Genomic DNA, 117,654 nt, shown 5'->3' on the forward strand with positions numbered 1-117,654 from the left:
GGCGTTGAACAGTATGACGAGGAGGAGAAGTGAGAGCAAAGGAGATTAAATGATGATCAGATAGTGGAAAGTCAAGTGCCAGGTAGTCAGAAATGGCACAGTTTGCAGCAAGAACTAAGTCAAGGCAGTGACCGAGAGAATGAGTTGAAGAGTTGTTTTCTAAAGGGTGCAACCTTGGAGTTAAACGAAGTGGTATCAAACTGGTATAACTTCAAGATCCTAGAACTATTCCTGAAGTGGGCCCCAGACCAAGCCTGGAAGGGCATTTAGCCGTGTGTCCCTGAGCTGCATCTACACTGCAGAAACAATGCAGTTTGACACTGCTTTAACTGCCATGGCTCAATGCTATGGAATCCTGGGATACATAATTTTGTGAAGTATTTAGCCTTCTCCGGCTGCATCTGTACTGCAGAATTAATGGAGTTTTACACCACTTTATGTGCCAGGGCTCCATTCTATGAAATCCTGGTAATGGTAGTTTTGTAAGACAGTTAGCCTTCTCTGGCTGCATCTGCACTGCAGAATTAATGCAGTTTGTCACCACTTTAAGTGCCATGGCTCAATGCTGTGAAATCTTTGATGGTGTCTTCCTGCATGGCAGAAAAGGGTTGGATTGGATGGCCCTTGGGGTCTCTATGATTCTGGGGATTTGTTGTTTGTTTGTGGCACCAGAGCTCTCTGAGAGCAAAGGCTAAAACAGCTCACAAAGCTACAAATCCCAGAATCCCACAGCTCTGAACCCTGGTAGTTGAAGCGGTGTCAAAGGGCCTTAACTCTGCAGCCCTCCTGCAAGGCTGCATCCCTTCGGAGAGACAGGAGCTGTCCATGGTCCCAGTGGTGCTGAAGGGAAAGAAGTGTTCAGAGGGGGGTTGCCATCGCTTTTCCCTGAGGCTGAGAGAATGTGACTTTTACCCAAGGTCACCCAATGGGTTTACATGGCCAAACAGGAATTTGAACCCTGGATTCTCAGGCCTCACTAAACTACAAAGCCCAGAATGCCGCACAGGAGGCTGTCATAGAAGTTAATAGAATAATAATCCTATACAGCATATTATTATTATTATTATTATTATTATTTTATTCACTTATTTTATTTACCTTTCTCCCACTACAGGGGCTCAAGAAGAAGGGCTTCTGCCACTCCCTCCTGTCCCGCCCCGCAATCCCAACCCCAACCCCATGCCAAATCCCAACTCCAACCCCACTCCCAACACCAACAAGAATCCCAATCCCAATCCCATCCTCAGCCCTGATCCCAATCCAATTCCCAATCCTAACCCCATTCCCAACCCCAATCCTGATCTCAATCCCATTCATGTTCCCAGTCCCAACCTCATCCCCAACCCCATTCCAATCCCAGCTTCATTCCCAATCCTATTCCCAATATCAATCCCATCCCCAATCCCAACTAATTCCATTCTGAATCTCAATCCCATTTGTAATCCATTCCAATCCCATTCCCAATCCCTTTCTAATCCCAATCCCTCTCCCAATCAATTTATAATCCCAATCCCAATCCCAACTTCATTCCCAATCCCAATCCCAGGCCTCTCAGTCTGGGGGCGGAGACAGGTAAGGAAAGAGGGTGGGGTGGGGTTGGGGGTCTCCTTTGGTGAGCCTTTGCTCCCCTCCCTCCCTGCCAGGGATCCCTCCGCCGCCGCCCACCGGCCGCAGCGCCTCCTCCTTCTCCTCCTCCTCCTCCGCCGGAGGGAAGAGTCCCGCAGTCGCTCTCTCGCTCTCTCGCTCCCTCCGTCCTTCGCCCAGACCAAGCAGCACCACCAGCAGCAGCAACAGCATCAGGCTCATCCCTCGCAGCGCTCGCAGCCCCCGGGAGCCTTGGGGAGCCCCTCTCCTCCCATGTGAGGGCAGCCAGGTGGGGCTGGCCATGGGGGCCTCCTCGGCGCTGGCCCTGGCCCTGGCCCTTGGCCACTGGCTCTTGGGGCTCCAGCCCCATCCCTTCGCAGCAGCAGCAGCAGCCGCCTCCCCGCGGAGCCCCTCCTGGGCCCAGCACCCCCACCTCCCCACCTCCACCTCCAGCAGCAATGGTGAGTCCTCGCAGGGGAGACGGGGGGGGGGCTCAATCCTTTGGGTCGGGAGCTCTGAAAATAAAGGGCAGGGGCTCCGTGCTTTTGGTCGGGGGGGCAGCCGAAGTCAAGGGCAGGGGGCTCGTTCCTTGTGGAGAGGGGGTCGCAAAATGGGGGGGGGGGGCAGGACGGTCCTTTCTATGGGGCAGGGGGCGACTCAAAACCAGGGGCAGGGTCGGGGGTGGCTCAGAGTGGGGGAGCAGGGGTCATTCCTTTGGAATGGGGCTGACTCACAATGAGGGCCAGGGGTCCTCTTCCTTGGGGTTAGGACTGACTCAAAGGGGGGGCCGTTTATTTGGCTGGGGGGGACAAAGTAAGGTGTAGGGGGCTCCTATCTCTGGGTTGGGGGTCTCAATTCTTTGCACCTGGGGAGACTCAAAAGAGGGGTCTCTCTCAGGGCGCCCCCTGGTGGCCAGGGCAGAATGGCAAGGAATGGGGAGCACTCTCCAGTTTGGCTCCTGAAGCCACAGTTGCCTCCCTTTCTTGCTACAATGTCCCCCTCCCCCTTTGACCATCCATCTTCTGGTCACCAGTTTCCTTCTCTCAGCATCAGACTGGGCCAGACTGGTCCTGGACTGATGGCTATGGGAGGCTGTATGTGTGTATGTGGTTCCTCCCTTGCTCCCACCCCCCATTTGAGGAGGGGTCCAGATCTCTGTAAGCACCCGAGGGACCCACTTGCTGGGAGTCTGGGGTCAGAGAGAGCAGGATTAGACCCCTGGGAAGGCTCATGTGGGGTGGGAGGACCCCCCCCCCCCCCATTGAAAGATTGGAGGAAAGGGGGACACAGTGCCCTGAGACCCCCCACCTGCGCCTTTTGCAACTTCTGCAAACAAGGGGGCTGCTCAAAAGACCCCCAGCCCTCCAATCCAGCCATGCAAACCCCAAGCCTTTATCTCTTTACTGTAACTGATTATCTGATTTATTCCGCATTTCCTATTCAGGTGTGCAGCTTCTTTCTGAATTTTGCATTGTAGTTTAACTATTGCATTTTAGCATTGCATTTTCAGCGTTGCGTTCCAGTATTTTAGAATCATAGAATCATAGTCCTGAAGTAGTTCTAAATGTTTTATCCTCTTGTAAAGCCCCATGTGCATGGATGGCAAATAGATGATGATGATGATGATGATGATGATGATGATGATGATGATGATAACCCACTATTATTATAAACTGAACACTTGTTTAAAAGAAATCGCTTTGCATACTGTTTTTTTCAGACTGAGACAGCTAGGTCTTTGAGCGTTGTTACTCTTTTTTGCACTGGAGAAGACTGAGAAAAAGGGAAGGACCATAAAATAACATCAATCAGGGAGAGGATTATAGACGCTGCCCTGGAAGATAAATGGAAGACTTACTTAGATGGGGCTACTCCAGAGAAACTCAAGGGACTGTAGGCATGCGTTCTGGTTTATGCATAGGTACATAAATGCTTAGGTGCACAAACCTTATTATTATTATTATTATTATTATTATTATTATTATTATTATTCTCCAGTTTTGTGGGATGGAGAAGCGTTGATGCAAAGCAGGGCAAGGGGATGGTGAAAAAAGGCAGAGACCCCCCCCCCCCCTTTGCAAAATATTTATTCATGGTGCCATTGAAGGATCCAGTGTCCGGCAAGGGAGTGGGATTTGGGGGGATATAGATGCACATATGTGGTAGTTTGTGCACCTGTGCATTTTAGCTGTATTTAATTCTATTTTAATGTATCCCTTTTCTACGTTTTTAATTGCACTGGTCTTTCATTGTTGTGAGCTGCTCTGGGTCCCAGTTCTCAGAAAAGAGTGGGATACAAATATAATAATAATAATAATAATAATAATAATAAAGAATACATGCCTCTAGTCCCTGGAGTTTCTCTGGAGTAGCCCCATCTAAGTCAGTCTTCCGTTTATCTTCCAGGGACTCTTGTACGGTCCTTTCCCTAATTGATTTCATTTCATTTTATTGCCATTCCTCTTTTCAGTCTTTCCCGGGTGCAAAACAGTAATAATGTTCAAAGACCTTGTCTGGAATAATCAGTATGCAAAGGGATTATTATTATTATTATTATTATTATTATTATTATTATTATTTTAACAAATGATCAGTTTTAAAAGGGTAATAGTTTAATTCTGTTTTAATGGACACTTTTGTACGTTTTCAATTGCACTATGCTTTTAAATCATAAGCTGCTTTGAGTCCCAGTTTTGGGCAGAAAGCGGGAGAGAGACAGCATAGCGTAGTAGTTTGAACATTGGATTATGACTCTGGAGACCAGGGTTCGCGTCTCAGCTCAGCCATGAAACCCATTGGGTGACCTTGGGCAAGTCACACTCTCTCAGGCTCAGAGGAAAGCAATGGCAAACCTCCTCTGAACAAATCATGCCAAGAAAAACCCCATGATAGGTTCACCTTAGGGTCACTGTAAGTTGGAAACTACTTGCACACAAAGTCGTTGTCGTCGTCGTCATCATCATCATCATCATCTCCCTTCCTTCCTCTTTGCCTTTCTTCTCATCTCTTCCCAGCGATCCTTTCCCTGCAGAAAGTGAGTACCATTTCCAATTTCCAGTATCCTTTCCCACCAGAAAGGGCTTGGTGTGTGTGTGTGTGTGTGTGTGTGTGTGTGTGTGTGTGAAACAACATTCCTGGCCAGCCTGATGCAACCAGTATCAGTTGGATTTGTGTACCTCTTCCTCACAACTATCCAGCCCTTGTGTTGGAGAAGCCAGCCAGGGGGGCTTCAGGGACCCTTTCCATTGATCCTGGTATCGGGTCCTGCAGCAAAGGGTGCAAAAAGCCAAGGTGATCCTAGGCTTCAGCCAAAATGGGGACTCAATATGACATTGCTACAAATACGTAAACATGGTTCTCATGGTTCTCCAAAGAAGGAGACTCCACCACAATAACATAGTGCAAATGGCCATCCAGCCTCTGTTTAAAAACCTGCCAAGAAGGAATCATGGAATCCTAGATTTGGAAGAGACCCCCCAAGGGTCATCCAGTGCAACCCCCTTCTGCCATGCAGGAACTCACCATCAAAGCACCCATGGCCATCCAGCCTCTGCTTTAAAACCTCCAAAGAAGGAGACTGTACCACTCTGTGGGTCAGCATCTTCCACTGCCGAGAAGCTCTTATCACCAGTTGGAAACTTACTGTTAGCCCCCAACTGAAGCAGATCCATTGAATCAATGAAACTGACCTAGGTATGGACTCACCCCTGAACAGTTGGTTCAATGCACCTTCTCTCCTTCCTTAGACAGAGTCCCTTTTATTTGAACCGGCGTTGGGTTGACAAAGTAGTTATGCAGCAAAGTATTTTAGTGAGAGTCTGAGCTGCACTGAAGGTTATTGTCCTGTTTCCAAACAATTCAACATGGTTTAAAAGTACCGGCATTTTAATACGGTCATTTACTGAACTGTCTTTTAAATTTTAACCATTTGGTTTTTCAGATGTATCTTGTCTTAACCCACAAGATAAGCCCAGAATATGAGTTAAATTAGCAAGTGAATAGCAATGTTCTAGCTGGGACTACCTGGTGAGATTGATGGGTAAATAGTCATAAATGATGTGTAGGATTACTGTTGACGTCAAAGCAACAACTCAGCTCTCCTCTGGTACAAGCGATGCGGGGACTGTTTGCTCAGGGTTTGTTGCTATAAAGATGCATGTGTATATTCCTTCCTTGCAAGGGTGGAGCGATTCCTGCTGCCCCGCGGAAGCTGTGAGTAGCGGCTGTGTTGCCGAGCGTTGGACTGGGAGTCTCTCGGCCGCCACTCACTTAATCACCACCAAACCTTTTATTAACGAGGCTGAGAAGAAGTGAGGAGTAAGTGGGTCATGTATAATAAGCCATTTACATTCAGTCGGTGAAGACCAAAGGGATAAAAAGGAAAAAAGAAAGTATTGTGTGCTAGTATGGCTGGCTGCCTAGCAGACTGGAGATTCGTCATTTCGTTATTTGCCAGCACCCCTCCCTCCCAGCCCAACCCCAGGAGCAAGAAGGAGGGCTCCGGGACTTTCTTGAGGAGAAAGGGAACAGGAAGGCATCCGGTGTGTAAGGCTTGACTCATTTGCTTGGCCAGTGGGTCGCCATGTCAGCTGGATTCATGGAAAGTCATACAATCATAATAGAGTTGGAAGAGATCCCAAGAAGGGCCATCCAGTCCAACCCCATTCTGCCAGTACAAGCTTGTTTCCTTCTGCTCCAGAGAATAGGAGACAATGGAGCAATGGATGCAAAGCTCAGATTCCAGCTCAACATTAGGAGGAACTTTCTCACAGTTCAAAATTGGAAGACACTCCCTTGGAGATTGATGGAGCTGGTTGAGCATCTGAAGGGAGTACTTTGATTGCGGGTTCCTGCATGGCAGAAGGGGGTTGGGCTGGATGGCCCTTCTTGGGGTCTCTTCCAACTCTAGGACTCTAGGAGGACTCTAGGAGAAACAGCTCAAGTCAGCAAAGTAGAGCAGAATCTCAGGGGCACATGGTTTCTCCGCTCGTTTCTTGTCAAATGGGGGCCATTGCAAATTCTACATCTTGTCACAAGGCAGAAGAGGAGAAATGGCTCAGGATTTGCAGATGTTCTAGTGGAATCATACAATCCTAGAGCTAGAAGAGACCCCAAGGGGCCATCCAGCCCAATCCCATACTGTCATGCAGGAATCTGAAATCCAAGCACTCCTGACAGATGGCCACCCAGCCTCTGGTTTAAAAACTCCCAAACTGAAGCAGATTGTACAATGTAAGCAACTAATTGATTTTAGAATGTATATGATTGAATCAAATTTAAGCCCAGGATAAGAGAGAGTACAATTGTATAAATGAAGCACCAAGGCCTGCTGGGGAGATTCAGTGGATGGGAAAGAATCTGGGAATGTAAGACGAAACCTCCGTAGCTCCATCCGAAACTCTGGAGACCAGGGTTCAAATCTCCACAAGTCATACTCTCTCGGCCTCAGAGGAAGGCCAAGGCTATCCCTCTCTGAACAAATCTTGCCAAGAGAACCCCATGATAGGTTCGCTTTAGGGCAGGATGGCCAGAGGTCCTCCTTTTCCAGGACATATCCTACATTTCAACCTTCTGTCCAGGAGGAATTCCAAAATGCCCTCCATTTTTGAGCATGACTAAGAAGCATGAATTTATATTTATATTAGCGTTTTTAGTTTTTAGTTTGCAATGACCTACATTTTCCTTGACTGTCCCACATTTAATGGTGCCTTGTCCTCCTTTGCCATTATAACATGTGGTCACTGTGGTTTAGGGTCACCATAAGTCACAAATGAAGGCGCACAACAACAACAACAACAACAACAACAACAACAACAGCCATCTATGGTGTTGAACCTAGTTGAGGAATAAGGTTCAGGACCATGGATAGTCCCTGCAAATGTGCCTAGTAGAAAAGGGAGTACCTGTTATAAATCTGACATGGATTCAGCAATCCCAAAAAATAGAGGTACGAACTGTCTCTAGGCAGAAACAACTCCTCTCCTGATCCTTGGTGCTGGACCTCATCTCTGTTGCAGACAACCAGAGTGGCAACATGTATGTTCAAATCATCTGTGGAGCCACTCATGTCTGCTTATTGGCTGCATATAACCGCTGCTTTTATTTTATTTTAAGCTTAATCCAGACAAGACAGATGCTCCTGGTTAGGAATATGGATTCGGCCTGTGTTAGGTGGGATTACACTGGGGTTTGCAATGTGTGTGTGTGTGTGAGGGGGGTGCTCCAGGATTCAGCCTTAAGCCTGGAAAACCAGGTTTTTGCAGTGTCCAGGAGTGCATTTGCACAGTTAAAACCAGTGCACCAACTGTGCCTACATTCCTGGAGAGGTCTGATCTGGCCTTGGAAACACATGCCTTGATTCCATCTCATTTGGATTAGCAGAATGCACTCTACATGGAGCTGCCTTTGAAAAGCACTCAGAAACTTCAGTTGGTCCAAAGAGCTGCCACCAGATTGCTACAGGGAACAACTGTAGCAAGCTCCCTTGTTGCAACAGCTCCATTGGCTACAAAGGCTATAAAGCCTTATACAGCTTGAATTCAGGTTGTCTGAAGGCCCACATCTCCCTTTATGAGTCCGTCATAGCTCTAAGATCACCAGGAGAAGGCCTTCTCTCTGTCCCACCACCTTCTCAGGGTCATTTGGAACAAAGGAAACAGGGCCTTTTCGGTGGCTGCTCCCAAGTTCTGGGACTCGCTCCCTCTTGGAAGGACTGTGTCTCCCTATATAAACCTATCCAAGCTCTGAGATCTTTGGGAGAGGCCCTTCTCTGTGTGCCACCACCTCTTCAGGCTCCTTTGGGAACAAGGAAGACAATGGGGACTTCTTGGTGGCTGCTCCCAGACTTTGGGTTCGATTCCCCGCTCAGTCATGAAACCCACTGGGTAACCTTGGGAAAGTCACATGCTGTCAGCCTCAGGGGAAGGTCAAGGGCAAACCCCCTCTGAACAAATCTTGCCAAGAAAACCCCAAGAAACATTTGCTTTAGGGTCTCTATGAGTCAAAAATGACTTGAAGGCACACAACAACAGCAGCAGCAAGGCTCCTTGATCTGCAGAGTCCATCACTGCATTGCACAGCTGCAGCTGTTCACAACTGCTTGAGCAGGAGCTGACAAGTGCCAGCCCCAGACAGATGTGTGTCTGGACTCTGCCAGCTCCCCAGGAAACAAATTTCACACCTGAGCTGTCAGGATCTGGTAGTCGGGGCGAGATGAAACTTGTCCCAGTCCTGTGAGAAGCCGCATCTGCAAAAAGCATAGCTGCCATCTTTGTCTTTGAACAAAGTGTCCTGATTCAAGCGAAACTGCCTCCTGTCTCTGGTGCTCCTTTCAGAGATGAAGTCTGACTTCCTGAAGGACATCCAAGGGCCAGAAACCCCACAGTCCTGGAATTGGAACAAAGCAGGAATGGCAGGCAAGACAGGACTTTTCAGAACTGGGAAACAAACCTTTCTGAGATCCTTGAGGAGATGGAGCATAACATTATGCTGAAGGGGTTAAGCGGCAGCTGTGCAGTGGAGCTTCATTAGTGAATGGAGGCATTGCACAAACCAGTGCACAAGCACATCTCCACATGTGATGCACAGTACACAATGTACCTTATTTAGAAAAGCAATGTGCAATATGCCTCTCTGCACAATGGCACCACCTTGAATCATAGGATCTTAGAGTTGGAAGGGCCCCTAAGGACCTGTCATCCAGCAATACACAGCTAGAGCTCTCCTGAAAGATGGAAACCCAACCTCTGTTTTAAAAACCTCCAAAGCTGTAGAGTCCTCCACCCTCCAAAGCATCCTATTCTTGGACAGCTCTTACAGTCAAGAGGTTCTTCCTAATGTTTAGATGGAATCCCATTTTTTTCCTGCAATCTTCATCTGAATAAAATTATTCTGAAGGAGAATTTATGCACACCTAAGACAGCAATAGGATTTTGGCTGCTGTTCCCTCAATCCTGTCCCCAGAACTGAGGCTTTTTAAAGGTTCATATCCTCAAGGACATCTTGAATAGTTCTTCTCCAGAAGGAGCACACTCCTTGTAAGTAATCTTGGCTACTTTGACGGTGTGCTGGACTGCAGCTTTCTTCATCCTCCAACAGCGTCACCAATGGGTAGGCTTGCCATAGTCCATATTTTTTGGTCCCTTCAATTTGGGATTTCCCAGGTTTTCTGGGACAAATGACAACCCTCCCAATAGGCATGATGGAAATCATAGCCCAACACTTTTGGAGAGAACCAAAGTTGGGGAAAGCTGAGTTAGAGTAATAGTCTTAGTGGCTCCCTAGGTCCTGGGAGATTTGCCCATGAATCACCATGGATAGGGTTTCATTGCCACATGCATATTGCAGGGCAAACATTCCCATCACTTCTCTGCTTTCATTTGGAGCCGCTCAGTCTGCACATCAGCGTGAGAGCTGTAAAGATGTGGAAAATACCAGTCATGTTGTTTAACCTGTCAATGTTGCTGTGAACTCAGGGAGACCAGCCACCCATGGCCGACCTCTGCCCCTCTTGTCCAGCAGTCTGCTATTGGGGGGGGGGGGGGTGCATTTTAATGCTTTGTGTTGTTTTTAACTTGTGCTGTTTTAAATTTTGTTAGCCATCTTGAGTCCCAATACTAGGAGAAAGGCAGGCTATAAACAACAACAACAACAACAACAACAACAACAACAGAAGCAAGACCCCATCCCTCTTTCCTCATTTCTTTAAATCTCTCCTTTGTGCGCATTCCTATGCCAGGCAATTCCCGACGCAGGCAAAGAGCTCACGCCATGCACCTTGGCCAAAATACTAGCCCTCTCCTTGTCCTTCCTCTCACTTTAAAGTATATTTCTGCAAATTGCCCAAAGCCCTCTTTTCTGTTCTTTGCTGCCAAGAGACAGAGACTGCCTTTCCACCCGGAGGCATCTGCCAGTGTTGCAGTGAGCACAGAAATGCCTTCCTTCCCTCCCTCCCTCCTCACTGGGCCAGGTGAATAGTTGGACCGAATCCCTCTTGCCCTTCCTTTGCCCTCTTGTGTTTCTTGCAAACCCAGGCTCTTGCAGGATGAGCAGACAACAAAACAAAGTGCCAGCCTGGCATCTCTTTCTAGATGCCCACAGTAACTGGCTTGGCTCCCTCACCCTTCAGGAGGCTGTTTCTGCTGCAGTACACACACATCCCCTTTCCTCCTCTTAACTTTCCCTTCAGGCAAACACCTTCAATTATTCATGCCTCCATTGCAGGCAGCCTGTGCATGCCAGGAGGTGCCACGCCTGCCGCCCACGCAACCGCCCTTCCTCCCAGCCAGAAACTTCCTGCTCAAGCCAGGCACTGAAGTGCTTTGCTAAACAGCCACACAGACATACACAAAAGGGGGGGGGGGGAACGCTGTGGTTCGCCATTGCTCCATTTGCAAATAACCATGGCTAATGCACTTAGTGGCTGGACAATTGAAGCAGCACCACCCAAGAGAGCCACTCTTGTCACAACACCCGGGACACAGACTCCCTTTTGTTTCAGCCACTGAGGATTCCCCTGTTCTTCTGTGGGCTTTTCGGGATATGTATCTTTTCTGAAGGAGCCATCCACAGATGCTGGAGAAACGTCAGGAATAAACTCTTCTAGAACATGGCCACAGAGCCCAAAAAACCCACAGAAAACTATGGATGCGACCATGAAAGCCTTTGACTTCACATTCCCTCTTCTGTTATCTTCATGTGGAAACGTTTTGCATTCACCTGATTTCTTCCAGTTTCCAGCAGGGAACTTTCCAGCCACTTCAGTTTTTTATTGCAATGACTTCTGGCTGCTGTTTTACCTGAAATGTGGCACCATCACCTCTTAACCTTGTTCATAGGATCATAGACTTGGAAGAGACCCCAAGGGCCATCCAATCCAACCCATTCTGCCATGCAGGAAATCCCAATCAAAGCACTCCCTGTGACAGATGGCCATTCAGCCTCTGTTTAAAGACCTCCAAAAAGGGAGACTCCACCACCCTCCAAGGGAACATCTTCCACTCTCATGAGCATTTAATTTAGCCCACTTGCTCTTATTGTCAGGACATTCCTCCTAATGTTTAGTTGGAATCTCTTTTCCTGGAGCTTGCATCCATTGTTCTGGGTCCTATTCTCTGGAGCAGCAGAAAACAAGCTTGCTCCCTCCTCAATGTGACACCTCTTCAAAGACATAAACAAGGCTCTCATATCACCTCTTAACCATCTTTTCTCCAGGCTAAACATACTCAGCTCTCTAAGTTGCTCTTCATAGGTTTTGGTAATTTCCAGACCCTTCACCATTTTGGTGGCCTTCCTTTGGACACATGGCTCCAGTTTCTCAATGTCCTTTTTGAATTGTTTTGCCCAGAACTGGACTCAGTATTATTCCAGGTGAAGTTTGACCAAAGCAGAATACAATGGCACTATTACTTCTCTTGATCTAGACACTATACGTTTATTGATGCAGCCTAAAATTGCATTGGCCTTTTTAGCTGCTGGATCACACTATTGTCTCATGTTCAACTTGTGGTCCACTTGGACTCCTAGATCCCTTTCACACGTATAACTCTCTTTAAGCCAGGTGTCCTCCATCCTATATCTATGCATTTTGTTTTTTCTACCTAAGTGCAGTACCTTACATTTCTTCCTGTTGCAATTAATTTTCTTAGTTTTTGCCCAGCTTTCCAATCTATTCAGGTTGTTTTGACTTTTGAACCTCTCCTTTTGGGTATTAGCTGCTCCTCCTATTTTGGTGTCACCTGCAAATTTGATGAGCATGCCCAGGTTTCAAAGCAGAATGCACACTCTGTTCAATGTGGCTCTTGCATCTGGTTTGCATTTGGAAAGAATGTGAAAAGGAAAGAAAAACCAGTTGAAGTGCCTCTTGTTGAAACAGCCTCCATCTCACAGCATCTTTTTAAACAGCCCTTCTCTTTCTGGAAAAGCCAGGCATCTCCGGCGGCAGCAATTGTGCGCGCGCGTGTTTTTTCTCAGCGGGTGAAAGAAGGAGAGGGACGTGAGATTTTGATTCCTTCTGCAACATTCCCCTTCTGCCAGCTTTTGCTAGGAAAAAAGGAAATCTCTCTGCTGCTTTTTTGCAATTGAGGAGAAGCAGTCACTGGCTGCTTTCTTTGCTTATTAAAATAGATTTCTAAATTGCCTTTCAGGACTTAAAACCTCTTACAAGGAGATTACAATAAATAAAAGGCAATGATGCAATCAGAGACATATAAATTTATCATCTTTAAAACGTGTTCCCAGGCCGCTCTAAAACGAACAACAGTAAAAATCCATAGCTCAGCAATTGGTCCGATGCAGACTCAGGTTGACAAATCCCAGGGCCTGCCCCTGAGCCTCCACTTTCCATGGGTCATCTCTGGATGCAAATCCTCCAGTTCTGTGGGTCTCATCTCTAAGCAGGAGAAAAGGGCTCTGTGCAAACCTCAGCTAGGCTTGATGCAATGTGCAAGGTTTCATTGGCCCCATTCCCATTTACAGATAAATTGGTGTGCGATTTGAATGATGGATCGATTCGACAGCAGAGCGTGGTTCCCACAACATTTGCCCCGATTGCATTTTCCCCTCCAAAGTAATCCACTTGTGGTTCCCATTCACAAATGAATTGATTCAAAATGATTCGGTTCCAGCCGGCCGAAGGGGAAATTTGAATCGATTCCAGTCCACATGTGGTTCCCACTTGCACAGATTCGATTTATCAAAAAAGAAACGGAAAAAATCAGTGTCAGAAATATGTGTGTTAAATGGGTCTAGTGCAGGCCGACCCACTTCTCGGAATTGCTTCGGCAATTTGATTGAAGTGGGAACCAGAGTCATTTGACCCAGTTCAAACTGATTCATGATCCGGTTTAAAAGGTAGTGGGAATGAGGCCATTGATTTGTTGCTTCAGCTTATAAAGACTCGCGACGTAGGGTGTATATACATTTACAGTACATGAATTTACAGTAGGGTGTATATGCATTTACACGAAGTGGGGTGTATATGGGATTACAGTCCTTCCACATTCACTGGGGTTCAGGGTGAAGGACCCCCATGAATGTGGAAAAACTACAAATAAAAAAAGACAACTCTTTTTACATAAGAGAACACCTCTCTAGGGATCTCCAGGTCCTCCAGTGCAACTCTATGGGAAACATCTGCCAGAAGTTGAACATTGAATCATACTGGAGGACCTACAAATGCCTAGAGAAGTGTTCTCTCCAGGAACTTCTAGGCTCTCCAGCACAACTCTATGGTCGCCCTCTGTCAGAATTGTGCCAAGAGGACCTAGAGATTCCTAGAAAGAACATATTAATCAAATCCACAAATAATCAAATCCATAAAAGTCAAAGCTGCCACTGTGGAGGGCCATCTGTACTTACTCAGCTTCCTCCTTCCCTCCCAGTAGTTGTGGTTCCAGGACTCACCCTTTGCTCTGCTCTTCATGCACTTTCTGGTTACAAGCAAGTGAGCTACATTAAATGATCATGATTTCTAAGTACAATGGGCCATTGGTATCTGCTGGGATTTGGTTCCAGGACCATCACCACCCCATGAATACCAAAATCCATGGATGCTCAAGTCCCATTAAATACAGTGGCAAGTAAAATGGTGTCCCATATATAAAATGGCAAAATCATGGTTTGCTTTTCAAAATATGTATCAATATTTTCAAGCCATGGATGCATGAATCCGTGGATAAGAAACCCATGGATACCAAGAGCTGACTATAGGCAAGAAGGAATAATTCTCTAATTTCGTCTTGACCTGGGAACAGCCCCTTTATAGAATCATAGAATAATAGAGTTGGAGTGGACCCTAAGGCGCATCCAGACCAACTCCCTTCAGCCATGCAGGAAGACAGAGGGCCAACCAGCCTCTGTATAAAAACCTCTGAAGATAGAGAAGCCACTACCCTCTGAGGCAGCAGCAGTTGAACAGCTCTTATCCTCATGACCTTCTTCCTAATGATGAGCTGGAATCTTTTCCCCTGTAACTTGAATCCATTGTTCTTAAGTCTCTGGAGGGGCAGAAAGCAAGCTTGCTCCATCTTGAAGCTGATTTAAACAGAGCTATCATGTGAAATGCAATGCATAGATATAGGATGGGGGACACCTGAGACTACGGGTGAAAGGGAAAGGGATCTAGGAGTCCTAAACAGTGTGATGTGGCAGCTAAAAAGGCCAATGCTATTTTAGGCTGCATCAATAGCAGTATAATGTCTAGATCAAGAGAAGTAATAGTGCCACTCTATTCTGCTTTGGTCAGGCCCCACCTGCATTAATCCAGTGTCCAGTTCTGGGCACCACAATTTAAAAAGGATGTTGAGAAACTGGAGCATGTCCAAAGGAGGGCCACCAAAATGGTGAAAGATCTAGAAACCACCAAGCCCTATGAGGAGCAACTCAGGGAGCTGGGGATGTTTAGCCTGGATAAGAGAAGGTTAAGAGGTGATATGATAGCCCTGTTTAAATATTTGAAGGGATGTCACACTGAGGAGGGAGCAAGCTTGTTTTCTGCTGCTCCAGAGTCTCGGGTGTTTATCACACGGAGCTTTTTGCAGCTCAGATCCAGGGTGACTGTGGGTCCAATGATGCGGATTCACATCATAACGTGAATATGTTATCACGTGTGATTCATTTCCATGGGAGCTCCTTCTGTGGCGCTTCTGCAATGAATCCAAAGTGACTCCTCACTTTGGTGAATTCGGTACAAAAGTGAATTCACAGAATTCACATTCAAGCTCACTTCGATTTCACTCCAAATTGGTCTGGTGTGGAATGCAACTTTGCTTCCCTCCCAGTACACTCCCCCAAACCTCCAAAGAGGCAAATTTCTCATGATGCTGCGCTGCAATTTTGCCCCAGTTGCTTCTGTCGCTCAGAAGCGTAGATGACAGGGATGGAGGGAATGAACAGGAGGCTGAGGGGAGAGATGGGAGCAACGGAGGGGGCCATCAGAGGCTGAGGGGAGCAACAAACTCCAGTTCCCAGAATTCCATAGCCTCGAGCCAAGGACCCCACAACAAACTCCAACTCCCATAATGATGATGATGATGATGATGATGATGATGATGATGATGATAATTTATTTTTATTATTTTTAAAATTAATCTCTGGCTTTACTTCGCGAACGAAGATTCAGGAAGGACTCATCCCACGCTTTCTACAAGCGCGTTGATGACTAAAAAGGCCAATCCGAGATAAACAGGTCCAGTTGCAGAAAGCACATTTTTAAAATAATAACAATAATAATGTTATTAGTTTGCTGAGTCACCAGAACTCTCTGGCAGAGAAGGCTCAATGTCTCTGGACACTACAGTTCCCAGAATTCCATAGCACTGAGCCAGGACAGTTAAACTGGAGTTAAACCAGATTATCTCCCCAGTGTGGATGCAACCTAAGAGAAGGCAACTGCTACAAAGCGAAGGAGAGATGTAGATGAAATAGATGAGGAGAATGACAGGTGGATAGATGTCGATGTGGCTGAAATGGATGGGGTCTCTGACACGGAGGACCCTTTGAATTTGGCTGCCAGGGATGGGAGAATAGAAGGAAGGAAGGAAGGGGCAGCTGTCATTCCCGTGAAAGTGGAGCCAGGCTCCCTTCTTTACCCCGGAAGTGCAAAGGTTCAGGATGTGACCAGAGCCCCACTGGGCATGCGCAAGGATCACAATTCGAATAGTTGAATTCCCATGGTATGCACCGGTGTGGAAATACAATTTGCACTCACTCCGCCTTGCCTGAATCTGTATCACGTGATTTGCCTTGGATTCGATTCGATTTCCCCTCAGTTCGGAAGAGCAACGGAAGGGCAACCAGGTGTGATAAAACACTCACATTACGATGTGAATTCGTATAGCTGAAGCAGGAGTCACCCTGGATCTGAGCTGCAAAAACCTCCGTGTGATAAACACTGAGGACATGGAACAATGGATGCAAGCTCCAGGAAAAGAGCTTCCACTTCAACATTAGGAAGAATTTCCTGCTAGTAAGAGCTGTTCGACAGTGGAAATCACTCCCTCAGAGAGTTATGGAGTCTCCTTCTTTGGAGGTCTTTAAGCAGAGGATGGATAGCCATCTGTCAGGTATGCTTTGATTGAGAGTTCCTGCATGGCAGAAAGGGGGTTGGACTGGATGGCCCTTTTGGGGGTCTCTTCCAACTCTATGACTCTATGTCACCCCTTAACCTTCTCTTCATAGAGTCATAGAATCCTAGGGTTGAAAAATACCCCCAAGGGCCATCCAGTCCAACCCCGTTCTGCCATTCAGGAAGACACACTCCAAGCCTTCCCTGGCAGAGATGCCCAGCCAGTTGGATTTCTTTTGTTATCTTTTCAAACTCTAGCTAGAGAGGGGTTTGCAATGGCAATGTGTGCTCTCTCCGTCTGTAGGACCAAAACTTAATGAGTTTCAGTTATAGTTCTAGGGCCCAAGAGTAATTACTTGACCTATTTACAAATATAAACGGGACAATAGCCTTTCCTCTTGCAGTGACTTCTACTTACTTTGAATCCTCCCACCCATCTGAATGCTCCAAATTATCCTCTTCCTCTGCCATTTAGTGACGCCACATTTCCCGAACTATAAAAGTAATAAAAGGTTTCAGTTACACTGCAAAAGGAACAAAGTTATTTCTTTTTGGCCTAAATCCAGTTGCTAGTCCCAGCGTGAACACAATGACGGAATCAATTGCTTCATAGAATCATAGAATCCTAGAGTTGGAAGGGAACCCAAGGGCCATCTAGTCCAACTCTCTTCTGCAGGAACCCTCAATCAAAGCATCCATGACAAATGGCCATCCAGCCTCTGTATAAAGACCTCCAAAGAAGGAGGCTCCACCAAATTCCAAGGCAGCATCTTCCATGGTTGAACAGCCCTTACTGTCAGGAAGTTCCTCCTAATGTTGAGGTGGAACCTCTTTTCCTGGAGCTTGCATCCATTGCTCCATTGTCTCCTAGTCTCTGGAGCAACAGAAAACAAGCTTGCTCCCTCCTCAACATGACATCCCTTCAAGTATTTAAACAGGGCTATCATATCACCTCTTAACCGTCTCTTCTCCAGGCTAAACACCCCCAGCTCCCTAAATTTCTCCTCATAGGGCTTCATGGTTTCCAGACCCTTCACCACTTTAGTCACTCTCCTTAGGACATGCTCCAGTTTCTCAAAGTCCTTTTTGAACTGTGGTGCCGAGAACTGGATACAATATTCCAGGTGGGGCCTGACCAAAGCGGAATAGAGTGGTACTACTACTTCCCTCAGTCTAGACACTGTACTTCTATGGATGCAGCCTACGGTGCATCAGCCAGAAGACACATGGTCCTTCATGGACACTTGAGAAGGCTGGAGAACCTGATTGGGATGCAGGTAGCTGCCCTCTACATGTCTTTCCTTCACCTTGCTTGGTATGCTCTTGAGAAATCCCAGATGTTCAGGTGATGTTTCCTAATCATTTTCCTTTCTCCCAGAGGGCATAAACCAAAGAGGGCACTGCTTTTCCCATCCCCATCCTCATGGGTCTCCTTCCCTTCCTCCTTCTGGTTGGTGCTGGAGGAGAATTGGAAGCGTGTTCTGGTTTTCAAGGTTAATGCAAATTCCTTGGCAAGGTGAGGAGCTTCAGTCCTGATGGCAATCTCTGATCTGGCTTGCCTTTTTTTTGTGTGTCTTTAATTTATAGAGCAAATTTGAGATAATTCTGCCACTAATATGACAATAAATAGGGTCAGGGGGAAGTATTCTTCTCTGCCCACTTAGAAAACAATCACCGTCCCTTGGCACTCGGCGGCACGTTCGCTGTTGCCCGCCAAGGCCGGCACTTTCGTCTGGAAAAGGGCAATTGCATAATTACTGGAAGGAATCAGCTCATCGCCTGATACAGCCTCTCCAGTTTTAACAAAGCCAGAACAAAAGAGGACAGATGGCTTCCCGGAAGGGAGGGGAGGACGATGGCACTCCTGCTGCCTATCGGGTACCGATTGCAGGCAGAGGATGCTTCAGGAGGCAAAGGGGTGGATTATGGTGCTCAGGCCAAGGAGAGCATAGAAAGAGAAGGTGACTTGCACCAAGAGTGGCCCATGTCACGCCAAGGAGATGGTGCGCCATATTGAGGGCAGGCTGTACTATGTCACCTGTTATGGCGACCCCATGACTTTCATAGCATTTTCTATGAAGGAATATTTAGTGGTGCTTTTCCTTTGCCTTTCTTCCAAATACAGCCTACAGCACCTTGGGTTCACAGGCAGCCTGCATTCCAAATACTAACCAGGCCTGAACCTCCTTAGCATCCAAGTTATAGAAATCATAGAAATTGAATCATAGGCCTCATTCCCACTACCTTTTAAACTGGATAGCAGTTTGGTTTGAACTGATTCAAACGACCCTGGTTCCCACTTAATCTGAATTGCTGAAGCGATTCCAAGAGGGGGTCCATGCTCCAGAACATTTAACCCACATCTTTTTGACGCTGATGCTGCTGGAATTGGTAATGCTGTTTATACTGTGTTAGTATGCTACTGTACTAGAAGCTATGCCATGGAACCATTCAGACTACCTTTTACCCCGGATCAGGAACCAAATTATGCACATGAAGTTCATATTCGCCCCGAATCTCCCACAAGCAAATTTGAGTTTTGCACACCTGTTCTGGGGCAAGTGCCCCTTGGTGCGGGCCCTTTGGAAGCAGAGTAAAAGCTGTATCTTTTGGGGGAAAACTGGGTTGGGTGAATATGAACTTGTCCCCAATCATGATTGGTTCAAGTTCAGGGGAAGGATTTAGGTCAGAGGGAGGGCAGCGGGTGAAACATGCCTCCCCTTCATCGGGGTGACAGAGGAGGAGGAAGAGGATGAAGCCGGGGGGGGAGGGGATCATGGAGGGCAGCATTGGGAGGAGGAGAAGGAGGAGGAGAAAAAGGCAGGAGCTGGAGGATGGGTACCAAGGACAATCAGGGTGACGGATGGAGCCAGGGGTGCCAAGGGCAGAACTGGGGTAACGGGGGAGCAGGAGGAGGAGGAGGAGGAGGAGGAAGAAGCCGGAGGAAGGGTCAATTCAGGGCAGGTCAGAGGGAAGGCAGGGAACGGAGCAAGCCTCCGCTCTCGCAGACAACTTTCTCTTTTTATTTTTTATTTTTGACAGACTATGCGCATGCTTTTTGCTACAGGTAGATACATATATAGGTAGAATGTGTGTCTGCTCGTGTGCCACTTTCCCTTTCATTTGCTTGCTCCCAGCACGCACTTTGCAAAAGGCTTTTTTCTAATTTTATATGCAAATGCTACAATGTGAATATTACAAATGTTTCTCTTTCAATTTGGCAAATTGATACAGAATGCTTTTGCTACATATGTGTATTCTGGGGTGGCAATGAGGGAAAGCAAAGGATGCAGAGATGGCATTCCTAGGTGAGGAATTATTATTATTATTATTATTATTATTATTGTATGTGTATGTGAGGCATTCTGGGGTGGCAAAGCAAGAGGTTGCAGAGATGGCATTCTGGGGTGAGGAATTATTATTGTTGTTGTTGTTGTTGTGATGGGAAGAGGATGCATGGGGGAGGCAAGGGCTTCGGAGGTAACATCGGGCTGGAAGCAAAGGGGAGGCTGGAAGGCTGCGGAGACCCATGACTTTGGGGAAGTCACACTCTCTCAGCCTCAATGGCAAATGGCAAATCTCCTTGCCAAGAAAACCCCAGGATGGGGTAGTTTTAGGGTTGCCATAATCTGCTGTGACCCAAATACACACAACACACACCCCTGGAGGTTTTTAAATTTGACAGAATATGCACACACTCCTGCCTGTTTTTTTTAAAAAGGAGGGAGAAGCACACTTCCGATTGCCCAATGGCTGCAGGAAACGTCACCTATGACAAAAGCGGAACTGAACTTGATTGACAGCAAAGGCGCCTTGATCTTAAACCGGTTTCTCCGCAGGAGCTACAAGGGCATTCAGGGTTAAAATACCCTGATTGTGGTAGTGGGCACTTGCTTCCGGAGGTATTGGGGGGGGGGGGGCGAATCTGCCCAGTTCCATCCAGTGCAAAAAGGTCAGTATGAATGGGGCCTATGTTAATTTTTGCTTTTTTGTACTGAGCCATTCTACTATGTTTTTGCTTCAAGTATTTTCTGACTCTGCTGAATAAAGCTATTTTCGGCCTGGTACAGACAGCCCAAAAAGGGCAGTCTGCTGGCGCCCTGGTTTGCTCCACGAGGAAGCCGCAGGGGAAAAACCGTGCGGCTTCTTCGGGGAACAAAAAGTACCTGCAAAAAGCGGGTTCTTTTTGTGGCACCATAATGACGCTGCAGTGCGCCAATGGTGGTGCCCATCTGTACAGGGTGCCACCATTTTGACATACAGAAGACATGCTAGGGTTGCGGGGTGTTTGTAAGAGACGGCCTGAGGCTATGGCGCCAGTCTGTACCGGACCTTTGTTAATGTACCTCCAAGACTTTGCTGTTATTTTTACCTCAACATACACCCCAACAGTGTCTTCCTGAATGGCAGAATGGGGTTGGAATAGATGGCCCTTGTGGTCTCTTGTATGATTCTAACTCTAAGTTTCTATGATTACATAAATTACAAGGAAATAGATTCCACCTCCACATTAAGAGCTGTTCGACAGTGGAACACACTCCCTCAATGGAGAGTGATGGAATCTCTTTCTTTGGAGGTCTTTAAACAGAGACTGGATGGCCATCTGTCCCAGAGAAGACTTGGATGCTTGAGTCATTATTTTGGGAGAAACATGGGATATAAGATGATGATGATGATAATAATAATAATAATAATAATAATAAGATTATGTCTTCCTGCCTGGAAGAATGAGGTTGCACTGGATGGCCCTTGGTGTTTCTTCCAACTCTAAGCCTGGATGGCTTTTGGGGTCTCTTCCAAATTTATGATTCCTTCTTGGGAAGTTTTTAAACAAGAGGCTGGATGGCCATCTGTCCAAGGTGGCTTGGATTGTGTGTTCCTGCATGGCAGAAGGGGGTTAGACTGGATGGCCCTTGGGGTCTCTTCCAACTCAATGGTTCTTTGATTCTTCCAAAACCAGGTGGAACCCAACCTGGATGGCAGAGGGAGTCTCCCACCAGTGAGCTGACTTCCCTCTGACAGCTTGTTTGGTGCTTCTTGGCTGATTCAGCCAGGTCTCTTTGGCTGAGAAGGGAGAAACCTGTCCTTGCCGGAGTAAAACAAAGCTGGCAATTCAGTCTCTCTGAGCACTCTGAACCACCATAAACACCACGAATGATGACAAAGAATAAGCCATACTCAATTGCCATCCTCACCCCCATAATAACAGTCATCAAAAGAGCTGCAGGAACAGAAACATTAGAATAGTATTGACAGTCAGGCCCAAAGGCCTCCATCCTTCTGCAATGCCCCCCCGTTGATCACACTTCCTAAAGGCCTGCGGTCTAAACTGCTTTCTGCTGTGGCTCATGTAAGTTAGGGGCTGTCTCCTTTGTGCTGGGGAGAATCATACAGAATCATAGAATCCTAGAGTTGGAATAGACCTCAAGGGCCCTCCAGGCCAACCCCATTCTGCCATGCAGGAACTCTCAATCAAAGCATCCCCATTGACAGATGGCCATCCATCCAGCCTTGGTTCAAAGACATCCAAGGAAGGAGGCTCCACTACAGTCTCCAGAGGAGTGTGTTCCACTGTCAAACAGCCCTGATTGTTAGGAAGTTTCTCGTAATGTTTAGGTGGAATCTCTTTCCCTGTAGTTTGCATTCATTGCTTCAGGTCCTAGTCTCTGGAGCAGCAGAAAATAAGCTTGCTCCATCTTCAGTATGACATCTGTTGAACAGCTCTAGCTATCAGGAAGTTCTTCCTAACTTTGAGGTGGAATCTCTTTTCCTGTATCTTGAATCTATTGCTCTGTGTCCTACTAGTTTATCACACAAAAGAGATTGAGAGTTTATCCCGTGAATATCCCAGAAAAATAGCACAGTTACACAAAATGATTTCATACGACGTCACACAAAACTCACCTTTTAAGTGATCACAAAGAAGCATTAATGCACATCTTTTTGCTTTTGGGATTTCAGCAACAATGCATTTCTGATATCACTTTATTTGCGCAATTGCATGTGATAGTCATTCGTGCAATTACTTGCCATTTTCGCTTTATTTGCAGGATGCTTTAAATGCACTTTAATCTCTCCTTAATGCCAGAATTAGCCCCAGTGTGATCAACTCCCTAGTCTCTGCAGCAGCAGAAAACAAGCTTGCTCCATCCCCAACATGACATCCCTTCATGGGGATACCTACATCCTCCTAACCCTTGCCCATGTCAGAAGAGCAGCATTCAGACAATCCAAGAAGTAGGGTTCCAACTGAACAAGAGAAGAATGGACTGCCTGAATTCTGCGCATTTGGTGGCATTCGGACCTGAAAAGCAGTAAAATGAAAAGCCAGCACAGTCTGGATATAAACTCACCTCTTCTCTCATAACTATTAGAGAAGTGGAGCTCAGCAGCTCTGCTCAGTGTATGAACATGTGCCTTGAACATTGGAAACACACCTTCCAACTGTCCAAGTTTTTCAGGCACAATCCCAATGAATCCCCTGCAATCTCACTTCTTCAGCAGTTTTTAAAATGTCCCAGTTTCTTTCTCCTCCCACTACTTTTCTCCTTATTCCTCCGTTCACTTCATTTTCTGCAAGCTGAGTTCAATGTGTAAAAGTAGCTTTGCTGTTGTTTTGTGCCTTCAAATCGTGTCTGACTTATGGCGACCGTAAGGTAAACCTATCATGGTTTTTTTGTTGGCTTGATTCTTCAGAGAAGATTTGCCATCGACATCCTCTGAGGCTGAGAGAGTACGACTAGCCCCACAATGGGATCCCATGGCTGAGCAAGGCTTTGAACTCTGGTTTTCAGGTTCATGGTCCAAGCTGAAACAACTATATGATGCCGGCTGTTCAAAAAGAGAGTAGCTTGCTCTCAATTTATTCAGAAAAAGGGAAAGGAGAGGATGGGGCAGAATCTTGTCCTTCCCAGTAGGCTTGGGCAAAAGCAATCTGCTGCGGGGTTACCCTGGCCCTAGTGATGCCACTGGCCAGTGCTATCCTCTGAGGCTGAGAGACTGTGACTTGGTCACCCAGTGGGTTTTTATGCTCAAGTGGGGAATCGAACTGTGATCTCCACAGCTGTAGTCCAACACTGCTACACCATGTTGACTCTTAACGATTCTACGACTCTAGATGTTCCCCATTAAGAGACCATTGCCAGAGGTCTAGCCCAGCGCAGGGCCATTGAGATCGATGGATCTGAGTGTGTGGAGCTCTGCTGATAGCCAAGGCTGAATGAGTCTCTTTGGAGGAAGAGCTCTTGCTGCCAGCCCTCCTCATGCTCTCCTGGTTGTACCTACAAAAGAAGCACAGGCTGGCATTGCATTGCGTCTGCAGGCCAGTTAATTGGCTGCTGTTTGCAGAAAACTGGGAAGTACTGAATACAAGGACTTCACGTCACATGTGTTTCTTTGGCTGGATGTTACTAGGGAGATGTTGCCAGGGAGAGTGTGGGTTGGCGAGAGGGACACATGGCCTGCCCATGTCTCATTTGGCCTGCAGAAGTGGCCATTAAGGAGGTGGAAAGAGTGGTTCTGCTTTAGTCTCTGGTTGCAGGTAACACTTTCCCTTATGCATGTGGATATCGTTGTTGGAGCTCTGCGGGGGTTTACTATTCACTTGCTCCCTCCACAATGCGCAAAGATACCACCTGTACTTTACTGGAAAGAATGATCTTTTCCAAGCCCCACAATGGCTGTGCCATGCTTCCTAGTGAGAAGGCAGGATCTCAGAAGTCCAACACTCAAACCACTGCACCATGCTGCCTCTTATAGCATTTTCTAGTCAAGATTCAGAGGAGGTTTGCTCCCATTGCTTTCCTTTGAAGCTAATACAACTTGCCCAAAGTCACCTTGTGGATTTCCAAGGCTAAGCGGGGATTCGAAACCTGGTCTCCCTACTCCAACACTCAAACAACTACACCACATTGGCTCAACTCCTAGTGGCTTATTATATATATTCAGGGATACTTACTTGGATCTTGGAGATGTTTGCTTCCTATCTCAGATTGGTCAGAAGAGAATCCTGCTCACTGGTTCATCTGGCTGCTGCATGGAACTCATGCAAAGCTTGGAAAAGATCTTTCTTTGGTCTGCAATGCCCAGAATCCCCCTGACAGCATGGTCCTCACTAGGAACAGAGAACAAAATGGAGGGATAGCTTATCCCATTGCTAAAGGTAACAAGTGCCCTGGGATGCAGGGTACAGTAGCAGGGAAGCCATCCCTGGTGGGTCAAGCCAGTCCTGGTCAAGCACAGGAAATCTCGGACTTCTCCAAAGCTGAAGGGAGACTCAGTAGCAGGCTTCTCCCCCATTCTAGGATCCTTCTTGAGAGGCCAGCAGTCAGGATAACCAAATCCAAAAGGGAAAAGGAAAGACACATAAAATGCAAGCCAATCCAGAGGTCAAGAATCCAAATGCATTCTCAAGATACTTCTAAGCTGCCTAGCCTTGAGATGCCAAGTAGTTAATTGTGAAATCGAAGGCTTTCATGGTCGGCATCCATGGCTTTTTGTGGGTTTTTCGAGCTATGGGCCCATGTTCTAGAATATTTTCTTCCTAGAACATGGCCACATAGCCCAAAAAACCAAGTAGTTAATTGTTCAGCCTTTCTCATCTAAGCTTCTCCAGGAGGTGTCAAATCCTTCTACACCGCTGCCTTTCCCATCAATGTGCTGCAAGGAAAGGAGGTGTCTTTTTGGTGTCCCCAGCTCTGGCTGAAGTGGGGCCCATTTTCCTGAAGATCTTCATCAGCTGCATCTACTACCAGCTGCTCAGATCCAGGGAACAGCTGCCATCTAGAGCTAGAAACTTTTTGAGGTCTGACTCCTCTGTATGGGATTCCTTAGATGTTGGGCAATGGGCTTGAGGTGGGGGTTGAGGTCTGCTTGTCAGACTGTCCCCTTTAGAAGGCTCCTCTGATATGCAGTGTTTTCAGTTTACAATCTGTAAGCCAATTGCCCCCAACAAGAAGAGTACTCATTTTATCGACCTACAAAAGAATGGAAGACTGAGTCAACTGTGGAACCCTGGGATCGAACTCACAACCTTGTGGCTACAGAACCAGCATGTAACCACTGCACCACCAGGGTTCCTAAGGCTCCTTCTGTCTCAAACCCATTACCTAATGCATTTGCTGGCTCCTCCTGAGAAAGGCACCCCACACTTTGGCACCAGCAACTCAGTCACTAAAAATATAGAAGTCTCAAGTCATGTCAGGGGGTCATTTTGGCTGAGTCAAGCCACTAAAGTGACTTAGGTCCAAAGTGAGCCTGAGTAAATTGACCCAAGTCTACATCATTGAAGCCTTTTCCTTTAAAAGTTACTCTTCCTCTTCCTCACTGCTTTCACATGCCTTTTGCTCAGCCTCAGTTCCCCACAGCTAACGTAGATGCTTTCTGAAGGACACATTCTGCTCTGCAGAAGCAGGAGGAGCAGATCTTAGAAGCACTTCACCATCTTTTGGGATTGCTTTAGCTGTGCATTCCTGCATGGCATGGGGTTAGAGATATCCCTTGTGCCCCTTTCAGCTCTTAAGATTCTATGATTCAATGCCAGGATCGTGGCCAAACTCAGTCTAAGGCCCTCTTCAGACAGGCCATTAATGCCAGCCTGGGAGCAAAGTCAAGGCATCGTGTCCAGATGAGGCACATCCTGACTCCACCCCCAGGGTGCCATGACGTCGCACGCTGCTCCACATGGCACATGGCATCATGACACTCCTCTGGCGTTGCATCCATATGACGCAGTGCAGAAGGAACACTGTAGAGCCGCAGTGATGCGGCTAAGAGTGCCCAAAGGAGCCACTTCTTGCAGCTCCTTTTTGTGCCCTCGAAAGGCCAGATTGGGGCTGCAGCATGAGGTTGCCACGCTCCCAATCTGGCGCAAAAAGAGAGGATGGCTCGCCGCCCCTTGGAGGATGTATGCACAGCCCCTAAGTGATGCCTTTAAACTGTGGCTGTTGACTCTTGGACTGGAGACCCCCTCAACCCAGTCTAATTGCTGGAGCAATGGATTTATGCATTTAATTGGAAGAAAGGGGGCTGGTTGGTTTTTGTGGGGAGGGGGATATCAGAAGGAATCCTTTTCTCCCCTGCTGTAAGCAGGTGCCATAATACTCCGTCCCACTACAATGTATTGTGCCCAGGAGCATAGAAATGTGTCCTATTCATAATCTCCAGAAAGAACACACTGCCTATTGAACAATTTGCTTGTAATCATGAATGTCGCTGCAGAAATTTGTGGAGCTGCATTAATATAACTAAGCAGTGATGAGAAGAAGGCAATTGCAAGGAGTTGGAAAGAAGGAGAGAGACTGAGGCAGTACAAAGGACCACTGTACAAATAACACACATGCACACGTCCATACACGCTTTGTGGTTTTGGTTGAGACAGGGGTCTTTGTGGATGGGTTGTGTCTCTTTTTGTGTCCAGTAAAGAAGAGGCAGAATGGCAGGCCTATTTGTGAGAAAGGGGATGACATTAAAGAAGAGCCCTTGAGTATGTGCAAAGAGCCGTTCATGTTGTAATTGTAATAGTAAAAGGCTCTTCTGGAGAAGGATGGGATATAAACTCACCAAAAAGCCCCCCTGAGCATGTGCAGAGAGCCACTCACGCTGTAATTGTAATGGTAAAAGGCTCCTCTGGAGCAGGGTGGGATATAAATGCACCGAAAAAGACCCCTGAGCATGCACAGAGATCCATCTCTTTGTCAAGGTTAGGTTATTCTGAGCTCCTACAAGGAAGGGTGGGATACAAGTCCATTGAAGAGAGCCCCCTGGGCATGGGCAGAGAGCCATAGTGCCTATATCAAGAGAAGTCATAGTGCCCCTGTATTCTGCTCTGGTCAGGCCTCACCTGGAATAATCCTGTGTCCAGTTCTGGGCAACACAGTTCAAAAAGGATGTTGAGAAACTGGAGCCATGTGTCCAAAGGAGGATGGCTAAAATGGTGAAGGGTCTGGAAACCATGAAGCCCTATGAGGAACAACTTAAGGAGCTGGGCATGTTTAACCTGGAAAAAAGATGATTAAGGGGTGATATGATAGCCCTGTTTAAGTATTTGAAGGGGTGTCACAGTGGGGATGGAGCAAGCTTGTTTTCTGTTGCTCCAGAGAATGGATCATGGAACAATGGATGCAAGCTCCAGGAAAAGAGATTCCTCCTCAACATTAGGAAGAACTTCCTGGCAATAAGGGATGTTTGACAGTGGAACACACTCCCTCAATGGAGAGCAATGGAGTTTCCCTCCTTGGAGGTCTTTAAACAGAGGCTAGTTGGCCATCTGTCAGGAATGCTTTGATTGGGAGTTCCTGCATGGCAAAATGGAGTCTGACTGAGTGGCCCTTTTGGTCTCTTCTAGTTCTATGATAGTATGATTCCTTTAATAATAATAATAATAATAATAATAATAATAAATTTTATTTATATACCGCTTTTCCAAAAGATCAAAGTGGTTTACACAGAATTAAAACCAGTTACATACACATCATAAAAATAGATAAAAACCAGTAACACAATATACAGTATACAAATCCGAAACAGTCATTCAATAGGGTGAGGCAGTGAGTCGATGGGATCAAAATACACAACTTCATTTTCCAGAGGGGAAGGCTTGACAGAAGAGGAAGGTTTTAAGCAGGGGTAGGCAACCTGCAGCCCGCAGGCAGGATGCGGCCTGGTGAGGCCTTGGGACCAGCCCCAGTCCAGTCCTGCCGCCGATTGCCACCGGGGCCTTTGGGGGGCAATTGTCTATAGAAGCCTCAGAAACATGCATTTATATTAACATTTTTTTAAAAACCAGCAAATTTTTTCACGTGTCCTCCATTTTTTTTAAAAAAAAGTGTCTTCCATTTGAAAATGTTGTCCTACATTTGTCCTGGTTTATTTATATATTTAATTTTTTAAAAAATTATTTAATTATTTATTTTTTGGCTTCGGCCCCCCAGTTGTCTGAGGGACAGCAACCCGGCCCCCGGCTCAAAAAGGTTGCCTACCCCTGGTTTTAAGCCACTTTTTCAATGTTTCCAGGGGGGTGATGAGGTGGAGCTCCTTGGGGAGACTGTTCCAGATTTGTGGGGCCGCTACTGAGAAGGCCCTCTGGGATGTAGCAGCATATTTAGATGATGGAATTTCTAGCAAGTTCTTCCCAGTTGAAGTCCCTGCTGCTTCTCATTTCCCAAATGAGCCCTGAGCAAGCAGGCAAGGAAAGAGACACAGTGCGCGCGCACATATGCACATACCTGCACAGCCCCAGATCTTAATAAGCACCACTAATGAGCCCACTTTCTAGGCCCATGGGTGCCCTGCATGGGCCATGGGGCCAGCAAGACCCCCCCCCCCCCCGGAGCACACTGCCAAGACTAGGATGGAAAGAAGCAATTACTTCACACTCGTTTCTTGTCTGATCCTCCCGGGGTAATAGCAGAGTCATAGAATCATAGAATAATAGAGTTGGAAGAGACCACAAGTCATTTCCAGCAAATGCACCACGGTCTTTTCATTAAGAAAATTGCTTTTCCTCCTTCTCTTCCTCCCCATCCATGCTGGGCTTTGGTCAGAACAGTGGCAGAGTCAGGCTAAGGGGAGTTGGCAAACCTCATCCATTGGCGGCAAGTTGGTAATTAAGTCTGCATCCACTTTAATGGCTCCATGCTGTGGAATTCTGGGAGCAGCAGTTTTGCAATGCTGTGATGGCACAACAAATTGCAACTCCCAGAATTCCATAGCATGGAGCTATAGCAGTCAAAGTGGGATCAAACTGGATTATTTCTGCTGTGTGGATGCAGGCTTAAGACCTCACCACAAAAACCAACCCCTGTTCCTCCAATTAAATTGTGAATTGAATTGTGAATGTTAAATGGTGGATTTCAAATGTGGAGTGTTTTAATCATAGAATCACAGAATCCTAAAGTTGGAGGAGACCCCAAGGGCCATCCAGTCCAGCCCCCTTCTGCCATGCAGGAACTCTCAATCAAAGCATCCCTGACAGATGGCCATCCAGCCTTTGTTTTATACGTGTATATCTAATTTGCCTTTTTAAACTGATGTGTTTTAAATTATGTAGTCAGTTAATTGTTGTTGCCCCCCACCTCGATCCATGGGGAGGGTGGGTAAGCAATCATCATCATCATCATCGTCTGCAAAAATCTTTTGGTCCAGCAATTAGACTGGGTTGAGGGGTCTCAAGGTTTCTGCCTTGAATCCCTATATTGGGAGGCAGGCAGGATATATGAAAATAACATAATAACAATAATAGAACCTTAGAGCTGGAGGGGGCCACCTGCCCAACCTCCCTGCCATGCAGGATTGCACAGCTAAAGCACTCCCAAAGGATGTTGTAATGTCATTAAGACATCCCGCTTCCCACAAAAACCAACCCCCCTCCTTCCAATGAAATGCATAAATCCATACATAAATGCATAAGTAACATAAATGCATGGATAAATAAATGCAGACCTTACCTTTAAGCTATATTTGGGGGCCTGCCCTCCCCTTGACAGGTCAGTTCTGCATGGGAAGTGAGCGTCATTGCAATATTGATGATGGAGCAAGCTTGTTTTCTACTGCTCCAGAGACTAGAATGTGGAACAATGACTGCAAGCATCAGGAAAAGATTCCACCTCAAGAGTAGTAGAAACAATAACAGCTGTTCGACACATTGCTCCCTCAGAAAGTGTTGGACTCTCCTTCCTTGGAGGTCTTTAAACAGAGGCTGGATGGCCATCTGTCAGGTATGCTTTGATTGAGAGTTCCTGCATGGCAGAAGGAGGGCCCTTGAGGTCTCTTCCAACTCTAAGATTCTATGCCATCGGGAATACTCTCTTGGACAACAACTTTGGCAATGGCTGTGTCACCAACAGGGTTGGCCAAAGTGTACTGGAGGTTACCAGATAATAAAACATGTGTGGCCTTCATGCCTTGTTCTGGAAGAGCGTGAGGTTGTTGTGGATGGCTGTGGTTCCCAATGGTTAGGTGGAATGTCTTCTCCTGTAGTCTGAAGCAGAGGAAAAGGTGAATTTCTGCAAAAGGTCAAAATCATAGCAAGGATGTTACTTGCCTGGCTCAGGTTTCAGTCCTGGGGGGTTGCAGATACTCCAGAGGCATCATGGAAACCGGTGGGTATCTTCCCCCGCGTGGGTTAAATCCGCTTCACCCCGGCCTGCCAAGACCTCCCCATTGCAGTAATGGATGTTCACTCAGGGGCTGGGAGATAGCAGGCGCTAAACGGTATATCTTCAGTTTATGAGAGCGCCAAGCTGTCCCAGCAGGCGTTTTCAATTCTGTTTATCTCGGTTTCCCCATTGAGTTCATTTTACTTCCCCTGATTTTTGTTTCCTGGAAGATTTATTCATCCTGATTCTTTCTCTCCCACCCCCAGTTTATGATAGGGAGAGTGGCTATAAAGCAGCGCACATGCAGAGGCTGTGGTTTTCTCTCCCTCTTGCTTCATTCACATTGTCCATGTGAGTGGAAAGGGAACAAGGTGGGTGGGTGCAAAAGGGCTGGGCAGCCAGTGTGGGGATGTGGTGGGTGGACTGGAGATACTGGCCAGTGTCTTCCTCATGCATACATTCCCCTGTGGACCCATTGGACACTTTTTGTCAGAAGTAGATCTTCTGTATTCAGTCTATGTTTGGAGGAGTGTAATGAATGGTGACACATGATGTGGTGGCATTGTGCATAGTGGCACATAGATGGCTGTATATGTTGCACATAGAGGTTTTGCTGTTGCTAACCACCTTCAAGTCACTCCTAACTCATGGCAACCCTGTGGATGAGACATCTCCAAGACCTCCTGTCCTCTACTGCTCTGCTTAGGTTACAGAATCATAGAGTTGGAAGAGACCCCAAGGGCCATCCAGTCCAGCCTCATTCTGCCATGCAGGAATTCTCAGTCAAAGCATCCCTGACAAATGGCCATCCAGCCTCTGCTTAAAGACCTCCAAAGAAGGAGACCACCAAAATCTCTGAGGAAGGAGTGTGTTCCACTGTCAAACAGCTCTTACTGTCAGGAAGTTCCTCCTAATGTTGAGCTAGAATCTCTTTTTCTGTAGCTTGTATTCATTGTTCTCTGGAGCAACAGAAAACAAGCTTACTCCATCCTCAGCATGCAGTTGCCGTAGCCCCGATCCTGCACTAAAAGGGGCAATCTGTTGAGCCCCATAGGCTTATGTAGTTGCACTTTCCAGGACATTGTGCAAGGATGGTGTCCTGATCAGGGCAGTACAAGCAACACAACCATTGTGCAGCAGGCAGCCATGAAGCACAGCTGCCCATTGTGTGGTTGGTTGTACAATCCAGTACAAAGTCAGCATAGCATAATGTTAGAGTAGCTATGCAGACATTAATTTCCACTCCATAATTGCTGATCAGCCTCTGACCGTTCTCTGCTAATTACTTTCAGGAGAATTTTCTTTGACTGCCATGTTTGCTTAGCTTTCCTCACACGAGATTCTAGTCTTCTTTGTTATTCTTCCAGATTATGGCCAGAGTCTTGTTGGTATCATGCACATGCTTATGTTCTTCTGTTGTCATTGTTGTGTGCCTTCAAGTTGTTTCTGACTTATGGCAACCCCAAGGTGAACCTATCCTGAGGTTTTCTTGGCAAGATTTGTTCGGTGGAGGTTTGCCATTACCTTCACCTGAAGCTGAGAGAGTGTGACTTGCCCAAGATCACCCAGTGGCTGAGCAGGAATCAAACCCTTGTCTCCAGAGTAATGGTCCAACACTCAGAACACTATGCCACACTGGGCTATATGTTCTTCTACCACTGGACAATTTTGTGTAACGTTGAACAGCTTCAGTTCAAGATGGTGGGAGTGGAGTTGCACCTTTGGTACAATTGTGTGTGCTATTCAGTGTATTGCCCATTGAGGCACATGAACACTGAGTTATGTGTTTAGCTCCATCTTTGTCATCTTGGTCACCACAGCAACTCAACACAAGGTTTGCATTGCACAATCGATGTGTAACTCCACATGCAGAGATTTACACAGCATGACGCCAGTGTAGGCTTGTGCATGATTACCAATGCACATTTGTAGATTTTGCTACTTCTCCCATTACTAGTAGTCAGATTGATACGCTGTCTTTCCAGGTATTCCAAGTGGCATAAAACATTACAACCATCATCAATCTCCAACCAGTTACAACTTTCCGAAGTTTAAAGCAGAGACTGGAAACGATGAGTTACAAGTAACGTTTGTTGTTGTTGTGTGCCGTCAAGTTGTGTGTGACTTATGGCAACCCTCAAGTGACCCTATGATGGGATTTTCTGGGCAAGACTTGTTCCGAGGCAGTTTGCCATTGCCTTCCTTTGAAGCTGAGAGAGTGTGACTTGCTGGGAATTGAACTCTGGCCTCCAGAGTCGTAGTCCAACACTACACCATTGCTTGGAACTAATGACTTACAAGTAGCATAATTACTTGTAAGTAGTTCCCTTACTGGTAGAGCCAGCATGGTGTAGTGGTCTGAATGTCGGACTACAACTCTGGAGATTAGGGTTTGGTTCCTCACTCCAGCATCAAAACCCATTGAGTGACTGTGGGAAAGTCACACTCTCTCAGCCTCAGAGGATGACAATGGCAAAAGCCTCTTTTAAAAAACTTGCCAGGAAAACCCTATGAAAGGATCACCTTAGGGTCACCATAAGTCAAAAAATGACTTAGAGGTACGCAACAACAAACAACAGTTCCTTCTGGGAGCAAGAAGACGAGAGTAATTCCCTTGCACTTCAAAAATAGGAAGAAAGCTATTTTTATGGGGTGAATCCTGTTGTGGATCCTAACCAGAGGTAGACCCACTGAGCCAATGGTTGAATGGCCAACAAGTAGGCAAATCCTGTTTCAGTGGGTCTACTCTAATTGGATTAGGATTTAGGCCAATGAGATTTATTATTATTATTATTATTATTATTATTATTATTATTATCCTGCCTTCAGGAGCTCAATGTTAAAAAAACACCATACACTGAAAAACATACAAAAATAGCACATTAAAATAGAATTAAATTACAATAATTACATTCAATGCTAAAATCAAATTTAAAAAAGTGAAAATGTATAATGTGTCTTAACTAGTTGATTCAATAACTCTCTCCTTTTTGAAACGATACAACAGGATTCAGGTCAACGTTTGTAGAATGAATAGCATTTCCTACTTTGAAAGGGCATTTTAGATGCATGTCGACAGGAATTTTTCCAGTTGTACTCCACTCTCCTAACAACACTAAGGTTTGGGTTTTTTTTCCCTTCCTCCAAACAAAATGAAATCCCTGATAGAAAGTAATAGAAAAGCCACAAGCAGCTCAGAAATAAGTAATGCAAGATGCAACCCAGGCTCTGAAAAACAGGAGCATTTTGTCCACAGCAGAAGATGAGAATGAGAACAGAAGAAACAATGCCCTTCTTCGCATGGTGCGCAATCAATGTAACAGGAGAGACTCCGGTCCAAGAAAGGGAATGCTTCTATGGGAAACCAGTTGCAGCACATTGGATCTTAGGATGCTGCTTGCATTCTGATATTAACAATTTGGACGAAAATGAAGACCTGGGATGCAAAGATGAAACTGGATTTTTTGTGACAGGGAGGGTTGCTATCCTTGCAGTGAGTAAGTGGATCCCATTTCAGCACATTTTCAGGGAACGCCAAGGAAAGGAGAAAGGTTGCCAACACAAACCTTAAAAGATATTTCCTCCTGGTCAGTTATATTGTACAAAGTGACCAGGCATCCTTCTTTCAGCCCTACATTTCAGCCTTCTGTCCAGGACAAATTCCAACATGTCCTCCATTTTGAGCATGACTAGGAAGCATGGATTCATATTTATATGAGTGTTTTTAGCTTTTAAGTTGCAATGGCCTACATTTTTCTTGAAGGTCCCACATTTTGCAGTGCTTTGTCCTCTTTTGCAGTTAGGACATCTGGTCACCTTGATTGTGTGAATCATAAGAGTTTATCACACTGGGGCTAATCCCGGCATTAAAGAGAGATTAAAGTACATTTATAGCATCCTGCAAATGAGGTACAAATGATGAGTAATTGCGTGAATGATTATCACATGCAGTTGCCCAAATAAAGTAATATCGGTAATGCATTGTCGCTGAAAGCCCGAAAGTAAAAAGACATGTATTAATGCTTCTTTGTGATTGCTTTAATGGTGGGTTTTGTGTGACGTTGTGTGAAATCATTTTGCGTAATTACACGGTTTTTCCGGGATGTTCACGGGATAAACTCCTGATCTCCTTCGTGTGATAAACTCCATAGAATGACAGAGTTGGAAGAGACCCCAAGGGCTATCCAGTCCAACCCCTTTTTGCCATGCAGGAAATCACAATTAAGCCCTCCCTGGGACAGATGGCCACCCAGCCTCTATTTATAAAAGGCCAAAGAAGGAGACTCCATCACGCTCCACTGAGGCAGCAGCGTTTCCCACTGTCAAACAGCTCTTACTCTCAGGAAGTTCCTCCTAATGTTGAGGTGGAATCTCTTTTCTTTTAGCTTGAACCTATTGCTCCATGTCCTATTCTCTGGAGCAGCGGAAAACAAGCTTACACCCACTATGACACCCTTTAAATATTTAAGCAGGGCTATCCTACCAAACCTTAACCTTCTCTTCTCCAGGCTAAAACAGACCTAGCTCCCTAAGCCTCTCCTCATAGGGCTTGGTGATTTCCAGACCTTTCTCCGTTTTGGTCTCCCTCCTCTGGACATGCTCCACCTTGTCCACATCCTTCTTACATTGTAGTGCCCAGAACTGGACATAGGATCCTAGGTGAGGTCTTACAGTGGAACTTGGAAAGCTTGCGACAAGTATATTGTGCATTTCAGTTGGCCAATAAAGGGATCATGGATTGATTTTTGTTTAGGGTCATCATGAGTTGGTATCAACTCAAGGGCAATTAATAAGAACAGTGAAAGCACCCAAAGGGAAAGATCCCAATTGCCTCTCTATCTCCCTTTCTGTCCTAAATCTAATGCCAAGCGCAAGATCCTCTCCTGGAATTTCTGGCTGCAGGCAACCCGTTACTTAATGAACTTGATGAAGAATTAAGCAGCAAAACCCACCCGATTTGCCCCCCTGGGAAAGAAGGAAGCTCAGCTCAGCCGGCTTCCCTTTCATGCTCAATTAGAAGACCCCCAAAGGAGGGGAAAGGCAGAGAAGGAGGAGGACCAATGGCACACAGATGGCGGGACTCAGTCAGGAAGCCAGGGGCCTGGATTTGCAAGACCTGAGCAGAGCGGTTGAAGACAGGGGTTTTGGAAATGTCTCATCCACAGAGGAGTTGGAGTTTACTCAGTTAACAACAGCAATATGTGCATATCTCATGATGTGGTGGTTTGAGTCTTGGACTCAGGCTCCAGGAGACCAGGGTTCAAATACCTGCTGGCCTACAGGAACCCACTGAGGGACCTTGAGCAAGTCACACTCTCTCAGCCTCAGAAGAGGACAGCAGCAAATCTCTGCTGAAGAAATCTAGCCAAGAAAAGGGCCAGAAGGGCCACCAGAAATTAGGGTGTAATGTAGCAGTTTTGAGTATTGGACTAGGACTCTGTCAGGCCAGGGTTCAAATCCCTGGGAAGATGGACAGGTCTCATTCTCTCAGTCTCAGAGGATGGTAATGACAAATCTCCTCTGAACAAATCTTGCAGCGAAAACCCTGAGATAGGTTTGCCTTAGGCTTGCCCTAAGTTGGAAGTGGCTTCAAGGCAGGCAATAACAACAATGTGTGCATCTTGCTATCTTGATTTTCCTGCATGGCAGAATGGGTTTGGACTGGATGACCTTTGTGGTCTCTTCCAACTCTATGATTCTATGATTCTATGAATGCAAACCTTGTCCTTTGATTTGAGTCCCTTGGAGCTGCCTAGGGTCCCGTTTTGGGGAGAATGATATTTGTTGTTGTTGTTGTTGTTATCCACCCTTGAGTCAATCTTTCCCCATGGCGACCTTGTGGAGGAGACATCTCCAAGAGTCCCTGTCCTCCACTGCTCTTCTCCGGTCCTGCAAACTCATACCCATGACCTCTTTTATAGAGTCCATCCATCTAGCATGGGACCTTCCTCTCTTTCTGCTTTCCTTCACCTTGCCTAGCATTATTGTTTCTCTAATGAATCATGCCTTATCAAGATGTGGCCAAAGTACAACAGATGTAGTCTAGTCATCTTGGCTTCCAGAGAGAGGTCAGGCTTGATCTGTTCAGGGACCCATTTGTTTGACATCTTGGCTGTCCATGGGATCCTCAGCACTCTTCTCCAGCCCCACATCTCAGACAAATTGATTTTCTTCCTATCTTCTATCTTCATTGTCCAGCTCTTGCATAGTGATAAAGAATACAGTGGCTTGTACTGTTCTAACTTTCATGCTCAGTTGTATATCTTTACATTTGAGGGCCTTTTCTAGTTCTTTCATAGCTGCCTTCCCCATTCTTAGTCTTATGCTTTCTTGACTGCAGCTTGCTCCCATCAGTGTTTGAACCCAGGTATAAGAACTCTGCTATTCCCTCTATTTCTTTGTTGTCTGGGTTGAACTTGTGTAAATTCTTCATGGTCATTATCTTTATTTTCTTTCTGTTCAACAGTAAGCCTGCCTTTGCACTTTCTTCCTTGATCTTCCTTAGTAGCTGCTCTAAGTCTGTGATGTTCTTCTGCTAGTAGTATTGTGTCATCTGTGTATCTCAGATTTATGATGTTCCTTCCTCCTATTTTCACTCCTCTTTCTTCTGTGTCAAAACCTGCTTTTTGTATAATATGTTCTGCATGCAAGTTGCACAGATAGGTTGAAAGGATACAGACTTGCATACAATAAAACAGACAAAGAAATAGTTTTTTGTGGGTTTTTTGGGCTCTGTGGCCATGTTCTAGAAGAGTTTCTTCCTGACATTTCATCAGCATCTGTGGCTGGCATCTTCAGAGAAAGATGCCATCCACAGATGCTGGTGAAACATCAGGATTAAACTCTTCCAGAACATGGCCACAGAGCCCAAAAAACCCACAAAAAACTATGGATGCTGGCCACGAAAGCCTTCAATTCACAAACGCATGTTGCCTGCTGTGGTCCATGGACTAATGCAAAAAATTAAATAAATGGTATTCTGATCTGAACACAAGGCATGACGATGCTGGCTTCCAGGTTAGATTCCTTGTTTGCTGGAGCCAGGATATTGCTGCCACTACAATTCAGCCCCTCAGGCTTCTACCTTCCGGCTCTGCGCTTTCCGACTTCTCTGCAATCATCTCTTCCCGGCAACAGCGTTCATGAGAAGTGAATTGTAGGTGAGGGAGCTTTCGGTACCTCATTTCGATTCATCCAGCACAAATATTTGCCCGGAAAATAAAAACAGCTTCTCTCTTGCCTGTCTTTCTGAAAGCAGTCTGGGACTTTTCCTCTGCAAGATTGCTCTGTGGAAACTGGGAAATGGCCTCTCTGTGCGTCCCTGGGATGGGAACGGGGAAGCTGGTTTGTTTTCCCATCACAACAAGGGTAGAGAGGTACATTTTAAAGTCTTTATAACCGGGCCCATAATACGCCCCGGAAGAGAGCTGAAAAATCCAGGTAATTGTCTCAGCAAAAGTCTTGCAGTTTTCTGCCCAGATCCTATGGCTTAACCCCAAGGAATCAAAGCATAGGGAAGTCCCATTGACTCAAGCGGTGGCTTATTGTTGTTAACTGCCTCAAGTGGGCTGACTCTTGGTGACCCTGTGGATGAGACATCATTGCCAGACCTTTCTGTCTTCCTCTGTTCTGCTCAGGTCCTGCAAATTTATACCAATAGCTCATAGAATCATAGAGTTGGAAGAGAGCTCAAGGGCCCTGATCCAGTCCAACCCCATTCTGCCATGCAGGAACTCACAATCAAAGCATCCCCAATAAATGGCCAACCAGCTTAGTTGCTTTATGGCTGCCCTTCCCATTCCTAGTTTTCTTCTTATTTCCTGAGCTCAGTCTCCATTTTCATCAGTGTTTGCCCTGTATGGGCATATTATTCATCTGGAGTGCGGTCTTCCTTTCTTTCTTCTGTCCTCAACCTTTCCACACATTGTTGTCTTTTCCAATGATTCATGCCTTCTCACGACACGACCAAAGTATGTCACCCTCAATTTGGTCATCTTGGCTTCCAAGGAGATTTCAGGCTGGATCTGTTCTAGAACCCATTTGTTTGTCTTCTTCCCCATCCGCAATATCCTCAGCACTCTTTTCCAGCACCATGTCTCCAATGAATTACTTTTCTTCCTATCTGCTGTCTTCACTGTGCAGCCCTCACATCCATATATAGAATCATAGAATCATAGAATCATAGAGTTGGAAGAGACCACTAGGGCCATCCAGTCCAACCCCATTCTGCCATGCAGGAAATCCAAATCAAAGCATCCCCAACAGATGACCATCCAGCCTCTGTTTAAAGACCTCCAAGGAAGGAGACTCTATCACCCTCCTAGGGAGTGCATTCCACTGTCGAACAGCCCTTACTGTCAGGAAGTTCCTCCTAATGTTGAGGTGGAATCTCTTTTCCTGTAGCTTGCATCCATTGTTCCGGGTCCTGTTCTCTGGAGCAGCAGAAAACAAGCTTGCTCCCTCCTCAATATGACATCCTTTCAAATATTTAAACAGGGCTATCATATCACCTTTTAACCTTCTTTTCTCCAGGCTAAACATCCCCAGCTCCCTAAGTCGTTCCTCATAGGGCATGGTTTCCAGACCCTTCACCATTTTTGTCGCCCTCCTTTGGACACGCTCCAGTTTCTCAATGTCCTTTTTGAATTGTGGTGCCCAGAACTGGACACAATATTCTAGGTGGGGCCTGACCAGAGCAGAATACAGTGGCACTATTACTTCTCTTGATCTAGACTCTATACTTTTGTTGATGCAGCCTAAAATTGCATTGGCCTTTTTAGCTGCCGCATCGCACTGTTGACTCATGTTCAACTTGTGGTCTACTTGGACTCCTAGATCCCTTTCACACGTAGTTTCATTCAGCCAGGTGTCACCCATCCTATATCTGTGCATTTTATTTTTCCGCCCTAAGTGCAATACCTTACATTTCTCTGTGTTGAATTTCATTTTGTTAGCTTTGGCCCAGCTTTCTAGTCTATTCAGGTCATTTTGAATCTTGGTCCTGTCCTCTGGAGTATTAGCTATTCCTCCTAATTTGGTGTCATCTGCAAATTTGATAAGTATGCTCCCAATTCTGTCATCCAGGTCATTGATAAAGATGTTGAATAACACTGGGCCCAGGACAGAGCCCTGTGGGACCCCACTGGTCACTTCTCTCCAGGATGAAAAGGAGCCATTGTTGAGCATCCTTTGGGTTCGGCCGGTCAACCAATTACAAATCCATTTAACAGTTTCTTTGTCTAGCCGACATTTTACAAGCTTGTTTGCAAGAATATCATGGGAAACCTTGTCAAAGGCCTTACTGAAATCAAGATATACTATATCCACAGCATTCCCTTCATCTACCAAGATGGTAATTTTATCAAAGAAAGAGATTAGGTTTGTCTGGCATGACTTGTTTCTCTGAAACCCATGTTGACTTTTTGTGATGATGGCAATGCCTTCTAGATGTTCACAGACTCTCTGGTTAATGATCTGCTCCAGAATCTTTCCTGGGATTGATGTCAGACTAACTGGACGATAATTGTTGGGATCCTCTTTTTTCCCCTTTTTGAAGATGGGGACAACGTTTGCCCTCCTCCAGTCAGCTGGGATCTCTCCTGTTTTCCAGGATTTCTCAAAGACTATTATTGCCAATGGCTCCGATATTACATTTGCCAGTTCTTTTAATACCTTGGATGGAGTTCATCTGGTCCTGGAGACTTAAATTCATGCATTGGTCCCGGGGCTAATGCGGCTGGCCGTGGTGCCAACCCACCTCCTCCTGCTCTTCCTGGAGTGGTGGGACCGTGGGCAGCGCCAACCCACCTCCTCCTCCAGCTCCACCTTCCTCCTCCTCCTCGGTGGCAGCAGCGCCACCACCGCCGCCACTGCGCCTCCCGCACCAGGGCCAGGGCTTTCCTGCCCGCGCGTGCAGGGGACTCTAAAGCAGGAGCTCGGCCCCTGTTTTGGCCAGCTGGCCAATGGCCAGCTGGCCAAAGGGGACGGGCTCCTCGGTATGCACCGCCTGGGCCTCAGCTGGGGTCAGCGGCAGCGCGCGCGCCTGCCCCACTTCCCTCCGCACGCGCATGCCAGCCTGAGAAGGAGGAGGAGGGGGGAGCAGAAGGAGGAGCAGGAAGGAGCCGGAGGAAGGGTGCCTTGAAGGGCAGAATTGGGGCAGAGGAGGAAAGCTGAGTCAGTGGCCATTAGGTCTGCCTTGGTTTTTTTGGGTTTTTTAATTATTTTTAAAAAATATAAAATACTTATTTTATTTTATTAATTTTTATTATTTCTTGTTTTTTATTTTATTAATTTTTATTGCTTTTTTTCATTATTTTTATTATTAAATATATAAATATGGCCAGAAAGTCCATTTCTGCCATCTGTCTAGGAATAATGCCAAAATGTCCTCCATTTTGATCATGCCTTAGAAACATGCATTTAGATTAACATTTTTTAAAAGTCATCAAATTTTTTCGCGTGTCCTCCATTTTTATAAAACTGTGTCCTACATTTGAAAACGTTGTCCTACATTTGTCCTACATTTGTCCCGGTTTGGAGGTCCTGGCTTATGGCAACCCTACCCATAGATAGCTGGGGATTCTGGGAGTTATAATCCCATGCTTTGGATCCTCTCTCTTTTGGGAAGGCTGTGTTACTCTCTCTTCTCAGCTCCCATCCTTCCTAAACCCTGTGAATAGAGGAATGCCCACCTCAACTGCCTTCTGCATTGCAAGGGATGCAAAGAACATTGGCAGATATTCAACTCTCCTTCAAAACAGTGGATTTTCCTGCATGTTGGGAAACTCCAATGAGGAGAAATCCTGCATGATAAGGAACTTTGCAATTCAGGGCTTATTCTGTGTGGGGGGGAAAAACACATGTTTTTTGTGTGTCTGTGCAGTATTTTTCTGTGTAGGAATGCAGTCTCTTGAGTAGAAAACATGTTTTCTGTGTGGAAAACAAGTTTCCTACGCAGAAAAACATCAATATTTGTACAAAACACTGTGGTTTTTGTGTTTCTGTGTGAATGCAAAGTAAGTCCCAAACTGCAGACGGTCCTTGAAAATTGTACTATTTTCACAGCCCTACTTGAAGCAAGGAGAAAATGGATTAGATTATTTGTTCATGTCTGCATCGCAACTTGAGAGCCATAGTGGTTTGAGTGTTGGACTACAACTCTGGAGACCAGGGTTCGATTCCCACCTTGGCCATGAATCCCACTGAGTTACCTTGGGCAAGTCACACCCTCTCAGCCTCAGAAGAAGGCAATGGCAAACCTCATCTGAACCAATATTGCCAAGAAACCCCCATGATAGGTTCACCTTAGTGTTGCCATAAGCTGGGAATGGCTTGAAGGCACACAACAACAGCAACAAAGTATTGCAACACCTTGTGTATGTCTACTCCACGTTGTAGCATTAAATGGGGGGGGGGGGTGCCACTGAAGGAAAATGTGTCCCTAATCTGGCTGGCAGAGAGTATACAGTTTCTGCTGTGCAAAACCAGGAAAGCACAGGCTCTTACTGGAAATTGCACACTCTAAATGCAACTCTGTCCCCGACTGCAAACCACTCCAAAAACAGCCTGATAAGGCAAAGAACTGAGGAGCCAAAGGCCAGAGCATGGGACAAATGTAGGTTGGGACAGATGAGATGCCCTTCACAAAAGGGCCAATGTACTCAGGTGCGCTTTCCCCAGATAGCGGAAATCAATTCCCCGCAGGCAAAAGATTTCCCGTTGCCGTGGCTGGCTCTCTGTTACTGAATGATCTACTGTGCTTTAGCAAATATTGAATAAAGGTTAGGTGCCGAATTAATATTTAAAGATGCTGCAGCCACACTTTGTGCTCAGAAAGGCAACATTTCCCAGCCTTAGCTGTCTAGTCCAGACGCTCACATCCAGCGGAAGGAACACAAGGCCCATGGAGATATGAAGTCATTGTGAGCCCAGGGTAACATTAATGGCCTGTTACAGACTGCCAAAATAAAGCTGCTTCAGGTCTCTTTGGAGGTATGCTATTTAAATGATGCATGGGTGTGGGCGGGGCTGGCGTTCCTGGCTGCATGTTTCTTTAATAATAGGGAAGTTGTAGAACATGTGCGCAACAAACTTACCGGGCTCGAGTCTGCTGCAACAGTATTTAATGCACCACCAACACAACAATTCCCTCGTTCCCCAGGTTTCACCAATAACAGGCCAACGGGCCAACAAAAGTCCCCTTTTGGAGGCTACTAGCAGCCAGTCCCTAAGTGGCCCTTTTCTCCCTCTCAGGACTTCTCCGGCCTCGTCCTCTCTGTCCTCCTGCGTGTTTTTCAAGAGGCTCCCAGTCGGCCTTTTCACGCTCTAGGGGAGGAGGTCCACACTCCCACTTGTCGCCTTTAGGGTCCCACCATTCATCCTCCAGGTCCCTGGCTGGTGGGCTTTTCCACTCCTCCTCGTCAGAGTAGTTATACACACCCTCTGTCCGCGGGTTCCGCAATTCCACCTCTTGGTGAGGCCCACGCCGCCTGAAGCTAGGTCGGGCTTGTAGGGATACCGGGACCCCCTCTCTCCCAGGGCTTCTCTTCACCTGTACTATCCCTCACCTCTTGGTAATTCTCCTCCTCTTTCTCCACCTCCTGGCACTTTGCCTCCTCCTTTTCCACCTGGCCCACTTCCACCCTCCCAGCTCTCTCAGCCTCCAGGCTCACCCCACTACAATGGGTCCTAAGAGTCCGGAGGTCGCACCAAAGCCACACTCAATTCCTAAGCACCGGAGTGCAGCTTTTGGTGCAGCTTCCGGATTCTTAGGATTCACGCATCATTTAAATAGCATACCTCCAAAGAGACCCGAAGCAGCTTTATTTTGGCAGTCTGTAACAGGCCCAAGATCTGTCTCTCATTTGCAGGCCTCCATCTTTCTGGACTGGTTGGATTGGAGACCCCCAGTTGCAAAATGTTGTTATTCATTGTTTTAGATACAGCGGACCCTTGGTATCCGGTAGGGACCCCCTGTGGATATCAAAATCAATGGATACTCAAGTCTCATAAAAGACAATGGTGTAGTAACTTTGTGCTCCTTATTTTAAAATGGCAAAATCAAGGGATTTTTTATTATTATTATTTGAGGGGGTATTTTCAAGCCATGGAAGGCTGAATCCATGAATGCAGAATCTGTGGGTTTTCTTGGTGTTGTTAACTGCTCTCGAATTGGCCTCAACTTATGGCAACCCTTTGGACAAGACATCTCCATGCCCCACTTTCCTCAACTGTTCTTCTCAGGTCCAGCAAAGTGAGGACCGTGACCTCCTTGCTAAGCATTCATCCATCTACCATGCATTTTTCCTCTCTTTCCACCTTCCCCCACCTTCCCAGCATTGCTGTCTTTTCCAATGAGTCCTGTCTTTTCATGATGTGACCAAAGTACGACAGCCTCAGTTTGGTCATCTTGGCTTCCAGGGAGGGTTCAGGCTTGATCTGTCCTAGGACCCATTTGTTTGACTTCTTGGCCATCCACAGGATCCTCAAGCACCACATCTCAAATAAGTTGATTGTTTTTCTATCCATCTTTTTCACTTTTTTCCAGCCTCACAACCGTTCCTGGTGATGGGGAATCCTATGGCTTGGACAACTCTGACTTTCATGCTCAGTTGTATGTCTTCAGTCTTTAGGATCTTCTCCAGCTCTTTCGTGGCTGCCCTTCCTATTCCCAGTCTTCTTCTTATTTCTTGGCTGCAGTCTGAACAATATACAGGTACAAGAAATCTGTAACTATTTCAATACAGAGGGCCATCTGTACTCACCATATGCATCTGAGGAAGTAGGCGCAAGTCTTCAAAAGCTTATGCTACCAACGTCTTTCTTTCAGTTAGGGCCTGTACAGATTCGCCTGAAAGGCTGGCCTGTGTGCGGAGTCATGGGGTAGCGCCTGCATGCTTGACACCATGACCCCACCCCATGGCGCATTTTAGTGTGCGCCCATTTACACAGCACATGCCATGATGATGCCAGTGTGGCGCAGCACCCAAACAGTGCAGTATGGAAAAGGTATCATAACACCGCACCGAAGCGCTTATGACACCCCTTCCAGGGAGCTGCTTGGGGTGGCTTCTTTTTGCTCCCTCCAGTGAGCGGATCAGTGCCGCTGCGTGCGGTTGCTGTGGCACTGATCCGGGGCAAAAAGGGGCGGCTGCATGCCGCCCATCTGTATAGTCCCTTTGTCTCAAGGGTGCTGCAAGATCCTTTTACATAGGGATTTTCCAGGCTAGTACAGCTATGTCTTTGAATTGTGTTTCAGAGATTTTCACTATGTTGTCTTCCAGATAATATCTGAACAGTTTTATTGTCTTCCATATCATGATCCAGATACTGCATCAAACAGGTAGAGCACAATGCTCAGCCTGTGCAGTTCTATGTCTTTCCCCAGTCTCCACATTTTTCAAATCCTAGCAGAGACACTGCTGTTGCTGCATGGAAGCAAGGAGAGGAGGAAAAGGAAAAGTATGCAATTCAAAGGAGGAACTGCAACTGGCCTTGGCTCAGTGGGGGAAAGAAATGAGGGTGCTCTCCCTGTTGGAAATGTATCTTTGGCCTGAGACAGATGGGCAGGAAGTGGTGTGCCGGCGCCGATTCTAGGGTTCGGGAGCGCACATCAACTGCACGCTCCCAAACCCTAGTCCATACAGACACCGCCATCATGGCAGCCTCATGTCCCCATGGGGGGCGCCATGATGATGCAAGCACGGTGCCGCGTCCATATGTTGGGCACCACACTTGCGTCACTGATGCGCCACAGTGCACTAATGGTGCAATGCTGCCAGCGCCCGCATACACCAAAAAGAACCCAGTTTTCTGGGTTCTTTTTTGTGTGAAGGGAGGCTGCACACTTTGGCTGCTGCAGGCTCCCTTGGGAGCTGAAAAGGACAGCTCCAGCCCACCCTTTTGGGGCGGTCTGTCGAGCCCCTTCCTTTACTTTCTCCTTGGAGCTGAGATCAGCATCATCAGTGGCTTCACCAGATGAGTGAGATTTTGGACAGTGCGCAAAGAGCTCATAGAATCATAGAGTTGGATGAGATCACAGGGGCCAGTCCAACCCTATTCTGCCATGTAGGAACTCTTAATCAAAACATCTCCATCAGATGGCCATCCAGCCTCTGCTTAAAGACCTCCAAAGGAAGAGACTCCACCAAAATCTCCAAGGGAGTGTGTTCCACTAACAGATATTGTTATGAAGTTTTTCCTAATGTTGAGGTAGAATCTCTTTTCCTGAGCTTGCATCCATGGTTCCGAGTCCTAATTTCTGGAGCAGCAGAAAACAAGCTTGTTCCCTCCTCAATATGGCATCCTTTCAAATATTTAAAATATTTAAACAGGGCTATCATATCACCTCTTAACCTTCTCTTCTCCAGGCTAAACATCCCCAGCTCCTTAAGTCTCTCCTCAGAGGGCTTTATGGTTTCCAGACCTTTCACCATTTTGGTTGCCCTCCTTTTAGACATGCTCCAGTTTCTCAACATCCTTTTTTAATCATGGTGCCCAGACACAGGATTATTCCAGGTGAGGCCTGACCAGAGCAGAATAGAGTGGCACTATGACTTCCCTTGATCTAGACACTATACTTCTTGTGCCCAGCCCCAAGAGTGTGAATATGAGCAAAACCCAGACTTACGTGTGCCTATGCAATCCCAAGGATGCTGGCCACCATCTGTAGGCATATGATGTGGAACACAAAGGAAGCTTATTTCTGCTGTTCCATAGCATAGGAATCAAACCAATGGATTCAGATGAGTTCTTCCTAAATATTAGGTAAAAGCAGGGTGGTTGTTGTTAACTGCCCTCAAGTGTTGGGGAATGAGACATCTCCAAGATCCTATGATTCTATGATTCCCTGTTCTCCACTACTTAGTTCCTGCAAACTCATACCCTTAATAGAGTCGATCCATCTAGCATGCAGCCTTCCTCTCTTTCTCCTTCCCTTTACCTTTCTTAGCATTATTGTTTTTTCCCCAAGAGTCTTGCCTTCTCATGATGTGGCCAAAGTACGGCAGCCTTGGTTTTGTCATTCAGACTTGGTCTGTTCTAGGACCCATTTGCTTGTCCCATTTGCCATGGGATCCTCAGCCCTCTTCTCCAGCCCCACATACTCTCAAGTGAATTTATTTTCATCTTACCTTGTTTCTTAATTGTCCATCCAGCTCTCACATCCATCCATGGAAATAGGGAATAGAATGGCTTGTATGATTCTAACTTTTGTGCATTTTAGGATCTCTTCTAGTCCTTTCCTAGCCGCTCTCCTTATTCTGAATCTTTCCTGGCTGCATCAAACATTTCTATCAATGTTTGATCCCAGGTATGAGAACTGTTTTACTATTTCTATTGCTTCATTGTCAAAGTTGAATTTGTGTAAATTCTCCATGGTGATTGTTTTTGTTTTCTTTCTCTTCGACAGTAAGCCTGCCTTTGCACTTTCTGCATTGATCTTCCTCAGTAGTTGTTCCAGGTCTTGAAGGTTTTCTGCTAGTATTATAGTGTCATCTGCGTATCGGAGATTGTTGATATTCCTTCCTCCTATTTTCTCGGATTCTCTGAAATCTCGATCTGCCGCAGCTGCCAAGCCTTCAGTCAGCCTCTTTTCTGCTGTTTATCTCTCTGTCTTCCGATATCACAGTTGCAGCATCGCACTGCCTTTGACTCACAAATAATACCCTCTGGAGCATCTCTCTGCCTCTTCAACATTGTGAAAAGATCCTTGACATATCAATGCTTCCAAAGATAATGCCATGCTCACCAACCCACACGCAAGAAGCTGACATTGCCCAGCTAACCTCAGATGCAAAGGAATGAACTGAGGAAAAGAGCAAAGGAGGAAAACAACTTTCTCCTTCCTTTGGGGCTGTGCTTCAGGCAGGTGCATTATTGACATGGCTTTGTGGACAAGGGGAACAATGCGCCCATGTGTGTGCATGCATCAAAGTCAGACAGGAGCCATTTATCTGTAACCTTCTGTGCTGCAGCCTCCAACGTTACAAAGGGCTATTTTCTGTATCATGAACTAAATACCTCCCACAAAATTACAACAGACAGGTATACCATCAAAAGCAACGTTCTAATTTTCATGCCATCATTATTTTTAAAAGCCCCACCAATCTATTTTCTTTCAATTGATTATTGCCTTTTCTTTCCACTGTTGTGAGTCACGTACACCTTAAACTGAAGAAGTATAATTAGTTACGGGTTGCAGGTTTTTAAGGTACTGAACAACACAGAGATGTTTGGAGAGGAGGACATGAAGCAATCTTTTATTTTGATAGAATCCTAGAGCTGAAAGAGACCCCAAGAAGGGTCCTGATCCAGTCCAACCCCCTTCTTCTGCCATGCAGGAACTCTCAATCAAAGCATCCCCATTGACAGATGGCCATCCAGCCTCTGCTTAGAGACCACCAAAGAAGGAGACTCCACCACAATCTCCGAGGAAGGAGTATGTTCCACTGTCAAACAAATCTTACTGTCAGGAAGTTCCTCCAAATGTTGAGCTGGAATCTCTTTCCCTGGAGCTTGCATCCATTGTTTTGGGTCCTATTCTCTGGAGCATCAGAGAACAAGCTTGCTCCCTCCTCAATATGAAACCCTTTCAAGTATTTAAACAGGGCTCTCATATCTCCTCTTAACCTTCTCTTCTCCAGGCTCAACACCCCCAGCTCTTAATCTGTCTATGTGCAATATATACTATCAGTGTTAAAAATAAATCAATAAATCAATAAATCAATAAATAAAGTGTGTGTTGGGTGCCTTCAAGTCATTTATGAGTTATGGCGACCCTAAGGTGAACCTATCCTGGGGTTTTCTTGGGAAGAGTTGTTCAGAGGAGGTTTGCCATTGCCTTCCCCTGAGGCTGAGAGAGTGTGACTTGCCCAAAGTCACCCATTGGGTTTTATGGCTGAACTGGGAATCACAACCCTGGTCTCCAGAGTTGCAGCCCAACACTCAAATAATTACTCCAGGCAGGCTCTCATCATCATCATCATCATCATCATTGTCAATTAATAATAGCCAATTAATATTGTTAATTGACAATTAACACTGATTCACCTTCACAGGGCCCATGATTATACAATCAACCCTCTGTATCCACTGATTCATTATACACAGATTCAACCTTCCACAGCTTGAAAATATTTTTTTAAATCCACTAAGCAAACCTTGATCTTGTAATTTTGTATAAGGGACACCATTCTACTCTGCCATTGTATTTAATGGGACTTAAACATCCATGGATTTTGGTATCCATGGGGGGGGGGGGGGGCGCTGGAACAAAACCTCAAACCTCAGCAGATACCAATAGCCTATTGTACACTGATGCGGCTGCATAACTGTGTATGATTGCGATGCATACTTGTTTGCACATTGTGTGTTGAGCTGTGGATTTGGTAGTGCGTCATCACAAGTCTCTTGCAAGGTGCATTGTGCAATTGTCGTGTAACTCACTGAATGCCGAGTTATTCTCAACAGTTTCCAGCAGCTTTGTCGCGATGCCGAAGTCCCAGCAACCTGCGAAAGCAGACCATTAGTCAAAGCTTCGGAGGAGTCTTGGTGCCTCCGGCTTCCAGGATCAATCTTCCCTATCAGACATGAGAGCAATAAATAACGCTGGATTCAGAGGGGCCTGAACAACCTAGTTACTCAGAAGCAAACCGTCAGATTTCTCAGGGGCATCTTTTGATTTATTTAAAGGCTTGGAAATTCAGAAATTGCCTACTACGGGAAAGCTGCAAGCGCTGGTCGGTATATACGCCAACTTCCCTCTTTCTTACCCCCATCCACAAAACCTGGCTAAAGTCATTGACATACGTTGTGTGATGTTGCCGTTCAGCATAAGAGTTGTGTACGGCTGTCATGCCATATCTTCTCATGGGGATATTTACACTCTGCAGAACGGATCTTGGATTGCAGCCTAGATCTGGGAGGGAGATGAGGCTGTGGGTTCTTCCCCTTCCCTATCAAGCTTTCTCCAGGTTGTTCTCCTCCGAAGTGATGGTTTTATGAACTGTCACTTAGGTGTTTCTTGCCTGTCATTCATGGCTGCTCAGCCTTTCCCTCTTTCACAGACGCTGTCAGGTTTCTCCTCAGTCAGAGATGATCCTGAAGGTGCAAAATACGTTTTTCATACAGGGCAAAATGGAGGAAGAACAGACCCAGACTAAACTCAGGGTACAGGGCATTTGCAAGACTGAAAGGCATCCTCTCTCCAAAGGTTGGAAGAGGCTAGAAGCATTGTTTTTTGAAGCCCAGCATCTGAGTGTGCATTGATCGCAGGTAATTTTATAGTACCATGATGACTGCTATTAGTAACATAATGACACCTTTCAGTTTTCCTTCATATACAAACATGCTTTTGAAGCCTTGTTGCAAATAAATAGCAGCTCAGGAGTTTGCTTGTTATATTCTTCCCTCCCTTCTTTGTTCTCTCTTTGTTTGCTATTGCTGTGATATTATTGGGCAGCATAATCTCGAATATATTTTGCATCAAAGGCGAAAACCCTGCATCAAGGTTGCAACAAGTAAATCATGGCACGCAGAATTAGTGCATTAATTGTGCTATTCAACCCTTTGGTAGAGTTGTGTAGCTGAACCAAGGTGACAAATCTGCACCTGCGTACATAACCAAACCATGCATGCAAAGTGTGCCTTCATGTGCAATGCTCAAATCCTTCCATGTGCATTGGGCATCCACGCACACTGGCACCACCTATGCAGTCCCATTTCTGCAACATTGAATTAGATGTGACCGTTCCCCATCGGACAAAAATGTCCGACTGCATCCATAGGGAGCTTGTGCGCACATAGGACACCAACTGGGTTCTACCTCTTGAACAGATTTTCTTCAAGGGCTGCTTTTTTATGCTGCTTAATACTTCCAGTAGGAATTCAATACATGTGTGTGTGTGCATCTCTGTGTCTCTAATGTAAAAAGAAAGTCACAAAGCTAACCATTTCTCAAGATTGCCAAAGCTTTATGCTCATCTGATCAAATAGAAGAGGAGGATTATTTTCTGGGTTGAGGACTTATGTGGAGCTGATTCCTTTTGGAAGGAAGTCGCAGTCTTCCTTCCAAAAGTGTTTCACAGTTGCTGTGTTTACTTGCAAATATCAATGCTGACCCACCACTTAAATGGTTTAAAGGCACCAGATCCCACCCGATCTTGGAAGCTCAGCAGGGAGTCCCTGGTTAGTCCTTGGATGGGAGATCACCAATGAGTACCAAGTGCTGTTAGGCTCTATTTCAGAGGAAGAAGCTGGCCAAGCCACCTCTGAATATTGCTTGACAAAGAAAACCCTGTCAAATTCATGGGGTTGCCATAGGTTGACAGATAACTTGAAGGTGCATTCATGCTCACACAGGGTTCAGCACCTAGAATAGTTGGCTAGGGGATTCTGGATGCAATCGTCCCACAAAAGAGTCTTTCCCAGATTCAGAGCCAAGCCACTGGGCTTAGGAAAACAGACACACTTTCTTTCCCAGCAAATGGTGGGTTCAGTTTGGATATTGGAACAAGGAGACAGGGCATAACTTTATACCTCTCATTTCACAGTAATTATGCAGTGGCTTCTTACGAGTGAATTAGAGCAACCAAATGAGCAGGCTCCTCTCACATGCAAAATGTGCATGCATATTTGCACCCATGCGCAGCACATCTGAATGACTCGCACTTGTGATGCACAATACACAGCCGTGAACCATGTACAATGACACAGAATGCTTAAGTTTGGAATTTGGGTATTCTGCATCAGTGAGAAATGTTCCAGAAACTTTGCTGCACTCTGTCAGGATCCGGGGGGGGGGGGGGGGATCTGGTTAGCAGCCTTTCTGGAAAATTGAGCAGTTTTGATGGGAGAGATGAAATGGAAGGTGATGCAAAAGGACAAGGTGATGGGGTCCTCCTCCCATGGAAGTGTCAGCTGGAATGTCTTCATTGCACCGAGAAAACCCATTCACCTGGTGGATCAATGACCCCAGAGAGCAAAAGAAATAAATTGCCTCGTGGCTGGGCTCTGATTAAAGTCCAGGATGTCATTGCAATCTGGGCTAGTGCAGCTCTTTCTTCCCAGAGTTTTTCTGTGTGAATTGGATCAGGAGTGAAAATCAGGCTTCAGCTGTTTTCTCTGCCACTTTCTACTAATTTTGCAGCAACAAAACCAGATCTGTGCTTTTTGGGACACTGTGCCCAGAAGCCTGGCTCTGTGTCAAGTGCAGGGGCACCAAGTGTGTGCTTTCAGACATCAGCTTGTCTCATTCAGACATGGACACAGGGCTCCTAATACACTATATTGCTGCTGTTATACAGATCAGATCAGCTTAGAATCCAAGAATGCCAGAGCTGGAAGAGACCCTAAGGGCTGTCCAGTCCAACTCCGTTCTGCCACACAGGAAGACACAATGCAAGCCCTCCCAGGGCAGATGGCCATCCAGTCTCTGCTTAAAACTCTCCAAAGAAGGAGACTCCCCCACTTTCCAAGGCAGAATATTCCACTGTCAAATCTCTCTTACTGCCAGGAGGTTGTTCCTAACCTTTAGTGGAATCTCTTATCCTGGAGTTTTCATCCATTACTCCATGTCCTGTTCTCTGGAGCAGCAGACAACAAGCTTGCTCCATCCTCAGTATGACCCTTCCATTGAAATACTTAAACAAGGTTTTCGTATCACCTTTTCTTCCATAGGCTAAACATATCCAACTCACTAAGCAGCTCCTCATAGGACAAGGTTTCTACCGGATGTTTAGGTAGAATCTCTTTTCTTATAGCTTAAATCCATTGCTCCATGTCCTAGTTTCTGGAACAGTGAAAAACAAGTGTGCTCCGTTTTGTATATGAAACCTTTACAAATATTTAAAAATGGCCATAATGTTTCCTCTTAACCTTCTCTTCTCCAGGCTAAACATCCCCAGCTCCCCCAGTCTTTCCTCATAGGGCTTCATGGTTTCCAAACCCTTCACCATTTTAGTCACCATCCTTTGGACACACTCCAGTTTCTTAACATCCTTTTTGAATTGTTTTGCCCAGAACAGGACAGTATTATTCCAAGTGAGACCTGACCAAAGCAGAAGAGAGTGGCCCTATTACTTCCCTTGATCTAGACACTAGACTTCTATTGATGCAGTCTAAAATCGTATTGGCTTTTTTAGCTGCCGCATCACACTGTTGACTCAACATCTGGCACCCCTCTGAATGAGAGACTTCCATCAATATCCCTGCTCAGGTCTTGCAAACTCAAAGACAGCCATGGCTTCTTTGATGATCTCACTCCATCTGTAATGTGCTTGTGCTCTTTTCCTACTGTTCTCCACATTTTCCAGCATTATAATTTTTTCCCAATGGATCATGTGCTTCATTATAGACATTAGATTTAACTTAAAAATTTTTGGTGCCTTGGCTCATTCATTAAACAAAATGGAGATTGTAGTGAAGAGGAAGACTAAGGGGCTTGACAGACCACCCTGAAAAGGTGACCTGTAGCCGCCCATTTTTCTGGACTGTAGCCTCTGTGAGGATTAAAAAGAACCCACTGAACGCGCGCTATTTTTAGTCTGTGTGCTGGGTGGCATTGTTGCGCCATTGGCACACTCATGCACACCAATGATGCACGCATGGCGCAGAAACATTTGGATGCTGCATTGTGCCTGTGTCATCATGGCAGCCCCCATGTGGATGGGGCCATGCCATAACGGTGCCAGCAGTGCGTGGTAGGGCTCAGGAGTGTGCAGACACTCCACACTCCTGAGCCCTAAAATTGGTTTCCAGCAGTCTGTACTGGGCCTAATATGTGGAAGAGTAGTTAGGAAGGAAGTAGAGAAGATCAACCAGTGTGAACATTTATAGTTAAATACCTAAGTTAGAACCATCCATGCCACAGTATTTCCAATTTGCACACAACTGTGAAAGCTGGATGTTGAAGATGGCTGGCAGGAGGAGAATGGACTTATTGAAAATGAGGTGCTGGAGAAGAATTGTGCAGATACCATAGGCTGCCCAGAAGACAGAAACATGGGCCCTAGAGTGAATCAAAGCTGAACCCTTCCTAGAAGCCACAGTGACTATTAGCAAAGCTGTCTTGCTTTGAAGAGATCACCGGAGAAAGAAAAATATAAATGGAAGGCAGCAGGGGGGAAAAGGAAGATCACATGCAGGTGGATTGAGTCAGCCGAGGAAGATACCGCTCTGGGTTTGTAAGACCTAAGCACACCTGTGGTTGATAAGGCATTTTGGAGGTGCCACATTCACAACGTCATCATAAGTCCAAGCTAACTGGACAGTGCATAATAGTAATAGTAATGATAAAAACAACAGGGAAGACAGCCAGTGGATGTCCAGTCCTCGGATTTATTCAAATAAACGTGGGGCTTGCAATTGCTTTGATGCAGAGCATGAAATAAATCCAGCCAGGCTGTCTGAAAGCCAGCCGGGTGGAACTCAAAAGACTTGTCTTGCCCTTGAGTGCCCCTCTTAAGGAGGGGTTAATTGGGGGCACAGAGGAGCATTTGCCGTGGCCATGGCACCCCAAATCCATGGCTGCTCTGCTCTCCCTTCCCATTCTGCTGGCTGCCTTCCATCTCTTCCCTCTGTAGAAAGCAATGGTCACCATCCACCTCCTGCTTCCTCTCTGGATTTTATTGTCCTCAGGGGACCCTGAGAGTTGGGGAGGGTAGTTAGCCAAACCGAGGAGGAGGTCAATCTGTAGGATTTGGGCTTCTCGCTTTCTCCATCTGCAGCTGTTCCCAGCTGCTGGGCCTTTCAAAGGCTGCAGTTTGGCATCTGTCTCATTTTAATAAGCAGATTTAAGACCTTAAGCCTCTGAAATGGCAGATATTGTAACAGATGCCGCTAGGAGAGCTGGTCCTTGGTTCCCTTACATTGCTCTCCTCTCTTGGCCTCTGGTTTCTCCCTCTCTTGCAGTCTTTTCTTCTCTCTGAGCTGACTCTCTTCCAGATGCAAAACAGGACAGATGTGGAATAGTGATGATGAAGACAGGAATTCCTGCAGGCATGGCTTCTTTTTAAATCTGTCTGTTCACAAGGTTCTCCCCCCTTTTGGCTTTTTCTGGGAACTGTTATCACAGCCAGAGGCTGGAAATATGGCCTTTGCTGGAAATGCAAATCCCAGAACCCCTAAACCACCTGGAATATTGTGTCCAGTTCTGGGCTCCACAATTCAAAAAGGATACTGAGAAACTAGAGCATGTCTAAAGGAGGGCCACCAAAATGATGAAGGGTCTGGAAACCATGAAGCCCTATGAGGAGAGACTTAGGGAGTTGGGAATGTTTAGTCCAGAGGGAACAAGCTTGTTTTCTGCTGCTCCAGAGAACAGGACCCGGAGCAATGGATGCAAACTGCAGGAAAAGAGATTCCAGCTCAACATTAGGAGGAACTTCCTGAGAGTAAGGGCTTTTCTGTAGTGTGTAGTATCTATGATTCGATAGTGGAGGACATTCCCTTGAGAGTGGGGGAATCTCCTTCTCTGGAGGTTTTTAAGCAGAGGCTGGATGGCCGTCAGCCACAAGGAGGGCTTGGTTGGAACAGCTGTACAAAACTATTCATGTGTGAATTCCACGTGTCTCTGGAGTATCTGTGAGGCCACACCACAATTATTAATTACTCAATATCCAAGTAACACATTGCTCCCTCGGAGTCTCTGCGTTTACTTGCAAATATCACTGCTGACCAACTGCCTAAATGCCTTAAAGGCACCAGATCCCACCTGATATTGGAAGCTCAGCAGGGAGTCCCTGGTTAGTCCTTGGATGGGAGATCACCAATGAGTACCAGGTGCAAACCACCTCTGGGTATACCTTGACTAAGAAAACCCTACGGGAAAAATCTATGGGGTCTTCATACGGGAACAGATCACTTGAAGGCACACACATGCTTGCACACACACAAGAACACACACGCACATAATGTCCGCTTGGATGCAAAGCCCACCAGGTGGGAAGGACTGTCCAGTTGCCTGGGCAACAGGAATGGTTTCCATCTCCTGAAGCCGCTGCAAACTAGTGGAGCAATTGCTGCAAAAAGGCATAGGATGTGTGCAATGGGAAGGGTAAAGCATCAATTGCAGGAGGAGTGTGCACCCACAACCCACACATGTGTACATCACCACCCACCCACCCACCCCAGCCCTGCTGTGTCTGCATCTTCAGGAGGCCAAGCCTGGAGGTTAATGAATATCGTGGCTCCCCAATTAAAGCCTGACAGAAGAAAGATGTTTGATTCAATCAAGGCTCTTCTCGGCGCCTCGGCTGAATTTCTAATCTTTTGTGAGCGGGTTTTAATTGTGTTCTGAGTAATTTAGACCTGGCTCAAGGCCCCGGGGCCACGGCAGACAATGCGCGCCTCTTAAACTCTATAATTGAAGCAGCTTCCCCCAGGAAGTTTCCCAGGAACGACGTTCCAAGAGAAATTGGGTGGGTGCATGGCTGAGTTGGTGGCATCCCTCAGGGAAGGAGGAATGAAATGCGGGGAGGGAGTTCGGGTCGGAAACTAGACATGTTCCCCCCCCCAGCAAAGAACAATGCATTTGGTGCTTCAACTGGAGTGCCATAGCAGAATGAACTTTGCACATGGGCAGGGGCTCTTTTGTCCCCTTTACCAGTGACCTGAATCCTATGGCTTTAGAAGGCATACTTATCAAATTTGCAGACAACACCAAAATAGGAACAGTAGTGAATGCCCCAGAGGACAGGATCAAAATTCAAAATGACCTGAATAGATTAGAAAGCTGGGCCAAAGCTAACAAAAAGAAATTCAACAGGGAGAAATGAAACGATATTCACTTAGAGCAGAAAAATGAAATGCACAGATATAGGATGGAGGACACCTGGCTTGAGGAGATTTATACGTGTGAAAGGGATCTAGGAGTCCAAGTAGACCACAAGTTGAACATGAGTCAACAGTGTGATGTGGCAGCTAAAAAGCCCAATGCAATTCTAGGCTGTATGAATAGAAGTATAGTATCTAGATCAAGGGAAGTAATCATGCTGCTGTATTCTGCTTTGGTCAGCGGGCTTCACCTGGAATAATCCTGTGTCCAATTCTGTGTACCACAATTTAAAAGGGATGTGGAGAAACTGGAGCATGTCCAAAGGAGGGCCACCAAAATGGTGACAGATCTGGAAACCATGGAGCCCTGTGAGAAGAGACTTAGGAAGCTAGGTATATTTAGCCTGGAGAAGAGAAAGTTAAGAGGTGATATGATAGCCCTGTTTAAATATTTGAAGGGATGCCATATTCAGGAGGGAGCAAACTTGTTTTTAGCTGCTCCAGAGAACAGAACCCGGAACAATGGATGCAAGCTCCAGGAAAAGAGATTCCACTTCAACATTAGGAGGAACTTCCTGACAGTAAGGGCTGTTCGACAGTGGAACAAACTCCTTCCTCGGAGTGTAGTGGAGTCTCCTTCCTTGGAGGTCTTTAAGCAGAGGCTAGATGGCCATCTGTCAATGGGGATGCTTTGATGGAGAGTTCCTGCATGGCAGAATAAAGGGATTGGACTGGATGGCCATTCTTGGGGTCTCTTCCAACTCTAGGATTCTATGATTCATTTAATCAATGGTTTCATGGCAAGAGCAAAGCCCACAGTAAAGGTAAAGCCCACAGAGTCAATGGTTTTATGTAATTTGTGACTTAAGACCATTGTGCTTTAGTTGTTCCTTTAGGTGTTTTAATTAGCCTGTTTTGTGTTGTCCTGCCATTATTTGGTTCTATTGATAGGGCTCTTGAGCCTTATTTTGGGTGGGAAGGAGGAGAGAAAAGGCAGGGAATATATCGAACAAATAAAGAAATGCTACTTAAATTTGCAGCTCCAAAGGACTGATTCTGGTGGAGGGCAGAGAACAGATGCAAAAGGCAAGGGTCCTGGGCATCTGGCTTTCAGGGGCCACACATGGACTTTGGTTGTGCAAAACTTGTGTTGGATGTGCCAGGGATGCGTTGCAGCTTTATCCTCTGTCCATGTCCATTTCTTTTGGAGCTCTTCTGGTGAACCCTCTCCAATTCCTCCACCATAGACACCCATGCCTTACTTTGGCTATTGACTGGTGGCTTCCATTATTATTATTATTATTATTATTATTATTATTATTATTATCCCGCCTTCCTCTCAGTACAGGGACTCAAGGCAGCTAATAAATCTAAACCAGTCCAAGTTAAAACACTATAAAACACGTCAAATACAAGTTTTAAAAAACAATTAAACAACTCAAACAATAAAAAATGTTATGCTATTCAAATTAAAAGTGTATAGCTCTTCCAGGCCAGTGTGAGCATGTGGGTGGGTGGGCCATCAAGTTGCCTCTAGACCTATGGTGACCCCATGAATTCCTCTGAGGATTTTCTTAGGCAAGGAATCCTCGGAGGTGGTTTTGCCAGTGCCTTCCTCTGAAATGGAGCCTGCAGCACCTGGGGTTTGCTGGTGGTCTCCCACCTGAGTACTAAGCAGGGCTGACCCTGCTTAGCCTCCAAGACCAGATAGGGTCTGGTGCTTTTAGCGTATTTAGGTCTTCTGTTGTATTGCATGCATTTGTGCCTTCAAGTTGCTGTCAACCTATGGTGACCCCGTGAATTTCATAGGGTTTTCTTTCACAAGGAATTCTCAGAGGTGACTTTTGCCAGTTGCTTCTTCTGAAATATTGCCTATAGCACTTGGCATTCCTTGGTGGTCTCCCATCCAGGTGTAAGGGAAATATGAGCAAAGCTTTTCCCTTCCGGGAAGGTTCTTGGAGTGCCCAGCAACAAAGGAGAATCAGAGTTCGAGATGTGGTCCAGAGTAAGACACAGGTTTATTTCACCGATCGGGGCTGGCAGCTCACCAAGAAGGTGAATCCAAAACTGCCCCGCCCTGCTTTGTATCTTTCACATTCTTATACATTTTCCTATTTCTCTATATCCTAGTATAAGCCAATTACAAAGGCAATAACAGCCCACTTACCTAATAAGGGTGCAAGGTTCAAAAGTCCATGAGTTAGGCTTGAAGTTACTAGCAAGGAGTTTCTTCAGCCGTTGCCTTGCAAAGGAAGCTAATTAACGAAATAGGGTTGCAGTCAGCCCCGCTTACAGGAAAGAGCAAGGTGTAGCTTCAATTGCTTAAGCAGAGCTTGTCTGTGGCAAGCTTTGTCCCTGTTTCTTCATACAAATGAATAACATGAACATAGCTATTTCATATTTATAAACTTCAAACCTCTCACAGGTACTAACCAAGGCTTCCAAGAACAGAGGGGATCTGGTACCTTGACATCTGTTTAGACATCTGTTTATTTAGACACCTGTTTGTATGTGCCTTAAAGCTGCCTATTGATTTATGGGTTGCTTCTAACCAGAAAGTAGATGCAGAGCAGAAGGTGGGCCCTGGGACCACAACAACTGGGAGGGAATAAGGAAGCTAACTAAGTAAATGCATAGGCCCCACCCCACATGTCTCTAAAAGTTGCAACAACAAATCAATAAAACATCATCATCATCATCATCATGCTTGATTGATATAGCACTGTAGATTTACACAGCACTGTACATACAAACAATAAAATAGATAAAGTAAACCTGCCCATGGCGTACAATCTAAGAAATAATAGCATAATACATATACATCATACATAACAATATCGGAAAGGGTACAATAAAGTAACGCTGGCAACACATTAAAAACGTCAAATAACAAATAATAGTCATGCAAAGCTTTGCAGATTGAATCAAACTGCTGCTTTAATAGCTGAACTTGAAATCTAGACACAGCCTTTTTCTCCTGCGTGGAGCTGAAACAAACAGAAATTTGCCTCCTTGTCTTCCACCTGAGATGACCCATGAAAACTGGAGGCTCAAGGCCAGGCCCTGAGATCTGCCAAAGCCCAGTGGCAGCTGTGGGCTCCCATGTCGGGTTTTGGAAGGAATTTGAAAAGGAACTCTCTATGCTTCTGAACCCAAGGGCCAAACTCAGCCCAGCACTTTAGGTAGCTCCTTCAGAGTCCAAGCAAGAGCTTTGCAGGGATTGACCAGGAGGCTGACATGGAGCTAGCCAAGGTGGGGACCCTATGCTGGGGAGGGAAGTCCATCACCTCAGCCAGCTCCTTGAGCATGAAGACCAAACCCAAGGATGGACTCACTGCCTCCCTGGTGTACAACCACCTCTTCTTCCACCTAAAGTCACAGCTGTCTATGGTTGGGAAGCATTGGGGAAATTGCAACATTCCCTTCTCTCCCCGCTTGCTGCTAACAAATGGGGTTTGGATAGGACAATGTTTCCTGCATATGAAATCCACCTGTTTCCCCTCATCTAAACTTTCCCATTTGCTCTTACTGTCCTTTGAAGTGCATGGTCATAAATGCCTTTTGCAACCAAGTAAATGCACCGTGCAGCCAGGACACTTCCTTGGGATATTTGTTCCTTCACCTTCTTAGTCTCACTTCTTCTCTGCTACTTGTACCTCAAGCGTTTTCCTTTTACCTGATTGATTCATTAGCTAGATAGGATGTAGGCTTCCCCATGCATATGTAAATGCAAATACAAAGTTTGAAGCCTGAAAATGGTCTGCCTTGTTTATCCTGAGCCATTTCACTTCTTGGTAGAAGCAGATTGGGACACGTTTTCCTGCTACTCTGCTAAGAAAGCTAATCCCTAAAAGTTTTAGCTTTAATATTTTCTTTCCCAAACAGCTTGGGAAACTTTTAATTCCCAACATGAAGAAGCCGTGAGCAACTGGACCATGCAGAGACTGCCACTTGGCCTACACCCTTTGCAGCAGCCCTTGGCCTCAGCTGCACTGACCAGTGGCCAGTCCAGCCTGCTTCTGTGTCCAGAATGAAGAGCTTGGCCCCTGCTAAGAATTTCCCCCAGAAAAGAAATTCTCCTTCAGTCCTGAATTTCTAGCATTGCAGAGAGTGAGACAATGCACTGAGAACTCCTGCATTTGTTGCGTTTGCATTCATTTGGTAGCCTTCCTTTTGGATGCTCAGGCAAGATTCATGTCTAAATACTCCAGTGAAGTTTGAAATAACTGCAGTGCTGGAAATGTAGCGAGAGAAGGGAAATTATTTCATTTGGAGGGGCAGAATTCCTATTTGGGGAAACCAATGGGCTCATTTTCTCTCTCTCCCCTTCAGTAGCCACATCCTTGTCTGGAATTGCATGGAGCCCTAGAAAAGCTGAATCCCTCCAGGACTTTCGGCCCAGTTCCTGCCAACTCTGTCCAGCATTCCCAGGCCATTCTGCTGCATTTGCCTCTCCTTCTCCAAGTGAAAACCCTTGCCTTTCCATTAGTCCTCTGGCTGAACGGACACCGAGAGGCAGAGGATGAGAGGATGAGAGGAGAATGTCGCTTGCAAAAGCAGGAGGGAGATGGGGGACTCATTAGTGCCCTTGCCTTCTGTATTTTCCAGCGCTCCCCTGCTAAGATGGATTAAAGGAAAGCGATAAGTCTATGGGATTTCCAGGCATCCAGAGGGACAGAGAGACATTAAAGGCATTAACTTTTCTGTCTAGCCTGATGATAATTCACTTTTCAGGCCGGATCAAGGACCCAGAGGGGGATGTGAATTCTTTTGCTGGCCTCCCGAGAAGAAATGGGAGGACAGAAGAAGGCCCAGAGAAGAGAAAAAGGGGCTGGCAAAGATTAACCGGTGTTGGGAGACAAGGGCAGGTAAAGATGGGCTGGAGCTCTGGAGCAGTTCCCAAAATAACACCCCTTCTGTGCATTTGTGTATGAATTATTTCCTGGCATCGCATACAGACACGAAAGAGCAGAACAGCAAGCCATGAAAATGTTTTCGTGGCGGGAGTCCACTTTCAGCTCTGCAGCCTCTGCAAGACAACAAACAGCCTGATCCTGACGCATGTTTAGCCCAGTTGCTCAAATTAAATGTGCAAATGATGACGGTATCAGAAACAAAGGAGATTCAGGAGGAAGGGACTGGTGAGAGTGAACTGTGCCCATACTAGATAGTATGGTGCCAGGAACAACTGCACCAGTTGAACCATTGGTAATCCAGCCCTGTCAGGGGAGAGATTCTCCTTGACCAACCTGGCATCCCATTAACACCAGTCCTTGAGCTCAGTTCATAAATATGTCCCCTTGCAGCTTTGCTGGAATTCTAAAACTCCAGTTTTGTGTCTGTGTGCCTTCAAAACAGCTGCCGATATACAACGATCCCTTGAATTGTGTATGGTTTTTCGAAGCAAGGCGTACACAGAGCCAGCCGCTTCCTCTGAAATATGGCTAACAGCACCTGGTCTTCATTGGTCCTCCTCAATCTCCTCTTGTTTCTGGTATCACCAGCCTTTGTTTTATTGGTGGTCTTCCATCCAAGGATTAACCAGGGCTGATCCTGCTTCGTTTCCGAGATCTGATGGGATCTGGTGCCCTTTGGGGTATTTAAGCCCTGGGTTATATTATGTGTGTCTGTGCCTTCAAGTCACCTCTTGACTTAGTGACCCAATGATTTTCATAGGATTTCGACTATGTAGAGATGGTTTTGCCACAACCTTCCTCTGAAATAGAGCCTACAGCACCTGGTATTTGTTGGCAGTCTCCCATCCAAGTACGAACCAGGACTAGCCCCGGCTTAGCTACCAAGATCTGGTGTCTTTAGGGAGTGTAGCTGTGCCTTCAAGTCACCTGTTGACTTATGACGACCCCATGAATTTCACAGGGTTTTCTTAGTCTAGGAATCCTTAGAGGAGGTTTTGCCAATTCCTTCTTCTGAAACGGAGGCTAACAGCACCTGTTGGCAGTGTCCCATCCGAGTCCTAACCAGGGCTGACCTTACTTAGCTTCCTGGTGGCACAGTGGTTAAATGCCAGTTCTGCAGCCACAAGGGTTGTGAGTTCGATCTCAGAGGGCTGCAGGTTGGCTCTGCCTTCCATCCTTTCATAGGTCAGTAAAATGAATACCCACCTTGTTGGGGGCAATGGGTTTACAGACTGTAAATCACTTAGAGAGTGCTGAGTTCACTGATAAGAGAAATGTATAGAAATGTAAATGCTATTGTTGTTGCTTACAAGATACTTTAAAGTCTCAAGTCAAGTCTCACATCTGGGAGCCAGGTTTTAATGCAAAGTGCATATCTCAGAGAGCAAATGCCTTCTGCTATTGCTGTTAGCTTCCAGGACCAGACTGGATCTGGTGTCTTTCAGGGTATTTAGGCCCTTATGCTATATTGTGTGTGTCCATTCCTTCAAGTCACCTGCCTTACCAATTTACAGTGACCCCATGATTTCCATAGAAATTTCTGAATATGCCAGTTCTTTCCTTTGATATAGAGCCTACAGCACCTGGTATTCATTGGTAGTCTCCCATCCAAGTACTAACCAGGGCTAACCCTGCTTAGCTTCCAAGATCAAATGGGTTCTGGTGCTGCTAGGGTACTTAGGCCCTGTATTCTATTATGTGTGTCTGTGCCTTCAGGTTGCCTGTCTTTTCGTTATCTCTTGAATTTCATAGGGTTTCCTTAGGCAAGGAAAGGAATTGTTTGTCAGCTCCATCCTCTTTATCTTAATATGGGCTTTAAATGGACTCTCCAAGGTGCCGAACCCATTTGGAGGATACAGCCCAGCACCTTGGAGTCTGAAATAAAGCCCTGGGTGGCTTCTCTGCCCACCTGAAATGGAAGCCAATGGCTAAAGGGAGCATGCAACTTCCCCGCTGCAGCAGCTCCCCTGGCTGTCAAAGGGCTGGTTGTGATCTTTGTTTGTTGCTGTGCCTTCAAGTTGTTTCTGACTTACAGTGACCCTAAGGTGAACATATCATGAGACCTTCTTGACAAGAATTGTTCAGAGGAGGTTTTCCATTGCTTTCCTCTGAGGCTGAGAGAGTGTGACTTGCCCAAGGGTCACCCAATGGGTTTCACGGCTAAGCTCAAACCACTACACTGCAATTCGGCTTCGATCCTGGTTATCTGGAGGACCTATCTTCCTGTATGTATGTATGTATATATATATATATATATATATATATATATATATTCATAAAGTTTATTTGTCTGTGGCACAACATCCATTACAAAACGTTACAAAAACACTGCAAGAAAGCTGTAAAAATACAACATGCTACCAGCAGGCATATGGGAAATGTGTCTGACATAATATAAGGATGAAAGCAATTAAAATGCCAGGGAACTTGTCCATGTCTTGTTCTGTTCTGGGACCACCATCGCAGAACATGGGAGACGGGGCCTTCACGATGTTGGCTCCCAGGTTCTGGAACTCCCTTACTAGAGAGGTTGAACTAGCACCCTCTTCTCTATCTTTCCACTCATAGAATCATAGAATCATTGAGTTAAAAGAGACCCCAAAGGCCATTCAGTCCAACCCTATTCTGCCATGCAGGAACTCTCAATCAAAGCATCCCCTTTGACAGATGGCCATCCAGACTCTGTTTAAAGACCTCCAAAGAAGGAGACTCCACCACTCTCCCATGGAATATCTTACACTGTCAAAAAGCTCTTACTGTCAGGAGGCTCCTCCTAAAGTTTAGGTGGAATCTCTTTTCCTATAGCTTGCATCCATTGCTCCATGTCCTGTTCTCTAGAGCAGCAGAAAACAAGCTTGCTGCATCCCCAATATGACATCTATTTACTTACACACTGATTAAGATTTAAAACTTGGTAGGCTTTTGAAGACTACCTGCTCAAAGGGACTGGACCCTACAGAATTATGCTCTACTGTGTCTTAGGTGTGGTTTTTAAGAGCTGTATTTCAAATTGATTTTAATGTTGTAGATAGAATCCTAGAATCCTAGAGTTGGAAGAGACCCCAAGAGCCCTGTTCCAGTCCAACCCCATTCTGCCATGCAGGAACTCTCAATTAAAGCATCCCTGATAGATGGCCATCCAGCCTCTGTTTAAAGATCTCCAAAGAAGGTTGATGATATTTTTAACTTCTGTATTTGGTATATTTCTCAACCGTATTTCTTTTGCCTGTTACAAGCTGCCTTGAGTTGCAGATGGGGGAGAGGCAGGATCCTCATCCTCACCACTGCTGCCCAAAATGTTTGGGATGGAGGAGTAAATCAAGGGCCAAATATTTGCCTAAGCTTGCTTTGATGTCGATACGAATATACAATGCCAAGCCTCTGCAACAATCTAACTGTGACACAAGAGAAAAACCTGCAGGCCTTCCAGGGATTTTCTCTTCCATCCCCTGTGGATTTGCACCCAGATCTGTCTGGGGCAACCAGGATCCCTGGCTGAGGACTCCTCTGACTCATCTTCATTTTGGTTTTCCACTTCCCAGGAAGGCTCTGGCAATGTGAAAAGGAACTGATGTGAAACCGCATTTTGCTGCGGGAGCAGAGGCGGCTGATCATTTCTGATTAATCCAGACCTTGCCTTTTTAGTGTTCTGCTCCTGGCCTGTCATGTTATCCAAGATATGGAGGAGAGGCGGAGGGGAGACGGATGAGGTGGGGAATACTGATGCCACGCGCAAAGGGAGGGGGACGCCTACATCAGTGGCTCTGGAGAGCAGCAGTTCTGTGGTGAAGGCGTTTGGTAGCTCTTTGGATGGAAGGACCAAGGCACCTTTTGGCCTGGTTTGGATGCACATCCAAGGCAGAGCCTTGAAAAGGGACCTTTTCAGGTTGCAGTTCAAAGGCTGCAATCCTGCATGGATCAGGATAGTGCAGTAGTTCTGGAATTACGCTATGCTGGGACATTTATTTTCTTTATGTTCAGCAACAAGCCTGCCATTGCACTTTTTCCCTTGACCTTCCTTAGTTGAAGTTGTTGCAGTAATCCAGGAGTGGATGTTCACAAGTACAATCACCCTGCAATTACTCGAGTATAGATTTTCACTATGGATGCACAAGGGAAGATCTGGGCCTTTTATCAAGTGGTGCACCATCTTGTGCCTTCATTTGGCTGTGGCAGCAGTGCCATTTTTGTGGTCCAGGAGGCATCCCTGAAGGGATGAGTGTTCCTACGCTGCTAAGAATGGATTGTGTGTGTTTGTGTTGTTGTTGTTGCTGTTGTTGTCATGCAGACAGAGTAGGGTACTGGAACAACAGCGCAAGGCTGCTGGAGGGATTCTGTCCCCATCTTCTGGGTCCATCTCTCCATCTCAGCAACATGTTGAAGATGATTTCCCCAACAATAGATGACTTGTCTGTGTTATTTAGTCAAGAACAATTGCCATCTTAATTGCATATTCTCAAGATAACACCTGCATTGAATTACTGTAGTATTTATTTTTAATTGGCTAATTGATTAATCATTTGAAAGAAGATCTCTAATTAACTGAAGGGCCTTTAATTGGTTGACAGCTCGATTTTTTAATTGTTTGAGAAATGTAAAAAAAAAGAAAGAAAAGAAAAGGGGGAAGAGGAGAGCATGTCTGCACCCCACTGGAATTGAATCTCAAAATTGGTAAATTAGGGAATAATGTCTCTGGTCTGTGTAGGTCATTTTTGCTTTCAGCTGCTCAACTCTGTGACTTCCAAGGACCAGAGTTGCCAACTGACCAAACAATAGGGCTCAGCCTTCTGCCATGCTCTTAATCACTGCTTGAGATGGGCAGGAATCAGCATAGAGTACCAGAGTAGTGACCATGGCCCTGACACCAGGCATTTGGGTTCTAGAGTCGTTATCAGGACAAATGCGAGCACCTCTCCAGTGACATAAAAAGGGTTACTGTATTTTGTGTCTGTAGGTCTTGCTTGAAGGATGTGGTGGCTTAGTGGTTAAGACACCAATTCTAGATCAAATAAGTAAATTGGAGATTCAGTCTGAAAGCCGTGGCTGGAGAGGGCAGTGAGGAGCAATTCTAACCTCCCCCCCCCCCAACAGATTGCATATGCTCCCCTAAATCTCTTTTTGCAGCCTTCCCCCTTTAAAATTTGGCATGCCAGTTTGCCACTCTGGTGGGACATGGTTTGCCCATCTCAGGATGTTCTTGCCTCTTCTGTGGCCACCCAACCCCTACAAGTTTCTTTCTTGGTGCCACCGCTGTGCCCTGATCCTCCCTTATGGCCTTTGTCTTTCCTGCAGCATTCTTCACAGAGACCCCGCATGACATGACCGCCCGGGCAGGCGAGGATGTGGAGATGGCCTGCTCCTTCCGTGGCAGCGGTTCCCCTTCCTACTCCCTGGAGATCCAATGGTGGTACGTCCGCACCCACAAGGACTGGACAGACAAACAGAGCTGGGCCTCCAACCAGGTACTTCTCCTCATTCGTAAACTCCCCCTCTTCTTCAACCTTCTCCTTAATCCTTCCCATCCTCCTTCTCTTTCCTCTCCTCCTTGCTCTTCTTCTCTTCCTCCCTTCCTCTTTCTTCCTCTTCTGCAACCTTCTCCATAATCCTTCCCATCCTCCTTCTCTTTCCTCTCCTCCTTGCTCTCCTAATAATAATAATAATAATAATAATAATAATAATAATTTTATTTATATCCCACTTTTGGTGAAAACAATCTCCTTCTCTCCTTTTTCCTCTTCTTCTTCCTTCTTAAACCTTTCCATCCTTCTTTTTTTCTCCACATCACTCTCCTTCCATTCTTGTTCTCTTCCTCCCCTTCTCTTCTTCCTCTTCCTTCATCTTCTGAATCCTTCTCATCCTTCTCTTTTTTCAAACTCCTCCTTAATCCTTCTCAATCCTTCTCCTCCTTGTTCTTCTCCACTTCTTCTTCTCTTCCTCCCCTTTCGCCTCTTCCTCCTCCTCCTTAATCTTTTCCTTCCTTCTTATCTTTCCTCTCTGCCTTCCTCTCTTCTTCTTTTTTGTCTTCCCCTTCTCCTCTTCTTCTTAATCCTTCCCATTCTTCTTAATCTTTCATTCTTCTCCTCCTCCTTGCTCTTCTTCTCTTCCCTCCTCCTCCTTCTCCTCCTCCTCCTCCTCCTTAATCTTTCCTATCCTTTTCCTTCCTTGTTCTCCTCTTCTTCCTCCTCCTCTTCCATCCCTCTTCCTCTCTCTTTCTTTGCCTTCTCCCTCTTTCTATTCTTTGCAAGTGCTGGACATCCTCCTTGTCCCCTTTTGTAGCATTTGCTCCAGGATTCCACTTGAAACCCAGGTTCTTTGCGAGGAAAGGCTCTGTCCTCCCAGCCAGGGCTGTTGGTGGCTGAAAGCTGGCGTATGGTGGTCCTGTGAGGAAGGGTGGGATGATGAGGATGATGACAGTGACAACAGCAGCAATTGCAATTGCAGTAGACAGTAGGAGTGAAAAATGCATCCTCATCATCATTTCATAGAGCAGTCGTGGAAATCATGCCTTTCTCCAGACAATGTTTGCATTGCATCTCCCATCACCACCTTCGCCAGCATGGCTCATGGTTATGGATGCTAGGAGATGCAGTCCAACAGTATCTGGAGGCCCATCCCAATACAGGACGGAGTAAGGTTTGTGTTTTGTTTTTGTTTTAAAAAAAAGACTTTCCTTCATTGTCTCTGTTTAAAAGACCACATTCATGACCTTATTCATTTATTCTAAACTGCATTCCATTTCTTTGCATTGGTGGTGTGCTCTCTGCTCCCTTCTCTCTTCCTCCTGCCTTTCTCTCACAGTCTCTTCCTCTTTGGTTGCTTCTGTTTTAAAACCATCTTGTTCTCCCAGAATGCCCCAGTCATTTCCCATTTTCTAGGGCATTTGGGATGGTCGGTTGGTAGGCAATGGAAGCTGCTCTTCCACTCCAAATGGCTGCCCCCAGAACAGCTGTCATTTTTCTGTTGTGGTTGTTGTTGCTGAATGCCTTCAAATTGTTTCCAACTTATGGCAACCCTAAGACCCTATCATGGGTTTTTCTTGGCAAGAAATGTTCAGAGGAGGTTTACTTTTGCCCTTCTCCTGGGGCTGAGAGAGTGTGACTTGTCCAAGGCCAGCCAATAGGTCTCTTGGCCAAACTGAACCCTGGACTCCAAAGTCATTGTCCAGTGCTTTTAAAATGCATTGAGGAGTGGGGGGGATCCGGGCTTGATTTGCCCTTGTCTTTTTGGCCGTCCATGGTACTCAAGGAACCACATTTCAGATGAGTTGATTTTCTTCCTATCATCTCCCTTCACTGTCCTATTTTCACAATCATATGTAGAAATGGGAGATACAATGGCATGGATAAGAGGCATGACATCTGAGGAGATGGGCATGTTCAGCAGATCTCAAGGTTTAAGGTTACAAGAGGGTAGATTTGGTTTGAACATTAGAAGGAACTTCACGAAGGAGTGATGTCCTCTTCTCTGGACATCTTCCAATAGAAGGTGGGCAGCTCTTTGCGTCTGGTCATGCTCTAGCTGGAGATGTTGCATTGAGTGGAGGGTTTGACTTGATGGCCTCTTCCAACATTATAATTGTATGATATCATGCAGCTGCCTCAGTCATGCTACACCTGGGGAATGCTGGAGCAAGTTGGAGGAGCATTTGGCTACTTCCTCCTAGTCAGATGCAGAACAACATCTGTTCAGACATCCAGAGTACTCCACAGGACCTCAGAGGAATCATGTAATAGAATCATAGAGTTGGAAGAGACCCCAAGGGCCATCCAGTCCAACCCCCTTCTGCCATGCAGAAAGACACCATCAAAGCCCTCCCTGGGACAGATGGCCACCCGGCCTCTGTTTGGAAACCTCCAAAGAAGGAGACTCCATTACCTTCCAAGGCTGTGTCTTCCACTGTCTAACAGCTCTTACCATGAGGATGCTCTTCCTAATACTGAGGTGGAATCGCTTTTCCTGTATCTTGCATCCATTGCCCACTGGAGCAGCAGAAAACAAGCTTGCTCCATCCTCAATATGACAGACTTTCAAAAACTTAAATCTTCTCTTTCCCCGGCTAAATACAGAATCATAGAATCCTAGGATCAAAAGAAACTCCCAAAGGACATCCAATCCAACCCCCTTCTGCCATGAAGGAAGACACCATCAAAGCACCCACAACATATTGCCATCCAGCCCCTGTTTAAAAACTTCCAAAGAAGGAGACTCCACCACTTTCAAAGGGAGAGTGTTCCACTGTCAAACAGCCCTTACTGTCACTGGCACTATCTTGGAGTGTGGAAGAGTGTCACTCTTTGGAGGTTTTTAAAGAGAGGCTGGATGGCCCTCTGTCCCAGGGAGGGCTTTGATTGAGAGTTCCTGCATGGCAGAATAGGGTTGGACTGGATGGCCCTTGGGGTCCATTACAATGCCATGATTCTATGATTCTATGACTTGCAGTCCAAACTACTTGGGAAGCAAGCTGAGAGAAACCAGGCGGCAGCATCCGAATCTCTTCCTACTCTCTGGGCTGCCATTTTCTCTCCTCTCCTCCTTTCTCCCAAAATCAGATACCATCACCTAGCCCCTTCTGCTCCTACGATCTTGCCTTCTTTGTTGCTTCCTCCTCCTCCTGTTCTTATCCTCCATTATCCATCACGCCATCTCTCTCCTGTGTCTTTCCCTTCCTTGCCTGTCATGTTTGGGGAACAGCTGTCTCTTTCCCCCCTCTTTCCTCTGTCTTTTCCCAACTCCGGAAGAGAGAAGAGCCAAATCATGGCAAGGCACTTTTTGTTATTTGAATGAGGCTCAGTTAATTTGCGGGGTTTTTTAATAGAAACATAATCTTTATTCAGTATTAAAACACATAAACATCAGCACCTGACCCTCCGCCCCCAAATAAAAGGAAACGAAAGGAAAGGAAAAAAGACCAAAAAAAAAAAAAAAGAAGATCAAAACAAATAAACAAGCACACAAACAAATCTACAGGGGTGTGTGTGTGTGTGTGTGTGTGTATGCCCTACCCCCAAATATTCTTTAAAAACAAACAAAAATCCACAACATAAAAGGTAAAGTTTAAGCTCCCGCTTCTCTCCGTCTGCTTTTTAAATTGCTTTAAAATAGGCATTTTGAAAAATTAAAATATATTGTATGAAATACATTTCCCTTTTGTTGCAGTTGTGGTTTGCCATCAAGTTGTCTACTGACACAGCGACCCTAAGGCAAAGCTATCACCGGGTTTTCTTGGCGAGATTTGTCCAGAGGGGTTTTGCAAGGGACTTCCCCTGAGGCTGAGAGAGAGTGACTTGGCCAGGGTCGCTCAATGTGTTTCTATGGCCAAACTGGGACTCGAACCCTGGACTCCAGAGTCATAGTCCAGTTCTCAAACCACTGTGCCATGCATGCAATAAAATGATAACATCAATAAAATTATGAGATCTTACTCATTATATCATGTATTGCTCAACTTATCATTAGAAATGTCTTTAACAAGATCATATACAGTTGCACCGCTTGGGAGTTGGCATGCAAAACCAGGGTGACCAGAGGTCCTCCTTTTACTGGACATGTCCTACATTTATACTTTCTGTCCAGGAGATTTGTCCTCCATTTTGAGCAAAACTGAAAAGCCCATTGAGTAACACCACCTTTGCTATTCTCCTTAGAGAAATGCACCTACTTGGCTGCCTGTCTTCATTGCAAATAGAGGGATACATTGGAGCCTTCTAAGTTCTTTTTTCCTTGGAGTAACAGTAGTCAGGACTCACACCCAGAGCTCAGGGTGCATTTGTTTCTTGGAAGGGAAAAGGACAGCAAATGCTTGAGGACACAATGCAGACGCTGAAAGGGTTTCCTCCTTAATTTCAGCACAATGGACAAATGAAAGGAATAATTTCAGTGCAGATGGAGCCAAGAATTTATTGCCAGTAAAGTCCAATTGTAAGCCTTTGTCTTGAGTTCTATTGCAAGCCAACAAGGCATTTTGCACAAGATACGTTCATCAGAAAAATTCAGCATATGTCATTTAGCTGCAAATAAACCATGTGAATGTAATGAATTCGTTGAAGAAGTGAAGGGAAAGACAGAGAAAAAAAGGAGAGGGGGGGGAAAGGTAAAAAAGACGTACAACTAATATGTAATAGGGCTCTGATCCCTCAATTCTGACTGTAGTGAAAAGAACATTTTAAAAGATGGGGGAGAAAATATTATTCTACCATCACAGATCCAGCTAAATGATCCTACTAAAATTACTAATAACCGTAGCGGAGGATTATTACGCCATTAAGATTTCTTATTGCTCAAAAAGTCCATAAATGGTTTCCAGCCTTTCAAAAATAAGATTAAAAATCCTCCATTGGCTTATCCTTTGGAACTGTTTCATTCCGCCTTCATCTGTCCCTTTGACTTGTTAAATTGTTCTTAGCCCTTTAAAATCATTTTCAGTATTTATTGTGTGCCTTTGAGTCGTTTTCGACGGGTGACCATCTTGAGACATATCTATCACAGGGCTTTTCTTGGCAAGACTTTGCTCAGATTGGGGTTTTTGTCTTGGTCTTCTTCTGAGGCTGAGAGAGTGTGACTCGCCAAAGGTCACTCAAGGGGTTTCCATGGCTGAGTGGGGATTCGAACCCTGGTCTCTAGAATTGTGGTCCAGCATTCAAACCACTACACCAAGTTGGCTTTCCTTCTTTGGAGAGCTTGAAACACATAGGCCCGTTACAGACGGGCATAAAGTACGTCCTGGGGACATACTAGCGTTAGGGAAAGTGTGTGCCTTACGCACGCACCTAACCCTAATACATCCCCAGGACGTACAAAATGGCGGCACCTGTTCCACACGGGGGCCGCCATTATGACGTCACGAACGCGCCGCCTCCAAACGGGGTGGCACGGACATGACATCTTTGCACCGCACGAGGGTGCATAGAGCGCACTTTCCACAGCGCTAGAAGGAGCTCCGAAATGGTGGCGCAGCCTTTAGACAGCTGCGCCAGCGACACAAGGGAGAAAGGGGCCGAGCAGCCCCTTTCTCCTCCTCCCCACGGCCACTGGGTGTCCCTGGGGCTTGAAGCCCCAAGGACACCCCTTTCCAGGCCACAGGGAAGCGGCCTTTTGCCGCTTTTCTGCGGCCTGGAAAGCAGCGGATCGGGGCCCCAGAGGCTGCCGTTCTGGCAGCTGAGGCCCCGATCCAGTGGGGAAAGGAGTGTCTATAGGCCACCCCAAAGGGGCGTAACACACCATAGTTTTGTGGGTTTTTCAGGCTCTATGGCCATGTTTTAGAAGAGGTTATTCCTGATGTTCCTCCAGCATCTGTGGATGGCATCTTCAGAGAACCCTCGCACTGGCAAATATGTGTGTGTGTGTGTGTATGTGTATATATATATGTATGTGTATACACACACACACACACACACACACTGTGTGACCCTGGATTGGGAGGAGTGATTTCCATGTTAATCTGTGTAATGTTCTGTAGTTGAATGGCAAGGCCTCAGGGTGGGAGGTTATGCAAGGAGGAGTTGTGTCTTTTTAATTAGTGATTCCTGGCCCTGATGGTGGTTTTCATTGGCATTTGCTGAGTCCTCATTTTGCTGTTTTCCAGGACTGGGAGACAAACTTTGTTGACTTCAAGAGTTTCTTCTTTCCTGTTGAAGTTCTCCAGGTGTTTGTGGATTTCAATGGCTTCCCTGTTCATCCTGACCTGATAGTTGTTGGCATGGTCCAGAATTTCAGTGTTTTCAAACAGCATTTTATGCTCAGCATTGTTTACAAAGTGTTCTGCTACTGCTCATTTTTATGCGTTACCCAGTCTGCAGTGTCTCTCATGCTCCTTGATTTGTATTTGAACACTAAGTTTGGTGGTCTCTATGTAGACTTGTCCGCAGCTGCACCGTATGCGGTCAAGTCCTGCGGCTCCAAGAGGGTCCTTCTTGTCCTTTGCTGAGCGCAGCATTTGCTGGATTTTCTTGGTCAGTTTGTAGATCATTTGGAGGTTGTGTTTCCTCACCAGTTTCCCTATTCTGTCTGTGACTGCTTTGATGTATGGTAGAAATACCTTCCAAGCAACCACCCAAAGGGAAGGTATTTTACCATACATCAAAGGAGCCACAGACAGAATAGGGAAACTGGTGAGGAAAAACAACCTCCAAATGGTTTACAAACCAACCAAGAAAATCCAGCAAATGCTTCGCTCAGCGAAGGACAGGAGAGACTCTCTCGCAGATGCAGGAGGAGTTGACCACATACGGTGCAGCTGCGGACAAGTCTACATAGAGACCCCCAAACGCAGCCTCCAAACACAAACCAAGGAACACTCTGCCCAAGACTGCTGGTGCCTCAAAAAACTATACATCCCAGGATTATGTAGGCTGGAGCCATGGCAGTTAAAGTGGTGCTAAACTGCATTATTTTCTACAGTGTAGATGCACCCAGAGAAGGCTAAATATCTCATAAAACTATGCATCCCAGGATTCTGTAGGATGGAGCCATGTCAGTTAAAATATCAAACTGCACCATTTTTTACAGTGTAGATGCACTGTATTGTCTCTTTTTCAAACCCTTTCACCTCTCCAAGGAACTGGAATTTGGAGAAGGCATTGCAAATTGTCTGCTTCAGACACCGGTCCCCCTTTGCAGAACTACATTTCCCAGGGAGAGGGAGCATTAAACCCGAACCCAATTAGTTCTTATCTCTGGCCGCAGTCTTCCTTGGTCTCTGCTTCCTTCCTCAGACAGGAGATGCTTCTGCATGCTCTGTAGTTTAAAAAGTGCATTTTTACTTTTGCAAAAAGGTGAGAATTAAAGATAAGAGAACACATTCGGATACAACTGGAGCATGAAGCCATGTCTGCATTGCAGAGCATTGCAAAGGGGAAGATAATCAACACTTTCCAGCCATTGCCAGACCTGGAGGAACATGAAGGAATGCCAATCATGCTCGACCCCTTTATATATATTTATATATAAGGAGCCATAGGACATTTATATCTGTATTTGTTTTCTATGCCGCCTTTTTCCCAGAAGGAGACCCAAGCCGACTCGCAGGAGGAAATCAATCAAAATCTGCCGTGCCATTTTGAAAACAATTAAAATAATTGCAATTAAAACTGTATAAAATTCTTCTGCGACAGACAGAAGTAAACAAGGAGGAACTTACTGACAGTAAAAATAAATAACACTTAAAATAATTGCAGTTGAAACAATATAAAATTCTTCTGCAACATACAACAGTAAATAAATGTTAAAATAATTGCAATTAAAACAGTATAAAAGTTTTCTACAACAAACAAAAGTAAATAAACAAACACACACCAATAAAAATAAAGCCTCCCTGGTACAGTATTATATTAAATAAATATTAAAATCTCTTACTACTACTACTACTACTACTACTACTACTACAGTTGGACCTCGTGTCCACAGATTTTTTTATCTACAGATTCAGGCATCCACATTTTTAAAAATACCACACTGGATCTTAAATATATATTCATGCAAGCGTTGATGTGCCGGCTGCGGCCTTTTCTAGACCACCTAGTCGCCCTGGGTCTACACATTAGGGACCTTCAAATTAGACTACTGGGATGCGCTCTACATGGAGCTGCCCTTAGCATCCTAGAATCCTAGGGTTGAAAGAGACCCCAAGGGCCATCCAGTCCAACCCACTTGCAGGAAGACACCATCCAAGCCTTCCTTCTGACAGGTGGCTGTTCGAAAACCTCCAAAGAAAGAGGCTCCATAACACTCCCAGACAGCAGTTTATTAATCCACAGTCAAACAGCAATTATCATCAGGTTTAGGTGGAATCTTACATCCATTGCTCTGGTTCCTAGTCTCTGGAGCAGCAGAAAACAAGGTTGCTCCAGGCTCAGCATGACACCTATTCCAATATTTAAACAAGTTTATATGTCATGGTCATATGGAGCAGCAGAAAGCAAGCTTGCTCCATCCTCAGTGTGAAGGGGTGTCACGTTGAGGAAGGAGCAAGCTTGTTTTCAGATGCTCCAGAGACTAGAACATGGAACAGTGGATGCAAGCTACAGGAAAAGAGATTCCACCTCAATGTTAGGAGGAACTTCTTGACATTAAGAACTGTTCCACAGTGGAAGATGCTGCCTTGGAGTTTGATGGAGTCTTCCTCCTTGGAGGTCTTTAAGCAGAGGCTTGATGGCCACCTGTTGGGGATGCTTTGATGGAGAGTTCCTGCATGGCAGAAGGGGGCTGGACTGGATGGCCCTTTTTGGGGTCTCTTCCAACACTATGATTCTATGACTCTAGACTTAAAAGAAAACCACTATAAGATGTTCTTTAGGGAATGTCCTTCATTTTGAGGTGCCTGGTCCTCCTTTGCAGTTAGGACAAGTGGTCACCTTGGCTATTGATAACCCCCTATTATTGCCTTCATAGCCCTTTCCCATCATGCTGAACCACCTTACTGAGCCATTGTTGAGAAGATGTAGGTGCAAACATTTTGGAGCATGCTGCCTTATTGCTCAGTGTTCCTGCCATGAGAAGTGAACCTTGTAAGGTGTACGGTGGCAATTATTGGACTGACTCCAGAGGGGAGGAAAGTGTCCGCCCTTCGAGATCTTTGTCCCAGAGTCTGCCTCCTTTGAGCATCACTCCTTCCCTTGTTCTGCTTTTATGGCTCCAAGCACATGACGGCCCTCCCAAAATCTCTGTCCTCCCTCCCCATAAATTTCCACTCTCCCTTCCAGCTCAGTTTGTGCCTTTGAAGACTGCATTAAAGGCCAAGGTGTGAATTAGTTTGATAGGTTTTTCTTGGTCTCCTCTCCCTCCTTTTTCAAGCTGAACTAATGGGTTTTTTCCTCTCTCTGTCTCTCCCTCCTTCTTCCTTCCATTCCTGACAGCTAAAAGCATCTCCACAGGAAGAAACCGGGAAGGAGGCGACAAAAATAAGCGTGAGTTTTCAGATAATGACTTCTTGGGAAGATGTTTCAAATCAAGGGCATGGCTGCCGCTTTCCTCCTGGGCACGAAGTGGGGAGCCTGAGGGGGGTCTTGTGGGGGTCCTTTCATGCAAAAGTGCAGCATGAAGGAGTTCTGAGAAGGACTTCTAACTCTCCTCCAAGTTTACATTAAGGTGAGAACTGGTGTGAAGGAGGAAAAGAGCGGATATGAAAGCCAGAGCTTCTCTATTGCGCATTGCAATCAAGTCAGTGGCAAAGGTCATACCTGGGGATAGCTGTGTTGGCTTTACAGCATGTGAAATGTTCTGCCACTGGTTTTTGTGTATTCCTGTTCCTAATACCCTGATTTATGTCCATTGATCTGGAGGCAGAACATTTCAGTCTCCCTGGGACTCAGAACAGCTGTCGTCAAACAAAGGTACTACAAAGGTCCAAAAGGTGGAAGAAGCAACAAGGGGCTCAGGTATTTTGGATCTGATCCTAACCAACAAGGATGACTTGGTTAATGGGGTGCAAGTGGTGGGATCCTTAGGTGGAAGTGACCATGTTCTCCTGGAGTTTGTTATACAATGGAGAGGAGAAGCCAGGCAGAGTCAGACACGCATCCTAGACTTTAGGAGAGCGGATTTCAGTACTTAGAGAAGTATTGAGGGTGATCCCTGGTCAGAAATACTAAAAGGGAAGGGAGTTCAGGACGGATGGGACTTTCTCAAAAGGGAGATACTGAAGGCACAATTTCAAACAGTTCCAGTGAAAAAGAAAAACGGGAGGTGTCTCAAGAAACCAGGATGGATGACTAAGGAACTTCCAACGGAGCTGAGTTTGAAACGGAAGATGTATAAGAAATGGAAAAAGGGGGAAATCACGAAAAAGGAATTCAAAGAAATAGCAGGCATTTGTGGGGTAAAGTCAGAAAAGCTAAAGCGCAGAATGAACTCAGGCTTGCTAGAGAGGTTAAGAACAACAAAAAGGGCTTTTTTGGATATGTCCGCAGCAAAAGGAAGAAGAAGGAAACGGTAGGGTCACTGCGTGGAGAAGATGGCAAAATGCTAACAGAAGACAGAGAAAAGGCAGAATTACTCAACACCTTCTTTGCCTCAGTCTTCTCAGAAAAGGCAAAGGGAGCTCAACCTGAGGATAATGGAGCAGAGGACAGAATAGGGGAATTTCAGCACAGAATGAGTAAAGAGATAGTAGAGGAACACCTTGTTAATCTAAATGAATATAAATCTCCAGGACCAGATGAACTCCATCCAAGGGTATTAAAAGAACTGGCAAAAGTAATATCGGAGCCATTGGCAATCATATTTGAAAACTCCTGGAGAACAGGAGAGATCCCAGCAGACTGGAGGAGGGCAAACGTTGTCCCCATCTTCAAAAAGGGGAAAAAAGAGGATCCCAACAATTATCGTCCAGTTAGTCTGACATCAATCCCAGGAAAGATTCTGGAGCAGATCATTAAACAGAGAGTTTGTGAACATCTAGAAGGCAATGCCATAATCACAAAAAGTCAACATGGGTTTCAGAGAAGGAAGTCATGCCAGACAAATCTGATCTCTTTCTTTGATAAAATGACCATCTTGGTAGATGAAGGGAATGCTGTGGATATAGTATATCTTGATTTCAGTAAGGCCTTTGACAAGGTTTCCCATGATATTCTTGCAAACAAGCTTGTAAAATGTGGGCTAGACAAAGTAACTGTTACATGGATTTGTAATTGGTTGACCGGCCGAACCCAAAGAGTGCTCAACAATGGCCCCTTTTCATCCTAGAGAGAAGTGACCAGTGGGGTGTCCAGTGGGGCTCTGTCCTGGGGCCAGTGTTATTCAATATCTTTATCAATGACTTGGATGACAAAATTGGGGGCATACTTATCACATTTGCAGATGACAACAAATTAGGAGGAATAGCTAATACTCCAGAGGACAAGACCAACATTCAAAATAATAATAAATAAATAATAAAATTTTTATTTGTATACCGCCCTTCCATCGATCAGGGCGGTGAACAACATAATAAAATCATACACAATAATAAACATCAACCAATTAACAATGTACACATGATCTTAATAGACTAGAAAGCTGGGGCAAAGCTAACAAAATGAAATTCAACACAGAGAAATGTAAAGTACTGTACTTAGGGTGGAAAAATGAAATGCACAGATATAGAATTATGGGGGACACCTGACTGAACAAGAGACTTATCCGTGTGGAAGGGATCTGGGAGTCCAAGTGGACCACAAGTTGAACATGAGTCAACAGTGTGATGCAGCAGCTAACAAGGCCAATGCAAATTTAGGCTACATCAATAAAAGTATAGTGTCTAGATCAAGAGAAGTAATAGTGCCACTGTATTCTGCTCTGGTCAGGCCCCACCTAGAATATTGTGTCCAGTTCTGGGCACCACAATTCAAAAAGGATATTGAGAAACTGGAGACATGTGTCCAGAGGAGGGCGACTAAAATGGTGAAAGGTCTGGAAAGGTCTCTTCCTTGGCTAGCTATCGTCCAATCTCTCTGCTTCCTTTTCTCTCTAAGGTGTTGGAACGAGTTGTCTATTCACGCTGTCTTGAGTTTCTTGAAACCAACTCCATTCTGGATCCCTTCCAGTCTGGTTTTCGCCCACGGCACTCCACAGAGACGGCCCTCACTAAGATCTCGAATGATCTTTTGCGGGCCAAGGCAAATGGCCTCTACTCTATCCTTGTCCTTCTTGATCTGTCTGCGGCCTTCGACACCGTGGACCACTGTCTCCTAATAGATGTACTCTCTGACCTTGGTTTCTCGGGCCTTGTTCTCGATTGGTTCACATCTTACTTGTCAGATCGATCTTTTTCAGTGGTCTCGGGTGGTCAGACCTCGTCTTCTGTCCCCTTATCTGTTGGAGTTCCTCAGGGCTCTGTTTTGGGTCCCCTTCTGTTCTCTTTATACACACTCTCCCTTGGCAAACTTATCAGTTCTTTTGGTTTCTCTTACCATCTGTACGCCGATGATACCCAGCTGTACCTTTCCACCCCTAATCTTTCGCCAGAGCTAGAGCAGCAAGTGTCATCCTGTTTAACAGCTGTCTCCCACTGGATGCACCATCGGCGTCTGAAGCTCAATATGTCCAAGACAGAGCTTCTTGTTTTCCCTCCTAAGCCCACCCTTCACTACTCCTTTTCTATTTCTGTCAATAACATCTCTATCCAGCCGGTCCAGGAAGCCTGCAGTCTTGGTTTCATCTTTGACTCCTCCTTGTCATTTATCCCTCAGATCCAGACTACAGCCAAAGTCTGCAGATTTTTTCTCTATAATATTGCCAAAATCCGTCCATATCTCTCAGCTTCTACCGCAAAGACACTGGTCCATGCCCTAGTGGTCTCACGATTAGACTACTGTAACCTCCTCTTGGCAGGACTTCCCCTCTCTCATCTCCACCCATTAATTTCAGCATTCAGCTGCACGCATTATTTCACTCGCTCGCCGTTATGATCATGTCTCCCCTCTGTTGTCCTCCCTTCACTGACTCCCTTTTCCTTTCCGCATCAGGTACAAACTTTTGCTACTCACCTTTAAAGCCCTGCATGGGCTGGCCCCTCTTTATTTGACCGATCTTCTCTCTCCCTACATCCCTACTCACACTCTCCGCTCTGGTAGCCAAAGTCTCCTCTCCCAACCCAGGATCTTCTCTGCCCCATCCTGGATCCGTCCCTTCTCTCTTGCTGCCCCTCATTCCTGGAACCTTCTTCCTCTGCATTCACGGCTCATCACTTCCCTAACCAGCTTTAAGGCTGAGCTGAAAACCATATTGTTTAGGGAAGCGTTCTCAGGGAATTTGGGATTGTCATCTGGCTGTCTGACAATATTTGATGTGATGTGATTTGTTTTATATTTGATGTTTTTAATTTGTTTTTTCTTTTCTATATGGTAATTTTATCTATTCCTTTTTTAATTGTTATTATCTTAGAGTGTACGCCTTGGGCAGGCTTTTATATACTCTTTAAGTTTACCGACTTTGTACAGTGCTGTGTATAATTACAGCGCTTTAGAAATAAAGTTTAATAATAATAATAATAATAATAATAATAATAATGGAAACCATGCCCTATGAGGAACGACTCAGGGAGCTGGGGATGTTTAGCCTGGAGAAGAGAAGGTTAAGAGGTGATATGATAGCCCTGTTTAAATATTTGAAGGGATGTCATATTGGGGAGGGAGCAAGCTTATTTTCTGCTGCTCCAGAGAACAGGACCCAATGGAGCAATGGATGCAAGCTACAGGAAAAGAGATTCCACCTCAACATTAGGAGGAACTTCCTGAGAGTAAGGGCTGTTCGACCGTGGAACACACTCCTTCCTCGGAGTGTAGTGGAGTCTCCCTCCTTGGAGGTCTTTAAGCAGAGGCTAGATGGCCATCTGCTGGGGATGCTTTGATTTGGATTTCCTGCATGGCAGAATGGGGTTGAACTGGATCAGGGCCCTTGGGGTCTCTTCCAACTCTGTGACTCTATGATTCTATGAAAGGTAGATTGGAAAGAGAAACAGCAGAACTGGGATTTATTCACAAACTACAGTCCCTCAACAATGGATTGAACAAAGACAAGGGTTTCCTGATGCACTATCTGACCCTATCCTCATGGCAGTGATCTATGTTTACCTATTCCCCTCCCCACAGGCCAGTCCCATTGCAAAACTGCATCTGCCAGTTCATTTCCAGGCACCAAGACCAGTTTCCTATGCCTTTGTGCAGTGATGACCATCCTTAAAACTGGACCCGCAACTTCATCTTCATACACAAAGGATTTGTAATTTGTATTGACATCCTCACACACCAATGGCATATATAGATAGGTCTGTATAGGAGGATGACCAAAATGGTAGAAGGTCTGGAAACCATGAAGCCCTATGAGGAGCAACTTAGTGGGTGAGATATTTAGCCTGGCAAAGAGAAGCTTAGGAATGATATGATGATAGCTCTATTTAAATATTTGAAAGGGTGTCAGAGGGGCTATACAGATGGGTGGCACGCAGCTGCCCTTTTCCTGGCCAGACTGGGGCTGCGTCAACCTCACGCCACAGCCCCAATCCGACCTCTGGAGGGCGCAAAAAGGTGCTGCAAAATGCAGCTCCTTTTTGCGCCCTCCAAAGAGTGCCATAGCCACAGCGGTGCAGCTGTATGGTGCCTCTTCAGCACTGCATCATTTGGACGCAGTGCCAGAGGTGCATCATGATGCAGTGCGCAGTCTGGAGCAGTGCGCAGCATCAGGACACCCGGGGGATGGAAGCGGGCGTGCATCATCAAAACGCTGCACCCCGACTCTGCTCCCAGGCCAGCACTTTGTGCCAGTCTGTACAGGCTCATTACTGAGGATGGAACAAGCTTTTTTTTTTGCTGCTCCAGAGACTAGGACCCAGAGCAATGGATGCAAACTCCAAGACAAGAGATTCCACTTAAATATGAGGAAGAACCGATGGTAAAATCTATATTCCACTAAATACGCAGCCTTGGAATGTGGTGGATTCTCCTCCTTTGGAGACTGCTTTTAAACAGAGGCTGGATGGGCATCTGTCAGATGTTTTTTTGATTGTATATTCCTGCATGGCAAGGGGTTGAACTGGATAGCCCTTGGGGTTTCTTCCAACTCTATGACTCCAAAACCACGTGAGGAAGCAGCTAGTTCTCAGGGCTTCTGGGCTGTTATCCTCAACTGAGCGTAGGTTCCAACTTGAAAATTGCAACCCCACGAATGATGCACCCCAGGCAGGGCTTTGGTGGGGGCTATTGGGTGGCTTGTAAATTTCGTGGCAGTTAATCCTTGAGTCCCTGCTGGATCTACAGCTAATTTGTTTCTTTTCCTCCCTAGCCAGCCCCCGGCCTCCCATGGCCAGCTGATAAATTATGGTCAAGTTCTCTGCCAGAGCAAGGACAATGTGAAAAATAAATGGCTTCTTAGGCCAAGGTCTTTGGCTCTTTCCTTTGACTTCCATTTGTACTGATAGATGGAGCTGAGTGTGGCCAGGAAACCCAAAGTAAACTCTTGTTCTGAGTAGGACAGCTCTTCTGCCGGCTTAAGGTGCTTGGCCTAGTAGTTCCCCTGTCTTGTCCAGGGTCTCTCTTTCATCTGAGAAAGCTCGTGTTTCATGGAAATGGTTTCTGACTCAGAGGCGTTTGCTTACTAAGCAAAGTAAATGCTGGGCTGTAAGTTGCTCCATTACTTTGCTTGCTCATTAGCTGGTGCCGCATCTCTGCTATCAGCTGCGTAGCAACACACCTTTGGCTGGTTGCCCTGACTGTGTTTGTATAGGCTGCTAGTGTTTGTATAGGCTGTTTGTATAGGAGGACTCTGCTGAGGTTTCAAGGGGCAACTCCTGGTGATTTCATTGAGTAGGACACACCAAGCATCAGCCACAGTTGCACAGAGTATGACGTTCAATCAAAATCTACTAAGACTGAGATCTTTGTTCTTCTCACTGAGTTCTGCATCCATAGAATCATAGAGTTGGAAGGGATCCCAAGGGCCATCCAGTCCTACCCCCTTCTGCCATGCAGGAACTCTCAATCAAAGCATCCCCATTGACAGATGGCCATCTAGCCTCTGTTTAAAGACCTCCAATGAAGGAAACCCCACCACGCTCCAAGGGAATGTCTTCCACTGTCAGACAGGTTTGGAAGTTCCTCCTAACGATGAGGTGGAATCTCTTTTCCTGGAGCTTGCATCCATTGTTCCGAGTCCTATTCTCTGGAGCAGCAGAAAACAAGCTTGCTCAATATGACATCCCTTCAAATATTTAAACAATCATATCACTTCTTAACTGCCTGTTCTCCAGGCCATACATACCTATCTCCCTAAGTGTCTCCTCATAAGGCATGGTTTGCAGACCCTTCGCCATTTTGGTGGCCCTGCTCTGGACATGTTTTACACATGAACATGAGTTGGAGGATGCAAGGTAGGGCCCATTACACCCCTATTGTTCTTTAGTCTTCACGTTTGAGCAAATATGTTGGAGAAAGAAATCTGTTTCTTGTCCAGGAAATGGTTTTTGTGCACAGAAAAGATATTCTTTGTGCCGAAAAATGTCTGCTTTTCTGTGCAGAACAATTCCCAGAAGAGTTTGAGATGTGTGAACATGAGGGGAATCCTGCATGGAAATAGTTGTTTTATCCCGCAGCGCCGGGGTGGGGAAACGACAGCGATTTATTCTTCCTTGTATATATGATGATAAAATATTTCAGGATTTGCATCTCTAGTCCAAACTGCAAAATGACATCAAAGTTTTTTGCCTGCCGGCCCTTTCCTTTCCTTTCCTCGTTCCGTTTTCTGTCCTCAAGAGACGCAAGGCAACTTGCCACCCGCTCATCAGCCCAGGAAATATTTTCTTCCATTTCTTTCTATGGAAGAAGTTTGCACGAAGGAGGCCATAATCTCATTTAAGGGAACGGATTAGAATTCCAAACCCATTTAGGCTCCCATGAGCGGAATGAGGAGACCGGCTAATTACGGAAATCGGAGAAACATTGCCTGGCCTTTCCTCTGCCTCGGCCTGCCTGTCTCTCCCATTCACGCTGCTCCGGTTGCGATGTGTGTGTGTGTGTGCGCGCGCCCGCACATGTATCGCACGCTTTCTCTTTCTCAATTATCCTCCAGCTGATTACAGCTGTGGGTTTTGCCCACGATAAAAATAGAATAATATTTAAAAAGCACTTATTCTAATTGCTGCTCCTCTGACATTGTGTCATTTTAATAACGCTCACCAGGCAGAGATTCGCCTGCGCATGTGCTGATATTGATGTGGAGGCGGTGGCAGAAACAGTCACAGTCCCATCATCCTTCAAAGCTAGGCAGCCAGGAGTGTGGGATGGGGGGTGCTGTTCCTCCCACCCCATTTCAAAAACTCAGGATTTTCTGCACCACGTGGACCTCTCTCTTTCTCATTCCCATCCACACCCAGCTCCACCACCATTTAGACAGGTGCAGAGCATTGGAAAAATTATTTTGGAGTGCAACACCCAGAACCCCACAGCCAGTATTTGGAGGTTTATGTGGAATCTCTTTTCTTGCTTCTCTTGGGGGCCATTCAGACTACCTTTTACCCTGGATCGGAACCCGGATTACCCACTGGAAGTTCATATTTGCCCTGATGCTTCCACAAGCGAATTGGAGGCATTCACACCTGTTCAGGGGCAAATGCCCCTTGGCACAGGTCTTTTGAAAGCGGAGTAAAAGCTGTATCTTTGGGGGGAAAGCGGGTTGGGCGAATATAAACTTGGCCCTGATCATGATTGGTTCAAGTTCAGGGGAGGGATTTAGGTCAGAGGGAGGGCAGTGGGCAGAACATTTCCTCCCCTTCATGGAGGAGGAAGAGGAGGAAGGAGCCGGAGGACGCATGCAAAGGGCAATCGGGGTGACTGATGAAGCAAGAGGAAGGAGCCAGAGAAAGGGCCAAGTTCAGGGTGGATCAGAGGGAGGGCAAAGAAGGGAGCAAGACTCTCTCTCGCACCAGGCAGCTTTCTCTCTCTTTTTATTTTTTAATTTTCTATTTTTGACAGACTATGCGCATGCTTTTTGCTACAGGTAGATACATCTATAGATAGAATGTGTGTCTGCTTGTGTGCTACTTTCTCTGTCATTTCCTTGCTCCCATCTGAGCACTTTGCAAGAGGCTTTTTTTCTATATTACTTTTTATATGCAAATGCTACAATGCGAATGTTACAAATGCTTCTCTTTCAATTTGGCAAACTGTATGTGTCTGTAAGGAATTCTGGGGTGGCAATGAGGGAAAGCAAAGGATGCAGAGATGCCATTTGGGGTGAGGAATTAATCATCATCATCATTATTATTATTATTGTATGTGTATGAGGCATTCTGGGGTGGCAAGGAGGGAGGATGCAGAGATGGCATTGGATTTCATTTTGGGGTTGAAAACGGAGGCAGGGGAAGATCCATAATCTGTAGTGACCTGAATATACACAACACACAACACAAACACACACACCTGAAGGTTTTTAAATTTGACAGCATCTGCGCAGCCTGTTATTTTCTTTAAAAAAGGAGGGGGGAAGCTCACTTCCGATTGCCCAATGGCTGCAGGAAACGTCACCCGGACGAAAGCGGAACTCATTTGATTGACAGAAAAGGCACCTTCATTTTAAATCGGTTCCACAAATATGAAGGCATTCAAGGTTAAATTACCCTGATTGAGGTAAATTTCTAGTGGGCACTTGCTTCCGGAGGGATGGGGGGGACCGAATCTGCCCAGTTCCATCCAGTGCAAATAGGTGAGTCTGAATGGGGCCTTGGCTCAAACTCGAGTGCAGTGGTTCCCTTTCCACACTTTGGCCCTCTGGCTGTTTTGGACTTCAGCTCCCAGAATCCTTCAGTGTTGGCCAAGCTAGCTGGGGCTCCTGAGAGTTGCTTTTCTTCCACTCCTCTCTCCCCCCATCCTCCTCCTTCCTTCCTCTTTCTCCCTGCACTTCTTCTCCTTATCTTTCTCTCCTCTTCCTCTCTCATCATTCTGTCCCTCCTCTTCCCCTCTTCTCTTCCTCCTCTTATGTTCCTCTCCTCCTCCTCCTCTGCCTCCCTCTTCTTCTGTGTTCCCCTTCCTCTTCTCCTTTATTTTTCTTTCCTCTTCCCCTCCTCCTCCTTCTCATTTCATGTCATCCTTGTCCTCATCCTTATCATTATCATTATCCTCTTCTTCCTCTCCCACTTCCCCTTTCTTCCTTCTTCTCTCATCCTCCCCCTCTTCTTCTTTACTTCTCCCTCCTCTCTCTGTTGCTCCTCTTCTTCTCTCTTCTTCTTCCTTGTTCCTCTCCTACCCATCTTCTTTCTGTCCCATCCTCTTCTCCCTTGTGCCTCTCTTCCTCTTCCCCTTCTTTTTCCCTTTCCTCTTCCTTGTTCTCCTTCTTTCCTCCTCCTCACTCATCTCATCCTCCTTGTCATCCTCCTCTTCTTCTCTCTTTTTCCTCCTCATCCCTTGTTCCTCTCCTCCCCTTATTTCTTCCCCTACTTTCCTCCCTTATTTTTCTTCTTCTTTCTTCCTTCTCCTCCCCTCTTCCTCATCTCATCCTTCTTGTCCTACGCCTCCTCTTGTTCATCTTCATCCCCCCTTCCTCCTTCTTTCCTCCTCTTCTCCTTATCTTCCTGTCCTCTTCTCCTTTTCTTTCTGTCTATCCCAGTCTTCTTCTCCTACCTCCTCTTCTCCCTTCTTCTCCTTTTTTCTTCCTCCTCATCTCAGCCTCCCTGTCTTCCTCTTCTTTCTCTCCTCCTCCCCTTCCTTCCTTCCTTCTTCTGTCCTCCTCCCCTTCTTATCTTCATGTCCTCTTCCTCTTCTTCCTCTCTCTCCCAGTCTTCTTTTCCCCCAATCCTCTTCTACCTTCTTCTCCTTCCTTCTTCCTCTCCCTCCTGCTCTCCTTCCTCCTCCCTCTCTTCTTTCCTTTGACTTCTTCAACACATTCACTGTCAGAACTGTATTGTCCACCAGAGTAAAAAACACAATCTCAGGCTAGAAGTTTCAGAAGAAGTTTGAAGAAGTCCCAGCCTTCTCCATCTGATGCTGAGAAGGAGACTTGAAAGGGAGGGGGTTGTGCCAGTAATAATTTTCCAAATATCTCCCCATATATTTTAAAAGTTAGAGACAATTTGAAGAGTGCTGCTGGGCGGGGGGCATGTGCGATGTGCCAAAATGCCAGCCCATCTAATCATCAATGTTCCCATTCTGAGCAGAGGCCTAAATTCACATTTGGAGCTGCCTTAGCAGACCCAGGAGAACCTTCTGCAGCATCTTCATGGGGATAAGTAACCCATAAATTCTTGCCAAGGGTGAAATTAACTTTTGTGCCAATTGCACGGGAAAAGACTCTCAGGTCCCCCAAGACCCATTCCAGAGGCCTATACTGTTTAAGTGGGACACAGGAACATAGATTTTTGTTAGTCCAAAGAGAACCAGAAAGAGTACAAAGAAGCTGAAAGGGGGCTTTGAGCCAAGACAGAGGGATGCACAGGGAATTTATTTAATCCAGGTTTCTAATGACACCTCCATTTCAGAAAGACATACGATACAGCCCTACAAAACTACCACTCTTTAAAGGGGCCCAGAAGGCAAAAACAGCCATTAAAAGTATTCAGGTGGCGCAGCAATGTGCCTGGTACTGCATGCAAATGTACATTTGTGGGAAAGTCATGGGGTTGTGCTTGCAGTGGGGAGATCAGGATCCATTTGAAAAGAAGCTTCTTTCTCAGACCTCAGATTCCAGCACTGAACAAGATGGTTGCAGCTGCAGAATGAGCACATCCTGAGGGGTTCATGTATGGTTACCCTTCAAAGAACATGGCCATCTGCCTTGGCTTAAAACATGTGGGAGGCCAACTTTGTAGCACCCCAAAAGCCCTTCTAAGAATACCCAACTCTCTCCTGTGGAATCTCGTAGAATTTCATCGAATCATAGATTTGGAAGAAACTCCCAGGTTCATCTAGTCCACTCTCATTCTGCCATGCAAGAAGACACCATCCAAGCCCTCAAATGGCCACCCAGCCTCTGTTTCAGAGAAGGAAGTCATGCCAGACAAATTTGATCTCTTTCTTTGATAAAATTACCAGCTTGGTAGATGAAGGGAATGCTGTGGAGATAATATATCTTCATTTCAGTAAGGCCTTTGACAAGGTTCCCCATGACATTCTTGCAAAGAAGCTTGTAAAATGTGGGCTAGACAAGGCAACTGTTACATGGATTTGTAATTGGTTGACCGGCTGAAAAGAAAGGGTGCTCAGCAATGGCTCCTTTTCATCCTGGAGGGAAGTGACCAGTGGGGTGTCCAGTGGGGCTCTGTCCTGGGCCCAGGGCTATTCAACATCTTTATCAATGACCTGGATGACAGAATTGGGAGCACACTTATCAAATTTGCAGATGACACCAAATTAGGAGGAATAGCTAATACCCCAGAGGACAGGATCAAGATCCAAAATGACCTGAATAGACTAGAAAGCTGGGCGAAAGCTAACAGAATGAAATTCAACACAGAGAAATGTAAGGTATTGCATTTAGGCAGAAAGACTGAAATGCATAGATATAGGATTATGGGGGACACCTGGCTGAACGAGAGACTTCTACATGTGAAAGGGATCTAGGAGTCCAAGTAGACACAAGTTAAACATGAGTGAACAGTGTGATGTGGCAGCTAAAAAGGCCAATGCAATGTTACGCTGCATCAATAGAAGTATAGTGTCTAGATCAAGGGAAGTAATAGTGCCACTGTATTCTGCTCTGGTCAGGCCCCACCTGGAATATTGTGTCCAGTTCTGGGCACCACAATTCAAAAAGGACATTGAGAAACTGGAGCGGGTCCAAAGGAGGACCACCAAAATGATGAAGGGTCTGGAAACCATGAAGCCCTATGAGGAAAGACTTAGGGAACTGGGGATGTTTAGCCTGGAGAAAAGAAGGTTAAGAGGTGATATGATAGCCCTGTTTAAATACTTGAAGGGATGTCATGTTGAGGAGGGAGCAAGCTTGTTTTCTGCTACTCCAGAGACTAGGACCCAGAGCAATGGATGCAAGCTCCAGGAAAAGAGATTCCACCTCAATATTAGGAGGACCTTCCTGAGAGTAAGGGCTGTTCAACAGTGGAACACACTCCTTCCTCGGAGTGTAGTGGAGTCTCCTTCCTTGGAGGTCTTTAAACAGAGGCTGGATGGCCATCTGTCAATGGGGATGCTTTGATGGAGAGTTCCTGCATGGCAGAATGGGGCTGGACTGGATCAGGGCCCTTGGGGTCTCTTCCAGCTCTATGATTCTATGATTCTAAAAACCTCTGAAGAAGGGCACTCCAACACACTCTGAGAGAGTATCTTCCACTGTCAAACAGCTCTTACTGTCAGGAAGGTCTTCCTTATGTTTAGGTGGAATCTCTTTTCCTGTAGCTTGCATCCATTGCTTCTGGTCCTAGTCTCTGGAGCAGCCGAAAACATCCTCAATATGACATCCCTTCAAGTACTGAAATATTTAAATCATATCACCTGTTAACCTTCTCTTCTCCAGGCTAAACATCCCCAGCTACCTAAGTTTCTCCTCATAGAGCTTTATGGTTTCCAGACCCTTTAACATTTTGATCACCCTCCTCTGGACGTTGTCCAGCTTGTCCACATCATTTTTGAACTATGGTACCCAGAACTGGACACAGGATTCTGGGTGAGATCTGACCAAAGCATGCTACCTCTCAGTCTTCTCTTCTCTAGACTAAACACACCCAGCTCCCTAAGTCATTCTTCATAAGGCTTGGGTTTCCAGACCTTTGACCATCTTGGTTACCCTTCAGTGGACATATTCTTACTTTTCAATGTCCTTCCTGAACTGTGGTGCCTACAAAAGGACACACTATTCCAGCTGAGGTCTAACCAAAGCAGAATAGAGTGCCACCATTGCTTCTCTTGATGTAGACATTATAATCCCGGTGCCTAGAATTGCGTTGGTCTTTTGTTTTGGGTGTTTGGGGCGGGGGGGGGGTATTGGCAGCTATATCACACTATTGCTTGCATTGTACTAAGATGGATGAGGCAAAGACCCTTAGTTCTTTTCCACATGTCCTTTCTGGAAGCCAGAACAAAATTGTTGGCAGTACTGTTTGTACAATGAGACAGACAAATAGTCAGGCATTAATTCTGCAGCATGGCAGCAGTTCAAGACTTGGAAGGGCAGCTATGAAGGAACTAGATAAGATCATAAAGTGTAAAGATGTATCATTGAATACTTAAGTTAGAATTGTCCATGCCATTCATATTTCCAAATTCTCTGTGCGGTTGTGGAAACTGGACAATTAAGAAAGCTGATAGGAAGAAAACCAAATCCTTTGAAACATGCTGGAGCAGGCTTCTATGGATAGCATGGACTGCTAAAAAGACAGATCAGTGGGTCTTAGAGCATATCAAGCCTGAGCATAAACCAAGAATACTAACCCGAGACTGCTGTACCTGGGTCATATCATGAGAAGACAGGACTCACAGGGAAAGACAATGATGCTTGGTAAGGAAGAAGGCAGGAGGAAAAGAGGAGGACTGTGCTGCAGGTGGATAGACAAAACCAAAGGAAGCTACAGTCCTGAGTCTGCAAGAGCTGAGCTTGGTGGTCAATGACGGGGTGACCTGGAGGCCTTTTGCTCTTGGGGTCACCATGACGCCTGGTTTGGTCTTGCTGGGAAATGTTTTCCAGGGTCCCAGAGCAAAACCAGCTGCCAGTCTTGTTGGTCCAAGCCCCCATTGACCCCCACGGCCCAGAGATATGGACACTGGCATCCCTTCTTTCCCAGCTGTTTGCTAAAACTGCGTTTGAGAGTTGAGCTCAGGAAGGAATCCAATCCCTCCACCAACCCATTAACTCCATCATATCAGAACAAGGAGGCACTTGGAAAAATTAACAGCCGGCAAATTCAGAAGCAATAAAAGGAAATGCTACTTTACAGATCTGGCTGCAGCCGCAGTTCAGTCTAGGGGATTTTCTGTGCCAGGGCATTGTAAAAGGGCTGGGTGGCTTTATGGCCCTTAATACCAGTTGGAGTTATTCAGACTGAGAGAAAACCCAGCATGATGTTTCACGCTCCGTCTCAGGGGTCAGAAAGGAGCATTCTTGTTGTCTTGAAAGCACCCTGCTGCCATTCTGGGTGAGAGGAGGAGGCGACAAGGAGGATTTATTTGGAGATGAGCTTAGGGTGGATGGCGGGGGGGTGACGCTTCTGCTCTTTGGGGTAAAACACCCCGCAGTCATGGGGACCTGATGGTTCTGGTGTCAATGGGGTGGTGGGCCACTCTGGGTTCTAGTTCAAATTTTAATCCAGAGTTAGCATTCAGAATAAGGGTGGAGAGTATATCGCAGGGTGTTTGCCCTTTTGAGGAAAAATATGAATACCGCATCTGTCAGGAGACAGCCTCCGCCAGCAGAGTTTAGCAGACGCAATGTGCCTCAGTCTCTAGTAGCAGCAGCTTCTGTGTCTCCCTGGCTGAGACTGACTTAAGAGAATAACAAGCAGGAAGCGTCAGGTTATTATCTAGAGAACTTATCGAATTTCCTTTAGAATGGACATCATTTGAAGTGCCTGCATCCCAGCTAATGAATGAAAAGATGTAGTTAATGAAAGTTAAGGAAAGAGCTCTATTGAGCTTAAAACTTTAACTCACCAAAGCTGAGAACAAGGGAAGGGAAAAGACCAAGGGTCAAAAGAGGAGGTTGATAGAGAATGTGGAGTTTCTCTATAACCATCGACCCTAGAAGTGTCTCACATGGTGTAGTTTATAGACCCCAAGGGCCATCTGCTTCTGCCATGCAGGAAGACACCACCAAAGCCCTCCTTCTGACAGATGGCCATCCAGCCTCTCCTCATAAACCTCCAAAGACGGAGACTCCACCAGCCTCCAAGGCAGCAGTGTTTTCCACAGTCAGACAACTCTTACTCTCAGGAAGTTCCTCCTAATGTTGAGCTGGAATCTCTTTTCCTGGAGCTTGCATCCAATGCTCTGGGTCCTATTCTCTGCAGCAGAGAAAACAAGCTTGCTCCCTCCTCAATATGACATCCCTTCAAATATTTAAACAGGGATATCATATCCCCTCTTAACCGTCTCTTCTCCAGTCTAAACATCCCCAGCTCCCTAAATCTCTCCTCATAGGGCTCCATGGTTTCCAGGCCCTTCACCATTTTAGTTGCCTTCCTTTGGACACATGGCTCCAGTTTCTCAACATCCTTCTTGAATTTTGGTGCCCAGAACTGGAAACAGTATTATTCCAGATGAGGCCTGACCAAAGCAGAATACAGTGGAACTATTATTTCCCTTGATCTAGACACTATACACAATGCAACATTTTTGCATTCAACTTACACATCCCTAGCACTTTAAACCGGAGGACTGAAAAAAGCATTGGGAGGCAATGCTCAGCAGCACCCTTAGCAAAGCACCTCTTAAACTGGTTTGGATTTGGCTGGCCTTTTCCCTCTGCCCCATTGACCAGTGTACTGAATGGCATAAAAGCATCCATGGACAAGGCTGGCATGAAGACAAGGGACGAAGCCCAAGAGGTGAGCAAGGCAAGGACAGACTCCCTGCTTCTCCTGGGAAAGAGCAGCATGACAAGGTCCTGGCTGGCTCAATAAATCAGAGATGTTAACCATCCCTGTGGGCACTATTCACAATAATCACTCCTGGAAGTTAAAGGCCATTTTCCCACTTGCCACTGCTTTGCTTAGCAGACAGCTTTATTGTGTTTTTGGTTAAGGGTAAGAGGCACATGCAGAAGGCTGAGTGCCAACCTGTTTGGGACGTGAAACATGTCATTGTAAGTATCATGAGTGTATGGTTTTTCAATGAATCACAGACTGTAGACTTAGAAGGGGGACTCCAAAGGCTACTTAACTCATTGCTAACGCAGGACGTCCTCAGCATAATCAGCTTCTGTTTATAAAATCTGCAATGAACACATTTTCACCTTTCTTGGGAATGTACTCCACTGGAAAGAAAATAGCTCTTCCTACCAGGGCATCCCTCCTAATACTTAGGCAAAATCTCCTTTCTTGTCATTTAAAGGATGAATGAGATAATAAATGTGCACAGCTGAACTGTGCCAGGCCTTCTTTGGTTGCGTGCTGCTTGCACCTTTTAACTTAGATCCCTGACAATAGCAGAAGAACATGGGTTGCTCTGTCACCCATGGCATCTACCACCCAACAACACCCGGGTGACAGGGGCACCTCAGTGGCAAGAGAAAGGAGAGGCCCCACTTTTTGTTTAAAAAATGTTTTACATTGGTTGTATGATTGTTGGTGTCATGTGCTTTCACATGGTTTCTGACTTATGGTGACCCTAAAGGGGTTTTCTTGGGAAGTTTCTTCAGAGGAAGGTTGCCACGGCCATCCATTGAGGCTGAGAGAGTGTGACTTGCCCAAGGCCACCCACTAGGTTTACATGGCCAAGACAGGGTTTGAACCCTGGTCTACAGAGTCCTAGTTCAACGCTCAAACTAGTGCACCACGTTGGCTCATAGGATATTGTAATGTAATGCACAGGATATTGTAATACAAAGGAATACTTCTAATTTTACTAGTGTTTTATATCAAAAGTGTTGCCATTACATTCAGGGAATTAGAGCTGGTGAATTCATGCATGGCAGAAAAAGACTTGGTCTGGATGGCCCCTGGGAGTCTCAAATGCACCAATGAGGCTCCTTCAGAATATGGTGCTGTAGGGGATTCTGAGAGTTGTAGTCATAAAATAGTGAAGTTTCCATGCTCTGAAAGAAGGTTATCTGACGCATCAGTGCATTCCAGTCTGGCTCTTGCAAGTGGCTAGTTAAAAATAAAAATAACAGCATGGCATAGTGCTTTGAGTGTTGGCGTAAAACTTTGGAGACTGGGCCCAGGCATAAAACCCACTGGGTGACATTAGGCAAGTTACACTCTCTCAGCCTCAGAGGATGGCAATGGCAAACTTCCTCTGAACAAACTTTGCTGAGAAAACCCCATGATAGGTTTGCCTTAGGGCCGCCGTAAGTCAGAAACGACTTGAAGGCAAACAACAACAACAACAACAACAACAACAACAACAACATGAAGCTGATAGCATGTGCTTGGGAATGGTTTGGTCCCATGGGGACCTGCATATCCATTGTGCCTTCACACCTGTGTGCTCTCTTTTTTGCCCCCAATCCTACCCCCCTTTCCCCAAATCCAGGTGGTGAAAGTGGTTGGCAGCAACATCTCCCACAAGCTGCGTCTCTCCCGGGTGAAGCCGACGGACGAAGGGACCTACGAGTGCCGGGTGATTGACTTCAGCGACAGCAAAGCCCGCCACCACAAGGTCAAGGCGTACCTGCGGGTGGAAGCCGAGGAGAACACCGTTCTGCACCGTCACAGCGCCCACGGGGGGCACCTGCAAGACACCCAGCAGCAGCTCTTGGGGGCCCAGACCTCCGAGCACAGTAAACTGAGTGCCCCCCACCCACAACACCAACACCACCACAAGCCGGGCAAGGAGCTCAAGAAGCGCTCCGTGGCGGACGATGCCTCCTGCGCCCTCTAGACTGGTGGGCACTGGGTGCAAGGCTACGACCGGACAGCCTGGCAGGGCTCCTTCCTCTTCTTCTTCCTCCTTGTCCTCTTCCTCCACACTTGTGGAGCCACACTTGCCTGCCCTGCCCCTTTCTTATGGTGACACTGGGGTGGCCAGGACAGGGTTGGGTCCCTGTGAAATTGGCATGTGGCACCCATGCCACAAAACCAGAAACAGCCCCTTCCTCTCCCCTTCCCCATTCGCATGATAACCTTTCACCATTACTATTCCTCTCCACTCAGCCACCAGCTAGATATACATATTTTTAAAATTCCTTTCTAGCTCTCCATTCTCCTCCGAAGAAACCCTGGCGCCTGTCTTGCGCAAAATGGAGCCACTTCAACAGATGTACTGTTGGACTTTGGGGGTACCACTTTTGACCAATGAATGGCCCCTCTTGCCAACACCAGCCTCACCTGCTGGGGTCCTTCCCATGACAGAAAAGATGGCAGACGCCATATTTGGCATCCCATTTGACTCCTTGACAACTGAGAGGTAATCCTATGCTCTTAAGGTGGCCAAAGATAGAAGGAGCCAAACCGCAGTTGGCTTATACTCTTTCATTGGCAAATTCTCCTGGCTTTTGGTGACCACATGGGTAGGAGAAGACTTGGTCCTGAGGAATCCAGCAGAAAACCCTCGCCCATCTTTGTTGCTTTGGTGGCGTGCAAGCCCAGTTGGTTCCTCTGGGAAATGCATAAGTTCCTTCCACTGCCCCCCCAAAAAGGAACATGGACTTGAGGTTAGCACACCCCTTGCTGAGAGGAGACTTAGACCCAAAGCTGGACCTTATTTTCACAAAAGGACACCTTCAGCCACCTCTGGACCAAGCCGCCCACCTTGCCGTTGCCATTGCTAGTTTACTCCTACCATGCGTGAGCCCCTCCGAGTTGACTTCACCTTGCTTTATAAAATGAGACCAGGGAGTGGGTGGGCTGTGCATCATTTTGAATCCTCACGTTGAACCCTCACTAGTTATCACCCTATGTAACTATGAAAATGGATGACTGTATAACTGTAAATATAACTGACTGGTTCTCTCGCCGTATTGCCCCATGGCCGGGCAATAATCCACTGTCGACAAGGTCCCTGGGGGAGGTCCAGGGTTTCCCACTAAAGCACCCCTGCCTTCTGCATTGGATCCTATTGAGTGATGATTAAAAGGATGCTTGTTTTATAGCTGAACACAGCAGTAAATGTAGCTTTCTTGGAGGACAGAGAGAGATGCAGAGCTAATGAGAAAGTGGGGAGTGGATACAAATTCCCAGGACGCAGTGGTCCAGAAGGGACAACATCAAGGCTTGGTGATGTTGCATCTGTTTTTGTCTTGAGCATCCCCAAGTCCTCTAATTGAGAGCATGAGAAATAGTTTTTTGGTACTCAGTAAAATGGCCATATATTATACCATATATTGGGAGGGTCTGTCCATTGTGAGCATGGCTGGTCCCTGTTCTTCCAGTTTGGAAAGATGCCCAGATGAAGGAGACGAGGAGCACAGGAGGCAAGACTACATTAAAGCCTGACTGGCATCTTGCAGAAAGAGGGACTCTCGCAAGAGTGCCATAATAAGAGATTTAGAGATCTTGTGGGAGGCTTGAGTTCTTGCACGACTCGAAATGTGGGCTTGATTTGTATGTACCGGCCAAAGTGTTGATAGAGAGGGCTCCCCATGTTGCTGCTTCAAAACCTATAGCAGCCCTCGTTGGGTTGCCCAAAAGGCCTCTTCTGTTAGGATTGCCATTTGTCCCGGAATACCTAGAATATTCCAGACTGAAGGTACTAAAAAATGTCCCGGACGGTTGAGGTTAAAACATAATGGTAGAAAAATTGCAATGGGTTGAATTTGCATAATCAGAGTGCAATTTAATAATATGCATTGTTATAATAATTTGCATAATGTGCAGATCAGATGCCCAGATACGAGGGATTGGAATATGGCAACCTTATCCTTCATGGAAGCCCACACAATAGACAGATGCAGCCTACTAGCCAAAGTCTCTCTCAATGTTCATAACCTCAAACATTTAATATTGCTTTATCACACTAGCAAAATCCTACTGGAAAACGGGATTTAAACTAGATTTAATTTTTAAAAAACCTGGAAGTTTATCACACCAGATTCCTGCAAAAGTGAAATATCACGAAGGTAAAGTGAAGGTAAAGTGGAGAAAAACGGCAGCTTCTTACTTTCAGGAAGTTCCCAAAGAAAAAAGCTGCCTTCTCTCCCCTTTGCCTTCGCTTTAACTTCATGTTATTTCACTTTAACAGTGACATTGTCTGATAAACTTCCTGCATTTTCAGGTTTTTCTTATCTAAATCTAGTTTAAATCCCGTTTCTCAGTGGGATTTTCCTAGTGTGATAAACTCCATAGGTGAAACCCAAGACATATGCAGCCAAGCAAAATCAGAGTATGATCAAGATGGTGAAAGTTCTTAATGGGGAAGAAGAGACCAGCAAGGAGAAGCTGCAGCAGTTTGCTTTTGCCCAAGGCTACTGCAAAGAGAACATTCCCCCTCCTTTGGTCTCTCCTTTGTGGAGGCAGCACCCTCACACTGAGACTCATCCCTCACTCTCTGTGGATTGGAAAAAAGGGTCCTGGCACTGAGAAATAGGAACGCTAGCGATGGCTAGATTTGAGGTGCTTTGGAGATATTCTCCCTCCACCGTTCTAATTTTCCCCCAGGATTTAGGGATGGGCTGCTGCAGAACATCACACCTCCCAACATTTCAGAGATGAAAACTGGGACCTGTCTATGGTCAAGACGGCAAATGTTCTCAATGAAGAAGAATAGACAAGCTAGCAGAGGCTGCCGCAGTTTGCTTTTGCCTGAGCTGACTGGAAAGGGAAAGATTCCTCCCCTTTTTCTCCTCTTCCTCCTCCCAAGTTAACTAAAATGCAAACTATTTTTACACTTTGAACTCTGTTTGCAGCAACTGAAGGAAGCCAGGAGGAAGTGAGTAAGGAAGAGGAGGAGGAAGAGAGAGAAACCGGGACATTTTTAAGGAAGCTGAAAGAGTGGGATGGCAGAGGGTTAATGGGGACTTTCCCTCTTAAATTGGGAGAGTTGGAGAGTATGAGTTTTTATTTTCTTTTTGGAGAAACCATCATTACAAAATAAAATGTTCCTTACAACACTGACGTTTGCACTCGAATTTCATTAATGTTTTTTGGGGGGGGGGTATTGTTTCTTGCAGAAGATTCCCATCTCCGATTCATGCTCCCAGCAACTATCTCTCCAGTATACTCTCTATAATGTACATTATTGTTTTCATTTTTAAAAAATATTATTAAAAAGTTTGAACACACATTGAACAGTCCATATATATATATATATATATATACACACACACACACACACACACACACACACACACATACCACTTTACACAAAGCAACCTCTATATGTTGACATACCTTTACCCAACAGACCACATATTACACACACTGAATCCCTGCTAAAACGAAACACTAAAACAAAACTTCCTAGTCTCTACATTCTGAACAATATTTCTTTCATTACGCATTTTTACTTTTATTTCTTTTCCAATCGTACTCTTCTTATTGACATTAACTACTTCTCATTCCTTATTTCATCAATTCACTCCTATTTGTTCCCACCTTCTTCCCACGACTGTTTTTAATCTTATCCTGAATCATTACTTTTCTTCAATGCTAGTTGTCTTTCTTCTGATATATTTGACCATTCCTCCTTAAATTTATCTATTGACTTATTTCTGATCAGACATGTTAGTTTGCCCATTTCCATAGAGTCTTAACACTTTCTATAACCATTCTGTTATCAATGGACATTTCCCCTCTTTTCCAGTTCCGCTACATGGCATACGATGAGTTGGTGCTATAGTCTATAAAGCCTTTGACTGCATAGATCATGCTCAAAATGGAGGACATTTTGGAACACCTCCTGGACAGAAAGGTGAAATGTAGGACATGTCTGGGAAAAGGAGGACATCCGGACACCCTGCCAAAATCATGTCCCTTGAGTCTTGGGAAACCTTGATGAGAAAAGTGCTGGACCAGTGAAAACTTTGGGAGACATTTTAAGCAGAAAATTCACTTGTGGCATTTTTACAGAGAAAAGAGCTTTATTCCGCAGAAGAAATAGCAGTCTATATGGAGAAACTCATATTTCCTGTGCAGGAAGTGCTGCTTTCTCCACGTGCGGATTTTGTGCTGAGTATGTCCTCAAAGAGCAGATGCTTTTTGAAAATGGTGCAGTTTTCTTGCAGTGGGTGAAAAATTACAAAAAATGAGTCGTCATTCCCCTTTGAGAATAAAATTAGCAGCGAATTCCCTCCCGACACGAAAGACGGGGCCCAGGCCCAGTGTTTGGCACATGCATTCAGTGCTCAGATCATGATGTCTGAAGACAAAGGCTGCATCCACACTGCAAACGTCATGCAATTTGGGACTGCTTTAACAGCCATGGCTCTTGGGATCTGTAGCTTATTCTGGCCCCAGGATCTCTGACCAAGAAGGCTAAATTAATCATAAAACTATGGATGCCAGAATTCCATAGGATTGAGCCATGACAGTTAAAGCAGTATCAAACTGCATTAATTCCGCTGTGGAGATGCAGCCACTGGGTTTTAGAAGGAAGCAGCCATTAGCCAAGTTATAAGACCTTTTAAGAGTCACTTCTGTGGCCAAGTGGGAAGAAGCGCAGAATTGGATCCTTTGCTCTAGATGCACCAAATATCCGAGCATCAATCCCCCCCTTGCAGTGGAGAGACAAACATTAAACATTAAACAGAGAGACTGTCATTAAACAGAGAGTCTGTGAACATCTAGAAAGCAATGCCATAATCACAAAAAGTCAACATAGGTTTCAGAGAAAGAAATCATGAGAAAGAGAAAGAAGTCATGCCAGACAAATCTGATCTCTTTCTTTGATAAAATTACCAGCTTGGTAGATGAAGGGAATGCTGTGGATATAGTATATCTTGATTTCAGTAAGGCCTTTGACAAGGTTTCCCATGACATTCTTGCAAACAAGCTTCTAAAATGTGGGCTAGACAAGGCAACTGTTACATGGATTTGTAACTGGTTGACCGGCCGAACCCAAAGGATGCTCAACAATGGCTCCTTTTCATCCTGGAGAGAAGTGACCAGTGGGGTGTCCAGTGGGGTCTGTCCTGGGCCCAGTGCTATTCAACATCTTTATCAATGACCTGGATGACAGAATTGGGAGCATACTTATCAAATTTGCAGATGACACCAAATTAGGAGGAGTAGCTAATACCCCAGAGGACAGGATCAAGATTCAAAATGACCTGAATAGACTAGAAAGCTGGGCCAAAGCTAACAAAATGAAATTCAACACGGAGAAATGTACATGTTTCTAACGATCTTTTTTAGAGGTTTTGAGGACCAGATACTCGACTACTAAGCCAGGGCTTCTTGCTAATCCAGACGGCTGGACTGGAGAGCAAATTGAATTCCACACCATGCTTTGAGTTTGGCAGCTGAAATGTTATCTGCAAGCCTTCTGTCTGTGTGCAAAGTAGACAAATGCACCAAGACGTGGTCACCTCACGGAGCAGGCCAGGATTGCCGCTCTTCCTTCTCCCCTGCCCCACCTTCACCCAGATGTAAAAGGATCCAGGGTTAAATGGTGCAGAAACCTCTAAGTGGCCCAACTGTCTTGTCAGGGAAGATATACAGATCCACCGGAGGCGGTTTTCTTGGAAACTCAAAGCCGTAATCATCTCTCGCCTGTATATCTTTGCCCGCCTGGCACTTCCCTCCTCTTTGCCTGCCCTCCTCTGCCCTCCTGTCAGGCAGATGTATGTCTTCCTTGGGAGGAAAAGGCTGAGGAGAGAAGAAGGAAACGGGGGAATTGTCTGAGGTTTGCAAAAAGGGCTGATGCTGGTAATCTGTTGGTAATAAGGGAGCCTTCCCCCTCCCTGCGTTGCTCCAGAGGGAAGGACAAACAAAACTACTTTGCAAGGGATCGCAGGAGTAACTCTGCCAAAGAGTAGCTGCCAATAAAGCTGTGGTTCAAGAAATGAAAGACAATATCCATCACACAGACGCAGATGCATGGGGAGGGGGTTAGCATCCCCTTAGGTCCAATCTGCACTCAAGAATTAATGCAGTTTGACACCACTTTAACTGCCATGCCTCCATCCTATGGAATTCCATGATTTGCAGTTTTGTGAGATATGTAACTCTGGTATCTGGTGTTACAGCAAACTACAAATCCCAGGATTCCATAGCAATGAGCCATGGAAGTTAAAGTGGTGTCAAACATTCATGAAAAATTGGACACAACCAAGTAAACCCTATTGTTACTGTGTTCCTTCAAGTCGTTTCTGATTTATGGCAACCCTATCATGGCAAATTTAATCAGAGAGGGTTTGCCATGGCCATCCCCTGAGGCTGAGAGAGTGCAGCTTGCCTAAGGTCACCCAATAGGTTCTCATGACCAAGCTGGGATTCGAACCCTGGTCTCCCGAGTCGCTTTCCAACACTCGAACCACTATGCCACACTGGCTCTCGAAACCTGAAAGAATGAAAAAGAAGTATTCATTGATGTTAAATTTAGACTTGTGAATTGGTAAGGCACACATTAATGGATAAGAATTTAAGACACTATACAAAAGAGGTATAATAGGATGGATAAGAAAATTCAATTAGAAGTAGGGAAATGAGAAAGCTGGGCCAAAGCTAACAAAATGAATTTTCATCAGGTAGAAATGTAAGGTACTGACTGCACTTAGGTAGAAGAAATGAAATGCACAGATAAAGGATTATGGGGGACACTTGGCTTAGGGAGACTTATCTGTGTGAAAGGGATCTGGGAGTCCAAGCAGACCACAAGCTGAACATGAGTCAACAGTGTGATGCGGCAGCTAAAAAGGCCAATGCGATTTTAGGTTGCATCAATAAAAGTATAGAATCATAGAGCTGAAAGAGACCCCAAGGGCCATCCAGTCCAACCCAATTCTGCCATGCAGGAACTCTCACTCGAAGCATCCCCATTGACAGATGGCCATCCAGCCTCTGCTTAAATACCTCCAAAGAAGGAGACTCCACCAAAATCTCCAAGGAAAGAATCCTAGAATCGTAGAGTCGGAAGAAACTGCAAGGGCCATCCAGTCCAACCCCCTGCCATGCAGGAAGTCACAATCAAAGCATCACCGACAGATGGCCATCCAGCCTCTGTTTGAAGACCTCTAAGGAAGGAGACTCCACTACACTTTGAGGAAGGAGTGTGTTCCACTGTCGAACAGCCCTTACTCTCAGGAAGGTCCTCCTAATATTGAGGTGGAATCTCTTTTCCTGGAGCTTGCATCCATTGTTCCAGGTCCTAGTCTTTGGAGCAGCAGAAAACAAGCTTGCTCCCTCCTCAACATGACATCCCTTCAAATATTTAAACAGGGCTATCATATCACCTCTTAACCTTCTTTTCTCCAGGCTATAGTGTCTAGATCAGGGGTCGGCAACCTACAGCCCGCGGGCCGGATCCGGCCCAGCGAGGCCTTGGGACTGGCCCCAGTCCGGTCCTGCCGCTGATTGCTGCCCCCGCTGCAGCTTCTGCACCGCTCCAGGCACCATTTTGAGTTCGGCCCCCCCAGTTGTCTGAGGGACAGCAACCCAGCCCCCGGATCAAAAAGGTTGCCTACCCCTGGTCTAAATCAGGGGAAGTCATAGTGCCACTCTATTCTCCTTTGGTCAGGCCTCATCTGGAATAATCCTGTGTCCAGTTCTGGGCAAAACAATTCCAAAAGAACATTGAGAAACTGGAGCCATGTGTCCAAAGGAGGGGGACTAAAATGGTGAAGGGTCTGGAAACCATGAAGCCCAATGTGGAGAGACTTTAGAGAGCTGGGGATGTTTAGCCTGGAGAAGAGACGGTTAAGAGGTGATATGATAGCCCTGTTTAAATACTTGAAATGAATGTCATATAGAGGATGAAGTAAGCTTGTTTTCTGCTGCTCCAGAGAACAGGACCTAATAAAGCAATGGATGGAAACTCCAGGAAAAGAGATTCCAGCTCAACATTAGGAGGAACCTCCTGACAGTCAGGGCTGTTTGGTGGAGTCTCCCTCTCTATAGGTCTTTAAGCAGAGGCTGGATGGACATCTCTGGGGGATGCTTTGATTGAGAATTCCTGCATGGCAGAATGCAGTTGGACTGGATGGCCCTTGGGGGCCTCTTCCAACTAGGATTCTATGATAGCAACAACAACCAAGCAGGCCCTTGCATGAGTGGAACCAACATCTTGAAGAGTAGGGGACTTTTATTCCTTGGAGGTCTTTCATCAGAGGCTGGATGGGCATCTTCTTTCTGGATTACTTTCATTGTGTATTCCTGCATGGCAGGGGTTTGGAGTAGATGGTCTTTGTGGTCCCTTCCAGTTCTATGATTCTATGAGACAGCTTTTCTATGAGACTCAGTAAGGGTCGGGGCCATTTTCTTTGTATGCACATACAGCCTACCCTTAGTTTAAAGAAATTGCCTTTTGAGGACGGCCAAATAAGATTATCCATTACCCATTGATATGGTTATCCACTCTCCTTGGCTTTGTGCAACATCCTTCCTCCTGCCACTATTAAAACTAAACTTGTCACCTCCTCTCCATATCTACAAGATTTTGAATTTGAATTGACATCCTCACCCACAATTGACTTGTATAGGTCTGTCTCTGGACTCTTTACTCCAAACATGCATCTGAGGAAGTAGAGGCAAGTCTACAAAAGCTCATGCTTCTCTCTTTCAGTTCGTCTCAAAGGGGCTGCAAGGTTTTTGCAAGATCCGGACTGATTACATTAGAGCCTCCAGAAAGAGGAAATATTATAAAGTGACGTGACATGGCCATCTTTTCATGTCGGAAAGGCAAATAGTCTTAATGCTCTGCTCTGGGCCCCACAACAAACTCCAACTCCCAGAATTCCATAGCCTTGAGCCAGGATGCTAAAAAGTGGTACCAAAGCAGGTTATCTCTCCAGTATGGATGCAGCCCAAGTCCTGTTTAAAATCTTGAATGTTAGCAAGGCTTCATATGACACAGAGCAGTGTTGCATATATATAGGGGATGTTATGGCACCCAACAAAGCTTTGGCATTGCATCTGTGGAATACATTAGCAAGCGTTCATAGCTTTGCCCCATTGCAAAATGTTTTCACAGCTAATTTGTGTGGCCTCTGCTGCCCTTAAAAGCCTCTTTATTCTTGGAAGCCAGATTCTGGATGCTGCAAAACAAGACTTGGCCGAGGAGGCAATAAATGAGGAGCGCAGCGTCTCCGTCTCCAAAGGATATCTCACTTCTTTCCATCGCACATTGCAAACCTTTTTGGATCAATTTGCAGGCCTCCTCCTGGCACAGCTTTGGGTGTGAAGTCAATAGCTGGCTTTCCCCCCGCGGTGAATTAGCCCACAATTGCTTCAACACATCTCCAAGCAGGAGGTCAGCTTATCGAGCGGAAGAAGTGATGCTGATTCACTATTTTCCCCCAAATGCATTGGAAACACCTCTTAGGGCAACCTTCCTTTGGACCAGATTCTTTCCAAATAATGGCCTGAGCCCCACCTTCCTTTGCTTGCAGAGCTTGGGAAAGCTATCTTCTTGGACTACAGCTCCCAGAATCCCCCAAGCAGTAAACCAGACTGGCCTTGCTAGCCGGTGTATTCTGGGAGCAGGGTCATCATTCAGTGGGATTTACCTAGATCTGGGCTGTATAATGCATCCCCCCCAATAATAATAATAATTTTACACAATTAAAACAGCAAAAAGATACATTTAAATTCCATATCTCCGCATAATATGGCATTCAGCCCTTCCATATTTATCTCTCCAGCCATTTATACCAACATTGTTTTATCCTCTGCGCCCTTTTTCTCTCCCTGCCTTTCCTCTCATGGAGGTATCAGCATCTTAAGCATCGAACTGAACAGAGCTGCATATTCCCTTTCTCATCTGTCATAAGTTTTTTCAGGGGTTCCCATGTTTTACAGAAATCCTCCTTTCTTCCCCTCTTAGCCTTTCTGTTAAATTATCCATTTCCATATAATCCTATAATTTAAGCAACCAATCTTCTTGGGTAGGAATTTCTACGCTTTTCCATTCACTTGCATATAGCATTCTGGCAGCAGTAACCATATAAAACAGTATCTCCCCGTGTTTCCTTCCCTCTTCTTCCACCACGAGAACAAAAAGGGTTTGGGATCTTCATTTAGATTCATCTGCAGCATCTCTATGATCATGGGATGGATCTCTGCCCAATATTCCTTTGCCTTTTTGCCTTCCCAGCAGCGCTGCTGATATCCCCCAATTCCTTCACTGCATTTCCAAGATAGACTCTTGCACTTTTGTCAATCTTGGCAGAATGCATGATGTGAAATGCCATCGATGCTGCATTTTCATCACATTCTCTCTCAAAGCGTAACCCGGTGTGTATTTCATTCTTTTCCCATTGCATCAGTGGGACATTTTGACCCACATCCTTTGCCCAATCTATCAAGCTCTTCTTTACCTCTTCTTCTTCTAGATTCTGTTTTGCAGGAACTTATATATTCGTGAAATCTCATGTTCGCCTTCTTCCTTTATTATTTTTCTATTTCTGGATCGCCTTTGTCGATTCCTTGATTCTTCTGATCCATCAGAAATCTCTCTTTTAACCTTCTGGATAAGAACCAATTGCATCTAAATCCTTCTTCTATTAATTCCATTTCTGTTTTAAGTATTCTCTGTCCATTTACCTTTTTTGTAATATCCTCATAAGTCGGCCATAAATCGCGGGTCATTTTCTCGTTATTAGAAAGCGCTTTGTTTATTGATGTCCAAAGAGGCATTTTGGGAAAGTAGATGTATTGTTTTCCATATATTGAAAGGTGATTTCCGAATATAGTGATTGCTAAACTCTCGATTGCCTTCGATTTCCCCGTATAATAGATATCCATGGATGCCAAAAAATAATCCCGAAGTTTCCAAATGCAAAACGCTATCTTTCTTTAGTCTTCTCCAGTCCAAGATCCGACTTAAAGCTGAGGCTTGATAGTGTAATGTAACATTGGCTCAGGCTATTCCTCCCTTTTCCATTTCATCTTTATTCTAGTCTCTTGCCATTCCAAATAAATTTTGTCAAATCTTTATTCCAGTTTCTAAAGGCTTCTCATTCGTGAAGATAGGGAAGTTTTGCTATAAGTATAACATTTTGGGGATACTGACATTTTAGCCCATGAGATCCAGGTTCTTCGTTGCTGCTTCAGTCCCTGACTATTTCACTCTCTCTTCCAGGTGAAATCCGGTTCTCTTTTCCCTCTCTTTCTTCTCTTTCCGTCTCTGAAAAGTTCATTGTTAATCTTTTAGGTTTTCCTTTATTCGCCCTGAACCCTGAGACTTCCCCCAAATTCTCTAACTCTTCCATCAGAACATCTATATCTTCCGCCGGCTTCCATTAGAAACATCCAGATCGTCCGCAAAGGCCTTCAGCTTGGACTCCCTTCCTTTCACTTTAGTTCCTCGGATTTCCTTTTCTTCTCTTATTTGCGATAAAAGAACTTCAAAAGTCACTAAAAACATCAAAGGTGACAATGGACAGCCCTGGCAGAATCCCCATTGAAGTTGAAAAGGATCCCACTTCGGCCCATTCACTATAATGCTTCCTTCTGCCTTCTGGGAAATTTTGTTTAACCAAATAAAAACGTTTGGCCAGTGTCCATTCTTTCTAAAACTTCTTTCATGAATCTCCAATTGACTTCATCAAATGCCTTCTCAGCATCTAAGAAGAAGATGAGCAGTAATAGTAGATCTGCATTTTTCTCATGATGTTCAATCAGATTCAAAACTGTCCTTATATTTCCTTTTATCAGCCTCCAAGCTGTCACTCAATGCATTGTGAGGGAGGAAGGACATTTGCATGTGAACGGTGATTGGCTAAGGGACAAAGAGGAAGGAGGAGTCTTTGGGGGGCTCTGACGCCTATTCCGATTGGCTGTAGAATGTTGAGGAAGGAAGGACATTTGCATGTCGGCAGTGATTGGCTGAGGGACAAAGAGGAAGGAGGAGCCTTTGGGGGGCTCTGACGCCTATTCCGATTGGCTGTAGAATGCTGAGGAAGGAAGGACATTTGCATGTGGGCGGTGATTGGCTGAGGGGCACAGAGGAAGGAGGAGCCTTTGGGGGGCTCTGAAGCCTATAAGGATTGGCTGTAGAATCCTGAGGGAGGAAGGACATTTGCATGTGGGCTGTGATTGGCTGTGGGACAAAGAGGAAGGAGGAGCCTTTGGGGGGCTCTGAAGCCTATTCGGATTGGCTGTAGAATCCTGAGGGAGGAAGGACATTTGCATGTGGGCTGTGATTGGCTGAGGGGCAAAGAGGAAGGAGGAGCCTTTGGGGGGCTCTGAAGCCTATTCGGATTGGCTGTAGAATCCTGAGGGAGGGAGGACATTTGCATGTGGGCTGTGATTGGCTGAGGGACAAAGAGGAAGCAGGAGCCTTTGGGGGGCTCTGAGGCCTATTCGGATTGGCTGTAGAATCCTGAGGGAGGAAGGACATTTGCATGTGGGCGGTGATTGGCTGAGGGACAAAGAGGAAGCAGGAGCCTTTGGGGGGCTCTGAAGCCTATTGGATAGGCTGTAGAATCCTGAGGGAGAAAGGGCATTTGCATGTGGGCGGTGATTGGCTGAGGGGCAAAGAGGAAGGAGGAGCCTTTGGGGGGCTCTGAAGCCTATTCGGATTGGCTGTAGAATGCTGAGGGAGGAAGGACATTTGCATGTGGGCTGTGATTGGCTGAGGGACAAAGAGGAAGGAGGAGCCTTTGGGGGGCTCTGAAGCCTATTCCGATTGGCTGTAGAATCCTGAGGGAGGAAGGACATTTGCATGTGAGTGGTGATTGGCTGAGGGACAAAGAGGAAGGAGGAGCCTTTGGGGGGCTCTGAAGCCTATTCGGATTGGCTGTAGAATGCTGAGGAAGGAAGGACATTTGCATGTGGGCTGTGATTGGCTGAGGGGCAAAGAGGAAGGAGGAGCATTTGGGGGGCTCTGAAGCCTATTCCGATTGGCTGTAGAATCCTGAGGAAGGAAGGACATTTGCATGTGGGCGGTGATTGGCTGAGGGACAAAGAGGAAGGAGGAGCCTTTGGGGGGCTCTGAAGCCTATTCGGATTGGCTGTAGAATGCTGACGAAGGAAGGACATTTGCATGTGGGCGGTGATTGGCTGAGGGGCAAAGAGGAAGGAGGAGCCTTTGGGGGGCTCCGAGGCCTATTCGGATTGGCTGTAGAATGCTGAGGGAGGAAGGACATTTGCATGTGGGCGGTGATTGGCTGAGGGGCAAAGAGGAAGGAGGAGCCTTTGGGGGGCTCTGAGGCCTATTCGGATTGGCTGTAGAATGCTGAGGAAGGAAGGACATTTGCATGTGGGCGGTGATTGGCTGAGGGGCAAAGAGGAAGGAGGAGCCTTTGGGGGGCTCCGAGGCCTATTCTGATTGGCTGTAGAATCCTGAGAGAGGAAGGGCATTTGCATGTGGGCGGTGATTGGCTGAGGGGCAAAGAGGAAAGAGGAGCCTTTGGGGGGCTCCGAGGCCTATTCCGATTGGCTGTAGAATCCTGAGGGAGAAAGGGCATTTGCATGTGGGCGGTGATTGGCTGAGGGACAAAGAGGAAGGAGGAGCCTTTGGGGGGCTCTGAAGCCTATTCGGATTGGCTGTAGAATGCTGAGGGAGGAAGGACATTTGCATGTGGGCGGTGATTGGCTGAGGGACAAAGAGGAAGGAGGAGCCTTTGGGGGGCTCTGAAGCCTATTCGGATTGGCTATAGAATCCTGAGGGAGGAAGGACATTTGCATGTGGGCGGTGATTGGCTGAGGGGCACAGAGGAAGGAGGAGCCTTTGGGGGGCTCTGAAGCCTATTCGGATTGGCTGTAGAATCATGAGGGAGGAAGGACATTTGCATGTGGGTGGTGATTGGCTGAGGGGCAAAGAGGAAGGAGGAGCCTTTGGGGGGCTCTGAAGCCTATTCGGATTGGCTATAGAATCCTGAGGGAGAAAGGGCATTTGCATGTGGGCTGTGATTGGCTGAGGGGCAAAGAGGAAGGAGGAGCCTTTGGGGGGCTCTGAGGCCTATTCGGATTGGCTGTAGAATGCTGAGGAAGGAAGGACATTTGCATGTGGGCTGTGATTGGCTGAGGGGCAAAGAGGAAGGAGGAACCTTTGGGGGCTCTGAAGCCTATTCGGATTGGCTGTAGAATGCTGAGGAAGGAAGGACATTTGCATGTGGGCGGTGATTGGCTGAGGGACAAAGAGGAAGGAGGAGCCTTTGGGGGGCTCTGAAGCCTATTCGGATTGGCTGTAGAATGCTGAGGGAGAAAGGGCATTTGCATGTGGGCTGTGATTGGCTGAGGGACAAAGAGGAAGGAGGAGCCTTTGGGGGGCTCTGAGGCCTATTCGGATTGGCTGTAGAATGCTGAGGAAGGAAGGACATTTGCATGTGGGCTGTGATTGGCTGAGGGACAAAGAGGAAGGAGGAGCCTTTGGGGGGCTCCGAGGCCTATTCGGATTGGCTGTAGAATGCTGAGGGAGGAAGGACATTTGCATGTGGGCTGTGATTGGCTGAGGGGCAAAGAGGAAGGAGGAGCCTTTGGGGGGCTCTGAGGCCTATTCGGATTGGCTGTAGAATGCTGAGGAAGGAAGGACATTTGCATGTGGGCGGTGATTGGCTGAGGGGCAAAGAGGAAGGAGGAGCCTTTGGGGGGCTCTGAAGCCTATTCGGATTGGCTGTAGAATCCTGAGGGAGAAAGGGCATTTGCATGTGGGCGGTGATTGGCTGAGGGACAAAGAGGAAGGAGGAGCCTTTGGGGGGCTCTGAAGCCTATTCGGATTGGCTGTAGAATCCTGAGGGAGAAAGGGCATTTGCATGTGGGCGGTGATTGGCTGAGGGACAAAGAGGAAGGAGGAGCCTTTGGGGGGCTCTGAGGCCTATTCGGATTGGCTGTAGAATGCTGAGGAAGGAAGGACATTTGCATGTGGGCGGTGATTGGCTGAGGGACAAAGAGGAAGGAGGAGCCTTTGGGGGGCTCTGAAGCCTATTTGGATTGGCTGTAGAATGCTGAGGAAGGAAGGACATTTGCATGTGGGCTGTGATTGGCTGAGGGACAAAGAGGAAGGAGGAGCCTTTGGGGGGCTCTGAAGCCTATTTGGATTGGCTGTAGAATGCTGAGGAAGGAAGGACATTTGCATGTGGGCTGTGATTGGCTGAGGGGCAAAGAGGGAGGAGGAGCCTTTGGGGGGCTCTGAAGCCTATTCGGATTGGCTATAGAATCCTGAGGGAGAAAGGGCATTTGCATGTGGGCGGTGATTGGCTGAGGGACAAAGAGGAAGGAGGAGCCTTTGGGGGGCTCTGAAGCCTATTCGGATTGGCTATAGAATCCTGAGGGAGAAAGGGCATTTGCATGTGGGCTGTGATTGGCTGAGGGACAAAGAGGAAGGAGGAGCCTTTGGGGGGCTCTGAAGCCTATTCGGATTGGCTATAGAATCCTGAGGGAGAAAGGGCATTTGCATGTGGGTGGTGATTGGCTGAGGGGCAAAGAGGAAGGAGGAGCCTTTGGGGGGCTCTGAGGCCTATTCGGATTGGCTATAGAATCCTGAGGGAGAAAGGGCATTTGCATGTGGGTGGTGATTGGCTGAGGGGCAAAGAGGAAGGAGGAGCCTTTGGGGGGCTCTGAAGCCTATTCGGATTGGCTGTAGAATGCTGAGGGAGAAAGGGCATTTGCATGTGGGCTGTGATTGGCTGAGGGACAAAGAGGAAGGAGGAGCCTTTGGGGGGCTCTGAAGCCTATTTGGATTGGCTGTAGAATGCTGAGGAAGGAAGGACATTTGCATGTGGGCTGTGATTGGCTGAGGGACAAAGAGGAAGGAGGAGCCTTTGGGGGGCTCTGAAGCCTATTTGGATTGGCTGTAGAATGCTGAGGAAGGAAGGACATTTGCATGTGGGCTGTGATTGGCTGAGGGGCAAAGAGGGAGGAGGAGCCTTTGGGGGGCTCTGAAGCCTATTCGGATTGGCTATAGAATCCTGAGGGAGAAAGGGCATTTGCATGTGGGCGGTGATTGGCTGAGGGACAAAGAGGAAGGAGGAGCCTTTGGGGGGCTCTGAAGCCTATTCCGATTGGCTGTAGAATCCTGAGAGAGGAAGGACATTTGCATGTGGGCTGTGATTGGCTGAGGGACAAAGAGGAAGGAGGAGCCTTTGGGGGGCTCTGAAGCCTATTCGGATTGGCTATAGAATCCTGAGGGAGAAAGGGCATTTGCATGTGGGCGGTGATTGGCTGAGGGGCAAAGAGGAAGGAGGAGCCTTTGGGGGGCTCTGAAGCCTATTCGGATTGGCTGTAGAATCCTGAGGGAGGAAGGACATTTGCATGTGGGCGGTGATTGGCTGAGGGACAAAGGGGAAGGAGGAGCCTTTGGGGGGCTCTGAAGCCTATTCGGATTGGCTGTAGAATGCTGAGGGAGAACGGGCATTTGCATGTGGGCAGTGATTGGCTGAGGAGCAAAGAAGAAGGAGGAGCCTTTGGGGGGCTCTGAAGCCTATTCGGATTGGCTATAGAATCCTGAGGGAGGAAGGACATTTGCATGTGGGCGGTGATTGGCTGAGGGGCAAAGAGGAAGGAGGAGCCTTTGGGGGGCTCTGAAGCCTATTCGGATTGGCTGTAGAATGCTGAGGGAGGAAGGACATTTGCATGTGGGCTGTGATTGGCTGAGGGGCAAAGAGGAAGGAGGAGCCTTTGGGGGGCTCTGAAGCCTATTCGGATTGGCTGTAGAATGTTGAGGAAGGAAGGACATTTGCATGTGGGCTGTGATTGGCTGAGGGGCAAAGAGGAAGGAGGAGCCTTTGGGGGGCTCTGAAGCCTATTCGGATTGGCTGTAGAATGCTGAGGAAGGAAGGACATTTGCATGTGGGCGGTGATTGGCTGAGGGGCAAAGAGGAAGGAGGAGCCTTTGGGGGGCTCTGAAGCCTATTCCGATTGGCTGTAGAATCCTGAGAGAGGAAGGACATTTGCATGTGGGCTGTGATTGGCTGAGGGACAAAGAGGAAGGAGGAGCCTTTGGGGGGCTCTGAAGCCTATTCGGATTGGCTATAGAATCCTGAGGGAGAAAGGGCATTTGCATGTGGGCTGTGATTGGCTGAGGGGCAAAGAGGAAGGAGGAGCCTTTGGGGGGCTCTGAAGCTTATTCGGATTGGCTGTAGAATGCTGAGGGAGAAAGGGCATTTGCATGTGGGCTGTGATTGGCTGAGGGACAAAGAGGAAGGAGGAGCCTTTGGGGGGCTCTGAAGCCTATTCCGATTGGCTGTAGAATGCCGAGGGAGGAAGGACATTTGCATGTGGGCTGTGATTGGCTGAGGGGCAAAGAGGAAGGAGGAGCCTTTGGGGGGCTCTGAAGCCTATTCCGATTGGCTGTAGAATGCCGAGGGAGGAAGGACATTTGCATGTGGGCTGTGATTGGCTGAGGGGCAAAGAGGGAGGAGGAGCCTTTGGGGGCTCTAGTGTTTCCAATGTGGTGACTTTCACAGGATAACAGGGACTTTTCAGAGCTTTTGGTGTGATTTTGGTGCCTGGCTCTATTTCAGTGCGTTTTTGGTGACTTTTGCCCATTTCAGGTCCAGCCCTGAATCTGAGAGCGAGGCTGGTGGCTACAGAGCAACCAACCCTTTGGAGTGTCACACACACTATAAGTTTTCAGCCAATCAGAGAGAGGAATGGAGAGTGGTCACCGCCTCCGCCTTCAGGAAGAGCTCTCTCTCTGTCTCTCTCTCAGCCCCTGACTCCCTCTTAAGTCTAGCTTTCCTAGACTTCAGAGTATTTCCTCAGATGCATGGGAATTGTAGTTCATTGTGGCACCAGAGCTCTTTCTCACAAAACTACAATTCCCAGGGTTCCCTAGCACTGAGCCAGGGCAGCTAAAGCAGTCTCAAACTGTATTATTTCTGCAGTGTGTCTTGGACCCAACTCAGGCTGCATCTTCAGTGCAGACTCCAGAGACAATCCAGTTTCATACCGTTTTAAGTGCCATGGCCCAGTGCTATGCAATCCTGGGAATTGTAGTTTGTCGTCACACCAGAGTTTGCTGAGAGAGAAGGTTAAATGTCTCAGAAAACTAGGATTCCCAGGATTCCCTAGCACTGAGCCAAGGCAATTAAAAGGGTGTCAAACTGGATTATTTCTGCAGTGCGGTTGCAGCCGAACACGTTTCTATTTGGCACAAAGCTTCCTGGACCCCCTTCATGTCAAAATAAACATCTTAAAAGTATTAGAAGGAGTGAGAGATTCTTTGTTTGGTTTTAATGGTAATTTTGAGAGTTGAAATAAGTTCCAATTACTTTTATTAAATTAGGGCTACCGTTATTTGCAAAAGATCCGCCATTTTAACATTTTGGGAATTTTCCGGGAATTGTGGCTGAATATTCCGTGTGATTTGGGGGGATTCAGTGTGTTTTGGACAAACGTTTTGGGGAATTATCTTGGAGGCTTCTTGGCAACGGATTGAGTAAAGAATCCTGAGGGAGGAAGGAAATTCTCTGGAGGAAGAAAACAAAAAGGTGATATTCTAAACCCAAAAAGAACAGCTTTGAAAGTAAAAAAGTCTCGGGGAAAAAACTTTAAAAACACAGGAACACAGAATGCAAGAAGAATTTGAAAAGGCAAAATGTATACAATGCTGCAGACAGTGACTTGTATTGGTTTGTGTGCAAAGCCCAAATGTAAAAAAGGGCTGAGCCTAGTAGATCTTGGTAACACTAAATGAATGCAAAATCCCGAAATTAACGGATGAACAAAAAGGAAAGTTAAACAGAAAAATAACAACAGAAGAACTATTATTGGCAATTAGGAAGGAAACACCTGGAAAGAGCCCTGGTCCTGATGGCTTCTCCACTGAGTTTTACAAACCCTTTTTGAATCAGTTACTCAAACCATTGAGCAATGGATGAGATTATAGAAGGAAATATACCACCAACTTGGACAATGTCAAATATAGCCATTATACCCAAAGACTGACCCTGCAAACTGTAGCCCGATATGTTTATTAAATGTAGATTACAAATTGTTTACATCTATACTGGCGGAAAGATTGAAATTAGTATTGAGTGATTATATTCATGAAGAGGATGTTAGCTTGGCCAATGATCTGGGATTCTGGGAGCTGAGGACAAGAGATTCCAGCTCAACATTCGGAGGAACGTCTTGAGAGTATGAGCTCTTTGAGAGAGGAACACACTTCCTTGGAGCTTTTGGAGGTCTTTAAACAGCGGCTGCATGCTTTGACTGAGAGTTCCTGCATGGCAGAAGAAGGGGTTGGACTGGATCAGGGCCCTTCTTGGGGTCTCTTCCAACCCTGTGATTCCATCAACCTCGGAGCGCAAGGAGCTGTGCCAGATCCCAGAGAGGCTGCCATCTCCCTTCCTCCGCCACCTTCTCTCCTTCCACCAACTCTTTCCCTTCACATTTCTCCTCTCTTCCGGCGCTTGCAACCCAGCTTAACCCTGCCATCAAAGCATTGATTTTTCTCTCCCGGCTCCCATCCAGGTTATAGCCCTCTTTGCGGAAGAAACAAGATGTTTCTCTAAGTTTATGTCTCCATTACAAATTCTGCAGGAAGCAGCTGGAGGCCGGAGGCTGGCTTCTTCCTAGGTTTCCTTTTTATGGTGGGCAGAGAGAGCTGGGAGCTGCGTCTTCTTCCTTATCACCTTGGCTTTATTATAGGCAGAGTAAATTGCTTTTGTTTGAAGCGGCATAATGGTCAGGAAAAAAAGCCACGCCGTGGAAATGACATTTTCACGCTGCCTATTTATGCTCTGCCAGCGCTTTGCATGTTGAGAGTCTGCTCCATTTGCAAAATTGCAAAAAACCACTCCGCCAAAAAGACATATTTTTGTAACAAAACATTCAAAGCCAAAGCTTGGGATCTGCTGAGACTTCTGCCTTCCAGGCCTCTCCATTCGCCAGCTTCGTGGAAATTGCAAAGGCCTGGAATAGCAAATTCTGGAACAAGGGAGAAGGAATTGGTGGCAGAGAGACTTAATTCTCTCTTGACCCCCAACTCTTCAGTTAACCCTCTTTTGCCCCACTTTTCAGCTGTTTCTAAAATGTTCTTGCTTCTCCCTCCTCTTCCCATGTTTCCTCTTCATCCTCAGTTTACTTCATTTGATGCAAACTGAAGGTGCATCTTAGGCTGCATCCATACTGGAGAAATAACCTGGTTTGGCACCACTTTGACTCTTTTCTGGCTCAAGGCTATGGAATTCTGGGAGTTGGAGTTTGTTGTGGGCCCGCTCTGGGAATTCAGAGGTCCCCGTTTCACTCTGGGCCCACAACAAACTGTAACTCCCAGAATTCCATAGCCTTGAGGCAGAAAAGAGTCAAAGTGGTGCCAAACCAGTTTTTTTCTCCAGTGTGGATGCAGCCTTACATTGTAGAAATAATGCAGTTTCACACCCCTTGAAATGCCACAGCTTCATCCTATGGGATTTGTAGTTTCACAAGGTCTTGAGCTTCCTCTGCCAAAGAGCGCTGGCAACTCCCAAAACTACAGATCCCAGGATTCTGTAGGATATATCCATGGCAGTCAAAGCGGTGTCAAACTGAATTATTTCTGAAGCGCAAAGTGAAAATGTAGTTTGCATTCAATTAAGTTAGTGAGAGAGGGAGAAAGAGAGGAGGATCTTGCAATAGATTAGAATGCTGGGTCAAAGCTAACCAAATGAATTCCAACGCTGAGAAATGTAAGGCACTGCACTTAGGTTAAAAAAACGAAATGCATAGATATAGGATTATGGGGGACACCTGGCTCAAGGAGACTTATACATTTGAAAGGGATCTAGGAGTTCAAGTAGACCACATGTTGAACATGAGCCAACAGTGCGATGCGGCAGCTAAAAAGGCCAATGCAATTCTAGGCTGCATCAATAGAAGTATTGTGTCTAGATCAAGAGAAGTAATCCAAGCACCCCCAACAGATGGTAATCCAGCCTTTGTTTAAAGACATCCAAATAAAAGACTCTATCACTCCTCAAAGCAGAATATTTTATTGTCGAACAGCTCTTATTGTCAAGAAGTTCCTCCTAATGTTTAGTGGAATTGTTTTCCTGTAGCTTGCATCCATTGCTCCATTGGGTCCTGACTTGTGAAGATTTACACAAGTAGGATCTCAGCTCTGGGTCTCCTCTTTCCTCCGTGTGTGTGTGTGTGTGTGTGTGTGTAGTTATTTCATTTGTATGCCCCCTTTCCCCAAAAGTTTGCTATCCTAAACCCGCAATTTCCTTGGGAGTGGTAAGGTGGGATGTAAAGAGCTGTAAGAAAGAAAATCCAAAAGATACCCAAAGGGACCACTGTCAATCTATGCATCTGTCCTCTGGGGTAGATTAGTTCCTTTTACGTGTGTTACAGGTTGAAATGAACCAGAGAGGGATATGAGTAAGGATAGGAAAGAAAATCATTGGGTTTATATTTCATTGTGAAGGGGGGGGGGGGGGAATCATTTACACCTTTTGAGACTGACAGCGGAACAAATGTCCAAGGCTGCTAACTGTACGTTTCAGCAAGGAATAATGCACAACAAAAAGAGAGAGCCTGCCATTAGAAATGCATGTTTGAAAAATGTGTTTGCACATGCTTCCATGCAAGGGGGGGAAAGGGTAAAAATCCATACATGTGTAAACATGCATGCAAAAATACTTGCATTTTGCATGGAAACTACATTTTCTAGAGCAAGGAAAGTCATAGAGCCACTCTATTCTGCTCTGGTCAGGCCCCACCTGGAATGCTGCGTCCAGTTCTGGGTCCACAATTCAAAAAGGACATTGAGAAACTGGAGCCACGTGTCCAAAGGAGGGAGAGCCAAATGGTGAAGGACCTGGAAACCATGTCCTATGAGGAATGACTTATGAGGAATGTCCTATGAGGAATGATCTGCTGGGATGTTTAGCCTGGAGAAGAGAAGGTTCAGAGGCAATATGATGATAGCCCTGTTTAAATACTTGAAGGGAAGTCTTATTGAGGAGGGAGCTAACTTGTTTTCTGCTGCTCCAGAGACTAGGTCCCAATGGAGCAATGGATGCAAGCTCCAAGAAAAGAGATTCCTCAATATTAGGAGGAACTTCTTGAGAGTAAGGGCTGTTCGACAGTGGAACAAACTCCTTCCTCAGAGTGTAGTGGAGTCTCCTTCCTTGGAGGTCTTTAAGCAGAGGCTGGATGACCATCTGCTGGGGATGCTTTGATTGGATTTCCTGCATGGCAGAATGGGATTGGACTGGATCAGGGCCCTTGGGGTCTCTTCCAACTCTATGATTCTAAGTAAGCTCTTCCTAAAGTTTAGGAGGAATCTCTTGCTGGAAACCATCGCTGGGCAAGGCCCTCCTCGATTCAGTCCGCAGCCTGAGCCGGCCATTCATCAAATCCTGTTTGCACAGCTGCCTACCTGGCAGGCGTGATGGATCCGCTGCTTTTATATCTTCTCAGCTTTTCTTCATTACTGGATCGCAGCACGGGAGGCAAAGCAGAATCCCAAAGGTCATCGCGGAAAGGTGGCAATGATCAATGTGCTCTTGAAAGGAGAAAATACACACAGGCACTCTCTCTCTTTCTCACCACACCTTTCTCCCTGGGATCCTGACAAACAGAAAGGGCTTTGATGCTTTAATATCTCTTTCATTCCCTAACAAATGGCATCAGAGGAAAACCAACCGGCTTTCCCCTGACAGTAGCTTCATCTGCAGAGCTGTAAAACCCCACTCCGCAATCAATAAGATGTGTGATGTACACAGGTTTTTACCTTCCATGTTAAAGCAATTAACGGGTCAAGCATCAAACAAAGGAACAGGAGAAAGAACCCAAATGGGTCCAAGGGGAGAGAAAGAGACCAGCAGCCTGGCTCATTTTGGACCCCTCCAGATCCAATCTACATCTCCCATCTCTTCCAGCAAGCAGTGTCAAGAATATGGGAGTTGGATTTAAAGTTATTTGACAGCTACTGGGATAAAAGGGAATCATGTAGAAACTTTGGGACTGAGAAAAATAATTTTCTAGCATAAGCTTCCATGGACTCCAGTCTGTTTCATCAGATGCATGGAATGGAGCCCAGCAAAACCTATGCCAGAAAATTATTTTCCTGAAGCCTGCAGTCTCCACATCGAGGGAAGTGATAGTGCCACTCTCTTCTGCTTTGGTCAGGCCTCACTTGGAATACTGTGTCTAGTTCTGGACCCACAATTCAAAAACGATGTTGGGAAGCTGGAG

At 46.1% G+C, this 117,654-nt stretch overlaps 1 protein-coding gene across 1 annotated transcript; it reads left to right on the top strand.

The window, feature by feature from the left end:
• Nucleotides 1-1,715: 1,715 nt before the first annotated feature.
• LOC149315411 (V-set and transmembrane domain-containing protein 2-like protein) lies at nucleotides 1,716-97,559 on the top strand. Its single transcript, XM_089513416.1, has 4 exons — nucleotides 1,716-2,045; nucleotides 66,723-66,892; nucleotides 76,280-76,330; nucleotides 94,028-97,559. The coding sequence occupies exons 1-4, from the start codon at nucleotides 1,886-1,888 to the stop codon at nucleotides 94,373-94,375; spliced, it is 729 nt and encodes a 242-aa protein (XP_089369542.1). The 5' UTR covers nucleotides 1,716-1,885; the 3' UTR covers nucleotides 94,376-97,559.
• Nucleotides 97,560-117,654: the final 20,095 nt, after the last annotated feature.

This window comes from Sceloporus occidentalis, unplaced genomic scaffold (assembly GCF_023333645.1).
Source record: "Sceloporus occidentalis isolate IW3139 unplaced genomic scaffold, rSceOcc1.0.p SCAF_3, whole genome shotgun sequence".
Taxonomy (NCBI): domain Eukaryota; kingdom Metazoa; phylum Chordata; class Lepidosauria; order Squamata; family Phrynosomatidae; genus Sceloporus; species Sceloporus occidentalis.

Bases quoted from the DNA above. Each gene is read 5' to 3' on its own strand.
- LOC149315411 (XM_089513416.1), top strand. From the start codon at position 1,886: ATGGGGGCCTCCTCGGCGCTGGCCCTGGCCCTGGCCCTTGGCCACTGG. The intron at 2,046-66,722 runs GTGAGTCCTCGC...TCTTTCCTGCAG, and splicing joins CTCCACCTCCAGCAGCAATG to CATTCTTCACAGAGACCCCG. The intron at 66,893-76,279 runs GTACTTCTCCTC...CATTCCTGACAG, and splicing joins AGAGCTGGGCCTCCAACCAG to CTAAAAGCATCTCCACAGGA.